The following is a 144,179-nucleotide window of genomic DNA, read 5'->3' as shown; positions in this document are numbered from 1 at the left end:
CAACAAGGCTGACATGGAAATAAATGCTCAGAGGTGAGGTAGCAAGCATGAGTTTCTGGGGGAGAAGCCTTGGGGAAGACAGACTTGTATTTTATCCTCAACTCCATCACTCATAGTCTGCGGCTTGGTTATATCACACGTGTGATTCCTCACCTGTGGTGTTCCCAATAACCCTCTCACCAGTTTGAGCAAGATAAGTTCCCCAAACAGTGCCTGCCACAGAAGGACACCTGGTGCAGGGTGTTTTCCACTTGCTGACATTTGTTTAGCACACCTGCACTAGATCTGATTAGTGCTGAGTGAGAAGGCTGCAGAGAAAACCAGGAATGAAGGACCATCTCCTGTGGCTACTTGGACACGTTATACTGGTCCCAGGCAAAAGTATATTCTTACTCTTGTTTTCTCCCTCTGTAAGCTGAAGCCTCCCTGGATTTAATTCATCTCTGTGTCTTTCTAGAAGGCAGTATTATGCCACATCCACTTCAGATCCTGAAATAAACATTGGTGAGATGACTACTCCTGGAAAGCAGAAACCACACTTAACTTTAATTTATGTTCCCTTCCTGGTGAGTACCAATTAGATTTGAACAAAGAACAGAACAAAGCCTCTCAAACAGCATCTAGTCTGCAACCTCAAGCCCACAGCTGTTGTAGAGTATTATCTTAAGGTGTGTTACTTTTGTTTATGTTGCATTTGTTTAACTCTGTGAAGCTGTGTTACTGTGCCTGTCTAAAACACCTGATAGTGTAATAGAGTGAACGGCCAGTAGCAAGGCAGGGGAAAGGATGGGTGGGGCTGGCAGGCAGAGAGAATATACAGAAGGAGAAGTCTGGGAGAAAGAAAAAAGAAGAAGTAGCCAAAGAAGGAGGAGAACATCAGGGGGCAGCCACCCATCAGCAATGGAGAAACAAAGAAAGGTATACAGGAATAGAAAAGGAAAAGCCCAGAAGCAAAAGATAGACAGGATACTTTAAAGTTAAGAATAGCTGGCTAGAAATAAGCAAGCTAAGGCCAGGCATTTATAATTAAGAATAAGCCTCCATGTGTGATTTATTTGGGTGCTGGGTGGCAGAGCCCGCCAAAAAGAAAAAAACAACAACACACAGCATCTCAGACTGTTGTCTGCCTTGCACTCCATGATTTAATTCAGTGACCCGAGGGCAGGAGTTGGTGATTTCCCCACTGTGTGGCAGGTTTCTTACATGCTAAACAATCTTCATGATAGTCTGTGGGTAACTCAGATACTGCTCTAAGTCATTGATTAATTAGAGTCAGGAGTTCTGGGATTCAGGGCCACTTTCTCCCCAGTCTACAGCACTGCCTGGCTTTAGTGTAAGGCAGAAGTGGTAATGAAGGTATTGAGAGAGACCTGTGTTCCGGGATGTCGGCCCAGGCCTACCTAGATCTGCTCCACATACACTGTTTTCTTGTGATTGCTGATGAGGGCTGTCTCCAGTCTGCCTCATTTAGCAGGTGGCAAGACGACAGAAAGAAACCAATATTTTAATAAGAGTTTAATCCAGCTGGGCACAGTGGCATATGTATATAGTCCCAGCATTTGGGAGGTGAAGGAAGATGGGTCTCAAGATTGTCTTTGACTAAATAGAAAGCCTGAATCCTGACTGGGCTATTTGAGAACCTATAAAAATGATAATTGTGGTGGTTTGAAAGAAAATGGCCCCCAAGGGGAGTGGCACTATTAGGAGGTGTGGCCTAGTTGAAGTAGGTGTGGTCTTGTTGGAGGAAGTGTGTCACTGGTGGGCTTTGAGGTCTCATATATGCTCAAGGCGCATCCAGTGTTTCAGTCCACTTCCTGTTGCCTTCTGATCAAGATGTAGCCAGCACCATGTCTGCCTACATGCTGCCATCCTCCTGCCATGATGTTAATGGACGAAACCTCTGAACTATAAGCTGCCACTTCAATTAAATGTTTTTCTTTATAAGAGTTGCTATAATCATGGTGTCTCTTCATAGCAATAGAAACCCTAAGACAATAATTATTATAATAATAACAGCTTAATTCAGCTTCATATGTTTCTATGGTAGTGTTTGTATTCAATGATTTTGAGGATACATGAAATGTTTTGTACATGACTAAGAATTAGTCTCTAAATAGTCAGTACTTTCTCATGAATAATTAAAATTTTATTGTACAAAATGTTAAAATAATTCAAGAAAAACTTTTAAGAACTATTGTTTCAATAAAATTCTTTAACTCTTTCCCAAATCCCTCTGATTCTGAGTATAAAAGTACTACAGAAGACAATTTAATGCTCCCTAGTGTTTGAATAGTATTTTCTATGTTCTTCAAATTTCTTAAATCTAACAGTTTTATTCTTAAAATAAAGGTAATCTATATGTAATGGGAAAATTGGTACACATCATTTGCCCAGTTTAAAAATGAAATTGTCTATACCAAGAAGCACAGTTTGCTTTTGATCAAAATGAAAAATAATGCTTTGAAGAGCTAGATAAATTTGATTTTCTTATGTAGTTTTGAGATTATCATCAGTTTAATTCTGTTAACTAACAAATGGCATTTTGATTCTGCAAGTCTTCCAGAAGATGATATCCAATTCTTAGCTTCCTAAATGACCTTGACTGGTATAACACTTCTCAGAAGCTTCTGGGTGTTTGCTATGATGAGTAGCTGGTTGTTTCTTATGGTTCTAAAGGGAAAATAACTTTTTTCCTTTAAAAAGTATGTTATGTAATTGCTCAAATCAAAATTAGAATATTTTAATAAAATGCTGTCACAGATGAGAATTCCCATGGGCTGTGGACCACCCTTTCTCTTTGGGCAGAAGTATATTTAGGTTTCTATTTGTTTCTTGGTGCTTTCCCCTCGAATCCCTCTCCTGCCACCAGCAGAAATTGCTGATCGTACCTCAGTGTTGCAGACACTGCTGATCCCCTTTTGTAGGCAATGAAACTAGGATTGTGGAGTTCAAGCATCCTCTCCCTACCAATGGCCACCCACACCCAGTCTTCCAGCTACGGCATGACATCATTAACATTCCCTCAACTTATTCTTTGACTTGTAAACATTGAATACAGAGGATAAAATTTGGAAATGAAATGATGAATAACATAAAAGAATAAGTGATATAGAAATGAAATATCTGCTTACTGTTTCCTTTCCTCAAATCCATCTGAAAATCACCAATGGACTCTTCATTAGTGAAGTGGGTTGCTGGTCATGAATAGCAACTCAGGTTAATGTGGCCTTCTGTGGACCTTGCCACCTTGCCCAGAGTGTTAGGGAAAAGGCGAATTTAACGACTTGGTAGCATTATGGCAGCTGGCTACAAGCTCTTCACCAGGAAAACAATTGAAGAAAGTCATGGATGTGGAATTTAATCACCACAAACTAAACTTAGAGTGAGAAAATAAGAAAAATGGCCCACAAGCCAATGATGACAAATAGTGAATGTGGTACTTAATGTAGACTACCACATGACAGAACCTAGAGTCACCCAGGAGACAAGCCTCTGGGTATGCCTGTGAAGGATTGTCCAGATTAGGTTAGTGGAGGTGGTGACATCCACCTAAATATGGGCATGACCATTCAAAGAAGCAAGGGTCTGGGCTGAGTGTAAAGGAGAAAGTGAAATGAGCCTCTCCACCTTGTGACCACAGGTACAATGTGAGCAGTCACCCCCTGTTCCTGGCACTGTGCCTTCTCCACCATGGTGCATGGGACCTTACAGTTGTGAGATACACTAAACCCTTTTTAAGTTGCTTTTGCATTGGCACTTTTACTACAGGAACAGGAAAAGGAACTAATATGGTAGTGGTGAGAAAGAAATGCCTTAACGAAGAGTATAAGACAAACCAATGGTACTGAAGGAAGGTGTTTTTGGCTACCTGATAGTGAGGGAGAGACCTGGGGTAAATCCCTTTCAGTCACTCTGTAAGGCACTTCACTTCAGCTCTTGTGAGAACCTGGCATGCTGAAAATGTGGCTATGACACAGGCAGTGGCCAGCAGGGAGATAAATGAGTCACTATCCAATGCAGACAGGCATCAGCTATGACTGTGAAGGTCAGTTGACACAGGCTCAAGTCAAGAGATCAAAAGACTTGGGAAGAAAAGAAGCCATTTCGCAATGACTGCTGAGTGCAACAGGAAATGGTGAAAACCAGCACGACCCAGAAAGAGGGAATGCAAGTGGGAGATGGGCAACATAAAGGAAAAGGTTGGGAGAGTGTGGGGAACATTCTGAAGTCTGCAAAGACCTATGCTGACAGACATGGGAGGGCCGATAGGTGAACCAGAGGTTTCAGCCACTGTGGTAAAGACTTGGGACACTCTATAAGCAAGGAGTGATCAGCGACTCAGATATGCAATGAGTTAAATGTTGGTCCCCAAAAGATGTGCCTGCATCCTTATTTCTAGAGAAGTTGATGCCACGGCACTTGTAAGTAGCATTTTTGCAGTTGTAAAGCTCTAAGCAGCAAGGATCTGAGATAGAATTGCCCAGGTGGGTACTGTTCCATCCACACATGACCTTAAAATAGAAATGCAGGGAAGGATGTAAGAGTTGAGGGGAATAAGGAAACAAAAAGGTAGAGGCCGGAGTGGTGCTGCCACAAGACAGGAACTCTGAGCTGGAAGAGGCAGGGAACTTCTTTTCTCCAGTCCTCAGTGAGGTGTGGCTCTGTCCCACACCTTGAGTTCAGCTTTGGCTTTCCAAAACTGGATGAGAAGACTTTTCCACAATTCTAAGTACCAAAACTGTGGGAGCGTGTTGCAACCCTGAGGTTACCACAACCCTCAAATTTGATAATTACAAGACTTATATGGGCACAACACCCTCCAACTTACAGAACTCCTATGGGGCATGATCTTATTCTGATGATAAAACAGTGGCATAGTTCTGCAATGTCCAGGAACCTGAGATTTAAGGAAATAAAACCACTTCTTAAGATTTTTCTTCTATCTCCTCTATTTTTTTATTCCTAACTCACAGTTTCTTACTAATGAATCTGTCTTCAAGCTCCTCCTTTTCACCATCCATCTATACTTAATAGTTTTGAATGGCATCCAAGTAGTCCTTGCAGATGGATGGGAAATACATCAGAAGGAGAAGTGGAAGGGAGGGAGAGGTACAAAGGGAAGTGCAATAGATCATAAATTAGGATGAGACTAAAGAGCCCTTTCCAAATTCTCTTGGGTTTCAGATGCTGATTTTGCAATATTGGGTTAAGAGTTTCAGAGTCCTCAAGCCCCACTTTTTCTCTTTTATGAAATAAGAGCGTTAGTTCCTACTTAGGCTGGTTTAGGAATTAAATAACTGTATAAAACAACTTTCAAGTCTGCAAGTACATTACAGAATTCTACTTAAAAGGGTAGGAGGAAGGAGACACAAGCATCCCCAGGGGAACTCTTAGAAACTGCTTGTGCCTATCCTGTACTCCAGAATTATTAGACCTCAGCATCATTATTTTTTTTATAAATCTTCTCAAATTATTCTTATGCCTATCACTGCCTTGTGGGCCAGCCTCCAGGCAGCACCCAGAGTATGCAAAAAAAAATCTATGAATTCTGTCTGAGGGATAATAAAGAAACACATGCTTTCTGGTGGTAACTTTCTCTTTTACTTCGTCTTAAAAAAATCTCTTTCTGGAAACCTCTCTGTCTCCACACAGCTACATTCCCCACAGCTACATTTTTCACACACCTCTTCTACACAGCCGTACATCTCTTCTACATAGCTCTCTCTTCTATCCACACATCCTTCCTCAACAGCTACATACCTTCTCTCCATACATCTCTCTTCTGTCAAGTCACACATCACTACTCACAGTTACATCTCTTTTCAGGTTAAGGCCACATTAACCTGAGCTACACATCTCTCTTTTATACATCTCTCTTCTACATATCTCTTCCTACACACAGCTTTGCACAGCTACTGTTCCAGCTCTCTACACAGCCCTCTCTTCTACATAGCTACTTATTTCTCTACTTAGCTCTCTCTGCGTACATCTCTTTCAGCAGCTACATCTCCTCTCCATACATCTCTTTACTGACACCTCTCTTCTACACACACATCTCTCCCCTACATACACATCTCAGATCCAGGAATGAATCCCACGAAACAACAGAAATTTCCACTCTGTAAATTGAGTGATATGAGAAAAACAACAATTACTTGTGAGTTAATCTTGTTTATCAGCTTGATAGGAATTGGGATCACTGTGTATCTCTGGATATGTCTATAAGGGTGTTTTCAGAAAGATTCAACTGAGCAGAGAAGACTCACCTATTTTATTGTTATTTTTTTGAGACTGGGTCTCACTATATGGCTTTGACTGGCTCAGAACTTGCTTTGTAGACCAAGCTAGCCTTGGACTTAAAGAGCTTTACATGGCCCTGCCTCCTGAGTACTGGAATTAAAGGCATGCACCATTATACCATGCCAGGGAAAATCTATCTTGATTGTGGGTGGCACATTCCAGGGGCTGGGGTTCAGACTGAATACAAAGGAGAAAGTGAGCTGAACACAAGCATTTATTTCTCTCTTCTTCCTGACTGTGGATGCAGTATGACCAGATACCTCACAAGCCTGACTCTAAGCCTTCCCTGGTTGATAGACTGTACCCCAAAACTGTGAGTCAAAATAAACATTCCTTCTTTAAGTTGTCACAACAATGAGAAAACTTATTAATACAAACCTCTTCAAATCTCTGTTTCAGTAACTTTGAAATGGAAACAAGACCAGCTAGCTGCCTTTTTTAATTTGATTTTTCAAGTTAGGGTTTCTCTGTATAGCTACCCTGGAACTCACTCTGTAACCAGGCTGGCCTAAAACTCAAAGATCCACCTGTCTCTGTCTTCTGAGTGCTGGGATTAAAAAGTACAGTATAGTTCAATTTTAATCCCAGCTCCACTCTTTAATTCCAGCACTTGGGAGGCAGAAGCAGGTGAATCTCTGATTTTGAGGCCAGTCTAGTCTATAGAATTAGTTCCAGGACAACCAAAGTAACATACTGAGACCCTGTGTCTTAGGGTTTCTACTGCTGTGAAGAGATGCCATAACCATGGCAACTTTAATAAAGGAAAACATTTAATTAGGTGGCTTATAGTTTTAGAGGTTTAGTCCATTATCGTCATGGTGGGTATGGTAGTTTGAATGTAATTGATCCCCATAAGCTCATAGGGAGTGGCACTGTTAGGAGTTGTGGCTTTGTTGGAGTAGGTATGGCTTTGTTAGAGGAAGTATGTCATTGTGAAGACAGGCTTTGATGTCTCATATATGCTCAAGCCATGCCCATTGTCTCAGTTCACTTTCTGTTTCCTATGGGATCAAGATATAGAACTCTCACCTCCTTCTCTAGCACCACGTCTGCCAACATGCCACCATGCCTCCCCACCATGATGATAATGAACTACATCTCTGGAACCATAAACCACCCAAATTAAATGCTTTTCTTTATCAAAGTTGTCATGGTCATGGTGTCTCTTCACAGCAATAGACACCCTAACTAAGACAGCAGTTGGTACTAGGGACTGGGGTATTGCTCTGATAGGCCTGACCATGCTCTTGTTTGAAGGAATATGGACCTTGGGACTGTGGATTAGAAAAGCAGTTGAACACTTTAAGTGCTGCATAATGGGCCATACAAGTAGGAGCATGAAAGACAGTGGTAGGAATTTGAACCATGGGTACCTGGATCAAGAGGAGAATATTAATATATGACCTAGAGATCATTCTTGTGGTGTTTTGGTGAAGAATGTGACTGTTTTTTTTTTCCTTTTTTTCTTTTGCCCTTGTCTGAAGAGTCTGCCTGTGGCTAAAGTGAAGACTTTTGGATTAATTTCATTGGCTAAAGAAATCTCAAAACAGCCTAGTGTAGACTTTGTTGTGTGGTTGTTAGTGGCAACACTAATGAAGATTTATAATGAAAAGGAGCACACTGGGAAAGGAAAAATATATAATGTACAATTTGAGGAGAAAAGGAGTACCAGGCAGTAGAATGAAGTTAAGTCATGTGTTCAAGAAGATAAATGGGTTAAGAAATGTAATAAAGGGAGTGGTGACCTCAAGGCAAGATTCCACTCAACTAAGCTTCCAACTTGTGAAAAGGAATAAAAGAAAAGCTTAAAGCTAGGTGTGGTGCTGCACACCTTTAATCCCAGTATTCTGAAGACAGAGGCTGGTGGATCTCTGAGTTTGAGGCCAGCCTGGGCTACAGATCCAGTTTCAGGACAACCAAGACTAGACAGTGAAGGAAACCATTAAAAACAGAAAGTTGGCAAAGATATACTTGAATGCGGGGGGTTATGTTCCAGCTCTAGCAAGCAGCAGAACTTGACAATTTGGGCCATATGGTTCCGGCTTTAGAGTCAAGGCTAGAAGAAAGGCATTATGGAACCTTCTTCCATGACTAAGGAAAGATACTGAGGCTATGCAAATATCAGGGGTATCCTGGAATGGAGGCCCAGAGAGGTCATTATGTGAAGCTGTGAAGTTGAAGCATGGTTTGCCTTGGAGACCCCACGATGTTGGAGATGCCAGAGCTGTGGGATACCTGTTGATGAGAGCTGCAAACAGGGAGTGAACCAGCCCAAGAGAAAGAACTATGTTGCAGTCAACAAAGCTGAAAGGAGTTGATGATTTGAAGAGCATTTTGTCATTGGACATGGAGATACAGAGTTTGGAGTTTGCCCAGCTGGTTTTTGGTCTTGCTTTGTTCTAGTATTTCCTTACTATGCTCCCTTCCCTATGTTTTGGAATGGTAATGTATATTCTGTGACATTATATATTGGAAGAATGAGATCTGTTTTTTTATTTTTTATTTTTTAAGGGATTACAGTTAAGAGATTGTATGAATCTCAGAAGAGACTTTGAACTTTGGACTTTTAAACATTATTGAGACTATGTTAGACTATGGGGACTTTTGAAGTTTGACTAAATGCATTTTGTATTATGATATTATTAGAAGATTATGGGTGCCAGGGATTGGACTGTGGTAGTTTGAATGTAATTGGCCCCCATAAGCTCATATGGTGTGGCACTATTAGGAGGTGTGGCCTTGTTGGATATGGGATAGCCTTGATGGAGGAAGAGTGTTACTGTGGAAGTGGGCTTTGAGGTCTCATATATGCTCAAGCCACACCCAGTAAAAGGTCCTGCTAACTCACCATGCAGTTCTAAGGACTGATTTAAAGGTGTGTGCATGTGGGAGGGTGAGCTCATGCTGGCATTGTTCTGTGCACATTTCTTACACCTGGCCCACCAGAAAGCTGGGAACTGGGGGCTGTGTGCTTAGCCCCTTATGCATCTGAGTATCAGCCCTGTGTCACATTTCCTCAGAGGTGAAGTCTTAGGAGGTGTGGCTCTTGTGTTGAGTGTAGACACCAATCACATATAATTGATTTCTTATAAAGTCAAATAGGTTCTCTTATAATTATTCACATTAGCTAAGAGCCTAAGTGTTTCTGCATTAATCAGTGCCCTAGGAAAATGCCAACTGTTTCCTGTGCATAGCAAACTGGATTTGATTAAAGTCACAAGATACCATTTTCATCATCAAGGACATTTATGGTCATGGAGAGCTAGATCCCTGTAAGAATCAAATCCAGTGGTGGAGAAGTTCAGGTATTGGATGTCAGCAGTTCCTGTTTTCAGATACGAAAGATTAACTTGATCTTGCAGGGCATCTCATTTTTTCATTTGTTCCCTAGTCTGCAAAGAATTAGAAAAACTGCTTATTTTTTCTAAGGAATTTCTGACCAGCTCTGGTACACACTTACCCAGCTCCAAGAAGCCTCATGTCATGTACATAATGAGCCATATTGTAACAATCTAATTTGTACTTAGAGTTAATAAGAAGGCACTCAAGTCTATGTAAATATCATACAAGAAATACTGATTTCCAGGGATTTTTTTCTATCTGACTGGTGTCAAAGGGTCACAGAAGCCAATCAAGGGGGGGGTCACTGTGGACAATAAAAGTAATATTAGATATGACCAAAGTGCAAATGGAACATCCACGTGTCCATATTTATATAAACAGATACACCAATGGGCAAAAAAGATAATCTGTTGAGCAGAACTTTAAATCCCAAGGAAGTGGGCATTACTCCCCACACTTTAACTTTACACAGTGGCTTCCTCTCAGAGTGCAGTTTGGATGGGAAGAAAGAGAAATTAATGAAGACACCTGAGTAGCTGATTCTATTCACATCTGTTGTGACAGGCCACACTGATAGCATGCCCCTCCACTGACAAGATGAAAATGGCCCTCTGCCTTTGTGATCTTCCAAAGATCCACAGCCCTAGTATAATAATGGGACAGCATGAGACAATTCAAAGAGAAGAACATTATAAAAACATACACAAATCTTCTGTAAAATTCTAGTGTTATAAAAAACAAAGGATTCAAGAAATTGTAAGGATGGTTCAACTGTATCTCTCAACCCTCACCACAAAAGCCTCTTTCTATAGTAGATTGTAGGTACAGAGACCCATGACTGGTCAAATTGCTCAGCTCTAAATGGGTCATTTATATCATCTCTCTTTCCCCAGTGGCCCAGGGATCATTACAGAAGAGGGAGCAGAAACTTTGTAAGGGCCAGTGGTAGTGTTCATCTGTAGACAGACAGTATTTCCCAGACCTGACGGTGCTGTCCTACTCATGAATATACTGCATACATAAGGTGTGCATTTGATCAAGCCAGTCAAAACCCTAGCTTGAATGGGGAGAGCCTCATGAAGTCTACCCCTAACTGAGGAACTATTGGAAAGTTATGGTTGCTACAGGGAGGAGAATAAGTTGTCTGCAAGGATGTGACCCGTGAAAGGCTACCCACATTTCAGAAGATTGTCCTGTACCCATATGCACATAGGCATCACTAAATGGATTCAATGGGTTTGAAAACACATACCACCAACAACAACAACACAAAGTTGGGAGATAAAAATGGTATGAGGGATGGGGAGAAATTGGAGAGGAAGCAATAGGGAGTAGATTTGTTCAAACACATTATATGCATGTATGAAATTATCAAACAGTTAAAAAATAAAAACTGTCACTGCCTAGAGAAAACATGATGACAGAATGTAATGCAATATTCTGGCTGGAATCGTGGAGCAAGAGAGCATAAGTCAGAAGATGTGAGGACGCCTGAATGAAGTGCAATCTCAGCTAATTATGACACATCAGTTCTGGCTTCTAACTGTAGCAACTGTACCACTCCAATGCAAGGCAGTATGATGAGAGAGCTCTGAAAATTAAAAACAGTTCTAAAATTTGTTTAAAAATAAAAGTAAGTTTATGTAATGTGTTTGTTCTCAGAGAAGGCAAGAATTGTACAAGTACCTACTGTGTACTAGGCACCTCACTGTGTGTTGAGGTTTTTATAACTGTCTTTGTGACAGGCAAGACTGGAAGGCAGATGGGAGGAAGCAAGTATCTTATTCCTGTAAATCTGTTAAAATTTAGTTTACTTATAAGAATATAGGTAAATAATGAAAATAAAATAGAGTAGTAAAGGAAACAATTATTTTTATAATGGTATTAATGGGGATATTTTAATAAACATCTTTAAAAATAGAAGTATTAAAAGAAGACTTAAGTTGAAGCTATATGAAAGAAATTGTTCAGAAAAGCAAAAAGATCCATAAACACCAAACAAGACTGTAGCTAGAGTTTTTCTGGTACTGCCTGACCCACAGTCAGGACAAATCTCTCTCACCCGCCAGTCCTCCAGTCGCTCAAACCCAACCGAGTAAACACACAGAGACTTATATTGCTTATAAACTGTATGGCCATGGCAGGCTTCTTCTTATCTAGTTCTTATATCTTAAATTAACCCATTTTTATTCATCTATAAGTTGCCACGTGGCTCGTGGCTTACCGGTATCTTAACACCTTCTCATGGCGGAGGCTGGCAGCGTCTCTCTGCCTCAGCCTTCCACTTCCCAGAATTCTCCTCTCTCCTTGTCCCACCTATAATTCCTGCCTGGCTACTGGCCAATCAGTGTTTTATTTATTAACCAATCAGAGCAACACATTTAACATACAGAACATCCCACAGCACAAGACAAAGATGGAAATGGAAAAACAACTCGTAAGTCATTAGAGTAGTTTCCTGAGTAGAGGGAAAATTTTAAAAAACATTAGAAAAATGGCCAACTAGGTAGAAAGAAGAGTCAATATTGCCAATTAACATAAACAGTGAGAAGCCTGTCAGTGGTTTTCATTCAAGTGATAATATATGCAATTCTATACAAGCAAAAGAAAAGTGAAGTGTTTCAAGCCCCTCCGAGTCCCAATGACCCAGTGTCTGGTGGTACACTGAGAAAGATGCAGGATGCAGGGTGGGGCAGCTCAGTCATGTGGCAGCAGAACCTCTCCATGCCCAGCCTGAACCCGGTGCCCTTAGGTTTCTGTGTGGCCTGGTTTCCAGATGCAGCCACCTGTTGAACTGCAGGACACTTGGCACCAACTTATACAACATGCCCAGAATATGAGCACTAAGGATGTGGTGGGAAGCATGTGGATAGTGGAGCTAACTGGTGGCTCTTAATGTCACCAATACATTGAGAAGAAAATATGGCAAGGTACCAATCAGGATGTGGTATGAGCACTCAGAATGCAGCCTGGGATGGAGTCCCAGAGGATTACGTGACCAGGTGGCCCACCACGAGCTCTTTGTTGTCAAGTCCTCCAAGCCATTAGGTTGGGCAGGCACGGCAATAACCCATTATACAGTGGATGCCAAGCTTGTGACCAGCCAGAAGTATGCCCAGGCATGCCTGGAGGGGACAACTAAATTATGTCAGCTGCCACCCAGCTCCACCCATTACCTAACTTGTTACAGCAATGTTTCTCCCTCAGGACACACCTATGACCTCACAGAGGGTTCCCATAAACATCTGTCAGGAATAAAAATCACAGGGCAGTTTCATAGATTGCCAGTTTCTGAGTTGAAAGCAGACTGCTTAAACCAAACAGTCCCTGGCACTGGTGGTCATGAAAGACAGCAGATAGGGGAAGCTGACATGTGGGAAGAGTTTTAGGAAGCCGCCCTGGCTGTGTGCAGACAGTGTGAGTTGGGTGGATTCCAATCCTGCAGATGCACCTAGTGGTCTGACTGTGTCCTCTCCCACTGGCTTCCAGCTGCTTAGTGCCTGCGTGGCTGCTACTCTGACCAATACAACCCACTGTTGCACAGGTCTGCCCCTAAGAGGAGGACTATTCTATAACAAGGTATGCAGAACGCTCCTCCCACCGTGACCACAGACATCTGAACGGCTTCTAGCTTTTTGTTTAAGTGGATCTACAGATGACCCTGTTGTTGGCAGGCCGGAGGCAGCTGGGCCTCCGCTCTGCCCTCAGTGTCCCTGCTCTTTGAGACTGCCATCAGCCAGTGAGTACACCCGAGGATAACTGGACCTGACAACGTGCCCTGCACTGACTGTGTCCCCTCCCTGCCTCAGCTGCCTTCCCATACTAGACTCCCGTTCACCACCCAAGTAACCATCTGTATTTGGACCCATGCCTCAGAGTCTGTTTCTAAATAAACATGGTAAATTACCTTAATAATTTTAATTCTATGAATTAGCTTCAGGCTATGTAGTAGTGTGCCACATTATAGTACATGGGACAGTAACAGGCTGTAGAGACAACTCTTGTTTTCTAAAAAAAAAATTATGCTGTACTTTTAATGGAGAAAGGTTGGCCAGGTATAGTGGCACACGCCTTTAATCCCAGCACTTGGGAAGCGAAAGCAGATGAATCTCTGTGAATTAGAGGTTAGCCTGGTCTACATAGTGAGTTCAGAAACAACTAGAGTGACATAGTGAGGCCCTGTCTCAAAGAAGCCAAAATGATAATGATAATAATAATAATAATTAATAATATAAAGAAAGAAAATACTGTTATAATTTCCCAATTTTAAGTCAAATTGGCCAAATTTAAGGACATCAAATTTTGATTAATACAGCAAATTGTTTTGTAAAAGGTGATGAGACACAGAATCAACTAACCTGGACTCACAGACACTGAACGGAAAACCAAGGAGCCTGCATGGGACTGACCTAGGCACTCTGCATATGTGTTACATTTGCACAGCTTAGTTCTCTTGTGGGACTCCTAACAGTGGGAACCGGGACTGTCTCTGACTCTTTTATTGGCTTTTGGGACCCTACTCCTCATACTGGGTCACCTTGCCCAGTTTTAATACATGGGGAGGTACTTAGTCTTACTGCAACTTGATATGCTGTGTTTTGTTGATATTCATGGGTGATCTGCCCCTTCCTAAACAGAAACAGAGGAGGAGTGGATTGAGGGATGGGAACTGGGAGAGGGGTAGGAGGAAGAGACTGGGAGAGAGGATGGAGGGGAAACTGTGGCTGGGATGTAATATATATATTATGTATATATATTATATATTATATATGTGATTAGAAATATACATTTCATGTTCTGGGACACAGAGGGTCTGGAAGCAGTCTCTCCGACATTTTTAACGGCCAGTCAAGACCAGCAGCAGTAAGGACTGGCACCCCTTGCTGTGTTTTTATCCCTCTTCAGTGACCCCCACTCTGAGGGGGGCTTTCCCATTTGCCTTTGAACAACAAGAACTGTGTCACTCACACCCACTTTTCTGTTGTCTGCTGTGAGAACTCAGGAAAGATGAAGGTCAAAGACATTGTGACGTTAAGTCTATTAGCTTTTCCTTCAGGTCCTGGGCTTCTCTCTGACGCCCACCTCCTCTCCCCGTACTCCTCCTCTTCACCCTCTTCCTCCTCTCCTCCTCCTCTCTTTCACTTCCTCTCTCCCTTTCATCCTTCTCTCCTTCATACTCCCCCCTGACCTCTCTCACACACTCTTATACCCATGTCTCAAAAAGAATGAGACTAGGTATAGGTTTCTGAAAAAATATCATTTGATTCTCATTCTGGCCTCTGTGGTTGACCTCATAATTTAGGTAAAACATCAAAAGTGTAGGTGGGCAGAGGAGGGAAATAAAGTAATTAAAATTAAATGATGAATAATGGAAACCTAGTGAAATATTGACCACATTATTAACTTAGTCTTGCCCACCCTGGTTAATCAAACACCCTGTGACATGTATGGTATTGAAATAGCATCTCTCATGCTCAGTCGGCTCTTTCTGTTTACAGTCCAGTGGTGAGCTGGGAAATGAGTAAGGAGATAATTCCCTCCAAGTTCCCAGAAGTCCCAAGGAAGCATTCTTATCTCAGCTGCCCTTTAAATTACTGGTAACTGAGAAATAAATTATGCTTCCCACTCCTGGAGCTTTATTTGGTCTTCAAGAACTCCAGTAGAAAGAGGAGGGAAGGTATTTGTATGAATTTCTCTACCAGGGAGCAGATGGTTGAATCACATGGATAAATGAAATGTGGACAAGAAGCAAGGATGCTGACTTCTTATGCAGGGTGGAAGACGTTTGCTCCCCTTCAGCTGCTGTCCAAGAAATATCTCTTTTCTTCCCGTATTGACCTGTTTTACATCTTCTGACTTTTGGACCCAATCACAACATTTATATCCAAAGATGAAGCCAGTTGTTCAATACAGTCAGTCATGTTGTAGCTGGGAAGACATGTCTGAGCAGGAGAGACAGAGCTGACTCCACATCTGGGTCTAGCTCACCTTGCAAGGCCCTGTCTCAGCCAGCCTCAACCACCAGAGTGCTTCCTTGGGCATTGTACCCATCCTAAGCCATGATGTGTTTGGCTTTCTCTGCTTCATGTCTAACCCATAAGCCAAGCTTTAATCCTCATTCACCCATCTCCTCCCCGCTTCCGTAATACTCATGCACTCACCAATCATATTGTATGTGTGTTTCATGTATCATGTCTTATGTTTAATGCCATCATTCCATCACATTATTATTTACTTCCATGTATTTGCATCCTGTCATTGAATCATGAACTCCTAAGAGGCAGAGATGTGTTCTTGTGCCTCTGATCCTTGCCATCTCATCTTGTGAGTTAGAGTTCAGCAAAGGCTTGATGGAGCATAGGTGGATGGATGCCTACTGTTCTATTTACTGCTTGTTGCTGCCATCAACTTTCCTATTATTTGGTTTAATTGTATCTGTCCTGTTTTGAAAAGACTCTGGCTTCTGCTGTGGGATGGTCTGTATGTCAAATGTGCTGCTGATTAGTCAATAAATAAATCACTGATTGGCCCGTGGCCAGGCAGGAAGTATAGGCGGGACAAGGAGGAAAATAGAGCTGGGAAGTGGAAGGCTGAGTCAGGGAGACACTGCCAGCCGCCATCAGGACAAGGAAGATGTAAAGTACCGGTAAGCCACAAGCCACGTGGCAAGGTATAGATTAATAGAAATGGATTAATTTAAGCTGTAAGAACAGTTAACAAGAAGCCTGCCACGGCCATACAGTTTGAAACCAATATAAGTGTCTGTGCTTACTTGATCGGGTTTGAGCGGCTTGGGACTGGCGGGTGAGAGAGATTTGTCCTGACTGTGGGCCAGGCAGGAAAACTCTAGCTACAGGCTTCCTTGTCATTGCAGTCCTGTGTTTTATAAAGGTCTCTTATGATGATATTTTATTTGTACTGAAATGTGATTTTATTTGTATGTTAATAAATAAAGTTGCCTGGGGGTCAGAGGTAATAGCAAGCCATAGCAGAAGCTGGGCGGTGGTGATGCACGCCTTTAATCCCAGCTCTTGGGAGGCAGAGCTAGGCGGATCTCTGTGTGTTCAAGAATACAGCCAGCATGGAGACACATGCCTTTAATCTCAATACCAACCATAGAAGACCTGGAGGTCTGTATAGACAGGCAGTGACGAGGAGGTCATGTGGTTGGGTTTACAACCAATGAGAAGGCAGAAGAGAAAGTCAATAAAAAAGACAAACAGACAGGAAGTAGCTTTCTTGATGAAGAGGACAACAGCAGCCGTGAAGGGTAAGGGTTTTAGCTCTTAGCTCTGACCTCTTGGGCTTTCATCTCTGCATTGGCTCTGTGTTTCTTATTTAACAAGACCGTTCATCTGCAGTCTCTTGTTGGAATAACTACACATTTGACTTTTTTCTCCCACCAGTAGACAGTCAGCAATCCAGAGGTGGCTTGAGACCCATTCATATTTGTAGAGGCAAAATAGACAAGTTTTAGGTACAGGAAGGGTGAGCAGCGGAGAGGCACAAGAGCTCAGGTGGTGCTTCTGATTTTAACAGATACTCACTCTTCATTTTCTTGCCTTCAGGGTCTTCTGGAAATAATAATTTCAGAAAGGGTGGCGGCTTTGACAGCTCTTTTGTTTTTAACTCAGTACTTAGGGATGAGTTCGTTTTGGTATTCATTGCACACAGTGCAGGATTTCATAAGATAGTTTCTCTCAGCTGTAACAACCTTTCTCATACTCTTCCGAACACCCTCGTTCCTATTCTTTCGTGTTTCCTTCTTCTCCATCACCTGCTTGCTTTCATGAACTACCATGGTTTTTATGCATCTTTATAAAAATCTGTAATCCATGAATAGTAGGAAACATTTGATGATTATGTTTCTGAGTCTGGCTTCTTTTGGTTAATGTGATGATGCATTACCCCACCCACACTCCTAAAGGGGGCAATATTTCCAGATACTGGAAACAGCTGAGGCAGCATCTTTGATAGATGATTGAACATTTAAAACAGGTTCTGAGTGTTGAAGTCAATGGCCACACGGAAGAAGAGCATTATGGCTCTAGTCACTGAGAATCAAACCTTTAAGCATCTCATCTTCCTCATAATGATAACAACTGCACTTTCTATGGAAAACTTCTATGTTCTAGACTCAGGCCACTCTCACAGAAATTCTAATTTATTTCACAACACCATGAACCAAGTATCACAGCATGCTTACTATAGGCAAGAAAAGTAAGGCACAGAAATTTTCAGTGATTTCCCAATATGGATTTGTCATCACAGCATCACAGTTGACACTATATCGGGTGTTATCACAGGCACAGTTCAGTCCTGATCGAGGCTCACAGTGGAAAAATCAGCTCCTTTCAAGGACCTGCTGTGAAGTGACCCACACTTGTCACAGTGGCTTAAAAATATGACTTTGTTCACTCTAATTCATCCAGCCAGAAAAAACATGTGCAACCAACCCTTAATTATCTAGAAAAGGGGACTTATGAGACCCCACACTGAACTAACCACAAAACAAGGTAACTAGCTAACCCCAGCCAACACTGACCAAAGCTGCAAAATTATCCCATTGAATTATCTTCCATCTTTCTTCTGCCCTCCTGCACCTCTGATTATAGTAACCACAAGGAATGAATATCAATGTCGACATGTTGCATCATAAATAAAACACACATCTTGATGTTTTGAGCTTCCCTTCAGGGCCACTGATGCCAAGGAAATTCAGTCTGGCACAGCCAGCCTTCCTTTAATCTGCCAGATCCTCCAGCTCCACTTTCTACCTCAATTCTGCATTTGGGAAACTTGGTGCTTAGTTTCCATATCAGCAAAGCACATGTTTACCCCAACGTAACTTTACAACTACAAACTACAACCATACTTGTGATCAACTGTAAGGAAACACAGGCTTCTTTCCAGGTATGTGATTGCAGGCCACATGCTCACTGATGTGAGGATAGACGCCAGTGTGATCATTACATAAGATAGTTTATCACCCAAAACCTGTAAAGTAAGCTTTGCCAAACACTGTCTGGGATGCTACTAACAAGAAAACGTCCACAGGAGAAGTTGGTAGAGTTTCTTATAAGCCAGTGGTTCTCAACCTTCCTAGTGCTGTGACCCATTAATACAGTTCCTTGTGTTGTGGTGACCCCTAGCCATAAAATTTTATTTTTGTTGTTTATTCATAACTGTAATTTTGCTACTGCAATAATCATAATGTAAATATCTGTGTTTTCTGGTGGTCTTAGGCAACACCTGTGAAAGCGTTGTTTGACCCTCAAAGGGTCTTGACTTACCGGTTGAGAACTGCTCTTAAGCTGTTATCTCAGCTGTTGAAATGAGGACTCCCTCTAGTTGGCTTCCTCAAGCCTAACAGATCTAGACTTTTTCTAGATGCATTTTGATCACTAGACCAAATAGACCTATCTTACACACAAAACATCAAAGTTAAATGTGGTTTATATTTTAGAAATAAAAGGAGAAAACTGCCTACAGTAAAGCCACCAAAATACCCCAGTCTTAAAATACAGCAGATTTGAGGCCAAGAATTTAAACAGTGATTGAGGAAAAGCACATTAAAGAAATCATTCATTGTCCAGCTGCCTAAACCTCTTCTCACTAACCTCCTTTTTCTTTGTCTTATATGTGGACTGCAGCAATGTGTCTTTGTCCTTTTTGCCTGCTCTTTCTCTTTCTGCTCAGTTCTTATAAACAGAAATAGCAATAAATATATCATCCAGCTATTTAGTGTATTTTAGCTTAAGTTGGAAATAGAACCTGGACCTGTGCCTTAGTGGGAGGATTGTCTGGATTAGTTGAATTGATTTTTAACATTGAACTCACAAGTAAGTTCTGTGCAGAGCATGTCCTTGTTGGTAATGTTTGTCCTTGATTTTATTGTCTGTTTTGTTTTCAACTTGTCATTATATTTTACAAAAAAGTGGGGAATTAGAAGACAACTTTAGTGAGGTATGATATTGGTACTCAGGATATAAGTTTCTTTCTTTGTTTGTTTTTAGATTTATTTATTTATTATGTATACAGTATTCTGCCTGCATGTGTCCCTGAAGGCCAGAAGAGGGCACCAGATCTCACTACAAGTAGTTGTGAGCCACCATGTGGTTGCTGGGAATTGAACTCAGGACCGTCTGGAAGAGCAGTCCGTGCTCTTAACCACTGAGCCATCTCTCCAGCCCCAGGATATAAGTATTATTCTATCCTGTTTCCCACCTTTGGTCATTCAGAATCTACCTGCACAGGTGTTTTCAGTGGTGTTGATGAGCATAGTGACTGAAGGGAGTGAAGCCATGGGATAAATGAATGACATCCAGGACATTTGAGGAAACCTCTACAGAAGGAAAGCACAGCTAAGGCTTCAGTTTTTATCAGGCTGAGAAGGATAGAAAGCAAGCTAGGAAGAGGAAAAACGAAGTCTCCAACGTGTGTGTCTTTCAAGAAAAGGGCAATACATGAACTGTGGTCTGGTGGCTGTGGAGCCCCCATGGGACTGGACTAGGCCCTCTGGATACGGAAGACGGTTGTTTGGCTCGAACAGTTTGGGAGGCACCCAGGCAGGAGGATCGGGATCGGTCCCTGGTCTATGGGCAGGCTTCTGGGAATCTGGTGCCTGTGGTGTGACGCCTTGCACAGCCTTGGTGCAGTGGGAAGGGGCTTGGACCTGCCTAGGCTCAGTGTGCTGGGTTCTGCTGACTCCCCATGGGAGACCTTGATTTGGGGGATGTGGGGATGTGGGGTGGCTTGGGAAAGAGGGCTGGGGGTGGGAGGAGGGAGGAGGGAGGAGGGGGCATCTGTGGATGATATGTGGAGTGAGTAAAAATTTCTTAATAGAGAAAAATATATATATATAAAGAAAAGGGCAGTAGCAGTAATGTCAGAACAAGTTGTATCTTGGATCATGTTCTCCAGTGTTCTCAAGTATTCTTAATGGGTGCTCTCTGATATTCTAGATGGGCATTCTCTGGTGTTCTGGATGGGTGTTCTCTGGTCTTCTGGATGGGTGTTCTCTGGTCTTCTGGATGGGTGTTCTTGACGGGTATTATCCGGTGTTCTGGATAATGGCAGGGAGAGCAGGGCAGTGTGGAGAACAGGTACAGTGGTGCTCCATTCCCTAATGACTCATGATTGAATTAAGCAATTTAACAGCAGACCATTAACTGTGGCTAGTAGCTCTACCCAGGGACCTTAATCCCATAGTGTAATTCCAGAATTCAAAACATTTAAACTCTGTATGCTTTTCATAGCAGAAGAAGAGAGACTGAGTAGATAAAATCCAATTGAGAAGCAGGAGGAGAAGATTTACTCCAAAGTAGCCACAAGTAGCAATGCCTTTGTAGGTTCTTTACATGGACAGTAGAGAGAAACCAATCTGTAGGATTTTAGGAAGCTAGGGTTTCAAACCACTTGACAGAAAGAACAAAGGAAGCTTAGTGTCTTCTCAGGTAGTAAGTATTGATTAAGATATCTTGAGTATTAAGCCATGCTTGTCATAGTGAGACTGTGTTATTTGAAAGGTGTCAGGGAAGACCCCACCTTCCAGAAATATATACTTTATACTTAGCTTAGTCCTCTAAATTACACCATGGCAGTGTCATGTGTGGACTTGTCTCACATGGATTACTGGGGTAACAAGTCCTCTATCAACTAAAATCTAAGAAAGTTGATAACTGACAACTAGTTGAAAGCAACATCTCCATCAGGAAAGAGAATAAATGACTAAAGCAAATGAAATAAAATACAATAAAACACCACTTTCAGAAGATCTTGTCCAAGATGTATCTTCCCATTTTACATGTTTGACTAGGGCTCCTTTGGCCCCAAACAAGTTTTAATGACATAGTTTAAAGTTAGTGATTGATATTGCCATCAGAGTAGAACTGAAATGATTGTTATTATATACACAGTAAGGTTCAGAGGAGGGAGGACTATTGAGTATAATATGGCAGCTGCAAGCTGAGGCTGGAATCGGTATACACTAAGCTGTTATGGGGTTTATTTATTATCACTAAAGACACCTTAAACTCTATTTTTAACATAGAATGCAATGTTCCTAATAAGCTGCAGAACATCACTTATTTACATGCCATTAAGAAGTAAGTATTTTAATGTCTGCAACTTAAGTTAGTATTTACAATGCCACGTGAATCACCAGGACTGAAGGAGACTCTGAGGCAGTCATCACTCATGAGCTTAGGGTAGTGTCATTCAAGCCATCATGTTTCTAAGTAAGTAACCACCAACCATGCTTCCTCTAAAACATTCCCAAACACACAGAAACTGGAAGGAGGAGGGATGGAGGAGAAGAATAGAAAGAGAAGGTGAGGAGGAGAAAGAGGAGGGGAAGAAAGGGAGGAGGAGGAAGAGGATGAGGAGGAGATTTCTCTTGCAAGAGAATTTCTTTCTGAGTGACTTTACTATTCTCAGATCTTGGTACTTAGGAGGGGATGACGGTTGTTTCCTCAGACATCAGGACAGAACAGGACTGGAGGAAGCCTTCTTGCTTTTCCCTTCCATCTCTCAAAACTTTCTAAGTCAGATTTTTCACTTGTTTTCTGTTTTGTAAAAAGGAAAAAGAACAAATTTATTGGCAGGCTTCCTAGCAGGTTCTGGTTATTGTTTGGACAATTTCTTTAAGGCACTGAGTTATTCTTGGTAACAATAAAATGGGTATTATTGGCTCAATTTTTCTTTATGGAAAAAAAGAGATTTAATAGTCACTTTCTAGTTGGTAAAAGAGAGGTCTGGGAGAAGGTGCATGGAGCAGAGACATTTCCCGTGCACTGGATCAGGGCCAGGAAACAATACTGCACAAGAATTTCAGCAGAAAACAGGCACCTTGTCTACATCCCTGCTTAGTTTTATGATCAAATGAAACACTTGAACTTGGTAGACTGTGTTTCGATTCGACACACTTTGACTTTGTTTCTGGTGGATGAGATTGGAGGTTTTTACAGACATCTTTGAGACCATGACAGTATTTATGGACTCTGTTCTTAACAAAAAGTCAATCACAAACTTGTACCTCAAACAATTTCACAGAATTCTCATCCCCTAATGTCCATGTAGAGACACACAGCAAGGGCTTTTGCCTGATGATTCAACCTTCCAGCAAGTTTTCTGTTTTCTCTTACCTTAGAGACTAGAAAGTTAATTTTATGATTTCTTTCCCACCATGTGGGGTGCTATAGTATGAATCTGAAGTGCTCCCCACAGGCCCCTCTTTTGTGGAGGGAAGCCCTTTCAAGGGTAGAGTTTAGTCCCTGACTTCAGTCCAACCATCACGTGAAAAACTGCTTCGTCCACCACACACAGCCAGCTATACCTGCACACTCCCACCCTGTGCCGCTCTGACGCAGTGAGACAAACAACCCTTTCCACCCTTAAGCTGTCCATGCCAATTATTGGTTACAGCAATGAGAAACACAAGAGTACATGGGGTAAATAAATGTTAGCTTGTATGTAGGATGTGGGCCTTTAAAGGTGAGATGAAGTGTGACAGTTTGTAGCCAAACTCCAAACCTACAACTCAAACACTACACAGGATGGATTATTTTGAAAAACTATTTATACTTTTTTTCTTTGAAGCAAAATAGAGTAGAGAAGGATTATAAAGAATATTTTAAGCTTTCTTATTTTATTTTATTTTATTTTTAAGACAGTATCATGTTGCTCAGGCTGGCCTTATTTAAAATACTTTATGGTATTAAAAATAAAAAATCAAAACTCAGAAGAGTGAAAGAGTTAATACCCAAGAATCAGTTCCCAAACATCTCAGAACTGATGTCAGGTTAGATGAGTAAGAAATACAGTGACCACAGGGGCTTTCATCACAGCGCAAATATAATTTGTAGGTGATGTTTGCTAAGTTATGATGGTTTACATAATTTACTGTAAGAATCCTCTCTAAAATAATTATTTGGGGAAATACTTGATAACAGTGCTATTTTAAAATATTTACATTTCTTTGTATTAACATCATCTAAAAAGTCAAACTTCCTCTAACATTGGGACAGTATTTAGAGATTTGATATTTTTCTTAACAGTCACTTGTAGATGAAAAGTCTTATTAAATAAGAAACACAGAGCCAAATGCAGAGTTAAAAGCCCAAGAGGTCAGAGCAGTAGCTGAGAGCTGAGACTTAAAACCACCTTCTTACCCTTCCTGCTGCTGCTGTCCTTCCCCTCCGCAAGAGACCTGCTTCCTGTGTATCTGTCTTTTTATTGACTTTCTGTTCTGCCTTCTCATTGGTTGTAAACCCTGACCTCCTCATCACTGCCTGTCTATACAGACCTTCAGGACTTCTATGGTTGGTATTGAGATTAAAGGCATGTGTCTCCATGCTGGCTGTATCCTTAAACACACAGAGATCTGCCTGTCATGTGATCAGGATTAAGGGTGTGTGCCACCACTGCCTGGCTTCTGCTATGGCTTGCTATTAGCTCTGACCCCCAGGCAACTTTATTTATTAACATACAAATAAAATCACATTTCAGTACAAATAAAACATCACCATAGTCACTCATGACCATTCTTTGGATCACTTGGCTGTCTTTATGGATACATGACTCTTTACTCTGGCAATATCTTACTCCTGCCCTCACTTGAGCAGGTTAAGGAAAGTGCACGTTTAAGTTGCTCATGGCTTCAAGAAAGAAGCTGCTGCTATCCAGGAAGCCATAGAGGGGGAAAGTGGCCTCCTCTAAGTGGGGCCAGGAAGTGGCCTCCTCTATGTAGAGGGAGGAAGTGTCCATCTCTCTGTGGAGGGAGGAAGTGTCCATCTCTATGTGGAGGGAGGAAGTGGCCATCTCTCTGTGGAGGGAGGCCATAGCCACCTTTTCTTTGTTAGTGTACTTACTGGTTTTTTTTCATTTTAGAATCCTTTTTCTGTTTCTTTTACCTTTATTTTTCATTTCTCTGTTTTCTTATTCCTTTTCAATGAGTTCTTGTAAGAGCAGGTTTACTGCTTAGACATGCACATCGTGATGACATCTGCACATGACAGTACTGAGTAGACAGTAAGAAGACTCTCTATAACGATTTATCTTATTATAGTATTTGAATCTCAGATCTTTGAAGGCATGCATTTTTTCATTTTTGACATTAAATAATTGCAAAATAGCTAAAACATTGACTTGTGATTAGGCATATGTAAACTGTCCCTGTTCACTTAAGAGCCATTCTACTTTGCCTTAGAATGGAATTTTGAGGCAGTGTTCTTCTGCTATCCCCAGAGTCTGTGGGCACCATGGAAGATGTCATACCCATATGAAATACACATCCTTTCTCACTCTTCTAGTGACTGTAAATTTTACTTTTTCTTTCCTGAAAAATCTGATTCTGTATTCACAACTCTTTGGATGGGCCATCTGGATCCCACAAGGCCTCACGCTCGCTGTGTTTTACACTGAGCCCTTCCCCAACCGTTCCTCTTCAGTAACATTGCCAAAATTGTGACACCCCAGCCAGAAACTGTGGGCTTCTAGAATCTTCCTTTTCCCACTTCCTCCTAAGACATCAGTAGTGACCCCAAGGACTCTCCTTCTGAATGCCAGTTTCTCTGCTCCATCATTCACTCCCTATCAATTAGCCTTGCTCTGGTTCAGAATTAACAAAACCATCTCTGAAGATCATGTCTCTGCTTTAAATCTTGTTCTATGAACCTTTCTTCATAGTGCTAGCAGCAATACATTTTAAGATTAAAATGGAGCCACGTGGAGTACCCTCATGCCTGTTGGCAATCCAAGTACCACTCAGAAGCTGGGGAAGAGGAAAGCCTACCTTCATAAAAGTTGCTGATAATTCAACAACTGCCTTAATTACCCTAACAGCTTCATCCCTTCACCAGTCTCTAACTCTCATGTGTCCTAAGCTCCGCCAAACCAAACCAGGCAGCATTCCGAGCCCAGCCATGCATGATCTTGTTTTTATGCCTTTGTTTTTGCTCTTCTGTCTATGGGAACACACTTTCCCTGCATGACCCTTCAAGATTACTACTCTGGAAATTTCCCTTCATCCCTCGTTTGGGCTAAATTCTATCTCCCTCCTAAAATTCATACCGTGAAAGAAAACACTGGACTGAGCTATAAAAAGGGTGGCTTGAACTAATGGAGGTGTAGTTAGATAGGCCTGAGGTCCTGAAGAACCTCACATGGAGACATGTGACAGAAGGTTCTTCAGATGTTACCTGGGTCTCTCAGGGAAGGAGAAGGCTTTGGGGATCTGTTCAGGGTGTAGCTGAGTGTAGTGTCCAGTCAGCTGTGGGGTACATGGGTGGGAAGTCAATCCCAAGTATCTCTAAGTGTGACTACATTTGGAGATAAGTCCTTCAAGGAAGTAACTGAAGTTAAATGAGGTTTCTGGAGAGTATGCGTGTCTGACTTCTGTCCTCATAAAAAGAAAATTTAGACACAGTGACACACCAAGGATGGGCAGGCACAGGGTGTGAAGAGAAGACAACCCTCCAAACCAAGGGAGATTCATAGAGGGAACTGGACATGTTGACACTGGATCTTAGACTTCAGCCTCCCCAGTGGAGTGAAGCACCTGGCCTGTGGTATTCTGTGGTGCAGCTATGCTAGCTCCCATACCTCCAGGGGGCAGGATGGATCCTTCTCTGCAGCTCAGTGTTCCAGAATTTCCCTGTGATCATTTACTGTAAGTGTTTTCCACTCACTGGTGTCCTTGTCTGACTCCCTGACTATACTGTAGCTATGGGAGAAGCTTCCTTAAGCCCTGACCAGTGAGGACATTCAGTGTTCAGGTCCCTCTCACTGTCTACCCCACCTGTAAATCTGGCCTGGGTGCCAGACAGTACAGATTTGACAATCAGTGGCTGCGTTGGAGTCTCTGGCCTGCCTCTTTAAAGCTTTTCCTCCTAAACCTCTACACACTTCCCAAGCCAAGGAGACAAAGGTCAGCTCCCTAGCAACAAGTTCTAGTCGAGGTGTTGGTTGTTGTAGTTGGTTGCTTCTTCGTGTTTTGTCCAACATTCTGTTATCTGGGAGGAAAGTCTACGGTGAGCATACCCTGAGCCAGAACTTCCACACCCAGGGATTGTTTTACCTCAAGCTCTGTGTCCCACTTGGGTGGTTTGCCTAATAAAATTCTATTCCACAAAATTTGACTTGAGAGCTAGAGAAGTTAACAGCGATCCCTCCAGGATTGTGTGGCAGTTGTGAGCATTTGAGAAGCAGTGGCACTGACTGAAGGGAGCCATACATATCCCTCTGCAGAGAAAGTGCAGAAATAACACTGATAGGTGAGGGAGAAGAAAGGGGGGGGACTCACTTTTGTTCTTAGGCATCGCACTTCCTGCTCTCAGATTCCACCAGATTCTTCGAACAAATCTTACTTTGCTTTAAGCTACTTCGATGGATTTCCATTACTGGCTTAAGTCCATTGTTTGGTATAGCTGACATCTGAGACGTTTGAACACCTGATGAATTCTCCCAGGAGATGGTCTTTTTAAGTCACTTTATTTTGGATCACAAGGTTCACCAAGACCAAAGCTGAGAAAGTGGTCACCTCACAAAGGTTTTATGGCCCATGCTGAATCAACATTTTCATCAGTAACATTTAGAGGAAGTACTGAGGAACTGTAACAAGTGGAAATCCTTCTGAAACTGCTTCAGTGGTCAGGGTGACAGCCTGGAGCAGGGACTTGATTTCCTTCATCTTTACCCAGTGTTGATACCTGTGTGTCACTCCATGTTTAATTCACATGACTCTAGCTGAAAAGGAAGGCAATCATAGCACCCTCTTACTCGGAGGGACTGATCACAGTGAAGACTGATGCCTGTTCCTAGAAATGCACACCGAGGCATTCCTTGCACACTATGTCCCCAGGCCATTGCAGCTTTGTGAAAAGCCACACGTTGTGCTGGGGTTGATATATTGTGCACCCCAATAAACTTATCTAGGGGTCAGAGAACAGAACAGTCACTATATTAAACATAGAAGTTAGGCAGTAGTAGCACACGCCTTTAATCCTAGCATTCTGGAGGCAGAGATTCATCTGGATCTCTGTGAGTTCAAGGCCACCCTGGGAACAGAGCCAAGTGTGGTGGCACATTCATTTAATCCCAGTGCTAGTTAACCATAGAGGTCTGGAGGTCTGTACAGACAGACAGGAAGTGACAGAGCTGGGCAGGAAGAGGAAGTGGTGTAGCTAGGCAGAGAGAGGAAATGACTTGGCAGAACAGAAAGGTATATAAGGCTTTTAAGCTTTTAGGCTTCTGAGCAGCAGTTCAGCTGAGATCCATTTGCATGAGGACTCAGAAGCTTTCAGTCTGAGGATTTGTGGAATCAGAATCAGATGAGGAGTTGTTGAGGTGAGCTTAGCTGTAGCTTATTCTGCTTCTCTGATCTTTCAGAATTCACCCCAATACCTGGCTCCTGGATTTTTTTAATAAAACTTTTTATGGTTCATGCTGCATTATGCTTTTTAGAAAGTGATCTTTATTACAGATTCACACATAGTAGCTTTATATGATTTGACTTGGCACACATTAAAAAAAATAACAAAACTTTGCATTCTCAAGTCCTGGTGATAGCAAGCAGGCTTTGCTATGTGTTGCTATGATGTCTGTTCCATAACAATTTGAAAAGAAAAAGTCAAAAGCAAGAAAAATTTCTAATAGAAGGACCCATCTTTATCATTTGAATTGCCATTTGTGGGAGCATTTATGGAAGAAAAGGCTTAGTACTCTATAAAAATCCCATTCCTTAGTACATGTGTAACGTGCTTCTCTTCATGCAGAAGGAATTCATGGTATAAACTATTACTATTCTTCATATTTTAACTGAAAATCTACTGTATATCTATCATTGTTGATTTCTTGGAAACTACAGAGCACTAAATCTTAACTGAGATGGAGGTGGAGGAGGCTGGGAAGATGGCTCATCTGTTAAGAGTGCTTCTTGCTTGTCCAGAACCCAAATTCAGTTGCTAGCACCTGGTGTCCCAGTACCCTGTCTGGTGGCACATCACTACCTACCACTCTAATTCCAATGAATTGGATGATTTCTGTCCTCTGAGGGGACACACACACACACACACACACACATACACACACACACACACACACACACACACATACACACACGTGCAAACAAACAAATAAATCTGGAAAGATGGGTCGGAAGTTAAAAGCAATGGCTGCTTTTCCAGTGAAGCAGTTCTGTTCCCAGCACCTACGTGGTGGCTAACAACCATCTATAACTCCAGTTCCTGGGGGTTTGACACCCTCTTCTGACAGCCATGGGCACTGCACACACATACCTGCAGGTAAAACCTTCACATACATAAAAATAAAATAAATCTTAAAAACACAAATCTTATTTTATAAGGTGGATGTGGGTTCAGTAATGCAAATTCAGAGATTTTAAGCATATGGTGAATACTGGAGTGGGTTTATAGGAGGGACATTATGAAGAGACCTTCAGTTAGCCCATATTTCTACTGAGCCAGTGGCCAAACTGAGGTAAAAGAAATGAGAAATCTTGGGATGGGCGTTGAATTGTGCTTCCCCTGGCCCCTTCCCAGGGAAGATTCCTGAGATCTCTCACTTGCAGACAGATGCCTCTACTTGACTCTTCCCCTTCAAAGCCTACACTGTACAACCTGAGCTATGAGCACGATCCCTGGTTTTGTGCTATGAGGATCTAAGTCCTCATTTCCACCACACACTACTTTTACACCAGACAGTTGCTCAAGTTTCCTTTTCTGTTTTCCAGGCATGAACCTAGGAAATTCTTGAGCCAGGCACTGTTTGAAACTTGTTTAACCTGAAAAGAAAGAAAGAAAAAAAGAAGGAAGGAAGGAAGAAAGAAAGAAAGAAGGAAAGAAGGAGCACTATGCATATCTCTTAGCTGACGAATGAGTAGATATAGAAGGAGTGGCAGGGGCAGACCAGGCAGCTCTATTCCAGAGTGTGTGCCCCTTGCCCTTACACAGCCTGCTGTGCTAAACCACGACGATAATCAGATAATTGTTCTTCCTCCTGTCTGTGGGTCACTTACTTCAGATAGTTCATGTAAAGCATCTTACATGGGAACAGGCAGAAGGGTCCATCCTGGGCCCCAAGACTGGCTATCAGGTAGGACTTAGGTGCTCATGGGTGGGCCTGTCATGCCAACATGACCTTCTAAGGCTGTTTACACACCTGGACTTCTGCTATGATTTTTCCACTTGCTGTTTTCAGTAGTATGTCCCAGACCTACCTCCAGCTCATTTGGCTGGGGTCCTGCCTGTCTTCAGTACTCAAGTGTGCATGGTCACGTGTCTTGTTTTTCCAGACTTGCTGTACTTTATTGATTTTCAGAGTGATTTTCTCTGTGTCCTTGAGGAGTCCTTCATTCACATATAGCAGACTGGCATATTATTTTCGTTGTCTGGATAGAGCTGCATGCTTGAATTAAAACATTTTCTCAGAGTAACTTCAAATGCATCTCTAGTTTGTTCATGGAACTGTTCTATATGGTTTCTTTTATGTGGAGTTAAGTGTGGAGAGAAAAGTTTTCCATGTGAGAGAGTTTTTTACACACACACACTCACACACACCCATACACACATGCATACAAACACACACATATATACACACACATGCATATACACATACACACACACATCTACAGATAGGAATACAGAAGACTGAATTCTTGCAAAATCCTGGGAACAGCCTCATTCCCCAGGGTTCAGCTGTTTTTCCTTATGAAGTATTTCATAATGTCCTGTGTATAAAGTACACTCAACACTTCCCCTCTGCTCCAAATTATTTTCTGATGTCAAGTTATATAAATATCCAACCAGCATTGAACAAGCCCCACACCTCTGTGTTTCCCAAAGGGTTAAGGGCCTCTTCTTGAAATGTTCCATAAAAACAGAATTGAAACACTGAGGAGAGAAAACTATTCCAGACAAAGCAGCAGGGGACTCCAAATTGGAGTCAGGAAATGGGGGTGGTTGAGGAGCGAGTTCAGGGGAATCATGGAGTTGGATGAATGCTAAAGGCTGGAGTGGATTTTAAGGCTGAAAAACTGCCAAGGACATTGATACCAAGACTTGCTAAGGAGTTTTTTTTTAATTAAGAATTTTTTTCATTCATTTTACATACCAATCAAAGATCCCCTGTGGTGGTATTGTGTTCCCCAAAGTATTGTGCACCTTAATAAACTTATCGGGTCAGAGACAGAACAGCCACTAGATACAAAGGCTAGAAAATGGTGGCACTCACACCTTTAATCCTAGCATTCCAGAGGTAGAGATCTACCTGGATCTCTGTGAGTTCAAGGCCACATTGGAAACAGCCAGGCATGGTGACACACACCTTTAATCCCAAGAAGTGAGCCTTTAATCCCAGGGAGTGATGGCAAAAACAGAAAGATATATAAGGTGTGGAGACCAGAAACTAGAAGCATTTGGCTGGTTAAGCTTTCAGGCTTTTGAGTAGCAGTTCAGCTGAGATTCATTCTGGATGAGGACTGAGAAGCAGTCTTAGGAAACAGGATCAGCTGAGGAACTGGTGAGGTGAGGTAGCTGTGGCTTCTTCTGCTTCTCTGATCTTCCAGCATTCACCCCAATAACTGGCCTCGGGTTTGATTTTATTAATAAGACCTTCTAAGATTCCAGCTACAATGCCCCTCTTCCCTCCTCCTGCCCCCCAGCTTCTCCCCCACCCCAACCCACCCCTCACTCCCTTCCACAAGAAGGCAAGGCCTCCCATGGGGAGGCACATCCAGTAGAGGCAAGTCCAAGCCCTTCCCCCTGCCTCAAGGCTGCACAAGGTGTCCCACCATAGGTAGTGGGCTCCAAAAAGCACCCTCATGCACCAGGGATGGATTCTGATTCTACCGCCAGGGGTCCCTCCAAGCAGATCAAGCTACACAACTGTCTCGCCATGCAGAGGGCCTAGTCCAGCCTCATGCAGGCTCCACAGACATTGATCCAACTTTCATGAGTTCCCACTAGTTTGGTTTGGTTATCTCTGTAGGTTTCCCCATCATGATCCTGATGCACTTGCTCATAGAATCCCTCTTCTCTCTCTTTGACTGGACTCCTGGAGCTCTGCCTGGTGTTTGGCTGTGGATCTCTGCATCTGCTTCCATCAGTCATTGGAGAAAAGCTCTGTGATGACAGTTAGGGTATTCACTGATCTGATCACTAGAGTAAGCCAGATCAGTTCAGGCACCCTCTCCACTATTTCCAGTAGTCCAAGCTGGGGTCATTCTTGGGGATTCCTGGCAACTTCCCTAGTACCGGGTTTCTCTCTCTCACCATTATATCTCCCTCCATCAAGATATCTCTCTCATTGCTTTCCCATTCCATCCCTGTTCCAGCTCAACAATCCCATTCCCTTATGTTATCATCCCCTATCCCCTACTCTCCATTGCCCACCCCTCACCCCCAGTTTACTCATGGAGATCTCATCTAGCTCCCCTTCCCAGGGCAATCCATGCATCCCTCTTAGGTTCTCCTTGTTAGCTAGCTTCTCTGGAGTTGTGGGGTTTTGTCTGGTTATCCTTTGCTTTACATCTAGTATCCACTTATGAGTGGGTACATACCATGTTTGTCCTTCTGAGACTGGGTTACCTCACTCAGGATGATATTTTCTAGTTCCATCCGTTTGCCAAGGAGTTTTATTGACCCTGGCACACTCTAATCTGGGACAGTCAGATTAGAGTCAGTTTGTCAATATTTTTGTTTACTATGTAGGATGGCTGGGAAATGAATATATAAACTGAAGAAACTACTGATAATCCAAAATCCAAAAATGCAATTAAAGTTCTGGCAAAAATATTAAACTTGCAATGAAGGGTTAATACGTAATCATTTTAGATACAGAAGAATCAACTGATAGGTAGTGTCTTGATTTACAAAGAGAAAAGTTGTTTGTTTTTTCTCTTTTGGGGGCCCACTACCCGGCTCCCAAATAAATCACACACAGAGGCTTATCCTTATTATAAATGCCAGCCTTAGCTTGGCTTGTTTCTTGCCTGCTTTTCTTAACTTCAAATTACCCCATCTACCTTTTGCCTCTGGGCTTTTCCTTTTCTTACTTCTATAATCTTACTTTCACTCTTTACTCTGTAGCTGGCTGTGTGGCTGACCGGCTGGCCCCTAGCATCCTCCTCTCCTTGTTCTCTTGTTCTTTCTTCTTTTCCTCCCAGATTTCTTCTTCTATTTTTTCTGTCTGCCTGCCAGCCCCATCTATCCTTTATCCTGCCTTGCTATTGGCCATTCAGCTCTTTATTAGACCACCAGCTGCTTTAGACAGGCAAAGTAACACAGATTCACAGAGTTAAACAAATATAACATAAAAGAATGCAACACATCTTTGCATCATTAAACAAATGTTCCAGAGAATAAATAAATGTAATGCATCCTAAAATAATATTCTATAACAGAGGAAAAACAAATTTAATAAATATCATAAACTGTTAGGATTTATTATCAGGTGTCATGTCCAAAAGGTGAACCACACTTATGAAATTTAAATGTTTTAGCTCTCAGTGGAACAGAGATTAGCTTGTGATCTTGTGTATTTGATGTTCTTACATGCTTTAAGTCTGATTTTAATTTTGTTGGAAAGCAATGATTGCCAATGTAGCATTTGCTTCCTCACCCCACCAGGGTGGGAAAATTTGCTTAATGAGTTTACGATGAGAAACTTGTGAATGGGAAAGGTTAGAAGTAGTCATATAGCCTTGCTAAACTTTTCATTCATTACTGCTTTATTTGGAGTCTGCCTCTTCAGGTAGAGGAACAACTGTAGGTGGATTTTTCTGTTCTGCCAGGCAGTTCCCAAATAACCATACAGAGACTTATTATTCATTATAAATGCTTGGCCAATACTTAGGCTTGTTACTAACTAGCTCTTACATTTTAAATAACTATTGTTTTACTTGTTGCCACCTGTCTCATGGCTTGTTACCTTATTTTATATACAACCTGCTTCCTTTGCATCTGGCTGTCAATTCCTCAGACTCCACTCTTCTTCTTCTTCTTCTTCTTCTTCTTCTTCTTCTTCTTCTTCTTCTTCTTCTTCTCCATATCCTCCTAGTCTGGCACTCCTACCCAGCTATAGACCAGTCAGCTCTTTATTAACCAATGAGAATAATACATATTTATAGTATACAAAGATTGTTCCACAGCATTTCCCCCTTTTTGTCTAATTAAAAGGGAAGGCTTTAACTTTAACATAGTAAAATTATAAACAACAAAAATAGTTATCAAGTAAGAATTACAGTTACAATGTCCATTCCATTTGTATTTGGCAAATTTAGAGAAAATATTTTATTATCTATCTATCTTTGTGAATCTAAAGTTTTATACCTAATTTACCTTTTATCATAATTAATGAAAACTTTAATTATTAGTCTTTAACTCCATCAAACATCCCAGAAGGGTGTAATGTTACCTAATGACAGGGATACTTGACTGCCACCTAGACAGTCTCTCAAAGTTCTGTAATGTTGGGGCATCCAACTCTGGCCTACAGGCCCAGTATATCTGACAGACATTTTTGAGAAGCAGGGAATTTTGAAGAAAAGTTTGGCAGTCACTTTCTTTTGTGTCCTGTTGGTCCAGTTTGGACAGTATACTGTCAGCAATTGAAGCAAGGGCAGTTTCTTTGCCCAAATGGCTAGCTTTTGCCATAAAGGAAGCAAACTCCATACAGAGGTTCTTCGATGCCCATCATCCTTTTTTGAAGTAGATTGGTGCTGTCATGAGTAGATGTGTCTCACTGTCATGAAAAGCCTTAGGTTATTACACACCTTAAATGCCATATTCTGTAGGTGTTTGAAGTGTTTGAAGATCATCTATCTGTCTGAATATATCTGTTTAACCTTGAAAACATACCTAATATAACTATAAGTTTGATTATTATAGATGACTACAAACCTGTATTTTTTAATTATTAATTACATTTTTAATGAATTGCATAAGCACAATACCCCAAACAAGAGTAGAAACATATAGTATAGCAAAAATAACTTTAAATTTGTATGAATAAATCAAAATCCATACCAATGTAAAATATTTTGAGATTAGTAGTTGTTTTAGATTAAAGTAGATTCAATATTCTACCCTTTCCCCCTATCATTCCTTTATCATATCCCCCTTTTTCCTTTAGAAAGCGATCTTTGAATTTAACTCTTTTGTTTAGCTTTTAACTGTTCATTTGAAAATAATCCTTTGTAGTTCTTGGTGAGTTTCAACATGGCATCACTGCTGGGGCAACAGTTTCTATGACAATATTCTCCCCATCTTTGCTAACATAGGCTTTATACAATTTTGGAAATACAACTATTTTGCAACTACAAGATTTGGAGTTAGAAAATGCTATTCATGCCCGAAAAAATTTAGAAACGTAGTTTAAAAATCCATGGCCTTGGTTTATTAGAAGAGTCAACAAGTTGCCCAAGCACTCCAGATACATTTCTTGTACACACAAAATAAATCAAAACATTCCTGAATTTCTTCCACACGGGGCTGCAGTATCACTGTGTATCTGAACACTTTCCTGCTGCCTATGCAGACATCTTGGCAACTCTGAACCCACACTGCTCCTACCCTAGGCCTGACTGGGTTGTAAGTGACCACCTTGTTTTTGCAGCTTTGCTAAAAATATGTCCAGATCTGCTGCTGTTTAAAACAGCCCTGGTTGCTGATACACTGACCTTTGCTAAGTCATTTAACCCTGAGATAAGTGGGCTTGGAGTCATTGCTACTCATCTTTATTCTGTGTTTCTGGTGAGATTAAGGTGTGGGTTCACACTGCTCAGGACATTACATTTCCTCAGCTCACGAGATTTTTGTATTTCTCATCTGACACATACTTCCTCTCAAGTTGGCAGGGTACAGTGGGTATGGTGCTGATCCACTCTGGAGTCTCCCCTTGCCATTTGAGGATGTCTGTTGGGATCTGAGGGCACCTCTTGTGTGACTTCAGCCTGTCTACATAATCCCAGCATATGCTCACATAGGACCCGAGAACTTGCATCATTTGAAAACAGAAACATCTCAGTTCTGCTGTGTGTGTTATAGCCTCTGCCACTTGTAACCTGGTCTTGTCAGCACAGGCCCCTTCACATTCGGGATAGGAAGGACACACTGATTTGTATGTGAAGGAAAGGTTACGTCAATAGAGTGACAGAAAGTGAGGATTCCGGTTAGGATTGAATGACCCTGGTTTATGTGTCCTTATGCCTCTCTTGCCCTCTGAACTGAATCTTCTCATTTGTAAAACTGTCAGGCCACTCGACTGTGCAGGCCTTCTGAGGCAGGCTTTTATAAAGATTTGAGGAGACTTGTTGCTTTTGCTACAAGTGCCATGAGATGCTGACAGGGACTTCAAGGGGCCATGAGGGGAGGGGATGCTATTGCCATGTGGCTGTGAGGCTCCTGAGAGGTAACAGATGACTTTCATAGTGATCCTCACGGCCATCTGCAGAGGCCATGCCATCTCTCTTGCAGAAAAATGGATGGCAGCTCAAAGCTTTTCAATCACCCACCTTACACAGAGTAAGTGGGGAAGTTCAGACCCAAAACTAGTACCTCTAGTGTCAACCTTATTATCCTCTCTTTACTCTTACTATTGAATTTTCTTTGTGTCTAGACAAGAAAATTCAATATTGTCTGGAAAGTATTTCACTCTCAGAGAGCAAAGACAGTTCTTGTTAGTCATGTAGTGGGAAAGTGTAATTCTGCTTTCTATATTTATCCAATGACTTTAAAAAAAACCGAATGAACAAAGGGAGAAAATAAACTATAAATACTCTCTTAAAATGATATGAAGGTGGTAGTGTCCAGCAGGGATCTATATTCTGGCCCACAATAACAAACTGCATGGAACTCTCACCTCTGCCTAAGAGAAGGGAGAGACAGAGGTGGAGAAGTCTGTTCAAATCTCACCATTTGCTTAAGAAATTATCAGTGTGTTCTTATGACTGATGCAATCCCTAATGGCTAAAACAGGAAGTAAAATAGTGTGAAAACTAATTAAAAGTTGACGAGCTTTAAATATTACAGACACCTTGAAAGTTACATTCAAAACAGGACTTGAGCTGGGGCATGGGAGTGGCACCCCTGTGATCTTAGTACCCAGGGGCTGGGGCAGAGAACCCTGAGCTCATAGGCAGTATGAGCTACACAGTGAGACTTTGCCTCAAAACAAACTGACAGACAGACAGACAGACAGACAGACAGAGTTTGTAGCCAGGCAAGTGGGCTTGAGTTTTAACTTCATCATGTAAAGCTACTGACCTTGGGAGAGTGAATGGATCAAACCCTGAGTTAGAGACAGATCCTGGAATGGAAGTTTCCAGTAACAATCTCCTAGAAAGGTGACAACTAGTGAGAGTGGCCATGAAACATCTATTCAAGGTGATTTAAAATGCTGAGTCACATGGTTTTAGAGAGTCCCTGTTCTCAGGGAATGTAGAACAGATTGGATTTCATTCATTTAATAACGGAAAGAAGGAAGGAAGGAAGGAAAGAAGAAAGAAAGGAAGAAAGAAAAAGAAAGATGGAGGGAGGGAGGAAGAAAGAAAGGAAGAAAGGGAGATGGAAAAGAAAGGGAAAAAGGAATAAAGGGAGATGGAGAAGAAAGGGAGAGGAGATGTGAGGGAAAGAGGGAGGGGGCCTTTTCCAACACCTCCTCTGGGAAGGGTATTGACTAGGTTTTTGCTGTTTTTGACATCTAAAGGAGGGATTTCCATGACACTGAGTGCGCAGCCTCCCCCACACTTTGGAGAAGGCCTTTGTGAAGAATTGATCTGCTCATCTTTTGCTTTGTAGTATGTGATGCTGGGAATTGAACCCAGGGCCTTCCATATGCTAGGCAAGTGCTCTACCACTGAGTGGCAGCTACAGCCCCAACTATTTGCTCAGCCTGGTATCAGATTATTACCGGCTGGTACTGGGCAAACACAATGGTGACTGGGAACACAGAGGACATGTAGACATAGAAAGAACTTTACAAATGTGCTTGAAGTGTCATTGTTCCCATAAACACTTGCATCCATTCTTAGAACGTAGTACATGCCTTTCCAGCCTCTATTTTTCTTTTGAAAGTGGGGAGTGGAGTCTGTAAATACTGTGCTGAAAATGGAGAACAACGGAAAGCTTTACAGCCACAAACTATGAGTCAGGTGAGATTAGCAGTGTGTGCATTAGACACTGAGAGCTGCTTTCTGTGTGGCTATTGGTGGTTCTCAGAGGCTGCCACAGCCCCATGAGGAACTGTTGTTGGAGGCCGGAGGGGCAGAGAGAGGGACTGATCAAACTCAACAAGAGACGTGGACCTGTGAATGCAGTTCAGGTGTGAAGAGGTGCAGAATTGTAAATTCTAACAAGCTAGAGAAAATTCTCTAACAGGTCTCTACAGCCTCTACACCTACACACCAGAGCCCTGTGTAAAAGGTTGATATAAACCTTTAATTGTCCTCTTTGAAGTATGTGATATCAGTTTTCCTTTCAACGTCAGCCCCTACGTGAGTATTTGGCTCTGACTTGGAACCTATCAGGCAGAAATATGACATTTCAAGTTGTGAGATCAACTTGAGTTGAAAACTTAACTCTAAGAATTTCTAGAGCATCCCATCTTCCCTGGCATGGCACACTCAGTTTAATTCTGTCATTTAAAATCTGACGCAAACAACATAAACATCTTTCTATCCCATGTTTATGAAGTGTGTATTACTTATTTTTTAAAGAGTAATAGTCCGAATATTTTGGAGTCAGATGTCTGATTACTTTTGAATTGTCTGTCTAAATTGCAACCAGGGATGATATAGATTGCTGGTTTTTATTCCACTCCTACAGTCATTATATTATGCATCCAATCTTGATGGCAAGGGCTGTGAAACACAGTTGGCCCTTCAGTGATGAGCTTCATTCTCCTTTCTTGAGTCCTGATGAAGTTGTAAGTGCATATACAAGGATGAGGAAGGGAAGGCCTTGACCCAGTCTTGCTGAGGCTATGTAACAAGGGGACCTTTGAGCAGGGACACTGTGAGATGTGATACGTAAAGGCGGAATGTGATGTACTTGTAAGCTAAGAACTTCACAGCATGTTTCCCAGGCTAGAACAGGCCACAGAACATATTCTTTCTCATGGTTCAGGGTAGGAGTCAACTATACCAGAACCTTGGTCTTGGACTTTTGGTGTTCAATACTGTGATGCTACGTTGTCTTTGTTTAAACTATTCTGCCATCCTTTGTCCCAGCAGCCACAAGAAGACTAAATATCTTTTCCTCTGAGGCTGGCAGATACTCCTGCTACATTGTGGGTCCCTTTCTATCTCTGCTGTACTCTAAACCAGAACGTTTGCTGTGAGTGGCCTCAAGAGTCATCCTGAAAAGTGAGGGCCATTTTACAAAAGGACATTGTTCCTCCTGGCCTGGACCTTCCTAAGGTGAAGGAAGGAGGACAAGATAGCAAAAGATGGAAACCCCTCAGGAGGATGTTGTCACTGTGCCATGTGTGCGATCCAACACTGAAACCCATGTGATGGAGGTGAGAGCCTGTGCCTTGAGCGACCAGAGCCAGTGGGTGCTCCAGTGGCATCACAGGATGTCAGCTGGAGAAATTTGGGTAGGAAAATAAGAAGTCTCTTTGATATGGAGGTGAGAGAGACTGTTACAGATGAATTAAAAGAGACACGCAGAAGTCAAGCCACTCTTTAGAAAACAGAAAGGCCAGAAGGCACCGTGCATACCTTGCCTTGAGGCCTTTTCTGGGGGAATCTGTAGCTACTCTTAGCTGTTGTAGAGTATTAGTTAAAGATGTGTTACATTCGTTTATGCTCTGGAACATTTGTTTAATGATGCAAAGATGTGTTGCATTCTTTTATGTTGCATTTGTTTAACTCTGTGAAGCTGTGTTATTTTGCGTGTCTAAAGCAGCTGGTGGTCTAATAAAGAGCTGAATGGCCAATAGCAAGGCAGGAGAAAGGATAGGTGGGGCTGACAGGCACAGAGAATAAATAGAAGGAGAAATCTGAGAGAAAAGGATCAAGGAACAAGGAAAGGAGGAGAGGAGGATACAAGGGGCCAGCCACACAGCAGACACAGAATAAGAAGGAAAGAAAAGATATACAGAAATAGAGGAAGGGAAAAGCCCAGAGGCAAAAGATAGATGGGATAATTTAAGAAAAACTGGCTAGAAACAAGCCAAGTTAAGGCTGGGCATTTATAAGTAATACTAAGTCTCCATGTGTATTTATTTGGGAGCTGGGTGGTGGAACCCCCCAAAAGAGCAAAGAGCTAAAGAGTGAAAAAACAACCAACAACACCTAGCTTTCTGCTCTCTGGGTCATATTTGACAATGGAGTGGATTTGAGGTTTTCATGCAAGGCTGCTGATGGCTACCCCACCACCCTGATGGTCACCCAGAGTTTCTCACACACAGGTTGCTGACGACCACTGTGAGAGGCTCTTACTCAGTAGCTCTGAAGTGGGACCTTCCTGCCAGCACTGAGGTGCTGGCTAAATGATGATGATTAAGAACCTACTGTAGGCCAGGTGGTGGTCATGCATGCCTTTAATCCCAGCATTCCGGAGGCAGAGGCTGGTGGATCTCTGTGTGTTTGAGGCCAGCCTGGTCAACAAGGCAAGTGCCAGGACAATTAGGGCTGTTACTCAGAGAAACCCTGTCTTGAAAAACAAAAACCAAAACCTTCTGTAATTATTATGTCAAACCTGCCCAGTGGGAAAAACCTCCTGGCGAGAATTCATTTGATAAAACATAAAATCTCAGATACCATACCAAACTGACTCACAACATCAAGAGAAGACAGGATACTCTTGTCTAACCAGCCCTGGGTGACTTGTGTGAGTGGTAGACGTTTGGTGGTACCACACCAGATCCCTATGAGCTCCCTCTAACATCTATCATTTTTTTTTTTTGGCTTGGTACCATTGTGGCTTGCAGTATGGTGGTGGTGTGGTCCAGAAACAGTGAGTGATCCCCTGTTGTACATAAATGGCAGAAGAATCGTTTGGCCCTCGAGACAGTTGGGATTATTATTTCATATTTTCATATTTAATTGCTGTAAAACATTCTGCTCTTTGTTTACTAGCAAGGGTTTGTGGAGTGATAGCTCTTTGTTATACACTGTGACAGACACATCTGACAGCTGGAAGAAGGTGATCTTCATTGGGAGTGTAAAAATGATGGGCAGATCAATCAACAAATCATAATACAGAGATATTTTCAAGGAAAGAAGCTGAGTTAGAGTATGCAGTGATAGAGTGCTTGCCTAATTAGCAATCAGGAGGCCCTGGGTTTGATTTCAGTCAGTAAAAAAAAAGAAAAAGGTGGACTGGAGAGACGGCTCAGCCATCTCTAGGTTAGGCTCACAACTAAAAAAGAAAACGTTTCCTTGGGGGAGTGGTTCCTTAACTAAAATGTAAGTTAGGGTTTTCTCACAGAGATGAGGAGGGAGCTCCCAGTGTGTAGGGATAGTGGGTGCAGGTTACCCTCACTAGAAAACAAGATGGAGATGGAAGACATAAGATGGTAGAAACCACCATGGACTGCATTCCTGCTTTGAATTTTATCCCGAATCTCATGGGAGAACAATGCAAACACTAAGAAAGGAAATAACAAGCAGGTTTTCAGTTTATGGACCAATGTGACTCTGGTAGCAGATACAGAAGATGATCCGAGGTTCCTAGATCAAAAGCTGGCCCTTGCAATTCAGGTGGGGAATGAACAAAGCTTAGATTGGATCCTGTGGTGAAGACAGAATTGAGACAAATGTGTGAAACAGAGTATTCGGCAAGCTTGAGAAAACACAAATGAGTTTGATCTTTTCTTCCTTTTTCTAAGGCCTTCTACTTTCCCCCCACATTTCCTTAGTATGACATTTATTTAATATTGCTTAAAAATCTGTTCCACATCCTTCACCGCCAGAGCCCCAGCACCTCCCCACCGACCTGAGATCACGCAGTGAGTTATTTATAGAGACATAGTGTCAGGCCACACTTGTAAGTCTTCCACTTTTTATCATCCTCTTGGATTTAATCTTCACTGTTTTGGGGAACCTGTGCTTGGCTTCATGCTGAGATTTCAGTGATATGGGTTTTAGGGCGCATTTCATTTCCTTTCCTCTCCCTGGGCTGCAGCAGTTCAGTGCTTGATTCTCAGCTCTTGCTTTTAATGTGTAGGTAGAATTTTATTTGTTTTCCCAAAGTATCGCATATTTCATGGGTAAATCGAAGGCACTGAAATGGATTTGGCATTTCAGCCCAAAGTTAAATCGATAAGCAGTGTAAGACCATTATTGTCAATCACCAAAGAAATAAACCGAAGTGACACTCATTGATGTGCTTATTTCTGAGAATAAACCACTACTTGTTAGCCTAAACCCTTTTCAAATGTGCATTTTCTCTCATTAGATGCAAATTATGCTCTGCTTATCCTCTACACCTTGTGTCCTCTGCCTTTTTTGGCCTGTAGGTGTGGCTAAAATTCACCCATGCCAAGGGAAGGCATAAACCTGGGTAAAATTCTCTTACATGTAGGATTACTTTATTTTACTTTCTATTAGACTAGTCACCCATTATTAAAGCATATTTATAATTGCTTTCTATGAGAAGTCTAATGATAATGTCATCAGTTTGCTCAAACCTAAATAAAGCCTGCCCAAATGGCCCAAGGTCAAAGAGGGCATATGTAATGCACACTATGTCGGTAAGTTGTCATGTACTACATATTCACTCCGAAGCAGGCTGCACAGCTGCTTCTTCTCTCCACTGCAGACCCAAGCTTTTTTATGTCAAGGGTCCTCCAACATGCCCTGTCCTGTGTCGAGCTGGTCCCTGGCTCTATGATGGGGAGAGGGTAAAACAGCCAGTGGTTTCAAGTATTAAAAACACTGCGCCCTTAAAATCTTCATTTCCAGCCAAGGTTAGTATTGCCTATCCCATGATATAAAATTGTCTACAGTGAGAATGGGAAGCTCATCCATGGAGAGAAAGCTCAATTAGAAACTCCAGCTGACTGCCTCAGTTTCCCAGTCGGTGCTTGATAACCATCCAATTTAGTCACAGTATCTTTCTGCTGTTTGCTGTTCCACTTGGAAGTCTCACCCGAGGGGACACTCCGCTCTGCCTAGAACTCACTTGGGAATTCCATCTGGCTGCCTCCACAGGGCTTCTTCAGCTCCTCCTGCTGGGTGTTTCAGCTCCTGTTCTTGCTGTCTCAACTGTGCTCCTCCAGTAATTTCTGCTGGGCGCTGTGAGCACTGCATCTGATGTTCTGCCGTCCGTCTGCTGCTTCTCTCTACATGATACTCACTATTTACTCTGTTACCTTTTCTTGCTATATGCTGAATAAGCTCATTCATTCAAAACCTTAAGCACAGGTCTTGTAGATCATTCTCTGATCTGGGAAGACAGGAAACACATAGAACTTAGTGCCAATTAAATGCCACATGGTAACAGCCTAGGCGCTTCAGCCTCACTCACATGTGCCAAGTCAGATCCAAAGACACAGATGACTATGTCTTTATTGGTCACTTCTGTGTCTTGGCCCCAGCAGTGCTGGTTCCATAGGATCACAAGTTTCTCAAAGTTCAGGTCCTGAAAACTCACAATGCAGCCAGTATTCAAAAGCAGCTATAAAGGATATTAGAATGAGTTTCACACAAATTACTTTTATATAAAAAATACTTCATATAATGAAAACCAAGCCTTAGGACATGGATGAAACAAGAACCACTTTCATTTACAGTATGTGCATAGACATTAAAAATCAACAAAATGTTTAGTAAACCCCAGATTTCTGAAACATAAGCACAAATCAAGACAAAAAGGAGATAGTTGCATCATTATAGTGAGTAAAGTATAGTGAACAGAGCCTTAAGATGCCCACACTATGACAGCTACCTTAACGTGCCTCAAATGTATTCCTAACTATTGAGGGTATGGGAAGGCTGTGTTATTTTAAATACATTTTATAGCTTTTTTGTAACTTTCATTTCATGTTTTTTTTTAATTTTAGGTTTTTCTTATAAATAATAAAATAGCAGGCCAATTAAAGTCTGAATTTTCTACATCTTATAGACTATTCTAAATAACTATAAGGCACATATCTACATGTTCCTGTACAAGGTAATGGATCTACCTTCTCTTCCCTCCTGGGGAGAGTGGAACAAACACAGTCTCCAAACACCAGCACAGCTGCTTTCTCAGGGCCTGGCTCTCACAGCAGTTTTGGTGGCCTTTCCCATCATCCTGGCCTCACATCCAAGAAGCAGCCTAGTGGACCTTTCTTCACCTGTTTTCATTCACTCCGATTTGTGCTGCTGCAAGAGGACAGCACTGGAGTGTAGCATGAATCTTAAAGTTCTTATTAATAAAATCAAACCTGAGGCAGGTATTGGGGTGAACACTGGAAGATCAGAGAGACAAAACAAGCCACAGCTAACCTCACCTGACCAACTTCTCAGCTGATCTTGTTTTCTCAGAATGGAAGCCTCTGTGTCTCTGTGTCCTCTTATCCGAATGGCTCTCAGCTGAACTATGCTGCTCAAAACCTGAATGCTTAACCAGCCAAATGCTTAACCAGCCAAATGCTTCTAGTTTCTGGTCTCCACGCCTTATATATCTTTCTGCCTTCTACCATTACTCCCTGGGATTAAAGGCTCACTTTCTGGGATTAAAGGCGTGTGTCACCATGCCTGGCTGTTTCCAATGTGGCTTTGAACTCACAGAGATCCAGAGGGATTTCTGTCTCTGGAATGCTAGGATTAAAGGTGTGAGTGCCACCATTTTCTAGCCTTTGTATTTAGTGGCTGTTTGTTCTCTGACCCCAGATAAATTTATTAGGGTGCACAATATTTTGGGGAACACATTACCACCACACTGGAGACTGGCCTTTGCAGGAGCTCATTTCCTCCAGTGCAAATGTCAGAAGCTTAAGAGGACACAGAACATACTACATGCAATATACTACACAGGACACGTTAGATGTAACATGTGATATGTCACACATAGTAGCTTATATATTTGTCATATATTATAAAGAACCACACACAATATATTTGTGTAATATCTTACATATAGCTAATATGTACTGTATTACAAAGACTCTATTGCATATATGTGAAAAAGAGCAAGAACTCATGCCGACACATCCATTTAGCACATTAATGATACACAGTTTTATGTGCTTAACCCATAAGCTTTATGGTTGGTCTTATAATTGGTTTAAAACTACTGATCAACTCCACTTATCTACATGCTCTGTGTTTGGGCAGCACCTCCATGAAACTTGTTTTATTTGGAGGATTAGCCTTTGTTTCAGCCTTATTACCTAATGACGAGAGTGTTTACTGATGATACTGATGACGGGGACCTCAAAAGTTAATTCACGTGTCAGAATCACAACACAAGTGCACCTTACAGCAGAAATTGGCATTTTGGATGAATTTGGTTGGTGTGGGACATCTTTCTGTGTGCTGTGAATATGTGTTACTCCCATTGGCTAATAAATAAAGCTGCATTGGCCTATGGCAGGACAGGATGGAGCCAGGTGGGAAAATCCAAGAGAGATAGTGAAAGGAGAAAGAAAGAGTAAGGGGAGACACCAAACCGCCATCCAAGGAGCAACATGTAATGGGATGCAGGTAAAGCCATGGAACATGTGGCGATACATAGATTAATAGTTATGGGTTGAGTTAAGTTATAAGAGCTAGGTAACAAGAAGCCTGCCATAAGTCATATAATTTCCAAATAATATTAAGCCTCTGAATGATTACTTTTTTAAGCAGCTGAGGGACCTCAGGGCCAGGCAGGACACAGGAAAACTTCCAGCTACATCTGATCTTCAGTAGATGATTTCTCTGAACTAAAAGGCAAAGCATTCTTTGAATTCCACTCAGTTTTGTTGAGAACCTAAAACTAGGCTAAAAACTAAAGCTTGTTTTTAAAAACAGCACCAGAAGCATTTTACAGAAAAACATACTTTCTCTATCAGAGTTTGGATGGATCACAAAAGGGCCAGTCTGGTGCCTGGAAATCACCTTTGTCAAGCTTCTCCAGTTGCGTTATTATTATTATTACAAAAGGAGCCTTACACTCTTGTGTTGAACTGAGTATGATTAGATTCCTTGGAGACAGACACAAAAATCAGGAAGTTAACATGAAATTTCCTCAGCTGAATGGTAATATGGGAGCATCTTCCCACTGAATTCCTTCCTATTAAAGACTGGTAGACCTCTATATAGATGTCACCCCTGCTGATAATTTACTAAATCAGTAGCAACCTTCTAGGTGTCAGACAGGACAACACAATGTTGAGATAGATAAGAAAATATAATAAAAAGGGATCTAGCCATTGTTTTTCAAGGGAAAAAAGGACACAGAGTGTAAGTGTCTAAGGAACAGTATGGTATGATACTGTGGGGTCCATCTAATGTCAGAATGAGATTACAGATGAGGACACACATAGGTATGAATTGTCTAAGGCCTGAGACAAGGAGAGAACACATGGGAAGTGGGAAGTTCTGCAATGGTAACATGGTACAGATACTAACACCTGGGTTTGAAGTGGGTTCTGCCCATGACATTCAACCCCCTGCAGTAAGGAAGTCAGTTTGTAGTTGAAACTGAGAGCTCATATCAAGTCCTTGGAAATAATTCTGAACAAAGAGTTAAACACTGTCAATGCTTACTGGTCTAGTACATTGCATACACTTCACAGAGCTCCTCACAATAACTCTACGGGAAGTACTGTTTTCATCTCATAGGTAGGTTAATTTGAGACCCAGGGGTATGTACTGAAGATTTCTCAAGGGCATAGGGCCTGTGTGTGATGTATTGAGAGTCAAATCCAACTTTGCTTCAAAACCCGTGCTTGTGCTACATCACCTGGTCCTTTAAGTGGCATGTCACTGCAGCAAATCTTAAGTGATGGTACTAATGGAGAACCCTGTACAGAGCTCTGTCTTGTGAAGATGAAGCAGTAGATGACAGCTCAATAGCCATGAAGGTGATCGACAGACATTGCTCTGATGGTGATCTTTACCCTGTGCTCAGTAATGGTCATTGAACTTAAATCTGAGAAGTGGATAGTATGAGTGATCAGCTAAGGGCTAGAGTCAAAATAAAGCAATGGGAGTTGACAGCTGATTCATGGACCACATCATTTAGTTATAGGTGGACAGAGTGACAATGGACTCCTGATATAGGCTCCCAGGGTGAAACAACAGATCCCAGATTCTCATCTCTTCTCAAGACACCCACAGAGGTGACAGTGTGATATAGTGACTGCCTAGGCAGACACTGAACATCTGCTGAACTAGGTGAACTAGGGGGTGGAGAGAGGAATCCAAAGGGCAGGCTGAAGAAGGAAAAACAGGTTGTTGGATTTACAAGTAGGAAAATGTGTACCAGATGGAAGCTATTAAAGAACTCAAATACTTTTTAAGTTCACTATATCAACACAGACAAAATCATTTTATTTCACAAAAAGTCACAGACTTGATATAGAATAATTGTCACTTATTAATTTTGCCTGTTTTTTGTGTGTGCAGCCTGAGCAAAAATTATGAGAAATCTTAAGTTGATAGTGAATCCGAAATAAGATTGAACTGTAACCATAATTAGCTGGCTGTATCTGGTTTTCCTTTTTATAGTTTTAACTGAACATTTAGTCATCTAGCCTTGGAATTGTTAGTGACACTTGTGTGGGAGCTCAAATTACTCAGGGTCAGAGAATCTGAGCTTTCTTTACCCCGCAGGGCTGTATAAGGAGATGATTTGACCACCGGCATGTTTACCAGGTGTTTGGAAGGGTCTATGCTTGGCTGTATGGTGTGCTTTGATCTAGCAAGGGGAAGCTCTTTTGCCTCTCCCCTTGGCATGTTATAAAAAGTCTTTTTCAATAAACCTTTGAGGTTGTTGCATATTGATCCAGGCCCTCCCGAAACTATCCTGTGTTTCTGTCTTTCTTCTCATCGGCTAGGTCTCTCTTTTTATCTGATATTTTCTTAACCCTCTCTCCTCTTCCTAAGAACCCTAGAAAAGGGCCGGGTGGTGGTGGCGCACGCCTTTAATCCCAGCACTTGGGAGGCAGAGGCAGGCGGATCTCTGTGAGTTCGAGGCCAGCCTGGGCTACCAAGTGAGTTCCAGGAAAGGCGCAAAGCTACACAGAGAAACCCTGTCTCGAAAAACCAAAAAAAAAAACAAAAAACCCTAGAAAAGGTGGGGAAGGTGGAGGCTGGACTCCCACAGCCTCCCACATACTTGGAAGACACCCTTAGCTGAACTGCTCCCTTTAAGAGCAGAGAAACAATAGTGTGATTCCTGAATCACTGAGGGGCCTATAACCAGAAATAAGTTAGAAACTTTATTTCCCAGCCTCGTTGAAAAGGACACAACTCTGTGGTGTCCCGTACCTGCTTGGCACAAACACCCTTTGCTCAATGCCCTCTGCCTTCCCATGCAGTTTTTTGTCTTGTTAAGCTCATACCCAACACGTTGATGTTTCACTGTTTAAAAGTTATGCTGCTTTTTCAAATCTATGTAGAAGAATCAAACTACGAAAACATGTGAAGATGTTCTGTCAAGGCTGGTGTTGGAGACGGTGCTCTACCAAGTTTGTCTGTGCTTCTCACAAGCCTTGCCTATGCAATTCTGCCCTACTTCCCAAGTGCAGAGTCCCAGTCCTTCACAGAAGTCAATGAGCATCCAGAAGTTCCGGTTATCATAAGAAAGCTTGTCTCAGTTGTCTAATGGCAAGAAAAAAATTAAAACATGGAGCCAAAAGAAGATATAATCCAAAATATTCAGTTATCTTTCTGGGGGCAGGGTGCGGGGGAGAAATTCACAGACCCAGGGAAGCAGGAACTGCAATGAAAATCCACCTCAGGGTGTTTGTCATCTGTTAAAATACAGAGAGAAAGACCTGTAAGTATAGTAGGAATAATTTTTACATGTTTGTGTATAGAATAAAAGTAACATATAAATAAGAAATACACATGCCATCTATAGCCAAAACACATGTGTGTAGAAATTAGGTGTGCTTTATAAATGAAGTCCCTTACAGGTACATCAAATACACAGATTGTCTTGCATACAATAATTCCCAATAAGTATATAATTGTGATTTTAAAATAAGGAAGAGAGCCATTGAGCACCCTGTGAAATGCAGCCTTTCTCACCTCAAACCAACTCAGTCTTCTGCCAGATTTTAAGGTAATATGCCTTGCTGGTTAGAGTGAAGCAAGTCAGTTTCTCACTGACAGAATTTCAAATCTCTAATTCGTTTAGAAAGCATTTTGACTGCACACAGTTTTCAAGAGCATTATAGACCACACATCACAAGCTCATTTAAAGTCTTCTTAAGCTAAAATAAAATACAAGTATAAGAAAAAGCAATCTTGTAGCTGGGTGTGATGACTCATGCCTGTAATTCTAGCACTCAGGAGTCTGAGAAAAGAGAATCCAGAGTTCAAAGCAATCCTTGGTTCCATATGAGTTTGAGGCTAGCCAGGACTGCAAAAAACCCTGTAAAACAAATAACAACAACAACGACAAAACCCAACTCAACTAAACAAACAGTGACACCAACAACAACAACAAATCTCTCCACATTTGGTCTTCCAATTACAGTGCCAGTACTTGCCATAGTAGTACCCAGCGTGATTGCAGATCCTGGGTTGAGGGAGCTGCAGTTTGCTCCTTCATAAACTCTTGGGTATGCAATATATTAACTCTCTAAAGTGTTTGCAAGCAGTCTAAGAAGTGCATATTCTACATTAAAGAAACAAGAACAAGATAAAAAAAAGCACATATAACAAATGCCTAAAAATTCATGCAATAAATGTATCAGACAATTTTTTTTAAAGTACAGAGAGAGACTAGAGAGATGGCTCAGCCATTAAGAGCACTTTCTGCTGTAGCAGAAGACCTGAATTCAGTTCCCAGCACTGATATTTGGTGGCTCACCACTGCCTGTCACTCCAGCTCCAGGGGATCTTACGCCCTCTACTGGCCTTTGCAGGAGTCTGCACTCACATGCGCACACACACACACACACACACACACACACACACACACACACACACACACACGGTTTGAAAAATGCTTAAAGAAGAAAAGTAGAGTGGAAAGAATGAAAAGGTATTGTAAGACAGTGATGGCTTTTTGGAGTTGAGGGAGGGACTAGATAGCAGTAAGCACCCTCTCCTGGTTTATTGGCTTATTTGTGCTGCTGGGCAGGGAACCCACCCTTGAGCATGCTAGGCCAGCACTCCACCATTGTTGCACATCCCCAGAGCTTCTCAGTTTCCCCCCACTTTTCAAAGTCTCTATGCTAAGCCTGTCTTAATTTTTTTCTATTTAATAAGGCAAAACTATAGTCAAATTTACTTTAAAAATGAAAGACAAGGGGCTGGAGAATGTATCTAGGGTTAAGATTTCTTGCTGTGCAAGCACATGACTGGAGTTTAGAACTCAGCACACACAGAACAAGCCAGGTATACTATGTACACCTGTGTCCTCACGAGGCTTTGCTGATTTCAGCCTAGCCAAGAGGACAAGACCTGTAAGTTCAGGGAGAAATCCTGCCTCAAAGGAGTAAGTGGACAGTGATAGAGAAGGACACTCAATACCCTTTTTTGGCTTCCACATGCATTTACAGACATACAGGCACACAGACAGACAAACAGACACACACACACACACACACACACACACACACACACATATTTACACACAGACCCCTGTACTTATACTCACACAGACACATGCACAGACATATAAACATGTTTATAAAAGAAATGATATTTTTTAAAAAGCCATAGGGTGAAATTAACAAAAAAAGACGTGAAAGTAAGTTACTGTCTTCCCTTCATGCTCTGTAACAAGGGAGAGCAGAGCCACAGTATGCGTAGGTATACACATTTATTCTTTTTTTGTATCAACTCATGTTTTATTAAATACCAGCGATGACATAAACTAAATTTTTCATAGACTTTCCCTAAAATGTCCTTACAATTGTGAAACCAGAACTTTCCCTTAGAGAAAAAGAAAACTGATACAATGAGTAGAAAAGCTTCTTTTCCTCTACACAAGCCTCTACCTTCTTCATGATGTCATTCATAAGGCTGTTTTCTTCTGCTTCTTCCAATTTCTGATGTTCAGGTCTAGGTGTTGGAGGAGGGCTAGGTCCTGGTGATGCTGTATTGCTATTCATTTTGTTGTATGTGTTTCTGCCTTGACGTCTGCCCATCTCCTTGTGGTTCGTTCTTGGCCTTATCCCCACACTTGGTTCAGACAGAGCTGACAGATTCAGGAAGTCTCTCTCTCTCTTGTCCAGATGGGAGCTCTCTTGTCCAAATGGGAACTCCAGGGCAGGATGGGAGCTCTTGTCCAGAAGGGAAGTCCGGGGCAGGATGGGAGCTCTTCTCTCTCTCTCTCTCTCTCTCTCTCTCTCTCTCTCTCTCTCTCTCTCTCTCTCTCTCTCTCTCTCTCTCTCCTCCAGAAGGGAAGTCCGGGGCAGGATGGGAGCTTGGGGGGGGGGGGGGGGTCACCAACTGGATCAGGCCCTCTGAATGGGTGAGACAGTTGATTGGCTTGATCTGTTTGGGAGGCATCCAGGCAGTGGGACCGGGTCCTGTGCTCATTGCATGAGTTGGCTGTTTGAAACCTGGGGCCTATGCAGGATTGTTTGGCTCGGCCTGGGAGGAGGGGACTGGACCTGCCTGGACTGAGTCTACCAGGTTGATCTCAGTCTGTGGGGAAGGCTTTGCCCTGGAGGAGATGGGAATGGGGGTGGGCTGGGAGGAAGGTGAGGGGGGCCGGAGCGGGGAGAACAAGGGAATCCGTGGCTGATATGTAGAACTGAATTGTATTGCAAAATAAAAATTAAAAAAATACAAAAAAAAAAAGCTTCTAATGCTCTAATCACCCAGTTTTCTGAGGGAAAAATAAAAGCATGGACTCTGTGTGGAACTGAATATAGAAGATATGAGCCTTAGAGAAACAGCTTTTGTAAAATTGGAAAAAAAAAGGAAACAGACTGGAATGTTTTTTCTTAGAATATTGTAATTTTGTAAGATAATATGTTAGAATAAAATATTTTGTCATTATAATAGGAAATTGTAAAGCAAAATTAAATTGTGGTAATATTCCCCCATAAAATGATACAAATGAAAAAGTTAATTCCTTTTTATAATCTTTGCACACTCTGCAACTTGAGAATAATGCACAAAAGTATGTAAGTTTAAAAGTGTAGTACATATAAAATTTTTAATACTTTCAGGTAATTTATAGGTAAATTATCAAAAATATTTTCTCATTGATTACATACTGGGAACCTCTACATATATATGTATGTGTGCACTAACAAACAGCATCTAGTATCTGATATATTCTCAACATAGGTGATAAAAGTTACAGAAAACAAAATTCTTAAGGGCGGGCAAACTGACAGTATTTTTTAATACTCACATTAAGCCAGGCACAAGTACCTCAGCCAATGCTTGTTAAACATCTCTGAGTTTTTGAGTCCAGTCTGGTCTACATGGTGAGTTCTAAGACAGCCAAGGCTACACAAAGAAATCCTGTCTTGGGGAAAACACACACACACACACACACACACACACACACACACACACACACACACACACGCCTCTTTTAAATGCTGCTTTCTAATCTTTGTGGCCTAATGTGTCTGATGTTGAAATGTGATGTGATGTTGAATGGCTACTGTGGCAAGCACAAACAACTTTTCAGAGGTTATCTTATTCACTTGAGCCCCAACTAATGTGTGAGGTCATCATTGGCATTTATAGGTGAGACATTTGAGACTGAGAGAATCTCTCTAATATAGCCACAGAGGTCTGTGGCCTCAGAGGCCAAGCTGGAATTTTCACGTAGGTGTTCACAAGCTTCTAAGTTTCCACTGTCACGTAACTCTTTCACCAAATTTGGTAGATGTACCCATTTTCTCCGTTGTAATAGAGAGAAACAGACTTTTAGGGTTGTTGGAAAAGTAAATCTGTGGGAATGCAAAGTGGTGAAATACCCATGGAGAACCCACACTTCTGCAGTTCTTCCTCTAGGAATAACACATTTAATCTTACAGATGCTAAATGAAGGACACATGTGCATAAGTGTGGTGCCCTTAGAGTCCAGAAGAGGGAGTCAGATCCCTGGAGGTGGAATTACAGGTAGTTGTGAGTCGCCTAACATTGGTGCTGAGAACTGAACCCAGGTCCACTGCCAGTGCTCTTCACCAAGCCTTCTCCCCAGCTCCAGCCTTATGATTTTTAAGCTTTTCCAGAGTCCACCGGCATATTCTTGATGGTCTAGTTTCCAACTTCATAGAAAAACATATTCACTTTCTTTGAAAGTCTGAATTGATTCTCTCTCAGTAACCACAACCAGGAGATGGTAAATGGCAAAGATATTAAGCTCTTGAACATCCACATTCATAGTAATACTGTGTACTGAGAAGAGGTACTTTTCACACCTGGAAAACCAGAGAATGAAATAAACTGAGCACACTGGCTTTCCACTTACTTGATAAGCCGAGTGTGCTGTTTTAAAAACAGAAACCCTTTTCTTCACATCCTTTCTTTTGGATATAGGTTACAGAACACAATCGTGCTGGCAGACTTCATTCAGTCCACCCAAGGCTCTGGAGTCCCTAGCAGACACATTGAAGACAGTGTTAAGAGTAAGAACTGATGTTCTAAATTTAACAGAGTTAACCTTGCATCTCACTCTTCATTGCGCTCTGTTTTCCAGAGTGTTCATTCACCGAAGGACACATTTCATACAAATTAAATCAAATCCAAAGGGGAACTGAGAGTGTGCCGGCCATGTGGCAAAGACATTGGGTTCTGGTGTCTGATTAAAACACTGACTCAGTTGTAAAACACTTATTATGCATCTTATTATAAGCACTCAGCGACATGGTTGAGGAACTGATTTGTCACCAAATCAAGCTAGAACCAGTCTCAGTGGGAGGAAATATCTGAAGGGTTTTACAAAAGAAAGCTATCCTGTCCAGTTTGGCTTTCCTGGATTAAAATGGGTGTGATGACTTACAGGTTTGTGTGTGTGTGTGTGTGTGTGTGTGTGTGTGTGTGTGTGTGTGTGTGTGTGTAGTCAGTGGACAATCTTGAGTGCTGGTCCTCAAGTGACTTTCCCCTTTTTGATTGAGACAGTATCTTTCATTCGCTAGCTGGCCAGTGAACTCCAGGGATTCCCCTGTCTCTTCCTCCCATCCCTTCATGACTGAGATTGCAGGTGTACATCACACCTGGCCTTTGGTTCTGGGTGTTGAATGAAGGTCCTCATGCTTGAGGCAAGCACTTACAGACTGAGCCATCTCCTCAGCTCTTGCATTTTGATTCTCAGAGATATTTTTGCCTTGGTATCAGCAGACAGACCTAAGCCAAGGACAAAGGCTTCTCTGTCAAGCAGGCAGCCTTTCATCTCACCTTTCCAGTTGGTCATTCCACATCAGAGCTGAGGAGCCTGGGCAGGGCAGGGAGGTGGAGCTGGAAGCATAGTTGGAGTGGTGCCTGATCTGTGAACAGACAGAGGTGTCAGAGGACAGAGCTACCGACTTTGGTTCTTTTCATCAGATGACGTTCCCTCAAACATGTTGAAAGAAAACCAATGCCCACACATTGACTCACACTGGTCATGGCAAAAGAAGATATGTGCTTTAGATTATCTTCCCAAGACCAGCACACTCCTGCCATCATGCTAAAAACTAGAGACTCACACTCTGCTTACTCCATGTCCACATTTGAAATGACTTCTGTTTCTAGAGTGGTTACCTCAGCACTTGTTAAACCCTGAATAAAAATGCAATACAATGCTCTAAGGCCTGTCTGTTCTTTGCACTCTATAATTTTCATTACTTCTCATCACGCTTAGGAAAAGGCCAGAATTCTTAACTAGACATCAAAAACCCTGTTTGGTTTGGCCTCTAGCTGGAAGACTATCCTCATTTTAAACCTCCTCCTGTTCCTGCATCCTCAGTCCCCACTGGCCATCCTTGAGTGGTACAAATGGGGTCATCCTTTCTCCTCCCTCAGCTTCCTTGCCCTAGTTGGTTCATCCACGCCCCCCCCCCCCCCCCCCCCACCGTTACCTAGCTAACTCCTGCTCATCCTACATATCTCAATTTGAAGATTTCTTCCTCGGGGCAACCTGTAGGACTTTTCCCATTATTTAATGCTTGCTGTTTGTCTCTTTAGGAATTCGTTGTTGGATACCAATGGGCTTTATGAGTATGTGTTCAGTACTGTCTAAGGGAGAAGGTTCATACAGAAGGAACCTGTCTGCTTTTATTTGCTGCTGTATCTCTGACCTGCAGGCCATGACAGATGGGTTTGTGGCTCAAATGATGCTACCGAATTGGTCACAAGTGCATTCCCTCAGTAGCAGTGCCCAAGTTCACCCTGATTCATTGGACACTGCTGAGGAACTGAAAAAAGACTCCTCACTCTGAAAACATATTTCTCCTTAATATTATTTATCAGTAATTTTCTTACAAGGAAAAGTAGAATGAAATAAAATTGCTGCAAGAAAAAAATCCATATAGAAAGGAAGTTGTTTTGCTGCCCAGAGCACTGGTTTAGTCTCAATAAAGTCAAGACCAGCTAGGGCAGCACACACTCAAAACACGTGATATCACTTAGCTTGTCAGGTGAACTCTGAGCCTTTCCACTCTGGCTATGTTAAGGACATGGATGAGTTCATCAGGAAAGTAAGTCTGAATACCAATGGCATGACATCTGTCTTACAATTCCAGAGGAAACAGAAGATTAGTGACACTTTTCATTCAAACACAACTCTGGGTCAGGGGTCAGACTAGGGAACAAGCAGCATGTTTTCCCATTTCTTCTGCAAGGTCCTCAGATCCCCCTTTTATTCTTGTAGCCAAAGAAAGCCCTTCTGGCTGGAGTAGGTTCTGGTCTTAGCTGACCTCGGTGATCCTCCTGTTGCCTGTTGGCTACCATCCTAGCAGTGGACAAAGTTTCAGAATTTGGTATCTAACAGCAGAATGGGAACACTGCTGTGTGAGGCTGTGACAGTATGTACCAGTCCTGCCCATCCATCAGGGCTCACAGCTCGTGCACCAAGCATGAACCTAACACAAGCCACAGACTTGGAACAGTGAGGTATCAGTGTGAACACATCAATAGTAACATGTGCATCTCCTTGGTTAGGACAGCAACCATGGATGCTATCATGAGTGAGGGAGGATGGTTAAAAACTTCCACTTCTTCTCAATTCTGCTATAAACTCCCACAAAAATAAGTCTGGCTTTGAAATGGTTCTATATTTGAATGATAGATGGTTTAACCTAATAAATGTTTTTTCTGGTAATGGTTTATCACCCACATTTTTCTCCTCTCAAACACACCCTCTATACCATTTCTAAGACAAATATCAGTAAGTCATAAAGATCTGTCAGTTTTTGTTGTAACCAGATAGAGCTGTGAGATACCTAAGGTGCCTCCAAGTGGCTCTGGCCATCCCTGCTCCACTCCCCAATCATTGTAAGATTTGTGTATGAGCTGAGGATGAAGGATGTATCTTGGGAGAGACCAGGAAGGGAACAGCATGACAAAGACACCAGCAGGGTTTGAAGCTCAGCTGAGTCTCCTCTCTGACCTTTAGGACAGCTCTGGACTGTGAATGATCCTCAAAGCTTGCCCCACATCGAGACAAAGGTTCTGGGCCTTTTCACTCCTACACCCGTCAGTATTTATGGTTCCCCTAGCTGTACCTGGCATTAAGCCTCTGAAAGTCACACTGTAACTTAGCATTGACACATGGGGAGGCTCTGCAGCAACAGGAAGAACTCCAGAAAGGAAGTAAGCCATCAGCCAGCACCAGATGCACCCTGCGGCAAGTTATGCTTCGCTGCCAGTGGGAAGGCTGCCTGTTTTATGGATGGACACTCTGGGAAGGGTGTCTCATGAAAAACAGCCTTCTTGGACCACTGTGATCCATTCCCCTTAGCTAAGGGTTAAGCTTTTAGATCATGTTGAGAAGCAGTATTCAAAAGTTCATTAGCCCTTGGGAGGCAGAGGCTGGAGATCAGAAGTGCATGGCCAGTCTGGGATTTACTTAGGGTAGGGGAGAATTATTGGTGGAAACATTTGCTTGAAGCGTACCCTGCCTCAGTGGTGCCAGACTCTTGCTTTTAATATGATTCCATGTTTAACTCCTCAATGCACTGCCCCCCATAGCACCTCCAAAATGGTACAGTCCACTTCTAATAGACTTCTTAGAGACCTCAGCTCTCCACCATGGAGCTCAGCCTTTGTGCTGACAGAGGACTTCTCAGAACTAAGCCCCTCACCCTAGCTTCTGGTAAGCTCATAGGATGACAAAGTGTTTCCCACACCATTAAATGTAATCTACTCATTTCTCTCTGAGTATGAGAGTACAAAGATTCAGTGAAGTGTAACTCACGAAGATATACCAAGGACATTTTTAGGAATCCAGGTGAGACCCTGAATACTATCCACCCATGTGCATTCAAGCAAGCGGCAGGGGTGGGGGGGTGGGAATGGGGGTGGGGTGGGGGTGGGTGGGCTTCCCAGTGGCAACTGTGGCAAGTGCGTCAATAAACCAGTCCCTTGCGGACCCCTTGACACAGCCAGTGGACCTGCGGGTGAATGACACTGAAAAGAGAAATTAACCATTTGATCAATTAATAATTAATAACTAAACACACATGATAGAGATGGAATTGAAAGGAAATTTCAATAGATATTTTAGGATGTTGAAATGGGAATCCAAAACCCCCATGGCCAGTGGCTTTTCATAATCCAGACAATAATATGCAGACTATACTGCCTGATTGCTGCCTTGAAGAAAGTTGGGATAACAAGAAACAGTAGAAAGGGGATCTGATTGCAGGAGAAGACAGCACAATGGAGTCTGTCGTCACTCAGTGTTGGCACTCACAGCTCATCCTGAGGGTGGGTCCGCTCTTAGGCACAGGACCGACTACTCGAAATAGGGTGGTGATCTTGTGAGTAAACAAATTTGCACGTTTTAAAGCCAGAAGGAGCTTTGGGGATCATGGGACCCAACTCATTTACACATGGGGATGTGAAGCCAAGTTGTTTTTATGGTAACAAAGCTGGATTTTGGTAAAATTTTGTCTGGAATCCAGTTTCCTCATTTTTGTCCCACACGAGGCCCAAGAATAGATTAGCAGATTTCATCTACTTATAAACAGCCCAGAGCATAAATTGTCCAGCAAAAAAGAGAAAGGAGAGAGCAGGGGAGGGGAGAGGAGGGGAGGAGAAGGAACGGGAGGGGAGGTAAGGGAGAAAGAATGTGAATTCATGACCAGAATGAAAGCTGACAGGGGACCTGGCCAGTGCTGCTTGTCATACGCCCAGATGTTCATCAGTTTTGTTTGTTGATGCCCTCTGGCACAGTACAACCTAATTACTCCAGGGTATTCGAATGAGTGGCCTTGTGTTTATACCTAGTATCTGTAAGTAGAGACTAGCTCCATCACAGACTAATGTTGATCATGATGCTTCACTGAAGTAAGTGACTTGCTCAAATCTAGATCAGAACCACAATCAGAAACCAGATCTTTGGGTCCTCATGTGCTATGTTGCTCTCCGAAGAGTTTAAGGCAATGGATTATTCCATAGTGAGAATAAGGACAGCAAGTCACCCCAGCAAAGGAACAGGCTCTTGGCAGGTTTGTTGACTCAGTCCTGGTCTTTCTGGATTGAGGTATCATTCTGGCCCACCCTTCAGTGAAGCCACTTCCAACCCCTGGAGCCTCCCTGCTCCTTCCGGTTCTTCTCAGAACCCAAGTCACCCTGAGAGGGAGGAAGAGGGCCTCCCAGGAAAGGGCCCTGGCTACTGTAAGCCTGACTCCAGACAGATCAACATTTCTCTCCATCACACAGTGTCTGAGAGGTTGTAGCCTCTTCTCACTGTCCAAAACGCTTCCCTTGTGACTCCAGTACTTCTGCTTGAATCTGGGTGTATTCAATGGTATTCTGGGCTTTTCCAAAACACTAATGTGTATTCTAAACAGAATAAATCACCACTACACTGCTCTTCTTGCATTAACATGGTTTCATGATGCCCTGAGAACTGAAGGGGACATATAAAAGTGATTTAGGAGATCTGGGGTTTCCTGGGGTACGGAAAGAAGCATTGGGAGGAGGACTGCATAAGAAGGGCTAAGTTCTTAAAGACACAGTAACAGGCCTGAGCCAACACTGCCTGCCACAGGAGGCTTTTCATAGTGTGCTAAGATGTGGATGTGATGTGGATGATGTCTGGTGAAGCACAACACCTCCCCTCTGTGTGTGCCCAAGACTTTCATGCACATTTTGAGGGTCACATGTAATAATTAGCTGTCAAAGTCTGAGAAGGAAGAAAGTCCAGGGTGAAGTCAATTCTCTTGTAGGAGGAGCCCCCTGCAAGAGGGAGGAAAGGCTGAGAAAGAGGGTCCTCACCTCTCAGCCTCTGTGACCACACCTGGACCATCTGCTTTCACAGCAGGCTCCACAGAACCTGAGTGCTGAGCATGGCCTCATTCCAGAGTGGTCTTTATTCACATTATGAGGTAAGAGACTCGGTGTTTTCCTTTCAAACCACAGCATCATCGCAGAAAGCAAAGGAAGCTGCTTGTAAGTGCCCTAAAGTCTAAGCAGCCCCGTGTGGGACTGCCCAGAGGTAGGGGGTTCTCTTTGAAGGAGTAAACAGTTCTTCCCAGAGAGCTTGATAAAAATCTTTAGACACCATACTTCCACACTGCCAGTCATTTCTGTAGAGTGATGAGTTTCATTTCCTCTTCAAGTGGTTATTTTCCAGGAGAATATGCATGCACTATTTGAACATTAAATAATTTTAAAATTCACATTCCAAAATAGTGTAAGAAAAAAGTAAGAACAATAAAAATCCATATTCCAAGTAGTTAGCCTGAAATTATATACATATAAGTGACTCTAAACAGACTGAGCAGGTTGTATTTATATATTCAGGTGTATATATTCATACACATATATATTTAATAATAAAATTAAAGAAAAAGAGGTCATGATTTAAGAGCAAGTGAGGAGGAGGAAATAGGAAGACAGAGGGAGAAAAAGAAAAATTATACTTTAATTTCAAAACCAATAACAAAATTTTAAGACAGAATCCAGAGCAAACTTGCTATAATGTAATAATCTAAATTTAACAAAAAGTGAAGAAATCAATGTTCAAACATTACCCTAATTTTTAAAATGCCAACAGGCAAAATATAAAACAGAAAAAAATAAATCCATATTACAACTGACAAGTTGAAATGATTCTTTTTTTAAGTATTTATTTGTGTGTGTGTGTGTGTGTGTGTGTGTATGAGAGAGAGAGACAGAGAGACACAGAGAGAGAGAGAGAGAGAGAGAGAGAGAGAGAGAGAGAGAGAGAGAGAGAGAGAGGAGAGAGACAGAGGGGGGGGGGTTATGTCTGTGCATCACATATGTGCCTGGTGCCCATGGAGGCCAGAGAGGGTGTCAGATCTCCTAGAACTGGAGTTACAGTTGTGAGCCTCCGTATGGGTACTGAGAACAGAACTCGGGTCCTCTGCAAGAGCAGCCAGTGCTCTTAGCTGCCGAATTCTCTCTCCAGTATCAATTCTTTAAAACAAACAAACAAACAAAAAAAGCTGCCAGGGAATCTCTTCCTCCATAAACCATGGCACTTTTTCAGTTCCTCCTTTATCATTCTTGTGCCATCATGTGGACACAGGTTCCTTTAGAAAGTGGCATTCTTGCCTCTGGTCTTTGTTATAACTGCCCACATCTGGCCGGCCCCTGTATAAAAAAGCCAGCAAGCGGTGTTTCCTCTGTGGATTCCACCTTGATTCCTCTCAGTGCTGGAGTGTGACCTGGAAGTGTGAGCCAAATAAACCTTCTCCTCCTCAAATTGCTGTTTGTCAGAGTGTTTCCTCACAATAGCAGATGAAAATCTAGACCACTCTATATGACTGTGGGTGAGATTGAAAGGGTTAGTGTGTCTGAATTGCTTGAACAAAACTGACAGTGTGGCCCAATGTAAGTGCTCAGGAGTGTTAGCAGGTCCCTTTCAGTTGTATTGGATATGGTATTTATTACCCTGTCCACAATTCTAGGATCCTGTTAGGGAATGTCCATAGCCATCACCTCAGCTGAAGGGATAACCATGGGTCTGTCTATATGTATATTTTGTATAAGGATTCTGTTCATTGCGGACTATACAGGTATGCACATCCAAGTCATAGGTTAGCCAATAACCTATGACATTGTCAATCAAGCAGCAAATTGTTGATTTGATGGTTCATAATGATTATTAACTTGAACAAAGAAATAAAACTCTGGCAGGTCTATGGGGGAGTTTCTAGATCAAGTAAATTAAGGTAGGGAGACCCATTTAGGCTGTGAGTGGTACCATCCATGGGTTAGGGTACAGGAATGAATGACAAGAAAAAAGCAAGCTGACTGTGGATGAAATGTGATCCCTGCCACTGTGACTTTTTTGCCATAGTGGATTATACCCTTGGACTGTGAGCCAAAATGAACCCTGCATTGCTAACACTGTCCATGTCAGGCACTCTGTCACAGCCAGGAGGCAAGAGACTAACACAGCTGACAAGACCAAGATTTCCTGTCTTGAAGATCTGAGCCTGGAAGGGTACTGCCATGGTTTGGATGTGAAATGTCTACCTGGGGCACAGGTGTTAGAATCTTTGGTCCCGGCATCGGTTTTGGGAGCCTGACGAACCTTTAGGAGGAAGGCATGCCTGGCACGGGCAGGGCATGGAGGTAGGTGTCAAGTCCTCTCAAACCATGAACCCAAACTACTCCTTTCCATGAGCTGCTTCTATTAGGTTTTGGTCACAAAACAAGAGAAGCAACTAATGGAGTTCCAGGATTCACAGCCTGGCTATCAGCTCTATGAGTTACTTTTCTTGGCAAACCTGGAAGTAAAGGGCTCAGGCTGGCAATGGGGACATGCCCTGTCGGCCCAACAGCCCCAATCTTCTATAACAGTGCCACAAATCAGGGACCACTTCTTCAGATACAGGAGCTGTTTGGGATACTTTCCGTTCAATAACATTCACTTAAATGGAAAAATATTTTTAAAAGGAAGTATTTTTTTTTGTAAAAGATAGCTAAAAAAGAAGTTGTACAGATTAAAAAAGTTGGAAAGGTTTTGGTGACAACACAAATACTCTCATATCTTTAAATAAATCTACAAATACATAAAATATATTAGGAAAAATTGCTTTCTGGGATTGGCAAAAATAATGTCCCCTAACACGGAATTCTATTTTTCTGCTAAAGGGACATAGGATAAGATGACTCCTAAGGACATTCTGCTATACTTATAGATCGGTGTCTTACTTAGACATCATCAGTCTCCTATAGTAGTTGGTAATTAATACAGAGACCCACAAAAGTGTGCAGAGACTTTGGAGCACCTGGCCCTAAATGGGATGTCTTCAGCAAACTTCTCCCCTTACGGATCAGGGATCCATACAGAAGAGGAGGGAGAAAAGCGGTAAGAGCCAGCGATGATGGGTGACGTCAGGGGCACAACAGGACTGACACATATGTGAACTGACAGAGAGACTGTGGCAGCACACACAGGGCCTGCACGGGTTCGAGCCAGACGGGGTGCCAGCGCTGAAGGAGGCAGTGGACGTGACCGCTCATGCTTAACCAAGAACCTATTTCTAACCGACAACTGCTTGCAAAGAAGAAAAATTAACTTTCTCCAATGGAGTCTCATGGGGTACATAAACCACACTTAAGAGTAGACCTCATGCCAGCAGTAGACGCCAACACAAAACAAACTTTTGTTGTTGTTGTTGTTGTTGTTTTTTTGTAAATTTGTCTTATGGTGCTTTGTTTGGACTTTTTTTTTTTTTTTTTTTGGTCTTACTGGTCTTCTGCTTTTATGTTTTCCAATTTTGTGTTTCTATGGGTTTTGTTTTTTGTGTGTTTTTTGTTTTTGCTTTTTAAATTCTGTTTTGTTTGTCTTCTTATTTGTTTTCTAAAGAGAGAGAGAAAGAAAAGGCATGGAGTTGGGTGGGTGGGTAGGATCTGGGATTAGCTGGGTGAGGAGAAATCATGATCAGAATATACTGTATGGAAAATTTTTTCAATAAAAAAGAAGAAAGTTACTGTTTCCTGCTCTCCCATGTGTAAACACTTCTGGATTGTAACCAGTGGGAAATGAGAAAGTGAGTGCAGTTGGTGTTGGAAGGGAGAGAGTGCAGAAGACCTGCTCAGGATTCAAGGAGGTCATGCTGAGTGAGAAGCAGGGCAATGATGTCCTCCATTCAGTACGGGTGCCTCAACATCAACTACATGAGTGTGTGGGGGAGGCAAGAACAGGGACCCCAAAGAGGAGGAAAGAAGGGTCTAAGCCATTGAGGACACACAGCAAGGTGTCTTGGTGCATGTGTGTGATGTAAAGGGGAAGCTGGTGAGGACGTTCTTATTTCTTCTGGCTTCCTTGGACTCCTTTGGGATTAAGGGAAGGGACAGAAAGCTGGTTGACAGAGAGACCAGCATAGAGATGCTGCAGTTAGGGTCAAGGACTTGTCCCAGCAGAGGCTGTAGTTACTACAGGTGAAGAACCCAAAGCAGTATCTAGATTCTAGAAGGAAATGACCATGCCTGTATTGTCTTCTATGCTAAAATAGTAGTCAGGGTTGAGTCCTCAGGACCAGGGACTCCTGATGTGTGAGGAAGTGTCCCTCAGTTTACCAGCAACTCCCTTGTTTTCACAAACAGGAATCACCTGTGGGTAGGTTGTGCCGGTCTGACTAGCTGCACCCAGTCTACATGTGGGTAGCTTTCTCTCTTATACCAGGTAGTGTAGAGTATGTAATAGCCTGCTCCTTCACACTGGTACCATCTAGTAAGGGAAGGGAAGAATGGGAGAAACAAGGAAGAGAGAGGGAGGCAGAACCTTCAACTGTAAGTCGGGGAACCCACTGTGCTGCTTTCTGCCTCCTGGGCCCTACCACGTCAGCAGAGAACAAGGATTAGTGGTGATTAGTGGTGGTGCTGTGTTCCACACAACAAACACTAAAACAGACATTTAAAAAGTCCTAAAATCACACAAATTTTGTAATTAGTGTTGTTACAGTCATAGTAAACTCTAAGCTGTGGAAGATTCATGGATCACCCTGCCTCCCTCAGTTAGCAAAAAGGAAGGAACAGATGCCATCAACTCTGAATAAATACAGCAACTGCCCTTATAAATATGTGAATATTGGCCTTTCTGCCCCAACCTAATGCACCACAAAAATGATCAGAAAGAAATCCAAAACAAAATGGAAATTTTCTGCCCTAAATGAAAAATAAAAAAAGGCCATCCTAATTCCAAATAAGCTAGGAATGTAGATATAAGACAAATTAAGTCTGACAGAAGGTATGCATTCTGCTTTTTTGAATCAATTGTCATCCAAGAATTGATTGAGGATCTCGTTGCAATTTCCTATGGCAAACAGATCACAGGAAATTCAGCTCAGATAAAAAGTAAACAACAAATAAGAGTTGAAGGCTCTTAGTTATCACCAAGTCATTAGCTGAGAGGCTCTAGGAAGATTAAAGGCTGCTGTGAATGTAGTAATGTGTGAGAGTCATCGATTTCATGATAAATCAATCCTTATCTTTAGGTCGGAGAAGGTTTGATTAATACCTAGGCACTCTGTATGCTGAAGTGTTTCCTAGTCCCTGATGTAGGCACTGCTGTCTGCAAAATATTTCCACTGAAGAAGTGACTCCTTGTGCATCACAATCACCCACAGCCATTCAACAACCAGATTAAGTTGACCCACTGGGGACAATGTGTGGATCCCAGCAGATGCTCTCTTTTATGCACAAGACAAATTACTTCAGCCTCATGATGAAGGTCAACTCAATCAGCTCTTGCTGATAATGTACTTTATGCAAAAGATGTTGTTCAGGCTGTAAAAACATCTTGACTCAATAACAAGAAAATTGCTATAAACTGTACATGATTTAAAGTGATCATTATGCAATATACATCCTATGAGTTGAATGGTTATGATGAGTCTAAACTTGGTGCACCCCCATTTCTCTAGGGTGACAGAGTCAGTCAAAGAATGGCCAATACAACATCAGCTCCAGCATGGATGTCTGGAATCTGGCCCAGAAGAGTAATTTATCAGATTTAAATACAAAACAATGCAGTAAATCATCATTGCCTGGCATATCTTAGTCTAAATGTCACAATAACTATAACCCTCAGGCAGAGTCTGAGCAGATTCCTTGACATTATATAACTCACACACAGAACAGGCATCACAAGGCCACTCCCAGTCCCAGCACAGTACGTAGGGATTGTGGCTCCTGTAACTGCCCATTACTAGCTGGACACCAGTTGACACACTGCAGTCCCAGATCTCTCTGTGTTAGGTGTGGCCATGTGAGGAAATTCTGGCCAATTATATGTAAGCAGAAGTGGTGAGACTTCTGCAAAATCCTAAAGAGAAGAGGCATGCTTTTCTCTACTTCCTCCTCCCCACAGGAAAGTAGACTGATGGCTGGCACTCAAGCAGTTGTATTGGACCATGAGGCAGTGAATGAGAACCGCGCTAGAAATAGCTTTCATTTTTGATGATGAGGGGATGGCCAGATCAGTCCTGGGCTATGTACAACCAGAATTTATTTGTGCATCAGGGAAACACATTTCAGTCGTTTTTTTCTTTCCTCTCTCACTTTTATAAATTTGTAGAGAAGTTTTGTTTGTAGGATGTGTTTTTAAGAGTAGTGTGTGTGGAACTATCTAAACTGAGATATTATGGTTGGCAACGAATAGTTGTCTCACACAATCATTTATTTAGACAAATGAAAAATTACTTAATTGAAATATGTGACTTAGTGGTTGAAATCTAAATGCCAGACATAAAAAATTCCTTTCAACTCAGAATCAAACATCCAGGCATTTCAGAGAACAGAATTCATTTTGTAGCATTGAATAATTATCAACTGTTATTAAAAAGATCTAGACCTACGAAATATTGACCGACCTTCTGTTGCCAGTGGATGGATCTGAATTACTGTAACCATTGATAGGTACCACTCACAGTCAGTCAATAGGGAGCTGATGAGGACACACAGTCCTTTGTCCCTGAAGAGTTTGCCTCTAGCAGAACAAGTCATGATGCAATTCCCCTCCACAGACAGTGAAGGTAAGAAGAAAATCTGACTCAATGGGAAGCAGAATATTGAAGTCTATGATGCAGACCTCTGGTTGATTTCAGGGGCTTCCTTCCAACAGGCACCTAGGTGGCCCAACTGCCTTGGAATTAACCTTAATTATGAAAGTCACCTAACTTAAACTCTACTTAACCCCCTCTATCTACTCACTCATACACACACACAGACACACAAACACAGGCACACACACAGATACACACATGCACATACATAGACACACACACATATACACACACAAAGATATACAGATATGTACACAAACACACACAGAGGCACACACACATAGATACACACAGACAAGTGCACACACAGGGACACATAGAAACACATACATAAATACACAGACACACACAAAGGCACAGACACACACACACACACACACACACACACACACACACACACACACACACACACGCCCCTCTCCAATATGACTTAGGAAAACTCAGCTCTAAAGAACACAAGCTTGCCGCAATCCTATAGATGGCTTGAGCACAGCATCCTTCACCTGGGAATTTCTAGTGCCCCATCCAGCTGCAGAAGTCTGTGTTTAACCCTGTGGACACACCCCACAGCAAGATCCCAAGGTCTGCCCTCCTCTCCACATTACACTGAAGTGAAAAAGATCTAGAGTCCTCAGAAAAGAGACAACTTTCAGTGAGTAAGGAAACTTGCTTCCTTTTTTTCACCAGTTTCCCACCAGGGCTCAGATAAAGGATAAAGTCCACCCTGCAGAGTGGATCAGCCTTGTCTGTCCTTGCTTAAGTAAGGTACACCAGAGGCCCCCAAATTGAATACTTTCCTCTTCTAACATTGAATGTGGATCTTAGCTCTGGATATACTTTTTCTTCCCCAAACCACATGTTCTTTAAGACCCCCACCCTTCCCTTCTCCACAGTGGCACACACCTTGAATTTACTTGGCTTCTGATATCATTACTGTATTTTCACCTTGCTTGTGTCAAGCTCACCTGTGTGTTGCTCACAGTCCTTCTTAAAGGGGAAACTCCAAGGGGCACAAGAGAAGTCTGTTGTATAAAGTGATGCATGGGCAGGAGACCCCTATGCTACACCTGTTCTTTGAGGAATCTACTATGTGCTGAAGAGTGAACTGGTAACATTTTGTGCAGCTAGGCTATGGCATCAGCCATGTCTGACTCTTCGTGGCTACAGCCCCTGTATAAGGTCAAGGCTGAGGAGTACAGGAAAGCCTGTGGCTGAGGACTAGGTGTGTGTGTGGGGGGGGCCTGTTCAGGTGGCTTCCAGGCTTTGCAATCTGGTGCATGTTACCTGTATGCTTTGTAGAGCAGTAAGTGGTGGGCAGTATGATGCCCAGTGTGAACTGGATCTGTGAATGAAGGACTAAGATCCAGGAACTGATGGGAGCCATTATCAACAGAATCAGGAAACTCCTCAGTGTCTGCCTGGCACAGCCTCACCACATGGGTATTTTCATAAAGGGCTCCTGGTTCCTGGAAGGGAAATGATTTCTCAACCCTTATCAGACACGTCTTCACACCTGGGCCACTGTGTGGGTGAGAAGCAAGGATACTGAGTTCAGAGCTCAGTGGGCAGAGACAGTGTAGCCAAGGTTCTGGCTCACCACCAGCACCCTTCGCTTCCTGCCTGGGCACTCTCCTGTTAGCTATCTACTTCCCAACTGAGGCTCTTTTATGGGCACTGAGTCAGTCCTGACAGCGTCCTCCCCTAACCCTACCTCAGAAATGTGATTTGAGGGTTTGAGCATAGCTGTGCTCATTCAATTTAAACTTCTGTCAATGGCAGTGCTATGAGCAGGACTGGAAGATGTCCTGGGGGACAGCCATACCACTGGGGGTCTGTTGTTACGACTCATAGCTGTTCCACTGAGCAGTTAATTGTCGAATAGGCTAGGATTCTTCCCAGCACGAGTAACAGCTGTGAACTCTAATTTTTTCTGCTAAGCATCTCAAATATTCTTGTACTTATTGATGGGTAACACTATTGTGATCCTTCGATTCAGTGAAATTTTCTATATCTGCTAAGGATTTCTACTTCAAAGTCATCACTGACATAGAGGCTGGGGGTGTGGGGAGGAGAGGAAGGAGGACAGGCCTGAACAGCAAACTTAAAGATGTGGTTTGTCATTCGAGAGGCTAGAGAGAGGTGGGTGAGAGGCAGGTACAACTGTGGTATGCATCTGAGTGTAGTAAGAAACCATCACAGACACAAATAAGGGACTGAGCACAGAGGGGAGAGCTATTGACTCTGAATCAGTCAGAAGGAAGAGAACTCTTAGCCTAAGCATTGATGACCTGCGTCTTCATGAAAAAGGAAAAAGTCTCCAGTGGAGGGGAACGTGTAAACAAAGGAACATTGAGTTTGCCAAGATTATCTAGAGAGGTTGGGACCCCTACTTCTGGACACCCCAGGAATGGGAGGTTGAGCCCAAGTCCTGATAGCTTTGGATAAAATACAATGTTCCAGTTTGGAGCATAGTGGAAACAACAAAGGCTTTTGAGGGAACTGCTATCTCTTCTCTCCAGATGAGAAAATGAGGCTTAGAGGGGAGAGACACCCGATCCAGTAAATGGGGAGAGGGATTTGAGGAGAGTCTGACTCAAACACTTCACCCTCTGTTGGTGGGATTTTCCTTTATAACTGATTTATTTTAATGGGCAAGTAATAATGTTACATATGTATGGTATATTCAGTGGATTGATATATTAGTCTTCCTCTTAATTTATTTATCTCTAAAATTCAGAATAATTTTTTATATTTACCTAAAACATCTGATAAAATGAAATTATAGATGTTTAAATGTCTTAAAACTATGAGTTCTATGACCATAAATGATTAGTACCTTGTTATTTCACTATTATCATAATTCATAATTCACTAACATTACTCCTGAAATTGCCATGAGGGCATTTCAGCAAAGGTATTGGTGTTATTTAGTGTGAACACTGGTCATAAGGAATTGGGGTCCTTTCATGCTTCCCACATGTATTAGCTCATTCCTTTGACAACCTTGGGAAATAGATTATTATCTCTAACATATAGACACAAGCGGAGGCTGACACTTGCCCAATCACTCTCTCTCTCTCTCTCTCTCTATATATATATATATATATATATACATATATATATATGTGTATATATATATATACACATATATATATATCTTTCATAACCAATGGTACTATGAAGACTGCTGAGGGGAAAGTCATCAGCAGTCTTACCTGGATGTAGACCCTGTAGCTAAAACAATCACTGGTGTGGCAAGATGTGCCCGTAGACACACAAATATCTTGGGAGTAAACAAATACATCCTGATTGGATTTGAGGTCCTCTCTGTGGGTACCACAAATCTGGTCAAGAACCCATGGCTCAGGGGCTCACAGGCTCCAGGGTTGAATCTACTGTGATTATTCTGGTAAACAGGCGTAACATCAAACTGTCCTCTAAATTCTCACCTCTCTGCCCACAGATTAGTGCAGCCCACAGACATCATCAGTGACATCTCTGTGCAGTAGATGGTGGTTTATGGAGGTCCATAAAGGTTTCCTAGTGAGATCTGAGCTTGCTTCATCCAGCAGGACTGCATTAGAGGATTGCTTGACCACATGTGTGGTTACCAGGTGATTGGAAAGGGTCTGGACTTGGCTGTACTAGGGGGAGGAGGTCTTTTGCTCCACCCCTTGGCATTGCTATAAATAGCCCTTTAGAAGAAACAGGAGGGGCTGGTAGATAAGGATCCAGGCCCTCTTGATGCTATCCTGTGTTTCTGTTTCTCTCCCCTCTATCCTCCTATTTAAATCTCTTATCCTTCTCTCCTCAAGAGTACCCTGGGGTAAAATGTGGAAGCCAGTCTCTCAGCTGGCCTCCCACAGTGGTTAACACAGAAACTCACAAATCAAAGTACAGAGAATCAGTGTCTATTGGATGCTTAGCCACAAATGGAACATCTATACACATACTCCTCTCAGGCTCGGGGGATCATCTGGGAAAAGAGGGCAGAAAGATTGAATCAGAACCATTGTTCTCATGAACTCCCAGCAGCTGTGGTTGCCTGAACAAGATCCAAACAAGATCTACCCAGCTAATATTATAGCATGGACTGAGAAGTGGTTCATGAGTCTACACCCCTATTGGATAGTGTGTGTGTGTGTGTGTGTGTGTGTGTGTGTGTGTGTGTGTGTGTGTGTGTGTTATGAAGTTTGGAAGGAATGAGAGTGTGAGTGCTTGATCTTGGAGGAGTTAGAGGGAATAGTGTGATTATAATGAAAATATATTGTGTACATGAATGAAATCCTGAAAGAATTAATAACAAATAGTACATTTATTTTAAAAAATCCTTCATATGCATATGCCAATACATCAGCCTTTCTACAGGTGACCCTTTGCTTTCTTTGCTGATGTTAGGACCTCACAGAGTGCATGGCATCTGTGGAGATGCTGTCTTCAGGGAATGCTTAGTGACACCACAGACATCAACACTTAAGGCAGCCATCAGCGCCAGATTTTGTGGTGTAATGAGGTGTTGAATAGTTAAGTAGAATCACTTCTGAGGCTTGACTAATCTGAAAATAAGGGCTTATTTCACCTCTCTAAGTATGAGGGTCTCAGTTCAATCTCAGGGCTCACATGAAAGAGCTGATGGCATGCACCTTTAATCCCAGCACTTGGGGAGGTAGAGATAGGCAGATCCTAGCCAAGTCAGCAAGATCCATGCCAAGTGAAAGACCTTCTACCAAAACCAAAGTGGACAGCTTCTGAAGACAACAGCTGAGGCTGCATGTGCAGATGTATGCGAATGCATGCCCCACACAGATGCAACAGGATATGCACAGAGAGAGAACAATCCTATTGCTGATTTGAAAAACAAAGACAAAAACCCACTCTGATTATGTAAAGGTATCAGTTCCTTATATTATTTCAAACTTCCAGTGCTTCCCCAAAGATCTAAATCTAATGATTCATATCTTTCTATATTTAAAACCTATTTCTCTTTTTTCTTATTTTTCAAACTTAAAAACACTTCACAGACTTGGTAATACTGTATAAAAATTTGGTGAGAAATGTTCCCAATGGGTTTATTCTATTAACTATATGAATAACATGTATAATAAAAATGATCAGAATAGATTATTAACTTGGTAGGACCAAGTCCATATTGTTATGGGCATTTTGTAGGGAAGAGAATGTATTTCTGAAATTGATGATCACTAGATGTTCTCATTAACTGCTGGAAAATAATCATTGTGGCTCTTTCAAATTTTTTCTCTCCTGTTTGTATGAATAAAGTTTTCAAACAAAACTACAAACTGGAGAAACAAACATAGGCACCTGGCTAGACTAGCTTTGAGATTTGACCCCAATGCAATGAGTTTAGCATTACACAGAGCAGAAGTTGTGCCTTGGGTGAAGAGGTTTGGTGAAAAGCACTGCTAAGTTCAACAGTTAAACTCTGATAAATCTTTTTCATTCATACCAATTCAGATCTGGCAGCCACTCTATAACTGGTTTGTTTCATAGGATCCCAGAGTTCTGAGTTGGAAGAAACCTTAAAGAAGTGCTTACATCCCATCCTAGATCCCCTCTATTTGCCCAGTGTTTGCAGGACACAGATAGGGTCAGTGGCTCACTATGTCTTCAGGTGTGCATTAGAGGATTGCTTGACCACATGTGTGATTACCAGGTGAGGTTGCACGTGCACACCCACATATGCACAGAAAGAGAACAATCCTATTGCTTCATTAGTATGGCTTTTTCCTTTTCTTTTCTTTTAGCATCAAGTCATATTAGTATGGCTTTTTTCTCTCTTTTCTTTTAGCATCAAGTCAAACTCTCTCTGTAGCTTCTTTCTACCTTGGTGTTGAAATACACCTGATTCAATGTGACACTCCTCAAATACACAGAGGCTCCATCCTGGCTCTTGGATACAGCCAGGCTTGAGGAGAGACTTTCAAAGACCGGCATTTCAAAGGGATGATGATTATGGCTTGCTGTGAATGGTATCATATAATTTTCCTCTGCTCTGTGCTTTTCTCCAGTGTTGGAATTTCACACATGAATATATATTGTAAATGTAATAAAAAGTATATATAAAACTATTTATATGTTAGGAAAATGTTTAAGCTCTAAGTATAATGAATACAAACTGAAACTGTTCTTGAAGAATCAGCCAATCTTAAATCTGGAATGTGTGATGGCAAAGTTTGGTTCCCGGGGATGTAGTCCCACATTAACAATGTTCATTAAAGATATATGGAGACTAAAGAAACCAAACAATCATTTATTAAATTGGTAATCCAAATATACACAAACCAGATATCCCCATATATATCCCTTCCTTGTACAGAATCAAAACCAGGGCAGAAATGGGGTCTTCAGGACCAAAGGACTGGTTAAAATCCAAATACTAAGAGCAATGTGATTGTTTCTGTCCTAATCAAACCCATTTAATAACCCCTTACATTTTTTCAAATGCAATATGGTCCAAAATTCTTTGATAGATCTATTTGCTAATTACTCCATACCTAGACACACACACACACACACACACACACAAATAATGATCTTATGTGCATATAAATATTACCTTGCCTTCATCTTGATAGGTCTGTTGGTGATTTTATACATGAAATAATGGTGACAATTAGAATGGATAAATACTTTATGAAGAAGCCAACATGTGTGCCAACAGATTTGCCTCTCAAAAATACTCACAGTCCTATAAACTAGAATTCATGAACCTAGTGGCCCTTGGCAGGAGAGGAAGTTGAGGTGTGTGTAGGGGGTGTCATGCCAGTCTACCCAGCTATTATTGAGAAAAGGTGAACCAACCTGACAGGAGAGACCAGTGTGTCTCAGATGGGAAGGGCCAACCTGAGTTCTGCAAAGGGAAGCTGATCTAGGGACTTCTCAAACGACCATTTTTGAATTGCTACATTGTTTTTTTTTAATCTCACAAAGACATATTGAAACTAATTATTGACCAAGCATGGTGGTTCATGTTCAGCACTTAGGAGGCTGAGGTGGGAGGGTCACCAGTACCAGTCAGTCTAGTCTAGATAGCAATGGACTGTCAAATAAAATAAAATAAAGATATCAGATATGCATGTTTTACTGTGTCCTATAATTTCTCCTACTTCCTATAGAGCTGGTCTATATCCTTCCTCTCCTCTCTTATCCTGAGGTGGGCTGTTAGGATGGATTTTATATAGTGGTGAACACACTTAGCTTCATTTGAAGACTGGACCACTTGTCTTCTAAGCTTTGCTTCAATATCAATAATTTACAAAAATGAAACAACTCTACTATGCACTTATGTTGTCATTATTTCATGAAATTCTTACAATAAATGTGTTCTTATATAAAATTGTTACATCCACTTATAGCTAAATTCAAGATTAGAAAAGATGATGTTTGATTAAGATCACTCAATGAGTAAACTAACAGAGCTAATTTTATGCTCCAGGCTCTCAAATACATTACATGTTTAGGTGTCTGAAAACAATAGCAAGACATGAGCCCTGGAGTTAGGACATCGTTCTCCAACAACTGTGTGGTGTGAAGGATTTCTCACGTTCTACTACCACAGCTGTCTCTCTCCCACTGCTGCTAATGGAGCAGCACTCCCTCCAAACTGGAGCCCCCTCGCTCTTTTGAAAGATTTATAATGCTTTCTTTAACCATCATGGCTGCTCTATAAGGTAAACATAAGTATTTCACTTTTTCATACAAAAATCTTATGATCATTTAAACTTTCTTTCAAATCCCACTGTTACCAACTCAAAGTTGGATCCTAGGTTACTCCTAAACACATGTTCTCATAGCCATGAAGGTTCTCTGATCAAGACACTTCCCTTCCAAACGCAGTCCCTAGCAATCAAGTTGGTATCCTGCTTGCCTCTTGTCCCTAGGATATTCTCCTCTTTCCAATGGTTGTGATGGGAAAATGTGAACAATGTCAACTCTGAGTGGGCCTTTCTTTAGTCAGAGAGATGGAAGACTGTACTTTCTACAATGAAACCATGAGATTCAGTCTTTCCTTGCCTCTTCAATTTTTTAACCATTGTCTTATTAAACCCTGCTCCCATAAGATGAGGTCCATCAATTATTATATAATTTTAAAATTATATAATTACTGATAACTATTATGAAGACTTCTAGACGCCATATCCAATACAAACTGCATAGAAGCTGGCCAGCAGAGGGAAATCATCACTCATTTCCCCCTAAGCAATTCATTTAATTTGGTTTAATTAACTCTAGGTTAGTAAAAACAAACTTTTAAATAAAAATAAGAAATGTGTTCAAGCCATTCTGAATAAACTTCACTGGATTTCCAAGATGTCTGAGAACTACATTTATGTTGAAATAGCCAAAAGATATCACAAAAATGAGATCAAATATAGATTCCAATATGTACCAGTTTTCAACTCCCTAGCACTCTGGGTGGGTTGCCTTCAGAATTCACTTAGCAATAACAGCAGAATTTAAGTTTGGAGATGTTAAAATTTTATTCCCTTGAGAAGAAAAAATGTTTTCCACTGGTCTAGTCAGTCTGACCAGGGGACCAGAGAGCAGTGCTGGAGAATAAAAAGCTAAATGTACCAAGTTAATTTCCCCTGTTAAGCAACAGGAGAAGAAAACCCCAAAAGGAGAGTCAGGGGTTACTTTTCTTTCTCAAAGACAAAGTACAGTCTGCATCCAAAAGTGCATCTTGCAGGAAGAAGCTAGAGCAATTTTCAAAATTAGGCAGAAGGGACAATTTTACTGCTTACAGAGACCTGCTCACCCATCTTCAGTCCTGAATGCTACAAGTTTTTCCCAGAGTCACCCTGTAAATGGGAGGCAAAGCCCTTTGCTTTTCAGTTTCTCAGCAAGCCTGCTCCCATGCTAAAAACTGGAGAAGCAAAGAACAAAGGGGTTGGGAGATGTGATCTTGAATAAACCAATTGTGACAAACTTTTGCTTCCGCAAAACCCACAGGCCTAGGCAGGAAATGCCTGCCACTTCTGCCAACCACCCGCCACCTCCGAGCAGGGCTCCCTTCCACTGCTCACTCATCTAGCAAGAAAGAGTCTGGCAGTTTGCAGCGCTATGCACAAGAACAGATTAGACATATTGGCATACCAATTTTTTATGAGAATCTTATTTGTTGGTCTAATCAATCCTATTGGAAGAGCTGGCTCCTTGTGGCTGCAGAAGATGGATCTGACTTTTCAAAATGTCTCAGCCTCAAAAGAGCCAAAGCCTTCCTTCAGCAGAGCTTCTGAGGTGAATTCAGAGCTTCAGAAAATGCCTACACCTGCAATGTTTTGGTGAGGGATTATGTGATATTTAAGCTGAGAATAGATGTGGACCCCAGCATTGCTTACATTCCATCTATGGACATGGTTGGAGATTTACCTCTAGTGACCCTCAGACTCCCCTTCAGCAAATCCTGATAATAGACTTACCTTGTAGTATAGGCACAGGGTATGTAGGCCCATGAATAACAGGATCATGAAATGAAGTCTACACTACCATTATCACTGATGTTGGATTTGCTTGCTTTCATTTAAAAATTCCCAGGAATCCTAAATTTTGCTCACCCATGTTTAGTTTTGTGTCAGAATCTCACAGTCCAGGCTGACTTTAACTTCAAATCCACCTACCTTGGCCTCCCAAAGGCTGGGATGACACTCATATGCCACAACACCCAGCTGAGAGTTTGGCTCTTGACACATTTTTCTAATGAGAAGCCCATTTTGAAAGCAAATGTGATTAAAATAGTGAATAATTAAAAAATTAAGACATGTGGTCTAGAAACAGGGAATTCAATAAAGGGAGATGAAAGGATGGATTAAAATTGTATTCTTAAAAAGAGAGATAAAAGGAGAGAGAATGGATTCAGAGAGAGCCTAGGTCAGCATGTGGCACTTGATAATGTCAGAACAAGGCAAGCAACATACACATCAGTTAGAAATATGCCAGCACAGAGTTCAAAAAGGAAGCTGAGGGCAGCAGCCCCCAAGCGGTGTAGAGGTACATGGTTAGAGTGAGGACCTCGGGTCTTGTGGTGAGCCTTTGGCATTATTTGACTTTTGGAAACAATATTTTATTGGCACATTTGCTGCACACAGTGAAGAGCTTTAGAAATATAATTTCAGGTACATCATGTATTTTGATCATATTTATCTCACAACATCCTCCCTTTTCTCTTTGTTTTTTTTAAGAATTTATACATTTACTAAAAATTTGTTTAAGAAAAACTTACCTAGAAAAGGTACACAATTGAGTTATGATTGACAGATCACAGAGAGAGAGACAAACCCAGACAAATGTGGTGCATGAAAATCTCCATGACCTAGTCTTTGAGACAGCATTTCTTCAGGCATAAACACACACACACACACACACACACACACACACACACACACACACACACACACACACACACACAAGAGATTCCTAAATTTTTGGTGTGAATATGGTTCACACATGTATCAAGCCCCGATTTTACAGATAAATCCAAAAGAAATGAAGCATCTTTCCTAAACCGTGTGATTCATCTGGGTCAGGGCCAGCCTCCAAAGAGCACTTGTTCTGATGACAGTGTGAGTACCTAACACTGACAGGAGAAGCTGTCTGGCTAGCTTGAGACAGGAACAGCTGCAGTCAGTTCTCTGATGGTGCTCTGTACTGAGATGAGGATGACACAGTAACAGCAGAGTACCACTCTCACTACTATCTGAGACTTTAGCATTTCACTTACCCTAATAATCCTGGGTTGGCTGGAAAATTCAGGTTCAGAAAGATTTGTTGAGTTATCAATAAAGAATAAGTAAATAACGAGTCCAGTGGTTAGACTTGACTCTAACTCCTGCCCAGTGTGGAAGTCTTCCTCTTTTACTACTGCTCACAAAAACTTAGAAAGCATTTTTTGTGAAATGGCTTTATTTGAAGAATAATTTAGAATACTTTAAATTATTAATCTTCTGAACAGATTGTATCAGGAATACCAAAATGGCCATGGCACAGGGAAACCTGCTGATGAACAAGCCCTAATTAAGGACGTATAGCACTTAAGTTAGTAATCACTCTTGGCCACATATTAACATTTCCACAATGATTTTCAGTAAGAATTACTTTTGTTACCATGTCACTATAATTTGGAAAATTATCATGTTAGGGAATATTTTTAAATGGCCATGAAATGGCAAAAATGGGTCACAACAGGCAATCATTTTTCTCCAAAAATTATCTTTGGCGAATCTTTTGGAAACCACTGACCCTTGAGAATCCCCATGTGATGACGTACACATACTTCTACAGCTGTGCGAGTCTGCACACACGTCCTGAACACAGCCCACTTCCATATTAGAGAGCAATTTCTAATTGATGGATTTTTTAAAGTTCTAAAATTTCATTTCCATCTTCATTTATGAAACAAGAGCAGTGTAGAGACAAATTTCACAAAGCACTCCATACTTTTCCCGAGAGAAACTCAGACCATAAACTATGGTGCAACACACTACTGAAGGAAACAGCTCAGTGTGAAAAGTCAGCTCAGAGCATGATCCATTTTACATTTGCAAGGAAATCTGTGGGTATGTGCCTATGCAAAGATTCAAGCAGCTAGGTCATCCCTGCTGCCTGCATGTTAAACAGCAATGTACAGCCGGGGTTCACACAGAGCTATAAATAGCTTTGTGTCTACTTATACATCTTAGTAACGTGAAGTTGCATTCTAATCATTAGCTTGTTGGTGTGTAGACTGTACTCAGGATTAGAACTGGGCTTCTTGTTGAATTCTGAATATTGTTTTAAGCCATTCTTGCTGGATCAACACAAGGTGAAGCAAAATAATGATCTTTGTGTTAAGGCAAATGAGTCACTGGATAATTTTTATTTAAAAAAATTGTTTCAAGGAATTACCATTTTAGTGTAATGTTTGACAGGCAAGCCCAGGGCCCTGTGTTTGGTTCCCAGCACCAGAAACAAGAAAGAGAGAGGATACTTGGTCCTGTTCATAGGGAGCAATGCACGTTACCACTCCCTTGGTTGAGTCACATTCTGTCTTGTCCTCACACAGGGGCAGTTTTTAAAGTGACAGTAGTGTGGTGAAGTCACTTTATCCCGTGTGCTCCTATCTGCTCCCATGGGTACGGATGGAGATGTCAGGGTGTCTGTGTTAACCGGGAAGTAAACATGTTAGCTTGATTACAGCTTTAGCTTTCAGCTTCTTTATGAATCAGGAAAACTCACTCAGCCCCTGACTCATGAAGAAACTCAGTGATATTCCTGAAGCTGTGCCCACCAACTCCCAAAGAAGTCCATAAGCAGACTTGGTTGTGGTGGTAGGGTGAGGGCTGCACTTTATATGACACATCTCAGAAATCCTCTTACTGTGCACAAGGAGGGCATCAAACTTGCAATCAAAGCATTTGGTAATAATTCTGTGTCTGAGGGACCCAAACTGGTTAACTCACTTACAGACATGCCTGTGATGAAATCATCTTCTGAGGAAATGCATGTTCTGTAGTTCTGTCATGTGCACCAGCAGATGACAGACCCCTTAAAGAATGGTTCTACAACGACCCGTCAGGAAATGTGTCCTTAATTACAGAGACTCACATTAGCAATCCCTTGAAAGATGTCAGAATAGATGTTCGGGAGTCAACAGAAAGACAATACTCCTGAGAATGAGCATCTCTTCTTCTGTGAGCAGGCTTGTGAGCTTACGAAAGCCGGTCAGACCACTATGACCCAGGCATTGTTGACATGGTGGTGCTGCATTTTTGTGCAGTCACATGCACATATTCCAGTGCTGCCTGGCGTCAGAAAACACCACCACCAGGGACACAGACCCACCTGCATCCACGGCCCCTTCCTCAAAGCACAGGTTTCTACTGGGGACCAACCTGTCCTCACGGTCTCACTGGCATAGGCTGAGAATAATTTTTCTTGTCTCACTGGCATAGTCTGAGAATAATTTTTCTTGTCTTGTTAGGGACATATTGCTGACATGGAGTGAGTAAAGGCAAGGGATGCTGTGTAATAAGCCTACTTTAAAAATCTGCCCCAGGGTCTGCGGTGCCCAGGCTGGGCGGCCTGGTCACTTCTGTGTGAAAGTTAGAGAGAAGTGGGCGGGACTAGTTAAAAGCTGTAAGGTTCTGGGAAAAGTGAGGTGAGAAGTTCTCTAAATCTTTTCTCCAGGTTAGCAGTCTCCTACAAACACAATGAAACATTGCCCACTGGCTCACAGTGCTCACCTGTCACTGACTTTGCCGCTCTGGTCAAATTCGCTCCCTTCCTCCCACCAGATTGTAAGTGCAAAGTCTGAACTACATATTATTTGTTTTGTGTGTGTGTGTGTGTGTGTGTGTGTGTGTGTGTGTGTGTGTGTGTGTCTGTCGTCTCTCTGTGTGTATGTGTATGTGCGTCTCTGTGTGTGAGTCTCTGTGTGTGTCTATGCATGAGTGTCTGTGTGTGAGTCTCTGTGTGTGTGTCTGTGTGTGAGTCTCTGTGTGTCTGTCTGTGTGTGTGTGTGTGTGTATGTGCGTCTCTGTGTGTGAGTCTGTGTGTGTGTGTCTGTCTGTCTGTCTGTCTCTGTGTATGTATAAACATGTCTCTGTGTCTATGCATGAGTGTCTGTGTGTGGATGTCTGTGTAGGTGTCTCTGTGTGTTTCTATGTGTATGTGTCTGTGAGTCTATGTGTGTGTATCTGTGTATGTTCTCTGTGTCTGCCTGTGTGTGTGTGTGTGTGTGTGTGTGTGTGTGTGTGTGTGTGTGTGTGTACATATGTGCCAGGGCTGCATGTGGAGATCTGAGGACAACCTCCTGGAGTTGGTTCCTCCATCTATCATGTGGATCTCCAGGACCCAACTCAGGTTATTAAGCTTAGCAGCAGGTGCCTCCACCTGCTCAGCCATCCCACTGCCCACCCCCCAACTTGTGTTTTTAAAAAATTAATCCTGGTGTTTTATTACCAACAGGCTTAATGTGAGACAAGTACACAAAGTTACAGAGAGAAGAACGAACCTGAGGAACTGGCTCAGATCCTTTACACCCTGTGCCAGCCACATTCACAAAAAGCATGAAAAGGCTGACAGTTATTAACGAGCACCAGGGGACTAAGAACACGTGGTCCCTGCCTGCCCAGGACACAAATGCAGGGGCATCACATCCCATGGCCAGCATGTGCTCCATTACTGTGCCAGGGATTTCTAGCCAATCATACCCACTGTGGCCATAAAGACGTTCCCTGAGGTTGTGCATAGTGAAGAGTAAGGGTCCTGGCCCTACAACCTATGTGTGGGAGGAACAGGGGACAGAACATCTTGGAAGCCTTTTCTTAGGAGGAAGGCAGAGAGTTCAGGACACTAGTTGTAATATGTCTGAATTTCCAGAGCAGGGGAGAGGTGGGGCCTGGTCACGGTCCCCTTGAGGAATCCAGTTCTCACCAACACTGGGTACTGTTGGTAAAAAGGCTCTGATATGCACAAGGACCATTCTCATGTCGGGCGCCAGTGTTTACACTGCAATCCACAAGATCAAGGAAGGACTTTAGTTTATGAATGAGGTTTTGTGTTAAAAACAGCGATCTGGGGATTGTAACAGGGAGAAGCAGCAGGTTGAAAATGCAGACAGAGCACCTCTCCAACACGGAAAGAACTGGTGGCGTTCTGCACAGGGTTATGGAATCAGAACCCAAACAGTCCCGTTGTTCCAACAGGACACGGCTGTTTCAGGACATTGGGCTTTTATTTGATCAAGCAGAGCAAGTAGGAAATCAGCAAGATGCTATAGTCAAGAAGATATCCCCGACAAGAAAACATTGCTGAGATCGGGAAATAAAGACAGGGACATTTCAGATTATTTGCTTTATTTTCCATTGACAGACTACATAAATAACAGACATTTATTAAATACACAGACAAGCTGTCCTTGAATGCAGTCAGAATTCTGATGTACATCTCATACATTCGTTCTCTATCTACACAGTCTCAAGTATCAGCTATAAAACACATGGTATGTATATTTAAATACACTGCAGAGAAATACCCAAAAAGCTTTACATAAGGTGTTAAGACACATTTTCTTGCATTACCAAGCATGTGGGGAGGAGGCAGTGAGGAGAGGTGGGAAACCCCCTGTCTGAGCTCTTCAGTGGGGCTTAAAGTGCAGATGTAGCCAGTACCCCATGCCAGATAGCGGGGACTGTGTCTGCTGGCTGTGAGCAGACCACAGTAATTATGTGGCAATAGGTTAAGTTCCCCCTCCTCTTGTTTACTGATTATCTGCGTGAATGAGTTCATCATTTTCTTTTAAAAAAGCAAGCCCAGGCCACACCTCTCTGTCTTCAGAATGAGCAATGTGTAAAGTTAAATGAAGTCCCTCTCTGTCTCTGCTTCTGAATTCTGCCTTAAAAGACCAAGGATTTCAATGGGTTGCAGTGGACAAGTCTCCCTGCTGTTCCCATGTTCTCCAGGCCCCTCCCACTGACTATTCTTTCTAAAGCACCAAGCATCTTGAAGAGTATGTAAACTGCATACATCTCCCCTCGATTCTCAATAAATCTTGATTTTTTTTTCCAGAATCTGAAAACTAAACAAGGAAACTATTTTTAAATGATTGCTCAATTTTCATGACTGGCTACATACTGTCCCAAGACCTGATTACTTTAAAAGAGCAATATACTTTAAATCTAAAGTATTTTATACCAGAATCTAAAGCTTCACATTTAAAAAGGACATGAGATGTGGAATTATCTCCAAGATACTAAAAAAAACATGAAAAGGCTAATTTTGTTCTGGGAGAGTTCTTTCTTTCCTCACTCTCTTTACTTCCATAATAAAATTGATCCGTTGAAACTACTAGAAACAACCAAAGCCTCACTGACAGCAAATGTTTCTGTTCCCTGCTCTCTCTGAGAGGACAGACAAGCAGGATAAGGCAGGTAGGCGGTACTGGCAAATTAGTTCCAAAGATAGAGGGGAAGCCAGTGCACCCGCTGTTTAATGTTTAGAACACACAGCTGGCCAGTGAGAAACTCCTGAAAATAATAGTCTTTGACTCAGTGGGACTCAGACATGTAGGTGATTATGATGTATGTGGTGGAGTTGTCTTTGCAGAGAATGTTCTCTGCTTATGGTGTCACAGTGTAATGGTGGGAGCTAAATATTCATGGTTAGTCACATGATCTTTACCTTAGGGACCAAAAACATGATACATAAAGTAAAAAGTTTCCTTAATTCCTGGTTCATGCTTCTTTTGCCATTGCCAACTGTTTCCTCATGTTGACTTTTAAATTTTGAAATACTTCCATACACAATACTGTGAAAATGTCAGCTGAAGCTTAACTCTTTATTGCAACACAAAAAACACATCTCTGAGCTTAACCAGAGATGCACAATTTTTTTACATTTATTTAGATTTCAATTTTGACATATTAGAACCAAAAAAAAATAAAAATCAGAAAGCAAATATTAAATAAGGACCTGTGAAAATCTGTCACAGTCTGTGACTGGGTAGATAAAACACTGACATTTTAATTACTCTAGTTAAGCTTTTTTTCTGTATTTACACAACAAAAACGTGTCAAGCCGTTTCCCTACACTGTGTGCAGCTTGAGGTACTTTCGGAGTAACTGGCAACATACGTACCAACAAATGCAGAAGAGCAAAGATTTTCTATTTTCAGCTTTGAGCTGATCTCAACTCCAAAGAACTACTGAATAATTGAATAATTTTTATGATGGGAAACCTGAAAGCCAGTCACTAATTTGGGGCCCCAACCAATAACACTGTGAAAACCATTGATAAAATAAGGGATCAAATCCATCTAAAGTTCAAGCATCAGGATATAGCCAAGGTGCCACCACTTTGGGTCCTGCCTGTGAGATTCTAGTCTGGTGATGGAGAAATGTCTTTCTGTATGCTGCAAATATGTGTTGTTCTGATTGGTTGATAAAGCCGTTTGGCCTATGCCAAGGCAGCTTAGAGGCAGGAGGCAAATTCAAAGAGAGAGACAGGAAGAAGGCAGGGAGAGACGCCAGTGAGCTGCCCAAGGAGCAACATGTAATGGGAGGCAGGTAAAGCCACGGAACATGTGGTGATACATAGATTTATAGTTATGGGCTAATTTAAGATATAAGAGCTAGCTAACAGAAAGTCTGCCATGGCTATAGTTTAAAAATAATATAGGCCTCTGTGTATTTACTTGGGAGATTTGTCCTGACTGTGGGCCAGGCAGGATACAGGAAAACTTCAGCTATAGTCTGGCCCTTCACATATGGGACATTTTATAATATTTTTCTGTAACTCTGTCAAGAGATCCTTTATGAGATAAAGAAGAATTAAGCAGAAATATATGTATATCTTTCATTTCAGAATAGTTTAAACCTATTGTAATTAATCATATTTATTTAAAATATCTTGGTATACAACATTAGGCAAATTTGATAAAGCTTACTGTTTTGCTGTTGTTATTATTCTGTGTTACCTGGCTGTCAGAAAAACACTCTGTGAGCCAGAGTGGCCTCTCCTTGCTCATCTGGGAACCACCATGCCTGACTCTGATGTAAAAGTAACACATTTTGTTTCTCCAAATGAAAAGTATTTTTAAGATATTCACTAAGTCTAATTTATTTGAAACATTAACTCTTTGTATTTGACAACTTATTATCTTTTCCATCTATGACATAACATGAAGCCTAAATTCATTTGAAAACCATCGACACTAATTTTACATGCATTTCTACATCTTTTTTACTTGTTTTTTTCCATGTTATTTTCTGAGACTCTAATTAATACTTTCAAGTTCAGGAAAGGGCTATAATCTATGCATGCATTCTGCTTCCTGTGCATGTGTATGCATGGATAAATCAGCTGCCTTGGAGTGAAATTCAAGGCCAGTGAATCAAACTCAGGAATGGAGATGCCCCCTTCTGTCTGTAGTAGCCCACTTTGTCCACAGCACACAACTGAACTCCCACCATTCCCAAGCTGAGACTGTGGGGAACTTTTACTTCCTACCATGTTTTGCCAGACTAACCAATGGCTTCTGAGGTAACAAACTCACAGTTTCTTCCCTTTCTGCCTCCTTTTCAAGCTTGTTCAAAAACAGTCATTCATTCACTCCTACTATGGAACCCCTGGGCAGGAACTGGTTTTGTAGTCAAGGATAAGTTTTAGCATGTTCTGTTTTTGCATCTTGGTGAAAAATGATACCTTTTTGATAGTAACCTCTCTTACCAGCTGAAGATACATCCTCTAGACTATTCTAGAGGATATTACACCATACTGTACAACAACATGGCAAACTTCTCTAAAGGCAGAACTCTGTTTAATCGACTAAGTAAGAAGTCATTTGCTTTAATGGGCTGAACGAACTGTAACAGATTTGTCAACTGCCCCAGGAGAGAACAGAAGTTTTAGCTGAATTTCATTTACTTGTCCAGGGTACAATGTTTATTGGAAACTCCTATATTCCAGATGCTACAGTAAGTGTGGGAAGAAGTAACAAAATTACACTTCACCACTCAAATCCAGCAGTGTGTGTCTACCTGATCACAGAAGTGCTCAGGGAGCACCCCAAAAGCAAAGCCTCTCTTCAATAACTTGTTTAAGTTTGGGGGAGAAAAATGTTGTCTTATACTCTATGAAACATATCAGTAGGAGATTTTTGTAACAGGACTAGTCTAATATAGCCCTATATTATTGTCGTTATTTTAACATCTGGATTATGAAGCCATCCTGGATGGTGTCAGCACCTGCACTAGACTTTATATTCTGACTCACTTTTTGATGTGATCATTTAAACTGATTATCCTAACTCACCTAGGCCAGTGAGCATAATTAACCTAACAGATACAGTGTAACAGTTACAATCAACTCTCACCCAAACTGATACTAAATCACAAAGAAAATGTCATTATGTAAAAAGCAGAAAGAAATCTCAAGCTTTGAAGGAACTAGGGAGCAATAAAGTACAAATCAAAATCTTCACATTAAATATTAATGAACTGGCAAAATGAGGTGCCAAAGAATAAGGGCATTATTTAGGATGGTCCTGAAGGAGCACAATTTTTGTGGGGTAACTTTTAACCCCTCAAATTCCAAAGCTTCCAGATGTAATTTATCTGTGCCACATTAAACCAAAGCCTCAAGCCTTGTGCCCTTATAGGCTGTGGAAAGCCAAACAAGCAGCAGAGCTGTGTAAAAGCGCTCACCCAAGGGCAGGGCAAAGGCTGAAGAGAAGTCATCATTACTATTCCTATCTTATAAGAAAGCCAAGCATAGAAAAATCTTTATTCAATTTCTAAACTTCTGTTTCTTTTAGAATCAGAATTGGTATTTAAAGACCAGAGAACACTGGTGGGAATAGGACTAACCCGCAGTTCTCAATCCAGTCTTTAGGTAGCATTCTGAAACACTGCTTCATGACTCCCCATAGCTCAGTTATGCTTCTCCCCAAGGCTTCTAAGAAGGCAAATGTATTCTAAAGAAAGAACATTTAGCAGCAGTGGGTAGACATAAACTGTCGTATTTGAAAAAAGTGGAATTGGATCTTATTTAGTTAAGGAGTAAACTTCCTTACCAACCCAACCAAAAGTTAAGTTTGTGAGGTTATGAGTTAACAATCTATTGAGCAATATTTAATATTCAAATAGCATCAAGACAACAAATATGTGGATAGCTTATACATTTTTAAAAACTCAAGTAGATTCTTTAAATTTTGAGTGGAAAAAAAGGAGGAAGCAAAAGTAACAGAAACGGTGAAAGAGAACACAACCAATGTCCTTGGACAAAACAAATCTCTATGACCTGGTCCCCTGCCCAAGGGTTTAAACTCCAAACTCCCCACACAGTATGCTGGGACAGCAACCATCCATACTCCAAGTAGCTCAAAGTCATTTATCATTAAGTGTTTCATCACATAAATAACTCCATATACAGCTACAAATGGCAGAGACTCAAACTGCTAGACTGCTAGTAACAGATTTTCCTCTGTTTGTATTTCAGGATTTTGGCACAGAAGGGATTATCTATGCTTCTCAGACCCTCTAGCTTTATATCAAAAAATTCCATTCCAATGCATAAACAGCAGCATACCAGAGATGCCTCAGTCCGTAAGGGCTAGGGACATTGGCTGCAAAAGCTTGAGTGTGCACATGGGTTATGTTCACTTTCACGGCCCTGGCTGTACTATTTCGTTAGATAATGAGATGGGCTGCCCTTTCTGTCCATCACTAGAGCAGCTGGAGACAGCGTTTGCTACCTGACAGAACTTCCGAAGAAGGATCTTTCTTAGCAGCAGATAAACCCAGGGGTCCAGGATCTGGTTCAGCGAAGCCAGGCGAACTGCAATCAGGAACGAGTTGCACTCCTTCTCCTTTCCCGTCTGTGTTTTGCATTGCTCAACGGATGTCTGGTTGAAGATCATTTTCAACATCATTATCTAAGAAAGAAGGACAAACAGTTGTTGCAAAGCTTGACAAAGTCACAGGCATCTTTGCAGAGGACCAGGCACAGACTGTCTTCATAACCACACTGCTAAACTGAGTGTCAGTCCAGACACAGTAACATAACACCACCACTCTGAGTTCAGACTGTTCTGTAGATTTTCCTATATTTTGGGCAATTTAACACAATGTAGTTTTGTAAAACATGTAGGTTCTTGGGCTCTTGGCTTTTGAAATTTAAAAAATCTGGATATAACACATCTCAAAATCAGCCAAATTCACAGTAGGTTGCCAGCCAAATGAGACCTAATACTTCAGCAATAATGAAGACACATTAAGTATAAATTCCAGTAATTCTAACTAAAAACTATCATTGAAGAAAAAGTAGAAAGAGAAAAAATGCAACCACATTATTTTGATTTCCATCATTGTTTTTGTTTCTCTAATATAGATACTGTGTGAAGTTATTCATATGCACTTCGTAAACTTATAAAGCTGTGATTATTACCACTTCCCTTTTACAATTACAAAAAACATGATTTAATGATGTGAAGTGGCTGAGCCAAACTCAAATTTAAGTTCCAGAAAATTACTCGCTATGGGGTTGGAGAGATGGCTCAGAGGCTAAGAATGCTGGCTGCTCTTCCAGAAGACTTGGGTTTGATTCCCAGCACCCACAAAGCAGCTCACAACCATCTGTAACTCCAGTTCTAGAGGATTCAATGTCCTTTTTCTGGTCTCTGCAGGCACTACACGCATGTGGTTTACATACATATATGCAGACAAAAGACTCGTCCACATAAAGTAGATATAAAAAAACTTCATGATACATGGTATTTTATTTTTATCTGTTTTTTTTTTTGCGGTGGGGGGGTGGTGGTATGTGGTCCGTCTACATGTTAAAACAAACTCCAGGATAGTGGGCATTTGGAGCTATTTCTTGACTAGTATAGTCCCAGTGACTAGAGTCTAGACAAATATTTAGCAGATAGCAGACAGACATCTAGCAAATGTTTATATTTGAAGGGCTATATTATATGATACATACATGAATACAACACTATGTGGCATATGAAAATATATTTATATTTGAATTATGTATATATGGGTGAGTATCCATTATTTTCATATGAAGAAAAATGTAAGAGTTCTTAGACATATGAAAAGAGGTTCAAAATCATTTATCATCAGAAAAACACAAACAGAGGAGGAAAAAACATTTCATATCCACAAGATATAAATGAGGAACTGTGGCCACCAGAAGTGTTACTGAGAGGTGGGGCAAAGGGGACCCCCACACAGGGGTATCGGGAATAAACCTTGGAGCAAGCACAGAGAATGCAATTTGCTTCATTTCTTCATCCCAGCAATGCTAACCACACCATTGGGTCTTTCTGAGCAGAAGTGGTGTGTGTCACCATCCCTGACAGTGCTGTTTACATTCAAATGATGAGAGGCAGGAATGACCCAGACTCCAGTTTATTAACATAGGCAAAGACAAGGGCTGACTTCACCTACCTAGGCCTATATAACTACTGATCATGTCCTCACAAGGTGTCTTAGTTAGGGTTTCTATTGCTTTGATAAAACACCATGACCAAAACTGGAGAGGAAAGGGTTAATTTGGCCTACACTTCCACCTCATAGTACATCATTGAAGGAAGTCAGGACAGGAACTCAAACAGGGCAAGAACCTGGAGGCTGGAGCTGATACAGAGGCCTCTGACCTCCACATTTGAGTGGTACCACACAGAAGCCAACATTCATTTATTTACAACAGAGAGAGAGAGAGAGAGAGAGAGAGAGAGAGAGAGAGAGAGAGAGAGAGAGAGAGAGAGAGAGCGCGAGCGAGCCATGCTGCTTATTGGCTTTTCCCCCTAGGGCTTGCTCAGCCTACTTTCTTATAGAACTCAGAACTACCAGCCCAGGGATGACCCCACTAACAATGGTCTGGGCTCTCCCACATCAATCACTAATGAAGAAAATGCTTTACAGGCTTGCTTGAGTACAGCTGAATCTTATGGAGGCATTTTCTCAATTGGGGTTCCCTCCTCCCAGATGACTCTAGTCTGTGTCAAGTTGACATAATATTAGCCAGCACACAAAGCATGCACATGGAGAGGTTAGACTGAGCTATACTGACTCTTTGATAGAGGATAGAACCATGGATAAACTGTGTTACATAAAACATTATTAAAACTGTCATTGTTCCCCATACTGGGTTGCCTTGCCCAGCCTTAATTCAAAGGGAGGAGCATAGTCCTACCTCAACTTGATATGCCATGCTTTGTTGACACCCATGGGAGGCCTGCCCCTTTCTGGACAGAAACAGAGGAGGAGTGGATGGGGGGCAGACGGGAGGTGGGGGAAGGAGGGGAAACTATGGTGAGGATGTAAAATAAATGAAAAATTTTTATTAATAAAATAAAGAAAAAATTGTCACTTTTTTCTTATATTCTTTTAAGGGATTTTTATTAATTTTGTGGGTGAGGGATATGCTGCAGCATATGTGCAGTGGTCAGAGGACCACACGGGTCCCAGGAATCAAACTCAGGTCATCAGGTTTCGTGGCAAGCATCATAAAATGTGACTGTGGACATATGGCAGCATGGGCGGGGGACCAACACCTAAGGCAGGTTGGAGAGCTGGCCCTGCCCCTCATCAGCTGCAGTACCCATGCCTGTACAACACAGTAGAGCTGACCATGAAGGTGTAGGTGTGGGGGATCTGACCCTAAGGACATGAAAGAAGAAAAACTGGACCTGCCCCTTGCTCATTGCTGCAAAAGGTGAACTAGCCAGGACAATGAGGGAGAGCCCACCCTGGTAGTGAGGACAAGGGAGAGCTGGCATGCTGACCAACCCTGCAATTACACAGGCCCAGAACCAGGCTGTGTGTTGGCCCACCCCAACATCCACACCATCTGTGATCTGCTGGAACATGTGAAGGGCCAGTCCTGTAGACCCAAAACCACAGGATTTCTATAACACAGGGTAACATGAGGATATCCAAGAGGAGTTCCAGTGAGGGACCAGCATCAACAGTGTAGCAGAAACTAGAGACCTCGAACTAGACCAATGACTCTGCAATGAACACTTGCAAGTAAAGACGTATGGACAAAACGGTTTACTGCATGACTCACTGTGTCACACTACAGCTTCCATGATGAGATTGATTTTTTTCCTTCTCTTTTTTTCTTTTTTCTCTTAAATTTCATTTTATTTGGCGGTGGGGGGAGAGGTTACAAGGAGAGAGGGTGTATACAAAGGGATGAGGAAATGAATGGGATAGAAATGCATGATGTGGAAGACACAAAGAATAAAAAAATTAAATGTGGCTGTGGAAATCATAAACATGTGGCTTGTGTTTTCTGCTAACAGGGCAAGTCTGCAGAAACGAACTCTCTTGAGGTTCATCTTCCTGTGGGTGTTCTGCTGAAATGTCCCAGATTTAATTCAACATTCCTTAAAAATCAAAAGACTCCTAACCATACATTCTCTTTCACAACACTTCAGAGTCACCACTAAACTGTTGCCTCACCCTGTGCCATGCCTTTCACTCTGGCCGCAGTCTCACCCTAGTCTAGACCCTCCCACACACTTTTGAGTCAGAGCAGTTGCAGTCACCAAGGCTGGCCCGCCATACAGTGAATGTTTATGTTTTCTAGAGCTCATGTCTGAAGCCCTAACACCTGCTGTTACGGTGCTGGACCTGAGAGATAACTCAGTTCTTAGATGAGATCAAGAGGGTGGAGCCCCTGGGATGGGATTAGGGTCTTTATAAGAAGAGTGAGAGGTACCAGGTCCTGTCCTAGCTGTGAGGATGCAGCCTGAAGACAGCCATCTGTAAGATGGAAAACTGGCTTTCATGAGGAACTAAGCCAGGCAGCCCCTGGACCTTGAGTCCCCATTCTTCAGAACTGTGGAAATACACGCCTGACATTTAAGGGGCAGCATCTTAAACTGTGGGGTTGTGACACCATATGAGGTCATGTCACTGAATGTGGAAATTGTAAAAAAGTATTAAAATAAAAATACGGCAATAGTAAAAGGCTGTTGCATGTGCAATGACCAAAAATGAGTGAGTCCCAGGTATTTCCAGATGTGCTGGCCCGGGCTGTCTCTATCACTGCGCTGCAGCCTTGGTTTGGAACATGTAACACATGTGCTCTAGACTATGTACACTGTCACACCACGTGAGGCCCTCAGCTCAGACTTGGGACTACTGTGTTAGGAACTACAGGGTTTTTCCTGCACATACAGTTTTCTTTCAGAAATAGACTTTTACTGTTTTCTGACTGTCTCCCCTGGCAGGGAGCGAATCAGTATATCTTTGGTTCTAAACTGTGTTATAATGTTTGGGATTAAAAATAAATCTCTGATTGAACCTAAAAGTATCCATATTGTGGAAGAAAGAGTCAAAGGAATGAGAGGAGATCTTTGGCAGCTATAGATCCATGGCAGATCCCATGGCAGATCCACGGCAGATCCACGGCAGATCCCATGGCAGATCCCATGGTAGATCCCATGGCAGATTAATATCTAGAAAACACAGAGAACTCAAAAACCAAAGCATCAAGAAAACAAACAACTCAACAAAAATGTGGGCTTGAGAGTTAAACGGAGTTTACAAATAAGCCAAGAAAATGTTTTTTAAAGTGTACTACATCCTATTAACCAGGGAAATGCAAATCAAAACTTTGAGATTTCATCTTAATGTAGTCAGCGTCGGTAAGAGTAAGAAAACAAATGGTAACAAATGCTAGTTCGGATACCAGAAAAGGGGACCCTCATTCTCACTGTTGGTGGGAATGAAAACTGGTGCAGACATTAGAAATTGTTGTGGGAATTCAATCCTGTGGATTTCTTGAATTAGGAAATAAGTGTGGAGATTCTTCAATAAGCCATTAATACATTTGCCTTATGGCCCAGCTATAACAAGCCTAGGTATACACCCAAAGGACTCAGTATCCTGCTATATAGACACCGGCAGACACCTACTTATCTGTGTTCATTACTGTTCTACTCACAATAGTAAGAGAATAGAAACAGCCTATGTGTCCATCAACTGATGAACATACAGTGAAAATGTGTTAAATACACATGATGGAATTTTATTTAGTTATAACGAGTAATTAAGTTATTAAATTTGCAGGTAAATGGATTGAAATGGAAAACATACCAAGTGAGGTCACCCAGGCCCAGAAAGGCAAATGATGCATCTTCTATCTTACATGAGGGTCCCAGGTTCGAATCTTTATGTTTATGTGTTTAACATGGAGTATCAGTAAGTACCAGTAACTGGAAAGGGGCCATGGAGAGAGCAGGGACTAAAACACAAGTGATATGAACAGGGAAAGGGAATAATGTGGAGGGAAGGCTTGAGGAGGAGGATAGGAAGGCAGGGCACAGGAAGTGGGGGGGGATACACAAACTAAGGATGTTTGGAAAAAACTGTAAGTTTTGTTGTTATTCTATTTCTGCTCTTTTGGAGGACTCACCACCCAGCTCCCAAATAAATCACACACGGAGGCTTATTTCTAATTATGAATGACCGGCCTTAGTTTGGTTTAGATTCTTGCCAGCTTTCCTTAACTTAAATTACCCCATCTACCTTTTGCCTCTGGGCTTTTCCCATTCTTTTACTTCTGTACATCTTACTCTAACTCCATGGCTTGCTGCGTGGCTGGCTGGCCCCTGATTCCTCCTCCTTCTCTCGCTCCTAGATCTCCTTTTTCCTTCTCCCAGATTTCTTCTTCTATTATATTTCTATGCCTGACAGCCCTGTCTATCCTTTCTCCTGCCTTGCTATTGGCTGTTCAGTTCTTTATTAGACGATCAGGTGTTTTAAACAAGCACAGTAACACAGCTTCATGGAGTTTAACAAATGCAACATAAACAAAAGCAACACACCTTAAAATAATATTCTACAACAAAGTTTCCTAAAATGTGTATGTATATAGGAAAGGGTGTAATTGGAGCTACCTACACGAGGGGCCAGGGTACAATACTGGTCCCAGAAGCCACAGTTACCAAACAAAGAGCCCAGCACCAAGTGCAGGATACTTCCCTTTGAGTTGCTGCTTGGGAGGAGGTGTCCCAGAAACCCCCCAAACAATCGCTATCCCTGGTTATCCAGAAAACTTGAGGGTAAGAGCTTATTGATGAGGATACCACTTGCTTTGGTCACTGCACATGGGAAAATCAGGCAACAATGTGGCCTCCCAGACACACTGGCTGAAGTCCTGGGATGCCCATGTCAGATTAACCTGCAGAGCTCTGAGACAAAGTTCTGTGGCTTTTGAGCTACCGAGTGTCTAATAATTTGTTTTAGTCACAGTAGAAAATTAATACCTCCACCAGACTGAGCTCCAATAACAGATAAGGAAACTAGGGAGTGAAAATGCTCTTCTCACTCAGGGATAAAGCTTGTTTACAGTCTTCACTTTCTTGGGACCATTTTTAAGAACTACAAAGGTAAAACATCACCAGCAACAACTGCCTGAGTGACCTCGGTTTCTGTGTTGACAACAGACATAGATGAATGTGTGCTATTCAATGGTGTGTGGGTACTCACAGTGTTTGATTAAGAGCTTTAAACCTGCTCTTTTAAGCTCAGGGTTTTTTGTGACAAACATGCTAATCAATCCTCTTTCCCCTTATTTTAAGCAATTGCAAAACTTTTACCTACTTCTTAAAGAATCTTCTAAAGTATAATCATCTAAAATCCAAATGTATTTGGCCACTATCTGTCTTTCAGGAATTGTTCTGGCCATGTTACTTAAAATTGCTTGCAGTTATATTTTCATTTTCTTTTATAAAATGAATATTGCATTTCTTTAACTCTTCATAGTCATGAATATTCACAAGATGACTTATTAAAATGAGATTTTAGTCATTTTGCAAAGTCCTTGATTATTTTTAAATTAATTTTATGAGACCGATAATTTTAAATTATTTTCATAAAGCTAACATAGGTTCCATGTGCCTTAAACTGGTTAGCGGTTGGTAATTTCCCACTGGCGGTGCAGTGATTATAAAATTATGAATAAGCTCTGTAAGTAATAGCTGGCACCCAGGCAGCCACACCAGCTCTTCCCAGAAATAATGAGCTGGAACACACACAGATAATTGGAGTTGGAGGCAGCACCCATAATGCTCCATTTCCACTGACTGCAGACAAGGAAGCAGGGCCTCAGCCTGCCATCTCATCTTGAGTAAGAATGCAAGTTGGCATCTGCCTGTGGATGTCAGATTGCCATCTTGTCCTGAGTAAGAATGCAAGTTGGCATCTGCCTGTGGATTTCCTTATACTCAAGAAGGTAATCTGTGATGGTGATTTTTGTGTGAGTCTGCAAATATTTTTATCAAGCTGTTCAGACTTTGAGAGAAAACTTTGAGCATGAATCTACAACTTCTGGTAGAATTAATTGATGCAGTTCTGTTCTTTGTACAGGGGAGAAGGAACACAGAAAGCATATCCAGCTTGTACAGAAGGGATTTTCTTTTTGTTTTTAACCAAATGTATATATATACACCTTGATTATTGTTCCTTCTGAGCAGCTACATAGAACACGGGATCTAGTCAAGAGACTAATGAGATAGCATCCTGAATGTTTTGCCTCTCCCAAGTGTCCGTCAGGAGGAGAAATCACTACACTACAGGTAAGCAGGAACAGAATGGAATGAACCAGTGGCTTTTATGTTCTCCCTGGCCACAGCCAGGTGAGAGCCTTACAGCATTCTCAAGGGAAAGCAAACCCTCTCTTACCCGATGGCCCTGCTCTTATGTATGTGAACATAAGCCAGCAAGAGCAGTTTTCATATTCTGCACTTGGATTTTCCTCTGTGGCAGCAAACTTGGACTTCACACACTTAGAAAATTTCAGAACTAACCTTTGTGGTTCAATAGTGCCTTGCCTTGAGTTGTTGGCCGATTGTACCACTGAAGATGACAGATGAGTACAGCCAGACAAACTAATTTGTGTAGCAGAGATTAAAACTGACAAGCTGCTCTTAGGCGCCATGATGAGACATTTACACATCCTTACTTCATTCCTAATGTAATTCTTTAAGAGAAATTTCTTCATAAGCCAATTTTTATCTATGATGTTTTGCTCTAGATTCCGTTGGGCTGCAGCAGAGCAACCTGCTCCACTGGAAGTCCCCGTCCTTTGATGAACACATTGCACTATAATACACTGAAACCAGTTTGGGCCCTTTCAAGCACATAATTGCATGATGTGAGGAATTGCTAGAGGATTAGGGAAGGATGGCTGCCTCTCCAAACTGCTGCTCTGTTCTGTAGTTAGTTATCAAGTCACTGCTGGGTCCCACTCTGCTGTTTCTGAGGCTCCCCTTGCTTATCTGATATAAACACAAGGTGACACACAGCTGACAAACACTGAAAACAAGGCTGGCAATGGCCCTCTCCTCCTGCCAGCTTTGGCATCACTCATGGCTTCAGGGGCATCCTCTGTTCTCTGGGTTTTGCCAACCACCAGCTGGACTAGAGGCCCTGTGTACAGCCATATGGTTGAACTTTCTCCAGTTAGTTGTGGAATAAAGTTGCAAGACAAAGGAGGAAAAATAAAATAAGGACAAAGGAAGAAGCTATGAAGTGAAAGCCAATTCCTCACGAGGGAACTTCACATCTTTGGTGTAAATAAAGGAAAAATACGAAGTTCAGAGATCCATGCAAGAGGATTCATGAAGCTCGGGAAAGGAGGTCTCATGAGCAAAAATGTAGGCTGTAGGCTGCCCAAGAGTTAAAGTCCTTTTATAAGTTGGACTCAGTTCTGATAGCAGTTCAAGACAGGCAATTAATTTGAATCTCACAATTCCCTTCTCTGAAGCAGGGCTGACATCGTCTCCTGGTAGTAAACCTGCAAAGGTGACAGCAGGGAAGTGTACTGACATTTAGTCTGCACAGGGCACCTGCGTCCAGCCCTGGATCTGTCCCTCAACAGCACAGGCTTCCACAGCAGAATCCTTGACATTCACAGACAGGACAGTGCAGGAATGTGGAGGCCAACAAAGGTTTCCTAGTAGATCTGAGCTTGCTTTACCCAGCAGAGCTGTATTAGAGGATTGCTTGACCATGTACATGGTTACTAGGTGATTGGAAGGGTCTACACCTGGCTGAGCTAGGGGCAAGTCTTTGCTCCACCCCTTGGCATTCCCATAACTAGCCCTTTAGAGGAGACAGGAGGGGCCAGTGGATAAGGATCCAGGCCCTCCTGAGCTATCCTGTGTTTTTATCAGTCTTTCTCCCCTCTATATTTCTATCTAAATGTTTCTCACTCCTCCTTCCTCAAGAGTACCCTGGGGTAAAAGTGGGAGTGTGTCTTCCACACAGGAGCAAACATGTCCTCATGTCCTACTTCCTTTTTTATTGCTTTGACAAAACACTGACCAAAACTGGCTTGGGGAAGGAAAGGGTTTATCTGGCTTACAGGTCCCAGCCCATCATCAAGGGAAACCAGAAGAGGAGCTCAAGGCAGAAATCCATGCAATGCTCTTCTGTGGCCACTTAATGTCCTGCCTCCAGGTTCTTGCTTTTTTATTTCTTTAAATATAATTTAAATACAACCAAAAAATGTTCAACTCTACCACTGCTCACCTGAAGAACCTTAAGTTGAGCTTAAAGGAAAGAATTGAAATAGGAGTTAATTTAATATTTGAAGTGTTAGTATCAACATAAAAATACATAGTTTAAAAAGTCTTACTTAATAAAAATGGACGTGTGTGTGTGTGTGTGTGTGTGTGTGTGTGTGTGTGTGTGTGTGTAGGTTCAGATGTGTCACGGTGTGCATGTGGAGGTCAGAGGACAACTCTGGGCATTGGTCCTTTCCTCCTATCTTGTTTCAGACAGGGCTCTTTGTTGATAAACATTATGTATCCCAGGCCAGCTTCTTGTGAGCTTCCAGAAATTCTCCATTCTTGGCCTCCCATCTCACCGTGGGAGTGCTGGGGTTGAGCACACAGGCTACGGTGCTTGCCTTTGCATGGATTCTGGGAATTTGAACTCAAGTCCTCATGCTTACAAGACCCATGAGCCATCTCTCCAGTCCTAAAAATGGCTTTCATTGACTACATAATGTATATATATTCCAATACTGTCATTTAAAATCATGCTTTTGAAGAACAAATAACATGAAGAAATATCCAGGGTATGGAAACAGAAGAAATACTGCAACTATAATTAATTAAAAATAAATTTCTATGTATATATGCAGAATATTAGAAGCAGTTACCAGTGAGCAAGAATAAAGGCAATTTCTATTATCTTTTCTGTATTTCCCTTTGTTTCCCAAATTCTCCACCACAAACATATTAGTTTTATATTTAGAATAGAAGCATTCAATTTAGAATATTGTTGGATTACTTAGCTCTTCAAAACAATCTAGTAACCTGGTGAAATATTAATGCTTGATCCAGTCTAAAATCATCATGTGATCATTTGGGTTTGAATTCTATTCAGCCAATGTCTGTATAATTTAACAATTAACAGGAAAACAGTTTTTAGTTTGTCAAAAAATTGGCTTAACCAGCATATTCATTAGGGTTCACTAAAGGCAAAGGACTTTTGTGGTAAAGCTTCTGTTACTGTCACAGCATGCTAATACATCTTTTCCTGCGCTGTAGTCAGCACACGGTATAGATTAATGATCAGATTTCTTTTACTTTATAAGTTGTTTAGGCTAGGCTGGCTGGCCAGCAAGTTCCAGAGATCTTCCTGTCTCTCCCTCCCCAGCATTGGAGCTACATACAGGCCCACGCTGCTGTGCCCAGCTTTCATGTAAGTGTTGGAGATCTGAACTCAGGTTCTCCTGCTGGAACAGCAAGCATTTTACCAACTTGAGCTGTCTTCTCAGCCCTTGGTACTGCTTTTAAATTGACTTTTTAAATTAGCATATAAAACAATAAGTTTCCTTATGGCATTTCCCAAAACTGTTTTTTCTAACCTGATTGGACAATATCATTATTTAACCTTGCAGTGTGTCAAAAAGACAGCTCTGGGTCTGCACTGTGGAATACCTTCATGGCTTTTTTTTTATAATTTAATTTAATTTTACATATCAGCCATGGATTCCCCTGTCCTCCCTCCTCGCCCCCCCCTGCCCTTCCCCCAGTCTACCCCCCATTCCCATCTCCTCCAGGGCAAGGACTCCCCTGGGGATTCAGCTCAGCCTGGTAGATTCAATCGAGACAGGTCCAGTCCCCTCCTCCCTTCACCCAGGCTGAGCAAAGTGTCCCAGCATAGGCCCCAGGTTCCAAACAGCCAGCTCATGCACTAAGGACAGGTCCCGGTCCCACTGCCTGGATGCCTACCAAACAGTTCAAGTTAATCAACTGTCTCACTTATCCAGAGGGCCTGATCCATTTGGGGGTTCCTCAGCTATTGGTTCATAGTTCATGTGTTTCCATTCGTTTGGCTATTTGCCCCTGTGCTTTTTCTAATCATGGTCTCAACAATTCTTGCTCCTACAATCCCTCCTCTTTCTCGCCAATTGGATTCCTGGAGCTCCACCTGGGGCCTGGCTGTGGATCTCTGCATCTGCTTCCCTCAGTCATTGGATGGAATTTCTAGCATGACAGTTAGGGTGTTTGGCCATCCTATCACCAGAGTAGGTCAGTTCGGGCTTTCTCTCGACCATTGCCAGTAGTCTGTTGTGGAGGTATCTTTGTGGATTTCTGGGGACCTCTCTAGCACTTTGCTTCTTCCTATTCCCATGGGGTCTTCATTTATCATGGTCTCTTTTTCCTTGTTCTCTCTCTCTGTTCTTGATCCAGCTGGGATCTCCCACTCCCCTAAGCTCTCTTTCCCTCGACCCTTGCCCTTCATTACCTGCCCCACCACACGTCCAGTTTGCTCATGTAGATCTCATCCATTTCTCTGTCATTGGGTGATCCCTGTGTCTTTCTTAGGGTCTTCTTTTCTAGGTAGCCTCCCTGGAGCTATGAGTCGCAGTCTAGTCATCCTTTGTTTTACATCTAGTGTCCACCTATGAGTGAGTACATACCATGTTTGTCTTTCTGAGTCTGGGTTACTTCACTCAGGATGATTTTTTTCTAGATCCATCCATTTGCCTGCAAACCTCATGATGTCATTATTTTTCTCTACTGAGTAGTACTTCATTGCACACTGAAGACAGCTTATGCTGGAGAGGATGTGGAGCAAGGGGAACTCTCCTCCACTGTTGGTGGGAATGCAAGCTTGTACAGCCACTTTGGAAATCAATATGGCACTTTCTTAGAAAATTGTGAATCAATCTCCCCCAAGACCCAGCTATAGCACTCTTGGGCATATTCCCAAGGAATGCTCAATCATACCACAAGGGCACATGCTCAGTTATGTTCATAGCAGCATTATTTGTAATAGAAACAACCTAGATGCCCTTCAACTGAAGAATGGATAAATAAAATGTGGTACATGAACACCTTCATCTTATAGGACGATGTAGACAGACACGGAGTCACCTCTAGGTTCACAGTCCCACCTGCATCCCACAACCCCTTCAACTTCTCCATGCCCATTCTCCACAGGCATTTCATGTGCTGTTCACAGCTTTAAATCCCCTCTCAGAAGACACAGCATCTGTGACCCTGTTTCCCCTGCAGGGCCAGTTTCCTGTCTTTGCCTCTGGAACAACTCCATCTGGAATTTCAGAACATTTCATTCAACTTTCTAAGTCTCTCAGTTACAAATAATTTCACTCTATTTTGGGTTTTTAGCTACCATTTCAACATGTCTAAATTTCTGCTGGCTTTTCCTTGCCTTTGGACTTTACAAGCATGGGTCCCTAATTCTGGGAAGTCCATCCTCCTGATTTGCTTGAATAATTTTGCCTCATTTTTGTAAGGATGTGAAACACCAGTTTATCTGGTAGGTCAGAAGCCAGCCTTGCTATAACCCAAGCATAGTCTGATATGAAGCCCTTTAACTTATTTCCCTTTCCACTTTGAATATTTTCTGATGTTGCTTGCTTTTTTTTTAAACTTGTCTATTTTAATTTTAAAAACATTTGTTCATCAACAATGTTTACAGATTCCTGGCATGTGAGTCTTTGAGATTCAGGAACAATGATTCAGTATTTTCAAGAGTTCTCAGAGTTTTCAAAACTATGGCACTTTACATATTCTCCTGACAGTCTTCACTCTCTATGATTTGAATAGCTAAATTCCTGCTTAAGGAATGAAATACACTATTTAGAAGCCTTAGCCAAGTGGTAGTGGTTCATGATGTTAATCCCAGGGAGGCAGAAGCAGTTGGATTTCTGTGAGTTCGAGGCCAACCTGGTCTACAAAGCAAGTTCCAGGACAGCCAGGGCTACACATAAAAACCCTGTCTTGAAAAACAAACAAAAATCGAAGAAGGACGAGGAGGGGGGAGGAGGAGGAAAAAGGGGGAAGGAGGAGGGGGAGAGGAGGAGGAGGGGAGAGGAGGAGGGGGAGGGGGGGGAGGAGGAGGGGGGAAGAGGGAGGAGGGGGGAGGGGGAGAGGAGGAGGAGGAAGAGGAGGAGAAGAAGAAGGAGAAGAAGCTGCCGCCACCTTGTACATGTATCATGGCAAGGAACCACACAACAGCATATTTTGTAAACAATAAATACCTTTAAATTTACAAATGAGTGATAACCAAGGGCACAGCGTGTGTTCTCCATTTTGTGGTAAAGAGCCTGGAGTCTTTAGTCTAAGAACCAATCTCACATTTAGTTTCCTAACTTCCTCCTTCCCTCTCTCTTTTTCCCTTCCTCCTTCCTTTCTGAGTGGCATTTAATCAAGATTCAGATGGACTATAAGCACCTCTTCCTATCACTCATAATTTTAAATAAAATTTTCTGAAATTCAAATCACAACAACCGTAGTGATTTGAACCTGATAGGTTCAGCTTGAAGAATAAGAAAAAAAGTATATGCTTAAAATAAAATATCTTGAGTCATTAGAAAAATTTCTATATTTTGCTTATTTACTAGCATTTTCTCCAAAAACACACCCCAAGGAAAAAGCAGAAGACAGTGTGTATAATACTGTCCTTGCTATGGATACTTGCTGTCAAATCTTAGTACTCCATGTCAGCATCCTTCTACTGCCATGAGAGTAACATGCATGAGTCCAACACTCCCCACTTACAAACAAGACCAGTATTACAACAAATACTGATGTGCCCACAGAATCTGAGAAGTGCCACATTGCCTCTGTTTTCTGTTATTAAACAGAATTTCACAGCTTAGGTCATTGGGGTGGTTTGAATGTCAATGAACCCCATAGGCTCATCTGTTTGAATGTTCGGTTCTCAGTTGGTAGAACTGTTTAAGCAAGACTAGGAACTATGGCCTTGGAGGAGGTGTTTCACTGGGGATAAGTCTTAAGGTTTAAAATCCCACATCAAGAGTCCCAGTCTCTCTCTCTCTCAATCTCCCCCGCCCCCTGCTTGTGGAGCAGATGTGAGCTCTCAGCTGCTGCTCCAGCATCATGCCTGCTTGTATGCTGCTATGCTCCCCACCATGATGACCATGGACTAGAACACTGAAACTGTAAGCAAGTCCCCAATTAAATTCTTCCTTTTATAACTTGCCTTGGTCATGGTGTTTCATCACAGCAAAAGAAAAGTAACCAAGACGGCCACTCATAAGCACTAGCCTGCTGGCCTGTGGTTTGGGGCTAGGAAGTTCAAGAGCACTGGGCTAAAATCTAGGGAAGATGGCAGAAAGGCAAATAAAGTCATTCCAGTCAGAGAGGAAACCAGCTGCCCTGTTCCTTTTCATCAGGAACCTGCTAATGACATGATACAGTTTTAATCCATAGGAGGGTGGTCCCCTCAGACCTCATCCCCTATAATCCCACCTGAATGCTGTTACAATGGCATCACAGATTTTGGGGGGCATTCATACCACAATATCCACCCTCACAATTCAACAGGCTTGCAAATCATCCTGCCAGAGTTAGGCTTATAGTCATCAAAGGTATCAGAACTTCTAGATTCCATGTTAATTCATTTTCTTTTTCCCAACACCAAACACCCTTGTGGAGTTCACCACTTTGCTCATATTAACTTCAGTCCTGTTGACTGTAAGCAGGGGCTGAGTTATCCTTCAAGGTCAAATCCACAGTTTAAGGGGCTGAAAGTGTCTCTGTGGCCTTCTGACATGAGGGGACACTCACTTTCTAGTGCTTTCCTCACACTGTTAATTGAGTGGAGCTCTCACCCACACCATAGCTGCTAACAAATGTTTCTAGTGCCCTGTCTCCTTTTGGGGACATTAGAAATGAACACAGTCCTTTGGGGATACAAGCCTCAAAGAGGCCAATTCTTCAACCTGCTTTACTCACAGGTTGGAAGTATTTGGTAAATTGAGTCTCAGTCATAGACTTTGGGTAAGACCCACGTGCTGGTTGCTGTTTCAATGTGCTTGTATATTATGAGAAATGCATAAACATCTCTTCATTGTCATCATTTAGGTGTACAAACCCAAGTGAGGAGGAACAGGGCCATGACGCACAATGGTTGAACATAGCTTGCTGTGTTCCTCATGGGTGCCCGTGCTTTTCCAGTCATCCTCCTCTAAGCTGTCATGGCCTTACCATCACTCTTTCCTTCTGTTCACTACACGGGTGGCAGGTGGAAGCCAAGTGTCATTTGGCACTTAAATTGTGGTCAGCACTTAGTGATTTTATACCAGTCTTGAGAAACTCAAGAAAGATTAAAACACTGTATTTCATAGAAGATGGACATTTTCAATGATTCTTCATCTAAGTTTGCTGTCTTGGTGAGTCTCTCTCTGGTCCATTGGTTTACAGGAAATAATATAATTTGTTCAGCAGTAACATAGCCACAGAAGGAGGCACAAGAGGGAGAAACTTACTCTCCCAAACTCTGACTCCCTAAGGACCTCAGGCTCCCGTGAAAGCAAAGATTCACAACTCGGGTGCATTATCTGTCTCTCCTTAAAGGTGAACTGTGCAACCCATTCTCACCACAGCACTTAGCCTCCCAGAATCGAGCTTAAGTATGCAATTACAAAATTATTCTCATTATTATCTCAAGGAAAATGCTTTTGGTGAATTTGTTTTAAGTTGTAATGTCAGTATTTTCAGGAATTTGCAGGACTAGAAGATAGAAGACTCGGACATATCTGAGCCTATTCAAACAGAATTTTGTTTCTCTAAAGAGACTTATTAAAGAAGTTTTCTCTGTTAAAGTAAGTACAAAACCATCAGCCTAATGCAGTACTGTGGGAATAGGAATAGAATTCAAGCAACAAATGTGAACCATATTATGCATTTCAGCCTTCTAGTAGACTCATTTTCAAATGATAAAAAGAAACTCATAGATTTGATCTTGAAAAATACGTAATTTTATTCAATGTACCTAAATGTTAATTTCAGCATGTATTGATTTTAAAATGTACTGAGATGTTTTACATTCTGCTTTTTTGTATCCTGGTCATGGGAATGTATTTAGGTCAGGAATGAACATTAACAACAAAATCCTCCTAAGTGGCTCATGCCTTGAATTCCAACACTTGGCAGGCAGAGGCAGGAAGACTCCTATGGGTTAGAGGCCACTCTGATCTAATATGTAGCAAGTTCTAGGAAAGTCAGGGCTACAGAATAGACCCTGTCTAAAAAGGGAGTGGAAAATGAAAGAAAGAATCCCTCACCTTTCAAAATTTTAAAAAAATAGTTTAATTCATTCTTTGACAATTCATATACGTACATAATGCATTTTTATTGTATTCACCCCATTGTCCTCTCTCACCTACAAACTCATTCCGAGCCTTCATCCCAACAAGTCTCTGTCCTGATTTCATGTCTTGTTATTTTATTTTGGTTTTTGATTTTTTGAGACATAGTTTCTCTGTAGCCCTGGCTGCCCCAGAACTTGCTCTGTAGACCAGGCTGGCCTTGAACTCACAGAAATCTGCCTGCCTCTGCCTCCCAAGTGCTGAGATTAACAGTGTGTGCCACCACCACCTGGCTTCATGTCATTTTTTTAAATGGCCCTCCGAGTTTTATTAGGGCTGCTTGCATGATCATGGGTATGTCTCCATTTTATCCATGGAGAAAAAATTCTTCACCAAACCTGAAGTTTGCTAATTTCTGCTGGGCTGGTGTCCAGAGAGCCTCAGCCATCCTCCTGTCTCCCAACCCCACCCCTAGCCCTGGGGTCACAGATACAGTCACATTGGGCCTTTTACAGAGTTCTGAGGAGCTGACCGCAGCTCCCCAAGCTTGCACAGCAATGTTCTTGTGCCGTGAACCATCTTTCCAGCACAGATTATCCAGTTGGGGAGGTTAACGGAGAAGCCTATGCTAGCAACCTTCTGCCCACAGAAGGCCGTGGATGAAGCCGATAGTGAAGGGAGCAGCACACAGTGAACCTCTGCAGGGCCCTCCCAGCACTGCTCTCCGTTGGCTGCTTTCATTGTTTCTCTGTTTCTGAGTCTCCCATTATTTGGTTATCCCCAGAGCACCTTCCCAGACCTCCTCTTCATTTCTCACTCTGTGGATTCCAGGCATTGGAACAGCTGTTTTCTATTGTTCTCGCTGCTGCTTCTAATTAAGTCCTCTCTATTACAAAAGCAACGTTGTTTCTACCCTTCCTATCTACCCGAAAGGTATTTCTGTCTTTCTAAGAGTTTTATTACATGTAACAAATTGGAAACACTATTAACCACTACAAAAAAGATATAATATTGTTAAAGAGCTCATGAGCCTTGCTATGGCAATTGGACAGTCATTCATTAGTACAAGTCCAATTATTGCTTTGGAATAAAAATTTTGGTTTGGTTCACTAAATACCATTTATTGGGTGTAGGCCTTAAGGCATGTTGTTTAGTCAGAAAATTAAAAAAAAATCAAAGTATTGCTACCAACCATGTTTCAGGATTAATACCAATATTAAAAACCACCTAGTACATGTAAAACTTTGAATGGGGATTTGTGGATAATCTCTGATTCTAAACCTTGCCTCCTTTCAATATGTTACAACCCCCTTCTTCATTTATTCCACAGTTGTTTATGGAGTGGCTGCTATGGCCACACAGATACATTATCAATTATGCATGATCTCCACTCTTAAGCAATTTATACTTTATAATGAGCCAGATAAACACAAGAATATTGACAAGAGGGAGACTATGTAGGTTGCTTGTTAATTGCACAGGCAATAAAGCCAGACAGATTTGGTATAGAAGCTGGATTTGCATTTTTTTTTAGCTTTGTAACGTGGAAAAGTGACTTAGTATCAAAAAGCTGTATCTTCATCTGTATACATGGTGTGGTTGGCAAGACAAGTGAAACTGTGCCCAACATGCATAGTTCTGGCCCTCTAAAGTGAGTGCTTTAGAGTCAGTGCAAGGCATTCTCCATATTGTCAAAGTAAATAAACCTGCATCCAAGGAGTAGAGGGGGAGGGCACGCCAATCATTCCCCAGGTTTAGGGAAGTGCCCTGCTTACCGAAGGGGGGAGAAACAGCTGATGGTTTGGAAAATTTTGGAAGAGGAAGAGTCCATATGTCTGTGTGTGAAGATGTGTGAGTTATTCTTGGAACTCCAAGTCTTATGAATGTAGTGAGTGTGCAAGAGAAGCAGGGGACATGGTGCTAGGCTATGAGTGTGGCCAAGGCTCTGGGGTTAAAGAATCCAAAAGCTTCTTACTGTGGCTAAGAGGGTGCTAAAAACAACATGCCCAGATCCCCAGCTGCAGTCACTGGGATCACCCTGGGGTTCTCCGACAGTTTCTCTTCTCCACAACAAAAGAAAACAATGAAATGCCAGCTGTGCTGCATCATGCTGGAAGATCATACATATCAAAAAGCCATCCTAATTCTGACTATAGTCAAATACCTTCCCACTAACCAAAGGTCCCCCCAGTAACCAGCTTTATACATATTTTAGTGAGAAGAATACTGGAGACTCCACCAGCTGAAAAGTACTGGCCTAGCAAGACTTTGTCATTCTGTGACTGTCCCAAGCACACAGAGACTGGATGAGGCACATGCCACGCCCATATGGAGAAGTCTCTCTACATTGTGAGGTATCATGGGGAAATGGAACCTTTTAACAGACTACTGGTAGATAGATAAAACTTCTATCACCCTCTACAGGGATTTTCAAAATATGTTCCCAAGAAACCTGTGTTGTAAGAATACCAGTTGATTAATAAATTGCTGCATATCCCATGAGGTCTTTAATCACGGTGGTTTGCTGGGCTGCACAGGATTTGTGATTTTATTTCACTTTATTCTTCTTGATGAAGTGATTTATCAAAAATGGACTGATGAGACAGAGTGTGTAGAAGGGTCTGGTCTACTAACTACTAGAAGTTTGATCCAGAAAGGTCTGTAATCTGAAACTTCATGAAGTCAGCTGAAAACCATGGGAATGGAAACTCTGAACCTGTCTTTGTGAAGGTTAAATCAGATACCATGAAGGGAAACTCTCTTAAGACTGACAGGGTCACTCAGCACACAGGAGCCCGTTTTTCCTGGCTGTGTGTCTTCACTGTCCTCTGCTACTTAATGTCCCCAGCAACACACAGCTCAAAGAGCCATACTACATGCTAACACTTCTGATCATGAATTCGATGGTAGAAATGAACTCTTTCATTTTAATAAACGACCTCTAGGAGATTTCCTTTTTCTCCATTCCAAAAACAGAGGCAGGGTGCCTGGTGCTTCTCCTGACCCCTTGACACAGGCATGTCTACCCCAAATCTTCAGGAACACTTGTTCATCAGCAGTGTGCAGAAAACCTTTTCTGCCAAGGGAGCCTACATGGCCGACAGCAGTCAAGCCTCCAGCTTCTCACTGACCCCCGAGTTCCACATTGTCCCAAGATTCTGCTGTTTGGTAGCTAAAGCCAAATCTAGGGAGGAGACTAGAGCCCTGAAGTCAGAAGATTCTTCTGTTTCCTGACATTAATCAATAGCATAATTTAATTAGAAGTGGATGCCAGAGGAAAGGGATTCAGAATTTCCCTCATGTCTTTTGTAAAACAAAAGCTAATGTTAAGAAATTCATTTTCAGATCCGGGTTAATCTTAGAGGAGGCCACTATTCTTAAATAATTTTAAATTATTGAATGTAGATCTCAGCACAACCGCTAACTTAATAAGAGAATACAGACTACAGGTTTCCTTTTGTGGAAAAATCAAGAACTTCTTTTAATGACCTCCTCCCTATGGCAGTCAAGGATCAGTTTCAAGCATTTAGAGTCTCGCTGCAGACCTCTCGATATACTCTCCACTCACTTCTGGAAGATTCTCAAGCTGAACTCCTTCATCATAGCTTTGCAAAACTCACATAAGTCTTTGAAGATGATGCAGGGTAGTGAGACTTTTTGTCATCTCCAGCTGTTCCTTGTAAAAGAGCAAAACAGGAGAGAGAGATCTATGGTGTTTAAATGGTGCCTAAAGATGACATCGTTACTGAAATATTGTATTGCTGTGAAAAAAAATAAAGCCCCACTTGCAGACTGTAAATATAAACCTATCGACTTGAAGCTGTAAGCAAAGCCGAGGTTGGCTCTTGAGAAGCAGGGCCTGAACTGGGGATTTGGACACTTGGCAAGACACCAAAGTCAGAGATACAAGAGGAAGGCTGTCTCCAGCCACTTCAGCAACTGACAACCCTTGCTATTACTGGAGCCAAGCATGTGCCCTGGCCCCTAAGTTTGACATTTTTGCCTAAAGTGGCTTTAAATAAGCTTCTGTTGTGTGACAATCCTGATTTGAAATGTATGGAATATGAACTTGTGAATTGCTTCCCATTTGAACAAAAGTGGATGATCCTGAGAGCTAGTTTAATCACAAACGCAATGAGCAGCTTCCACTGAGGTCTGGCTTGCAGATGAGATCAGTCTGGACCTTATGTGGAGAAACAAGTGTCATAGGACAGGGTATGTTTTATAAGTAAACTTTGCTAGCCTGTGTGTCTCTGTGGGACTGTTCTGAGTCAGGTCTCAGAAGAGGAACATCATCCCCCACCAAATACCCAAAGACTTTGCACCCATGAGCTAGAACTGAGAGCAGCCACTTCCCTTTCAGGGAGTGGGGAAAGCCATTTGTGGATAGCTTACCCAGGAAGCAATGGGAATTCTTATTCCTAACTCTACAGCCACCTGCCGAGGCACCTGCCCCTTTAGTCCAACTTGACCACATTTCATAACTTGGTTTCCCCACTGCCACCCTCCCTGTCATCAATACTGTGCTAACTGACTTGCCTCTCATCTTTTACCAAAACTCTTAAGGGGAAAGGGATTCCTCTAATTGGTGTGTCTACATCTCTCTATCATCAGACTCAAGGGCTCTGATGTCAGCATCTAATCTACCAGGGTCTTCTCAGTCCTCAGATCACATCACTGCCTACAAGGCTGGGTATGCAAGGTATGGGAATAAGTATACTGTCTACCAAAAGCTTCATGGAGGAAGATGATGTGCCTACTTAGCTTTACTATCATGGCTATGAAGAAGCTGGGCAGGATGCACTTAAACACCATAGTGTCTTCGTGTGGAATACAACATAATAATGCCCCCTAGAGCTGTGTGGCTGTGTATCACCAGAACCATCAGTGTGGGGGGATGGTGGTAAGTATTCATAAATACTTACAGAGAGACTAGATAAAAGAATGCGCAATCTTGTCCATTACATGTAGGCTTCAGTGCTTCTCCCTCAGAAATTTGCCAGATGCCTTCTCCTTGCGCCCAACACTGTGTCCAAAGCAGGGACACATTTGTCTGTTTAGTGCCACAGGAAGTCAGAACTGAAAAGAAGGTAGAATGGGCAGCGATTTTGTCTTACTGAGGGGAAGAGGGAAAAGCAGCAAGATAAAGTGACTTCCGACACATGACAAAGGAATTGGAAGAGTGGCCCTGCATTGTACACTGGCCTGGGGAGCTGCAGGGGAGATGAGAACTCTGTGATCTGCCAGATCACAACAAGAGCTACCAGGGAATTCCATACACCAAGATAGTCATTATTTTGATAATTCCCATCAAGGCATCTTGCCTTTCAAATCTCTCATTCTCAACTTGAACAATGTGCCTCCCCCCCTCAACAAAAAATACCTTTCTATTTATTTCTTATTTATTTATTTTGAGAGTTTTCTTGTCTTTGTTTTTTTCTCCTTAGCTCAGGCTGGTTTGGAACTCACAGTACCATTCTTGCCTTCACCTCCCAAGTGTTTGGATCTCAAGCGTGAGCCAAGATATCTGCTTCAAGTTTTGATGCCTCACGCCAGTAACAGCAATATATCCTTAACTGTGAAATTTACTTAGTGTTCAGGAAGACACATAAAACATGACAATCAATGAAATCTGCTTTTAAACAGCATTACAAAATAACAGAGGGTGTATTTTTAAAACTATATTTGTTTTTTTTCCATTAATAATTATTGAACACAATGGGCTTCCAACTCAAACATAACCTGTGTTTTATGACATGGCTTTTGCCTAAATTAATAACCACCTTTCTTTTTTTCTTGCAGAATTAGGTGGTGAACGGTCAAGTTTCCCTTTCTGTGTCTGCTTCTGTCTTTCATTCTTAGTCCTTCAGTTAATGGCCATGAAGTCTGCATTGCTGAAGCAATGTGTGAACTTTGAGTAAGTGCAGGGACCCATCCCTAAGAATCTCTCCTCCAGGCCGTCATCCAGGGACTATCTGGGCACACCACAGAACATGCTCTCTCCACTCTGCAAATAATACCCTATGCTGCAAGTGCCTAGTCAGCACAAGAAACTAAAACTTGAGCTCCCCAATCTTGGTTAGATTTAAGGCTCACGCAAGCTCAGTTCTGGGTTTGCGTCAGTGGTGGTGGCTCAGTGTGGCCCTGCTGTCTGTGACTACCTGCAGAGACAACTCTACAGGATCCACCTTGTGAAGTCTGCAGAAGAACCTGGCCTAGACAACAACTGCAAAAAGTGAAGTCGGCTCTCTGTGTAAAGAATCCCGGACTAGAAAAGAGCCCTACAAGGTGTGGGAGCAGAGGACACGGAAGCTCACCTCCAACCCAGAGAGGGACTGCTGAAGCTGGGGCGGGGGGGGGGGGGGGGGGGGGGGGGGGGGGCGGGGGGGCCGGGGGGGGCGGGGGGGGCGGGGGCTGCAGATGATGAGTCCTCCTGCTGTCACAGGCGCTGGGCAGGCTCCAGAGCACAAGGCTGTGGCTACCCCTGTCCCACAAGAGAGGGAAGTGGAATCTAGCAAGCTTTAAAGAAAGGCAGCCCCTGACAGCTGTCCAGGAATAAGAGAATGAAAATGGCTAGCAGCCCTGGATGTGGTGAGAGGAAAGGGATGATGAATTATAAATGCAACGTGTGTACACATAATGTGGTGCTTTTCTTACTTTTGTCTCTTTTTGGAAATGGTAGGTTTTTCATCATGTTTTCTGTTTTGTTTTGATCTATAAAACATGCCTTCCATCTTTCCAGTTTTGTAATGATGATGATGATGTCCTAGAAGGCAGAAGATTAAAGTGAATACTGTCATTCACAAGGCATCGTGGTGATATTCCTTTATGGAGGAAAGCCACCAGCTTGCCAAGCTCAGAAGTAAAGCATCAAGCACTGTATGCCTGTTACTTTCACATGCACCTGCCTAGCTTTTCATTACAATCCTGTGAAATGGGCTGGCATTTTTTTTAATCACTGTTTCATGGTAAAAAAGAAAATAGTCTCACAGGTAGGTGTCAATCACTTGCCTGAAGGGGGCAGAGGATGGAGCATGAAACCAAGGTAAGGGAGAACTCTTTGACAGCGGCCTCTCACTGGCTGGCTTAGCAGCCCAAGAGGGGCTGTGGAGCTGAGGGGTGAGTGACAAGTGGAAGAACAGAGAGGACAGGGTTCTGTGTGAAGACAAGAGCAGGTCTGGGTAACAGTAAGTTCTCAAGCTGTCCCACTACCCCAGGTTCTCCTCACTGAAGAAGCCCCGCATGCTGTCCATCTGCCACATCTTGAAAGAATGAATGACTGTGTTTATCTGCATTATTGTGGTACACTTAGGCAGAGAACTCAGGAAAACCACTTCCCATCTTTATCTATGAAGTTGTCATCTCTGGGGAAAAGTGAGAGTTTAAGAGTTGTGGCTGGTGGGAGGTAAGTCTAATCTGTCCTCTTACCTCCATGATGAGGGAGGAGGAAGCTTCCTACACACTGCAGCTATGGTCCTCAGGGCCAAGATGGAGACACAGTAGAACCCTGCATGGTTATAAGACACTGTACCTGCTGAGAGTCTGGGTGGCTTCCTACTGCCCTGGAGGACAGTGCAAGGGCCGAGAAGGGAAGCTCTGCCCTAGATGATTCTACAACACCCTGCAGTACTGAAGGTTTGTGGTGCATGTTCCCAAGTATTAGTCCTGTGTGGCTGACTTGCGCTGCTTTTCAGTGAGAAAGGCTGGTGGCTCACAGTTCTGCTATTCTGTAGACCAGCTGACTCCCCTCAAATGCTCAAGAAGTGCTGAATTATTTGCATTCTCACAAACCCCAAATTTAAATGTCTACATCTTTTAGTTATGATTTATCTCATTAATCTTTAGGTTATATTGGCTTTCAGCTGCATCAGTCAGCAACTCCACTCCCACCTACGTACTCAGCCTCATCAGTACACAGTATGGACCAAACTGTCCCTTGTCCAAATTGCAGGCTTGGATGCACTGAACAGTGATTTCAGGTGATATCCAGTGATACTGTCCCAGTAGAAGGACCACCTCTGTGCACTGCGGATCAGAAGGCACAAGGCTGCCCATGCTGTGATTAAGGCTAGAATTCCCAGCCTTCAGGCAAAGTAAGCAGCAAGCAAACCACAACCAAAACTGAAAGTAAAGTCAGACGTGGGTGTCCTGGGTCACAACTCCGGTTCTAATTCCACGGAAGATCGAGATTGAATTTTGGTGTTGTAGGTGCTGGTGACAGTCTTAGAGGACTCAGTTAAATGAGAGGCTGCTCATAAAGTGCAGCAACAACAGGATTCCACCCAGATAGCAGACTCTTCCTTCCTATTCGATAACCAGCCTTCCCTAACAACAAACTGACCTCAAAATAAAGTAGCAGCCAGTCTCACCATTTCCCAGCCCGCATACACCAGAGTCCTCCTAATGATTGTTTTCTCAGTCTCCATACAGAGGGTTCTGCTGCCTGCCACCCAAAGAGGAGTCTTCATTCTGCCATTTGGGGACAAATTAGTAAGTTTGGCTCTATGGAGATTTCACATGCATCTCTGTGATTCACTGTGCACACTGTCCTCACTGGCTATGCTTCTGGACACACTAAAGTCAGTCACGAGGTTAAGCCATGCCATGGGACCTCTTTCAGGAGGGAATTCCTCTGAGAGTCAAAGGCATGAATTCCAGCCTATCTTGCATTGTGGGTTTTTTTTTTTAATTGTTTCTCACATAAGTGTGGAAGTTCTATTGCTCTGAAAAAAAAAAGCTTCTTATGTGTATGGGTGTTCTGTCGGCAAACACACACACACACACACACACACACACACACACACACACACACACACACACACACGCGCGCCTGTGTAGCATGTGCATGCCTGGTGTCCATGGATATCAGAAGAAGGGAGTGTTGGATCCCCTGGAACTTGAGTCACAGACAGTTGAGCTGTCATGTGGGCACTAGGAACTAAACCCAGGTCCTCTGCAGGAGAGGCTAGTGCTCTTAACTGCTGAACCATCTCCCCAGTCCCTCTTTGACTCGTTTTGTATAAGTCTATTTAGAGTTGAAATTATAGTGCATGGCTCTCAGTTCTACCAGCAGTGCTCAGAATAAGAAAGAGGATGGAGGGGAAGGGAGGACCAATATATTATATTGAAGTAAACTCTAAAATGTAATGAATTCTGAATACTCTTGCTTCATAAGACAAGTTATAGCCAAATCTTCCCAAGGTGCATATCTGAATTTTAATTTCTCCTTGAGCACCATCCAAACATGGCAGGAGCTACAGTTAGAGATAATTAGGGGTTGGGCAAAATACTTTTACATGCTTTAGAATCACATTGCCCCCTAAAATAACCTACCAAGTCTATCTATCTCATGTGTCTTATTAAAGCCAATGCCACTTAAAATATATCTCCACTGAAGTATCCCTATGAGGATGTGTGAACACGGAGCAGGGATGTGGCTCTCTCAAGAATGAGGACAAATGCTTTCAGGCTGTTGTGTCTAGTCCCAAGGCTGAGGATGAGCAGCGGCTTGCCCATCAGACCTCACCCTTCATACTATCCATAGCTTCAGATTTATTGTTCTTTAGTGACTGCAGTATCAGTCACATCTCTTTGGGGGTACCAGGCTGCACAAATACAAAGTGTCTTCCTGGCCTTGTCTGAACAGCATCCTAAGGGTTCCTGTGTCTAGGAATCTGATGATTATGTCAAATCACTGGACTATTTGGTGGGCCTGGAGAGATTTTTAAAACAATCATAATAAGTCAGTAGGTTGCCGAGTCAACTGGCTGATGTCAATGAAATGGCAATTTGATATCTAATAGCACAGACTAAACACAGACCAGTTACCCAGCAGGCCACTTCTTACTGATCTCATCATCTTGACAGCTTCACATCTTGTAATCTGCAAAGCTTCTAGGAGAGAGAAGCTCTGTAACACCCTCCCCCCCAGTACATGTGTGATGGTAAGGGACAGAATTTATTCTATGGGGAGAAACAGGGTATTCATTCTTCTTTTTTACAGATGTTGGTTCTACTACGTTTTGTAACAGTAATAATTATAAGAGAAACTTTGAAACAAGATAAATTTACAGCCAAGCAGAATATGAGTAACTCAGTCAGTATCCTATGCCCAACTTCTCCAAAGACAGTAGGAAATCCCCACTGTACTCGTTGTTAGAAAATATGCAGACAATTTCTCATGTTGACATTTACAGGTGAAAACATAGTTCATGGGGTTCTTGTAACCTTCTAACCTGACAAAAAAAATTCTGTTTGCACCATAGCTCTTTCTGACAATGTGCTGATATGTATTTTGATGCTACAGAAATGCTAAAGATTGATGCTAAAGAAATTGAAACCATTTTTTTTTTTTTGGTTTTTCGAGACAGGGTTTCTCTGGGTAGCTTTGCGCCTTTCCTGGAACTCACTTGGTAGCCCAGGCTGGCCTCGAACTCACAGAGATCCGCCTGGCTCTGCCTCCCGAGTGCTGGGATTAAAGGCGTGCGCCACCACCGCCCGGCTCTGAAACCATTTTTTAATGGGCCTATTCTGGGGCTGGGAAGATGATTCTGTGGGTAAAGTACTTGTCACAGTATGGGGACCAGAGTTTGGATCACCAGCATCCAGACAATGTGTTGGGCAGGTGTAGTGGCCATGGTAACCCAAGCGCATGGGAAGCAGAGAAGGGGATCCCTGGAGCCAGCCAGCAAGCTTGCTTAACTAATGGAATAAGAGAGCTCTGAGTTCCAGTAGGAGACCTTGCCTCATACATAAGGTGAAACAAGACCAAAGAAGACATCAGTCTCTAGTCTCCACATGCAAAGGCACCCAACAGAGCATGTGCACACCACCACATGTGTGCTCTCACTCACATACACATGAATACATAGCACACATACACATGCAGAAATAAACAAAAGCACCTATTTTGAAACTGAATTTCTCCTCTGGTACGATCTCATGTTGAATTTACTTTGATCGTGTTGAGAAATGAACTTATAAAGTGTTAGTTAAATGCAACAAATTAGGATCATCCAATGGTCAGTCATCCCATTCTTGTGTTTTAAGGGCATCTCTCTATGCTCTGGACCATAGGGCAGCGAGATTCCTGATTCCTGACCATTGTGATAGGTTGGGAAACTGTTTGCCTTTAAAGCCATGCTAGTTCAGTGAAGTGTTTATTCTGGGAGCTTCATTTCCCTCTTCTTGGCCACCTACACCTCATTCCTTAACCAAGGCAGTAAATGTCTAAACTTGGTGCTGGTTCTGGTAAACATGGTGATGACATCAGCCTGTGTTCCGGCTCCTAGAGAACACTGACCACTCCGTCACTTGTGGCCAGTTAGGTCCCAACAGCACTGTCTTGTCCGCACAGCCCCAGGACAGTCACCATGGGGTTCTCAAAGGCTTGCTTTGTCATGATCACGGATGAGGAGAGGGTGGAGGAAAAGAAGAACCACACAACTGTTTCAAGGGAGAGCTAACCTCAGGTCACACAGCAATATGATGTTCCTGACTTCACTGAACTGTACATTTGAAATGGTTGACATGCTAAATTTTGTTAAAAGCTGTGCGTTTGTGTGTATAATGGGCGGCAACTGCCCACACCGTGGGGCTGCTGCTCTGAACATCTATTAAGCCGAGCTGCCTGCATTCTAAGTAAGCATCCATTCCTTGCAAATTAGCAAACCGCATGTAACCACAGAAGTTTCTAGCTACAAGTGCCACAGAAGAAAACCTCAAAAACACCATGTGAGAGTGGGGGATAGGGATCATGCGGAAGCTCTGCTTCCTCTGGGTAGTTCTTTGATGGATGGTGTGGGGAGCCAGGGACTGGGGCAGCCTTACCTCTTGTCTCCGGAATCTCATGGACTTGCCCTTATGGAGGGCAACAAGACCCCTGTGATCGCTCGCCAAAGGATGGTGCTGTTACTGTGGAGGGTGTCGCTGGCCTGAGACTTCTACAACAGTGTACACATTATCTACTAGCTTTCCAGGGGCTGAGGCAACTGAGCCTTCCTGCTCTTCCCTCAGACAGTAGCTAGCTGAGAACCTTTAGGTCTGAGCAGGGCAACAAGGTGTCAAGGTTAGCTGCGGAGTGAAGGGGCGGCGGGGTGGCTGAAGCTTTAAGAGCTGGGATCTGTCAGGCTCTTGGGTACCGAACTTTGGCAGTAGAAAATCAAGTGCGGGATTAGAACTAAAGCACGGGTCATCTGGCTAGAGTTGTCATCACATCTCGGTTCCTAACGCAGGGGGCAAACGTCAGTCTGCACTGGTTCTGAGCTGCCCCTGCCGACCTCTGCCCCCAGGCTGTCCACACTTTCACCTGCACCTGGCAGGCCCTGGCGGGCTGGTACTTGCAAGATCCACAAGATCCACTGAGAAGCTCAGCTGGAGGCTGCAACCCGAAGTTGCGGGAGCAGTGGCCTGGCGAGCACTCTGGGTGCCAGACACTTCCAGAAAGTTTCCATTTATCGCTCGCTACAAACGCCCCACCCTCACAATTACTTACCAGTAGCGGAGACCAGCAGACAGACAGCACACACATGATCCCCATGAGTTGGATGGCCGTCTCGGTGGTGATCCGACCCCACTGGGCGCTAGACTGAGAGGCAGCGGCCTTGGCCCGGCAGCGGGACACTAGGGCTTTGATGGTAGCCAAGTTGCAGGCAAAGGTGACCACCAGAGCCAGCAGCCCCAGGCAGGCGAAGGCGGAGGCAAAGGCCACGCTGCCCGGCTCCCGCGCAGGGTCGGTCTCGTTGCCCGCGGGCCCGGTGCTGATGAAGCACCACGTGCCGGGCCACTGCACGCTGTAGCGGCCCACCCCCAGCACTGGTAGCAGTGCGAAGGCAAGCACTGCCAGCCACACGCCTAGCAGCACAGCGCGCGTGGCGCGAGTCTTCATGTGGCTAGCGTACCAGTGAGGCGCGCGAATGGCCAGCGCGCGCTCCACGGCCATGGCACTGGCCACCAGGAGCGAGGACAGCCCGAACACCGTCATGGCCAGTCCGAAGAAGGTGCATAATCGCCCCGATGGGTCGAGCTGCTCCCAGCGCCGCTGCGACAGGTACACGAGGATGACTACCGGGCTGGTCAAGAGCTGCCCCACCAAGTCAGTAAGGGCCAGCCAGCCAATGCACAGCAAGAAAGACTTCTTGCGCTTGCTCTCACGGCGCCGGTAGCTGCGCGATACAAGCAGCATGGCCAGCGCGTTGCCCACGAAACCGGTAACCATCATGGTGATGGGGAAGGCCACGGACACTGAGCCGCAGTCCTCCGCTGCGCTCGACAGGTTGCTGCGCGCTTCAGCGGAGCGCCCCGGAGCCCACATGCCGGCCAGAGTGGCAGTGCCGCGGAAAGGCGCGCGGGGCGGAGGCCTTCCGACTCAGTTGTTGGGCAGCTTCGTGCACGGAAGGACGGCGCGGTCCTGGGCTCTGCTCTCCATCGCCCGCCGCCGCCGCCGCCGCCCGCGCCAGGCTGCGGGGTCCCGGCAGGCGCCGCCCGACGCCGCGCGAGGCTCCACCCGCGGCTGGGAGCCGGAGGGGCGGTGCTGCGCGTGGGCAGCCTGGGGGCGGGGTCGGCCGGGATCACCTGGCGCAGCGACCCCTGGGCCCGCACTCACTAGCTCGGGGCACTTCCCGCGTCGGACTCTGTACAAAGTGCTGGACGGATTCTATGTGACAACTAGGAAAAGTAAAGGCGAAATTGGACATATTATTATCTGTGTGAATCACAATGCTGATTTCTGATTATGTTTGGCTGTCATGGAATTTTTTGTATTTGTTTTATTTAGGAAAAAGATATAATGCTTACAAGAGACCCACAGCTGGGAAAGAATAAGGATGAGCTTGTGTTTTAAATCTCCTTCAAATTACTGCCTTTGAACTAATTCCAAATTCATATTGGGAAAGTGTATTTCTAGGATAATGTCAGTTTAAAAGTTTAACAACAGTTGACATTCATTCTTGGATGTAAAAGCAAGCAAGCACATGGATGAGAGTACATACTAAATTCACATTTTAGCAATGAGAGAAATCCTAGTATAAAAATTTTAAGAGCATTTCAGAATTCATTCATCAAAGAAAATAATGTCACCCTATAGTTGTATCAAAATTTTCTATTTATGGATAATTGATATAATTATAAATTAAATTCTATGATTAATTTATAATATTTATTATATATTAATAATATTTATATCAACATCTCCTTCTCTATACCCCACCCCACTGTGTGTGCGTGTGTGTGTGTGTGTGTGTGTGTGTGTGTGTGTGTGTGTGTGTGTTTGCATGGAGGTCAGACTTCAGCGTCAGGTGTCTTCCACTGACTCTCTGCTTGGTGAGTCTCCTCCCACACCCCAGCAGGGGATTGTAGCACAACAGCTAGGCTTTTACTCAGATGTTGGGAATCCCAACTCAGGTCTTCATTCATTGAGCCACTTTCCCAGGCCCTAAAGCTCACAATGAGAATATGTGTTGGCAACGGTGATTAGTCTCTTCCTCACCTTAACTGAGTTTCAGTAACCCTTTCCTTGTTACAGCATTTTTCCATCCCTAGTTATCTACTTTTTAGCTGTTCACCTTGCAAATAAGAAACTTTGAGGCTTGAATGGTTGGTTTCCTGTTGGCAGTTTTTGCTAGCTCCAAGAGTTGGTCTGAAACAATACTCCCCTCTAGTGACTAAAAGGCTAACATGCACTATCCTGTATTAAAGAGAATTTCTCTTTTAAAAAGTTTAACCTTGTATGGGTATGTGTGTGAATGTGTTCATGTGTGTGTGGATGCCCATGATTGTGGAGGCTTAGGAACAATCTGGGGTACCATCTCTAGGAATGCTGTTCACTTCCTTTGAAACTGGGTCTCTCATTGTCTGGAGCTCACCAATTGGGCTAGAATGACTAGTCAGTGAGCCTCATCCCCCAATGCTGGGATTATAAACCCACACCACTAGACAGAGCATTTCCACATGGGCTTTGGGGATTGAGTTCAACCCTGTACTTGAAAGAAAACCATCCCCCTTTCCTCATTAAAGACAGTTTCCCAATGGTCACTCTCTGCTTTGCTTAGGGAATCTGATTTCTTTCTTAGAAATATAGTCATTAGTAACAATAATCATTGCCCCCAACTTGAGTTCACAACTTGCATCTCTGATTAGCCAATAAACCAGTAGAAACTGAAATTAAAGGGCCATGTCAAGTTTCAAAAAATTTAAAGCTTATATTCACCTATCATATTTTCTGCTCTAAAATATTTTAATATACAACTAATTTATCTCACTTGTAACTTGGTTTTCAATTCACCACATTTCTTTCTTGTTGTGGGATGTTCTGTATGTCAAATATGTTACTCTGATTGGTTAGTAAATAAAACACTGATTGGCCAGTAGCCAGGCAGGAAGGATAGGTGGGACAAGCAGAGAAGAGAATTCTGGGAAGAGGAAGGCTGAGTCAGAGAGACACTGCCAGCCGCCACCAGGACAAGCAGCATGTGAAAATGCCGGTAAGCCACGAGCCATGTGACAAGGTATAGATTTATAGAAATGGATTAGTTTAAGATATAAGAACAGTTAGCAAAAAGCCTGCCACGGCCATACAGTTTATAAACAATATAAATCTCTGTGTTTACTTGGTTGGGTCTGAGCGGCTGTGGGACTGGCGGGTGAGAGAGATTTGTCCTGACTGTGGGCCAGGCAGGAAAACTCTAGCTACACTTTCTTTTTTTCTTTTTTTGGTTTTTTGAGACAGGGTTTCTCTGTGTAGCTTTGGAGCCTGTCCTGGAACTCACTCTGTAGCCCAGGCTAGCCTTGAACTCACAGAGATCCGCCTGCCTCTGCCTCCCGAGTGCTGGGATTAAAGGCTGTGTCACCACAGCCTGGCTCAGTTCACCATATTTCAATATTTAGCTAATGTATATGAATTTATTTCACTGTGTTGAACTTCCATAAGGACTCTAGCCTCAAAACTAGACCCATTGTTGCCTTGTGAAGAACCTGCAATTAGTTGTGAAGTGTATTTTTCATTCTTCACTCATTTGCTAAGCACTCACTGGGTACCTTGTCTGTCAGACACTGTCTTAGCCTTAGAGATACCAATTAACACATTGAAGTCTCTACAGTTATCGAATTTAATATTAAACCCTTGATTTTCAAAAGCCCCACAGAGGGAAGGATACAGATCCCAGAGACTTTGTCTTTGTAGAATGATTTGCTTTGGAGGTGGCATCCTATAACTTAGTGAAAATTATACAACACTGTAGTGACTCTGGATTCAGCTTCTCCCCCTGTGGACACTTGACTGTTCCACTGGACAGTTCCTGTCCCAAGGGTCACACCTGTTGCTATTTCTTTCCCTCTCTCAGGCCTGCTTTTATGGCTGTGTTCACTGTAGATGGACTTCCTCTGTGCTTCTGTAATTTGCTGGTCAGTGATGGGGATCACACTCTCTGGTTCTGATTCTAAGGGTACTTCTTTCAAGCTCCTGCTGTGTCCTGAATTGCCCATGGTGGGTAGGCACTCCTTTAGAAGCATCCATGCTCTAGACATATTCAACAATTTAACCATTTTGGAACTAACTTCTGTCTGCTCAGTACTTGTGTTTCTTCTTCACGGGGTCTCTGCTCCTTGGGCAAAGTTCAGCTGTGAAACGTGGATCAGGGTTGGTTCTTTTGCACCTCTACTGTGGGCCTAGTTGTGAGAATCTCTTGTTAAACCTGTGGCTTTCCACGCTTAACTTCGATCACTGGCACTTTTCACCTGTAACTCTGTGCCTTCCTCATCCCTGCTTTCTAGTGTTTTCCTGAAGGTTGAGTAGTAGCCTCATTCCAATAACAGCTCTCAGTTCCAGGTTTCCCTTTTTTCTATTAAAATTAACCCCTTTGGTATCTTCATGCTTTTTAATGTTTTCTACTGAGATTAATACTTTAACAAAATTTAAATGTCTTTGGTATTTAAAGACTAACATTTATTGGCATCTACGAGGTAGTGTGATATCGGCATACAGAGACATTGCTGTTTTTAAAGTGTCCTTTCCAAAATTCAAGCATCAAAACTTCTTGTGATGGTTTTAGAAGTAGAGCTTGTATGTATATCCTTCAGCTTCTTCTATTCTATCACAGGTACATGGAAGAAACTAAGATAAATACAAAAGCCAATGAAAGAGAATGTTCTAGAATTATACATATGAAGTAGATATGTATGAACTATTTATTACATATACACACACCACGGTATATATTTGCAAAATCAATTGTTTTTGTCACAGATGTTAAAAAGAAGAGTCTCCAACAAATGCTGTTATGAAGCTGATTATGGTGCTACACAATTGTAATCTCAGCACTTGTGAGGCTGAGGTAGGAAAATTTCCTTGAGTTTGAGGACCCTTGTGAAGGCCACATGACAGATCATGTCTGAAATAACAACAAACCTCTGAATCAAAACAGGTTATCTATCTGTATGGAAATAAAAAATAAACATGACCCTCACCACACATAGAATGAATAAAGATTTAAATGTATGTTTGAACTATAAATCTAGACTAAAATAGAATATTCTTCTCTGACACTACTAGGAATATCACTGCAGCATATTTTGTTTAGTAACATGATCACCCCTTTTGGCCAACACGCATGGAAATCTTTCATCCTTCTTGAATGCTAGTAATCTAACCAATTATTTCTGAATGTTTGGATTGTTTGGTAGTTTATCTTTACTGCCAATTGGCTGTATTTAGTTGTCTAGACACACCTTTGGGTGTGTCTGTAGGATGTTTCCAGAGAATTAACTAGGGAAGAAACACAGACTCTGAGTGTGGGCAGCTCCACCTACTGGGCTGAGGACCCTGACAGAAAAGGGAAAGGAGGGGGCCAGGAGATCACCAACATAGTCTGTTTCCTGACTGTGGATCCAATGTGACCAGCTGCCTTGCACATCAGCCAGGTTGACTGCATTGCACAATGGGCTGTTTCCTCACCCCACCCCAAACTGTAAAACAAAGTAAACACTTGAGTTGCTTTTGTCAAGTAATTTGTTATAGCAATGAAAAGTAACTGATACAGAAAATTGGTACTGAGAAGTGGGGACATTAACGTGACTATCTACGGGCCCAAAGGTGTTGTGTGCTGGGGTGGCAGAACTGGAGGGTGGGTCTGCCCAATCCGTTTGGAGGCCAGATAAGACAAATCCCTCAGATTCTAGATGCTAAGATTTGGTGTTTGCCCTGCTGGGTTTTGGTCCCACTTTTGCCCAGTTTTCCCATGATATGTCCCATTCCTCCCCTTTAGAATGTGAATGTTTATTCTGTGCTGGATATTGGAAATATTACACCTACATTTTTATTTTTTTAGGGTATGGTGATTTGAATAGGAATGGCCCCAATAGACTTATGTTTGAATGTTTGGCCCAGAGGAAGTAGTCCTGTTAGGAGATGTGACCTTGTTGGAGGAAGTGTGTCACTGTGGGGCCAAGCTTTGAGGTCCCAGATGCTCAAGTTAGGCCTAGTGTCACTTTCACCTCTGCTGCCTGTGGATCAAGATGTAAAATTCTCAGTTCCTTCTCCAGAACCATGTCTGCCTGCATGTTGCCATGATGATAATGGACTAGACCTCTGAAACTGTAGACAAGCCCCAATTAAATGTTTTCCTTTATAAGAATTGTAGACAAATTTCTAAATGGTCTTATTAAATAAAAAAATGGAGTCAGATATAGGGATGAAAACCTGAGAGATCAGGGAAATAGGGAAAGCCACAGCTAACCTCACCTCTCCAACTCCACAGCTTCCAAAAGCAATCTACTTCCTGTCTACCCATGCCTATATGCCTTGCTGTTCTGCCATCTGATTTGCTCTCTCTGTCCAGCTACATCACTTCCTCTTGCTGCCCTGCTCTGTCACTTCCTGTCTGTCTGTACAGACCTCCAGACCTCCATGGTTAACTAGTGTTGGAATATAAGGTGTGTCCACCACACCTGGCTCTTTTCCCAGTGTGGCCTTGAACTCACAGAGATCCAGAAAGATCCCTGACTGCCAAGTGATAGGATTAAAGGTGTATGCTAGCATTGCTTGACTTCTATATAGTGGGTGGCTTTTTTCTCTGATCTCCAGGCAAGTTTTATTGGGAGACACAGTATATTGGGGGACACAATACATCACCACAAAGAGTTGCTGTAGTCATGGTGTCTCTTCACAGCAACAGAAACTCTAAGACATAGCTGCTCACAGTCAAGACATTGTATTGAATCTCAGAGTAGACAGACAGAACATTGGAACAACCCAACAACTGTTGAGACTGGGGACTTTTGAAAACTAAATGCACTTTACATTATGAGATGAACATGAAGAGACAGGGGGTGTGTGGAATGTTTTATGTATTTGGATGTCAAGATGACAAGGGGTGGACTTGTTATGGTTAATCTTGTCAACTTGACTTCATGTAGAATCACCCAGGAAAAGTATCTCTGGGTATGTCTATGGGGGTGCTTCCAGATAAGTATGGGCAAAGAAACCCCATGTTGAGTGTTGGAAGTATTGTTTCATGGGCCAAGGGTCTGGAGTAAGAGAAAAGAAAGCCAGCTGAGCATCAGCATTCATCTCTCTGGCTGCAAAGTGACCAGATACCTCAAGCTCCTGTTGCCTTAACTTCCATGATACTATATTCCCTCAAACTGTCAGCCAAAACAAACCCTTCCTTACTTAAGTTGCTTTTGTTAATTATTTTGTGACAGCAATGAGAAAAACAATAAAGGTTATTTCTGCATTTTGCTAAGAGAAACAATGTTTCAGCAATACACACTGGTGTATTTGTGGGATTCTCTCATGTGATCAACTTCCACTAATGAGTAGGTTGCTCTGGGCTGATGTCTCCCAGATTAGTCTTTACAGCATCTGCTTTGCCTTTAACACTGACAGTGCTCAAATAGACCTTCAAGATTCTTTTGCAGTCCTGTGTTTGAGATGTCCCTGTCTCAGTTAATGTTAATAACCATATATCCAGTGGTCATTCTTTACCCTTCCATCATCCAGTAATATTAATTCTAAGTTCAAAACAGATCTCATACACATTCACTTGTCTCAATCTCTTTAGCCACCACCCTGGTTTAAATAATTTCATAATCTCTTATTGTTTTAAAAATTGTCTTGATTTTATAAAACCATTTAAACAAATTAAGCGAACCTAAATGGAATTTAAATTTTTCAACCTGTATTTCACTTCCAAATTAACATGAAGAGATTGGGTCATTTCCTTTTCATTATGAAGATATTTCTCCTTTAAATATTTATGCTTCTGCTTTTCTAGTGTTGAAAACACTAAGTGTAATCTGTGAAATATACTTTATGGTGACTTTGAGCTAAAAGAGGTTTTCCTCTGTTCCCTAAGGAATACCTCATGGTACTGTCACTGTCCCTATCTGTAGAAACTCTGCAATAGGGAAAAGTCTGCTTCTCATTGGGGATTCCTATGTAAGGTGGTGCCTGAATTCCTATATGAAACTTACTTTTAATTTTTTCCCCAATATTCACATCTTAATCCCCAAGTATTATGGATGAACTTGGGGCCTCAAATCTTGAACATCAGGCAAGTGATCTGTTACTGAGCTATCTGTATCCCTAAGCTCTCCAGGCAGGCTTTGAATTTCCAAGTGTCTTGCCTTAGTATCCTGTAGTGGTATTTGCTCCACCTATGACCTTAGGCTATATGACCCAAAGGAGGCTGTGCTTCCTGCTGTTGCATGTGACCTCTTATAAGGAGTTGGAGAAGGGTCACATGACCCTTCTTCCTGCTCTGGCCTTTGAGGTGGATTCACTCTCAGTCAGATCAGAGGTCTGTTGTCTACTCTGTTCTGTAATTGTGAGTGTATTTTTTCAATCTATATCTTAATGAATTCTGTTACCCATTTAATAGATTCACATGGATTGATCAGAATAAGTAGCGCCCACATGACAAAAAGGCCCCACACTCTGTAGCTCCTGCCCGCAGCCTCTGCACCAGTGGCAACAGGTTGGCTCAGAGGCTTGTGTGCTTGCTGCCGATCAGCCTTGCTAGCACCCCCAAGCCACTCAGTCCCAACCACATGGATCTGAGCCCCATATACCCACTACTTTCATGACCAAACCCTAACACACGCAGGTGGCTGCTGGTGAGTTTATCCATGCTGCAGAGCCCAGGCAGCCCAAATCCCCCAGGAAGGGCCTGAACCTTGCACAGGTGACCAGCTGCATACAGCAGCCCAGTGGGGAGCCAGTAGACCAGGCAGCTCATGCAGCACATGAGTTGATCACTCTCTGGCCGTGTGAATCATAAGGCAGCACTAGGTGCCTTTAGTTCCATGCTATTAGCAACAGGATCGGGTCACAGTTTTCCACCTGTTTAGAGATCACCAGCATACTGTTCCTTTACCTTTAAAATTGTTCAGTAGCCATTCTACAAAAGTGGAAGCTGTGGTCAGAACTCTGATGAAAATACAGCTTAGAGATCCAGGGGCCAAAGCACTCGTTTTCTCAACGTGGCAAGATGTATTAGATATTATTTCAAAAGCTCTCACCGACAACAACATGGAATTTACACAAATCAGTCGCATTAAGACATTCCAGGAGAATCTTTCAGCTTTTAAACATGATCCTCAAGTCAATATTTTGCTGCTGCCCCTGCACACGGGCTCTAATGGACTAACTATCATCGAAGCCACTCACGTCCTCTTGGTGGAGCCTATACTGAACCCTGCCCATGAGCTTCAGGCCATTGGGAGGGTGCACCGGATCGGACAGACAAAACCTACTATTGTACATAGATTCTTAATTAAAGCAACAATAGAAGAGCGAATGCAGGCAATGCTGAAAACTGCTGAGAGGAGTCATACAAGCTCACCCGGGAAGCACTCTGAAGCCTCTGTGTTGACTGTGGCTGACCTAGCAGACCTGTTTACCAAAGAAACTGAGGAGCTTGAATGAAGTGTTGTGAAATCATCCCACAGACTTTAATATAGGACTTAACTTTCAAAGTTGTAAAGAAAAAAGCTGTTAATTAAAAACAAAAGATCAGTAAAAAAAAAAAAAAAAAAAAAAAAAAAAAAAAAAATTGTTCAGTGTAACAGCTGCCAGTTCCAGGACAGACACCCTGGGATGCCGTGCTATGCCTGTGAGAGTGCACCTGCCCACCCACCTGACCACCAGCTTCCACCACTCTAGTTGAGTTCGGCACCATGCCCTCACCCACCATCACCAACCATATAGCACCAACCAGACAGGCAGCTTCTGCCAGGTGCATGCCTGAGCACTTCCAGCTCGTTGCTTTATTGCCTCATTGTTGTATACAATCTGTTGTGGTCCCAGCAACCCTACCTAGTGCCTGGGTAAGTGTTTAATTCATAGGAACCATTCAGGGACCTCAGTCAGCTTGCACCAGACCTGCTTTAGGGCTACACCAGTGACACCTACTGGCTAACAGCACTACTACACCCCCCAAAAAACATCACAAGAACTGAAACACAAGCAAGCAAGAATTTCATTCCAGGTAAGAGTACTTGATAATTTTACACCTTAACATTGATTAATAAATAAACAAATTAATAAAATTTTCTTTATACATTTTGAATATTTCACAAAACATGGTGGAAAATATTACTTAACCTGGATTTAAAAACTTTTTTGCTTTTACAGGACATATATGACCTTCCTGGGATGTATATATACACCATTTTGGCATTTGCCATAATAATTCACATAGATTGAAAAATTAGTTTGATAGTAATAAGAAAGATGAGTCATTATTGGGACTGATACAGGCTTTACAAGGTAGCAATGAAAACTTACATAAAAAGATTCTTTCTCTAGAATCTGCTAACCAGGATTTATAAGGTAGGAATAAAGACTTATGTAACAAGCTCCTTAGTTTGGAATCTGCTAACTTACTACAAGAACTTCAGTTCATTAATAATAAATGTACAAACAGATTTGATTTTATTGATAATAAATATGAATACTTAATGAATAGAACAATAGCTCTCCAGGGTGAAGTTGTCGCTACTCAGACACTTTATAAAGAAGAAAGATTATCAATAACTGAAAAAAAGGTCTATGGAATCATGTGTTTCATAAGAACATAAAAGGTTGCATGATTCCATGAAATCTCTGGAATCTCTTACAACAAGTTCTGCAAGCCCTAGAAAAAACTCTCAGTAAAGATGACAAGGGACTTAATAGGCAGAAGGGAAAGGCTATACAAGTCATAACATCTCCAGATGGCTCTCATACAATGGCTTATCCTGTCATCATCTCTGAGAGGCCAGCAGATGATAAGCATCCTGAGCCCTATGTAGAATATATGTTGCAAATCATTCCTATGAGAGATTTAAAAAAATAAGGTAGCCGGCGGTGGTGGCGCACGCCTTTAATCCCAGCACTCGGGAGGCAGAGCCAGGCGGATCTCTGTGAGTTCGAGGCCAGCCTGGGCTACCAAGTGAGTTCCAGGAAAGGCGCAAAGCTACACAGAGAAACCCTGTCTCGAAAAACCAAAAAAAAAAAAAAAATAAGGAAGGGGTGGTAATCTATGGTATACACTCAACATATGTAAAACAGATATTAAATACGTGGTCTACTACAAATAGAATCACACCAGATCATTGAAATCAGTTAATCTCAGCTGTTCTAGAATATAGCCAGCAGTTACAATGGAAAAGCTGGTTGAGAGAGGAAGTAAGGATCCTAGAACAACAGGGTAAGACCAGAGGTTTTGAGATCTCCCAAGATCACATTCTTGGTGAGGGATATTTTGCTGATAGAAATAAACAAGCCATTTATGATATACATACAGTATCCCTATGCCATATAGCAGCTCTAAATGCTTGGGAAAAAATTCCAGAACCAGAAAAACCAACTGAGTTATACACAAAGAAATTCCAAGGACCATAAGAACCTTTTACTGATATTTTTTTTACAAAGGCTGACCACAGCTACAAAAAAAGCTGTGTCAGATAACGAATAAGTCAAGTATTAACTGAGTCCTTGGCATTTAACAATGCTAATACAGAATGCAAAAGAATACTTATGCATTAAAGGTCAGATCAACTCCTTTGGAAGAATGAATTCAGTATACTAATGGTGTTGAGTCTCTTAACTATAGTAATGAGGCTTGCATAGGAGAGACAATTTTCAGAGGTGGAAGAAGGCCTCAGGGTAGCAAATGTTTTAACTGTGGTACACCAAACCATATAAGTAGAAACTGTACATGGGGGTGCTCCTAGAAGCAATATTCATTCTAGAAATAATCCAAACAGGAGACCCCAACCTTCTGGATTATGTAGAAGATTTGACTGAGGCAGACATTGGACCAATGAATGCAGATCAACAATAGATATATGAGGCAACCCTTTACCAATGGGAAACACCTTACGGGGCCTCTTGTAGGCCCCCAAACCAAACACGGTACAAACATTTCCAGCCACTATGGAGGAAATTCCTCTCCAGGACAATTAGATAGCCCAGTGACTAATGTAAGCAATGATAACTGCACTGGATGATAGAACAGCCCTGATAGATGAATCAAAAGTTTCAAAGACACTATAAAACAAATATTTTTGCAGACTTCCATAAATGAACAAAGATCAAAGCTCAGACTTCAAATTAATGGCATTGTTCTAGAGGGCCTGGTAGACACAGGTGTGGATGTGACTATAATTACACTAAAATCATGGCATTCAAATTGGCGTCTTCAAGAGGTAGATGTTCAATTTCTAGGGATTGGAACCCTATCTCAGGTAAAACAGAGTTTGAAATGGATTGAATGCATAGGGCCAGAAGGACAGAGAGGAAGGCTGACGCCACAAGTGGCAAATATAGCAATGAATCTTTGGGGCCAAGATCTGTTACAGCAGTGGAATGCCCAGATTAAAATTCCCAAAATCTCAGAAAGAGAATGCAGACCAATGCATGTTTCTAGGAATAATATAACATGCTATAAAAAAAACAGCCCCCAACCATTCAGGCTGTACATGAACAAAGCACAACTGCTGTTGAACTCTCAGAAGTACCAACAGCCTCACCTTTAAAATGGCTAACTGATAACCCTGTCTGGGTTGGACAATGGCCTTTGACAACAGGAAAGCTACAAGCTTTAGAACAGCTGGTTCAAGAGTAGTTAAATGCTCAACACATTGAAGAATAATCTATCAGCCCTTGGAATTCTCCGGTATTTGTTATTTTAAAAAGTCCAGTAATTAGAGAATGCTGACAGATCTGAGAGCTATTAATAAAGTAATTTGACCTATGGGCTCCCTACAGAATGGGATGCCCTTGTCCTCTCTGCTACCCAAAGAATGGCCTATAATAGTTATTGACTTAAAAAGATTGTTTTGTTACCATACCTTTACAAGAAAAGGATAGAGAAAAATTTGCATTCATAGTACCTACTTATATCAATTCCCAGCCCGTCAAGAGATATCAATGGAACGTCCTCCCACAGGGGATGTTAAACAGCTCTACCCTGTGCCAATATTTTGTGCAAAAACCATTTGAGATAATTTGTGTGAAATTTCTATAATCCATAACTTATCATTATGTGGATGATATCTTATTAGCTGATCCACAGTTAGGTACTTTAGAAAGCATCTTTGAAGAAGTTAAAAAAAAAGTTTTGCCTCACTGGGGGCTACAAATTGCTCCTGAAAAAATACAAAAAGGAGATTCTATTAATTACTTAGGATATAAATAGAGCTACATAAAATTAGACTCCAAAAGGTACAACTCAGGAGAGATCAATTGCAGACTCTTAATGATTTTCAGAAATTGTTAGGAACCATTTCCAACTTACAGAGTATCATTGGAGCCGGGCGGTGGTGGCGCACGCCTTTAATCCCAGCACTCGGGAGGCAGAGCCAGGCGGATCTCTGTGAGTTCGAGGCCAGCCTGGTCTCCAAAGCGAGTTCCAGGAAAGGTGCAAAGCTACACAGAGAAACCCTGTCTCGAAAAACAAAAACAAAAACAAAAACAGAGTATCATTGGAATACCTAAAGATGGACTAAAAATAATGGCTAATACCCTAAAAGGGAACAAGGACTTAAATAATCCAAGAGAATTATCAGCCAAAGCTGAGAAGGAATTGGTTGTAGTAGAAAAGACAATACAAGAAGCACACATGGATCATGTGGATCCAGAACTTAACTGCATTCTGGTCATACTCACCTCCAGACACTTCCCCATAGGGATTGTGATGCAGAGGGAAGATATTATATTGGAATGGATATTTCTACCATGTAAACCAAGTAAGAAGTTAAAGACTTCTGTAGAAAAGATCTCTGATTTGATTCAAAAAGGAAAATTAAGACTTCACCAGCTGACAGGAATGGACCCAGTAGAAATTGCAGTACCTTTAACTAATGAGGAAATTTCGACACTATGGAAAGATAATGAATACTGGCAGAGAGCCTGCAATGACTTTTTGGGAGAGATTAACAACCATTATCCCAAAAGCAAGAGAATAGCATTCTTAAAGAGGAGTGAATGAGTCCTTCTTCACATTGTATGACAAAAGTCAATTTCTGGAGTTCCCACATTCTATACTGATGCAAATAAATCAGGGAAAGCAGGATACATCAGGGGACTTAAGTCAAGTGGTTCAAAGTCCATACAACTCTTCACAAAAAGCAGAACTGTATGCCATTCTTATGGTACTGATGGACTTCACAGAACCCCTCAATATAGTCACTGACTCTCGATATGCAGAGAGTTGTTTTACATATTGAAACTGCTGAATTAATTCCTGATAATACAGAATTAATTTCATTGTTTATACAATTACAAGAAATCATCAGAAATAGGGAACATCCTATATATTTAACACACATTAGATCTCATATGAGTCTGCCAGGACCTCTAGCAAAAGGTAATGATGAGATTGATCAGTTACTAATAGGAAACATGCTACAAGCCTCAGAATTTCATAAGAAACACCATGTAAATAGCAGGGTTTTGAAGAAGGATTTCTCCATCACTTGGCAACAAGCCAAGTAAATTGTAAGAAAATGTCCTACTTGTTCCTTCTAAAACCAAACTCCATTACCCACAGGAAGCAATCCAAAAGGTATACAAAGAAATGAAATTTGGCAGATGGATGTATTTCATTTCACATAATTTGAGAGATTAAAGTATGTACACCATACCATTAACACCTATTCAGGATTTCAGTGGGCAATTCCTATGAGATCTGAAAAGGCTGATTCTGTGGTAACACATATTAGAAGTTATGACCATCATGGGAATACCTGTACAAATTAAGACTGACAATGCCCCAGCATATGTCTCAAATAAAATGAGACATTTTTTTGCTTATTACAATATAAATCATGTTACAGGTATACTACACAATCCCACAGGCTGAGCAGTCATAGAAAGATCCAATTGAACTTTAAAGGATATGCTAAATAAACAGCAACAGGTAGCAATGACTCCTAGAAATAGATTGCATAATGCTTTATTAATCTTGAAATTTCTCAATGCTGATTAGAAAAGAACAACAGCTGTGGAGAGACACTGGAAAACAGAAAAAACTTCTGAGCTAAACCAAGTGGTTTATTTTAAAGATGTGTTGACCTCAGAATGGAAACCAGGATACGTCCTATATTGGGGAATGTAGCATGAATCTTAAAAGTTCTTATTAATAAAAACAAACCTGAGGCCAATTATTGGGGTGAATGCTGGAAGATCAGAGAAGCAGAACAAGCCACAGCTACCTCACCTCAAAAATTCCTCAGCTGATCCTGTTTCCTCAGACAAAAAGCTTCTGAGTCCTCATCCAGAATGAATTTCAGCTGAATGGTGCTGTTCAAAGCCTAAAAGCTTAACCATCCAAATGCTTCTAGTTTCTGGTCCTCACGCCTTATATACCTATCTGCTTTCTACCATCACTCCCTGGAATTAAAGGATTGCTTTCTGGGATTAAAGGCGTGACTCACCATGCTTGGCTATATCCTTGAACACATGCATTTCTGCCTCTGGAATACTAGGCGTGTGCTACCACTGCCTATCCTCTATGTTTAATATTGTGGCTGTTCTGTCTCTGACCCCAGATAAGTTTATTAGCATGCACAATATTTTGGGGAACACAATACCACCACAGAGGAAGGGGTTTTGTTTTTGTTTCTGCAGGAGAAGAAAAGCTATGGATACCAATAAAATGAATAAAAATTCTATTCGAACAGGAGAAACCCCTTGATGAAGAGAAAAGCTCATCCACTGATGTAACATCTCTACAAGTTGTAGGAAATATTTAACAAGCAAGGGTTGGGGCAGGGTTCTGTTTTTTGTCTTTTCAGGATAATAGGAATACTCATCTTCAAGAAATCATAAGGCCTTGGACTGTAGATGTAACCAACCATCTTATTAAATAAGAAACACAAAACCAATGCAAAGAAGAAAGCCAGGAGATCAGAGTTAAGAGCCTTACCCATCTGTTGCAGCTAGCCTCTTCAGCCAAGAGACCTCTCCGAAAGAGAGCTACTTCCTGTGTGTTTGTCTTTATATAGTCTTTCTGTTCTGCCTTCTCATTGGTTGTAAACCCAAACACATGGCTGCCTCATCACTGCCTGTCTGTAGAGACTTCCAGGTCTTCTATGGTTGGTATTGAGATTAAAGGCATGTGTCTCCAATGCTGGCTGTATCCCTGAACACACAGAGATCTACCTAGCTCTGTCTACCAAGTGCTGGGATTAAAGGTGTGTGCCACCACTGCCATGCTCTTGCTATGGCTCTAATAGCTCTGACCCCCAGGCAACTTTATTTATTAACATACAATTAAAATCACATTTCAGTACAAATAAAATACCACCATATTGGACACCCAGAAGTCTACAGCAGAAGAGAAGAACTTATTGGTACCAATATACTCTTCAGGGTAATATCTCACTGCCTAACATCAATATCCATTTAACTCTAGAATAGTTGTGGTCCCAATTCAATTATAAATCAAGCTGGCTTTGGAGTTGGAATTTAGCTCCCTCCTTCTCTAAACCCAAGCATATTGCTAAAAGAAAAAGTTAAGAGATTCTGTCTCATATCAGAAGTGCTGCCTGGTGTGGTACAGAAGAAAACCAATAAAAAGGGACCATTGTCATCAAGATTCTATTTCTTTCCATGCTTGTCTTTGCTTTCAGAGGATCCTTTCTCTTTCCAGAATAAATGCAAACTTTCCATTTTGATATTAAAAATGTTTGAGTTTCCACAATAAAAAAATAAGTCTTTCCAACAGCAATCTCTGAAGTCTCCAAAAGGAAGATGGGACCCTACAACAATGACTCTACTTAGTCTAGGAAGATGCCATGGTACCTAAGAACATTACTCAATGATCATCTTTGGACTGAACACTCTTCTGGACAGTTCTAAGATGAGATGGTTCATTATACTCCACTTCTAGCTAGCATTTCAGACAATCCTATCCATTTCTGAGACTTGCTGCAGACTCTATGGCTAGCTCTATTGAGACCTAACAATCTAAGCTTTCTTATAAGACTCCACAGAGATACTGTTGTCCCCTAAACAGCAGGACGTAATTATAAGAAAACAACACCCCTTCCCCAAATGTTTCATTTTTCTCAGGGTTATGGATGGATGGTTGTAGGGTTGGAGGTAGAACAGTAAAATTTGAACTCAGTATTCTTTTTTAGAAAAGAAAAAGAGGAATGGATAGGTATAGGATATTAAGGTAGATTATTGTATTTACTAGTAAACTAATTCAGTAAAATATCAGCCTTAGATAATTTGCACTGATATGGATTCTTGTATATTGATACAAATGTAAACTATTCTTATATTCCTATTTAAGATTTGTATATTCAAATACAAAACTACATTTGTTATATTGTACACATATTTCTACTCCTGTTTGAAATATTTTGTATATTGATACAAATGTAATATTATATTTGTCATACTGTATGTATGTTCTACCTCTGTTTAGGATATTTTGCATATTGATACATATTTAGGATTATTGTCATATTGCATATTGCACTATACATGCCTACCTCTGTTTAAGCTATTTTGTATATTGTCACAATTTTGAGGCCACTGTCCTTATACAGTACATCTGCTTACAAACTGTTTATCTTGTTATTGTGAAGCCTTAGTCCTTAAGTTATTTTAGTACTTACTGAGCTATAGTCACTCATGCTTGTCATTTCTATAGTTATGTTAGGTTGTCTAGATTTACAGAAACATGTTAGATGGATAGGTAATCTTCAAATACTTCATAGACCTAGAGAACATGGCATTTAAATGTTTTGATAACTTAGAATTCTGTTGACTTGTGACACGATTGCTCCTGACAGCACCAATCTTATCCTGAGAGAATGTTGGGCTTCTGAGACATTTCTGTTTGGAAGTTTGTCTTCTTCTTGGCACAAAATGGCCTGCTGGGCAAAGAACTGCCCTTGCCTCAACTGCTGATAGTATGAATACTGTCCCTTCTGAATGAACAGGACACAAGGAAAAGTGACTACTTAACTCTGCCAAGACGGGGCTAGATAGTCTTTCAAAATACCTGCTTCTGAAAATGATCTGTCAGATACTCTAGGCCTGTAGCCAATTTGAATGCACCAACGATGCTGAGAAATTTTTGGTGACTGTCCAGGCTGCCAGCTGTCTCTGTCTACTCTTGCAAGACTCCCAAAAGTTGCTTGTGTCCTTCTCCTGTTTATTGGGTACTATTATATTTCCTCTCAGGTTTTTTATGGGATTGAAGACTAACAGTTATAGTTACAATCTTCTTGTATCTTAGCTAGAACATATTAAGTATTAGATTCAGGTTCTTTAGGATAGGACACCTTTTGGGATGATCTCTGTAATGTGCCATTTACCTATGCTCCAGATTTCTCTGGATTTTAGTATGTGTCTTTTGTTTGATGTTATTCTTGGTTGTAGTTCCATTTTGTTTATATTATTACCCTTTGTTTTTCCTGAACAATACTTGATAAGCATTCTTATTGTATATAGTTTGCATTAAGATTAGAACCTTCTGGGATGGAGAGATGGCTCAGCAGTTAAGAGCACTGGCTGCTCTTCCAGGAAACCGGGTTCAATTCCCAGCACCCACATGGCAGCTCACAATGTCTGTAACTCCAGTTCCAGAGGACCTGACACCTTCATGCAGATGATACACCCAGGCAGAACACCAATGCACATAAAATAAATAAAGGTTTATAATCCCAGGCATCAGATTTGGGGAGAAAAAAAAGATTCGAACGTTCTAAGTTAGGCAAAATGGGGAAATGTAGTAGTATTTCCTCCACCCATGATCTTGGGCTATGCGGCCCAAAGGAGGTGGTGCTTCTTGCCCTTGCACATGACCTCCTATAAGGATTGGAGAAGGATCACATGCCCCTTCTCCCTGCTCCTGCCTGCGAGGTGGATTCACTCCCAGTCAGATCAGAGGACAACTTCTGCTGTCTATTCTGTTCTGTAATCGTGAGTGTATTTCCTCAATTTATATCTCAATAAATTCTGTTACCCATTTAATAGACTCACATGGATTGATCGTAATAGTATCCCACATGGCTATAACTAAGGATTGGGACACCAGGCCCAGCTCAAAATTGAAATAAAAATTTTTATTTCTTAGCAAATGGTAGTGATATATTATTTCATTCTAATAGGCACAACTAGCACCATTACTAGTAAAACACAATTCTCTACACTGAAATCCACAAAATACATATTTCACTGTCAAAGCTTGGTTGCAAGTAAATACTCTTCAATTAGAGCAGTGGCACATCTTGGCAGAGACACATCTTTACAGTGTACAAAAATATCCCACAACAGTAGATTTCCCTATGACCTGGCTATTCTGTTCTGCATGCAATGGCTAATTGGGCTGTCAGGTGAATATATTATGCACTTCATGAGATGAGAAAAAGCATATTCTTGAGGCAATTTTTCTTAAAACCTATAATCCTAGTCTAATCAGAGAAGGGAAATGACAAACCCAGACCAGACTGAAGATTATTTTACAGATACCTGACAAGTATTCTACAGGATTAAGGTCCTGAAAAACAAGAAACTGTCTCAAACCAGAAGAGAACAAAATATTTAGTATGGTATTCTTGGTTCAGTCCTAGAATAGAAAATGGACATAAATTAGTGAAACTCAAATAAAACCTGAAGTTTAATAATACTGGTTTCTTAGACATTACATATGTACTTATAAATATAAAATAACTGTATGAGGTCATAGGGAAATCTACTGTTGTGGGATATTTTTGTACACTGTAAAGATGTGTCTCTGCCAAGGTGCCTTCTGATTGGTTTAATCAAGAGCTGGATGACTGATAGCTAGGCAGGAGAGAATAGGCAGGACTTCTGGGGAGAGAGTAGAACTCTGGGAAGAAGAGTGGTGGGAGACACCAGTGAGACATTTAGGAAGTCAGACATACAGAATGGAGAGGTAAAAAGCCACGTGGCAGAATTTAGATGAATAGAAACAGGATAATTTAAGTTATAAGAGCTAGTTAGGAACAAGCCTAAGTTGAAGGCTGAATTTTGACAATTAATAATATGTCTCTGTCATTATTTAGGGGCTGGCACCCAAGAAAGTTTGAAAAAAAAATGACCTACAATTGGTGCCCAACGCACAGCATGTAAATCCACATAGGGCCTGAGAAAGCTGCAAAAAGTTCTGAACAATGGAGCTGGACACCGTTTCCCAGTAACCATAGTCCCTCATGCAGTCGCACTGCTTGAGTCATAGAGAGGCACAGCACGGCATTTTAAGAGGCCCTGCTATTCAGCTGAGCATTTGGGCAGTCAGCTTGCTACTTGCTACTTGGAACTAGGTAGCACATGCTCAGTAAATTCCCGGAGCTGGGACAGTTTGGCATGGCTGGGATGGTTAGGTCAAGTGGAGCAGAGCCAGCCACCAGCACCACATGCTAAGTGGAGTCACAAAGTGGGTGGTCTGGGTGTTTAAGATTTGTCTCCCATGGTCAGAGAATGCTGTAGGTGTAAGGCAGCAGGAGTGCAAAAATTCAGGTCCAGAACAAAAAAAAAACCTCTGAACAGGTACAATATGTTTAAAAATGTGCTTAGGTAGTGAAGAAAATGGCTATAGACAGTCATAGAAAAATAGTTTGAAAATAATAAAGTCTTTAAAGAGAGTAAAGTAATATAAAAAGAATAAGCTATGTAAGGATGGGAAATACACAAAGCTGGATTCTGTATGGTGTTTTGTTGACTTTGAATTTTTTTTTTTTTGGTTTTTTCGAGACAGGGTTTCTCTGTGTAGCTTTGCACCTTTCCTGGAACTCGCTTTGGAGACCAGGCTGGCCTCGAACTCACAGAGATCCGCCTGGCTCTGCCTCCCGAGTGCTGGGATTAAAGGCGTGTGCCACCACCGCCCGGCTGACTTTGAATTTTTAAAATGCTAAGAAACAAAAAATAGCAGCTGCTGAGAGATACTGGAGTATGGGAAAAACTACTGAATTAAACCAGCCTATGTATTTTAAGGATAACTTAACTTTAGAATGGAAGTCAGAAAATATGTTGCATTACGTTTTTGTTTCTACAGGAAACAAAAGCTATAGATTCCTTCAAAATTAATAGAGATCAGATTTGACTGGGGGAGACCTCATGAAAGTCTTGGTTACAGACATGAAGAAGCCAAGAAAAACAAGACAAGTGACATATAAGTTGATCCCTCAACATGGGAATAGCTTACAGACTGGATGAGACATGATAAATCTTGTTGACTACAAAGTCCTCATGACTTATTATTATATGCCATCCTTTCGTATGGCATGGGTGGAGATCTACATTAGTTTGGTTATGCAGTCCAACTAGACTTATAAAGTTGCCTTTTATCTGCTCAAACATAGAGCAGAGAATCATCTTCAGCTGATTTGTGCACACTACAATTCCATACTTGTGTAAATACAGATATGTATGTTACTTTTAAAAGTTTGTTTTCATAAAAAAAAAAGAACCAGACAGCAATGAAGACAAGTAGCCCAGGTGATCCAGCCTCTCAGAATGTCTTTGTTGCAGTTTCCTCAAAAACCTGCATCCAGAACAACTTCAAAGCTGCTAGCTGATATGGTTCAGCCTCAGAGACTACTCCAGCCAGGACATCAGGTAAGCTCTACAGTTTCTCATTACATAGGCTGGACAACAAATGATACAGCTAGCTCTCTCAGGATTTGACCATTATCTCAATTTTCTCAGGATCCTCTAAAGATGCCATCACCCTCAGACAGAAATAATTTTAAGAACACAATGCCCACACTCCCAAGAAGTGGGATGAGTGGTTTTTGGTTATTCAATAGGTTATAGATGTTTATTATCGTTTAGGGAGTTGATTGCAAATTGTTCCTGGCCTTGGCAAGGGAGGAGACTAAACAAGGGAGGCTGAATTCAAGGATCTCTTTCTGAAAAGGGGGATATAGGAATGATAGGATAAAGGGTAGATTATTGAATGTATTTGTAAACTAAAAGGCAACTATTAATCTCAAATATTTTACATTGGTATGGATTTTTGTATATTGATACAAATTTAAAGTTACTTTTGTATTAAAATACTGTATATATGCTTCTACTCTTAAGGTATTGTACACATGCAGCTCATTAAAAAATGTAATGTATAATTAAGAAATGCAGGTTAGTAGTTAGCCATCTGTAACAATCAAACTTGTAGTCAGATTTGTTTTCATGGTTAAACAGATGTTTTAGATAGATATGTGGTCTTCATATACTTTAGGGATCTGCAGAATATGGCATTTAAGATATTTTAATGACAAGGCTTTTCATGACAGTAAGACATGTCTGCTCCTGACAGTGCCAATTTACTTCAAAATAGGATGGTGGGCATTGAAGAACCTCTATATGGAGTTTGCTTGCATTGCGGCAGTTAGCCACAGGGCAAGAAACTATCCTTTCCGCAATTGCTAACAGTAGGCTGTCCAAACTTGACAAGCAGGACACAAAAGAGGTAATTGCCAAACTTTGCCAAGAAATAGTTCTTCAAAACGCCTGCTTCACAGAAAAGTCTGGCAGATATTCTAGGCGTGTAGGCCAGAGTTGGATGCCCCAATGTTGCAGAGGAAACTTTGGTGATTGTCCAGTCAGTCAGATATCTGTTATTTCTATAGTTTGACAGTTGTTTGCTCTGCACTTCCTGTTTACTCAGGTAATATATCCGTAAGTCTCTAATGGGGTTGAAGACTAGTTATAGTTTTTTAGTTTTCTTTGTTACCAAATTCAGAAAATACCAAATTCAAACTCACAAAAGAGATGTAAAATATATAAAGTTGAGAAACTTAAAGGCTTACGTTGCGTAAGAAAATGTTTTAATGTTCAAAAAGTTATTTTTTAGGATAGTAATACAAGTTATGATAAAAAGTGGTTTAGGTATAAAACTTTGGACTCATCAAGATAGAACAGATAATTTCTTCCAATTTGCCAAATACAAATGGACTAAACATTATAAATGTAACTTTTTCCTGGTAATTGTTCTTATTGTATACAGTTTTACTGTGTTAAGAGTTAAAAGCCTTCCTTTTTGTTTAGACAAAAAGAGGGAAATATTTTGGGATAATCTTTTTGTATAGTGTAAATATGTGTCTCTGACTAAGGTGCATTCTGATTGGTTTATTAAAGAGCTGAATGGACAATAGCTAGGCAGAATAGGAGGGATTTCCAGGGAAAGAACTCTGGGAAGAGAGGTGGGAGATGCCATTGAGACACTGAGGAAGTCAGATGTACAAAATGGAGAGGCAAAAAGCCATATGGCAGAATTTAATTTAATAGAAACAGGATAATTTAAGTCCTAACAGCTAGTTAGGAACAATCTTAAGCTAAAAGCCAAGTTTTAATAATTAATAATGTCTCCGTGTCATTATTTGGGAGCTGACAGTCCCAGAAATTCTGACAAAAAAGACCTGCTACAGTCTATTGTCTTTACCACCTTTGTGTTGTATGCATTTGGAGTCTTTCTCACTATCATATATTCAGTTCCAATGTTCCTATTTTTAAGATGGGTACTAACATTCAATACACAAGTCCAGAAATGGTAATTATATATAGCTGTTATTTTCACACAAGCATGCACAATTGTCAATGATCTAGATTTGAAACATACAGTTCTGATAAACAAGGTTTGAACTTGATCACTAATCATTGCCTTGAATCGGAGTAATCATTGATTTCTGTTGGAGTGCTACAATGTTCTTGAATTTCATGTACATTGATTCTTTCAATATGTATGATCTGGACACCGTCTGCTATGTATGTTGTCAACTCTACAGAATCTAGAAACACTTGGGTGAAGGGTCCTTCTGGACATGTCTGTTGGGGATTAACCTGATTACATTAACTGATGGGGGAAAAACTCGTCCTAATTATGGGTCAGTTTTCTGAGCCAGGAATTCTTGACTTTGAGAAAGGGAACTAAGTAGCAGCACGCCCTGTAGCTTTCTGCCGATCCTCAGTGCTACCAGCTGCTTGAGACACTGTTGTGCTGTGGGATGGTCTGTATGTCAAATGTGTTGCTCTGATTGGTCAATAAATAATGATTGGCCAGTGGCCAGGCAGGAAGTATAGGCGGGACAAGGAGGAGAACAAAGCTGGGAAGTGGAAGGCTGAGTCAGAGAGACACTGCCAGCTGCCACAATGAGAAACAGCATGTGAAGATGCCGGAAAGCCACGAGCCACGTGACAAGGTATAGATTTATAGAAATGGATTAATTTAAGCTGTAAGAACAGTTAGCAAGAAGCCTGCCACGGCCATACAGTTTGTAACCAATATAAGTCTCTGTGTTTACTTGGTCGGGTCTGAGTGGCTGTGGGACTGGCAGGTGAGAGAGATTTGTCCTGTGGGCCAGGCAGGAAAACTCTAGCTACACTGTTGCCTTGACTGGCTGGATATAGATATTCATGAGCCAAATTAACCAATCCTTTAAAGCTATTGTGAGGGTATTTTATCACAAAGAGAAAAAGAAAGTCTATATTCCTAAATATGTGCTCAAAATAGTGTATACATCTTTTAGCAGTGTTCTTTAGTAACTTATGCCAGATCAGTTAGTGGTAGTTTTTAAGTAAGTCTTCTGTTATTTTGTACTTAATCACATCAATTATAAGACATCTGTATTTACTTCACCTTTGCAGCTAGTTTTTGCTTTATATTCTGAAGACAAATAGGTGCACTAATGAAATGCCCTTTAATCCATTGATCTTCATCATTATTCATAGCTTTCAAATACACTTCAGAAGCTAACTCATTTTTTCCTTCAGATTTTTTCTCTTCCCTCTTACTTGAAACTGTTTCAATTCAGTTTAAGCAGAGGCACACTGCTGTGGGATGTTCTGTATGGCAAATGTGTTGCTAATTAGTCAATAAATAAAACACTGATTGGCCATTGGCTAGGCAGGAAGTGTAGGCGGGACAAGAATAAAGCTGGGAAGTGGAAGGCTGAGTCAGAGAGACACTGCCAGCCGCCACAATGACAAACAGCATGTGAAGATGCCGGTAAGCCATGAGCCATGTGGCAAGGTATAGATTAATGGAAATGGATTAATTTAAGCTGTAAGAACACTTAGCAAGAAGCCTGCCACGGCCATACAGTTTGTAACCAATATAAGTCTCTGTGTTTACTTGGTCAGGTCTGAGTGGCTGTGGGACTGGCAGGTGAGAGAGATTTATCCTGACTGTGGGCCAGGCAGGAAAACTCCAGCTACAGCACACCTTTTCACTAATTGGGGTGTTTGAATCATCACTAACCATACTGTTTGGCTTTACTTGGAATACTCTCTGTTGTGCTTCTTTTCAGAGTATGCAGGATTACCTTTCTCTTCCACAGGCTCATTACCTTTTGGTTCCATTTAAAGGCCACTTTGGGGCTCAGTGTGTAAATTAGCTTACCTTCAAGATGAGGCAGATCACTGCACCCATACAGCCATCTTTCACGAGGACATGTCAGCTTCTCCCTTCCTCAATGGCATGTTACTTGAATACTTACTAGCACACACAAGACCCTCCACCTATTATGCTTGCTAAACATTAATTCATACAGATGTCCTATGCCATTAAAACTCAATGACAAAAGGGTGCTTCAGTCTTTGGTCAGAGACCTAGTAGTGAATTCTTTTAGCTCTTTAATAGTAGGTTAGTACCACATCTGTACTTCTGTATTTTATGTTACACACTTGGCTTGCCTTGCATCCGTGAAGTCAGCTGTTATCCTCTGTACTGTCCTTCATAAAGGCCATATTTCTCTATTGCTGGCTTTAAGCAGTTTAATTATGAATGGCTTCACTGCACTTTATTCTTCCAGCAACAGAAACATCTGAAGACTGCTCTGGTACCTGCGTGTACATTAGTGGCATTGGGCGTTATCTATTACCATTTGCCTAGGAGCTCGGGAGCACTTACTCCAGTTACCTTTCGTTCTGTTAAACTGACATATAGCAATTACTGCAAGCAGCAGGATCCAAACTCCTGACACTACACTTAACAAGGCTTCTTTGTAGCTGTCTCCTCACTACCTCTACTACTATAGGTCCCACTGGCACCACTCAATAGTTCTTCCATCTACTTTCCTTTCCATTGGAAAAGGGAGGCTGATCAGTGGACACATAAGCCAATCTGAAAGAATTCTCAACGATCAAATAAAAAAACCATCTAGGCAGCAAAATAAGTGACAAGTGTAGGCATGTGATATGAACAAATGGAAAGACAAGTCTTTCTTAGGAAGATTCCACATTCTGGAATACTACTTTCAAAAAGAGGTAGATTTTGCATTTCTCATTCCTTTCCTGGTGAAGAACCCTTAACATTACTTAAGAAGAATGTTAAGGGAAAGGATCAAAATGCCCTAACTAAATGCTGAGGTTAACATCTCCAGGGAATGTAAGCTTCATAGATCAGAAGGGAGTTCCTCCCCTGTGGTGTTCTTTCAAACCTACAGCCATAGTCAACAGAGAGAAATAAAAGTATAACCTAGTAGGGTAGGAAACAGCTGTATGTGGTGGTTTGAATGAAAATGGCCCCCATAGACTTACAGGGAGTGGCATTATTGGAGGAATTATGTCACAGGGAGTGGGCTTTGAGGTTTCAGATGCTCAAGCCAGGTTCAGTGTCTCTTCCCGCTGTCTGAAGATCCAGATGTAGAATTCTTGGTTTCTTCTCCAGCACCATATCTGCCTGTGCACTGCCATGCTTCCCACCATGATGACAATGGCTTAAACCTCTGAACCATAAGCTAGCCCCAATTAAATGTTTTCCTTTATAAGAGTTGCCATGGTCATGTTTCTTCTAAGCCACAGAAACCCTAAGACAGTATGACCTGGGCTGAATCCTTCAAGACTGTCATCAAAGACAAAAAATGAATGACAAACTATCAGACTAGAGGAGATTAAGAAAGTAGTATACTTAGTGTATATAGACTGGATTCAGGAACAAATGAAAAAAATTGAGAAAGATCAAATAAAACCTGGAATAAAACTCAGCTGCAGCAGTGCATACCAAAAACCTTAGCACTTGTGAAGCTGAGACAGGAGCATCATGAAGCCTGTCTGATCACATTGCAGTTATCTTCAAATACAAAGCCAGAATTTCATGGTAGCCAGGGATGTTCTGGCTAGTTTTTGTCAACTTGATATAATGTGGTATCATCTGGTAAGAGATAGTCTCAACTGAAGAACTGCCCAGATCTGTATTGCCTATGGTCATGTCTATGAGAAACTATTTTAATTGATGTGAAGTGTCCCAGACCACTGGGGATGGCAGTATCTCTAAGAAGGTAGGCCTGGACTGCTGTGGATATCGCTCTGTATAAATAAAATGCTAATTGGTCAGTAGCCAGGCAGGAAGTATAGGCAGAACAAGGAGAGAGGAGAATTCTGTGAAGTGGGAGGCTGAGGCAGGGAGACATTGCCAGCCGCCACCATGACAAGCAACATGTAAAGCACCAGTAAGCCACGAGCCACTTGGCAACCTACAGGTTAATGGAAATGGGTTAATTTAAGATGTAAGAGCTAGTCAATAGTTAGCCTGAGCTAATGGCCAAGCAATTTTAATTAATATGAGCTTCTGAGTGATTATTTTATAAGAGGGCTGCGGAACTGTGGGGGGCCAAGCAGGACTAGAGAAAACTCCAGCTACACTGGACTGTATAAGAAAGTTAGCTGAACACAGGGCTAGTGAGCAAAGATGGCTAGCAAGCAGTATCCTTCATGACTCCTGCTATATTTCCTTGGCTGTAAGTTCCTTGGTCAGAGGTAATGGTGCACAGACTAGCAAGCAGTCCTGCCTTCAGGTTCCTGCCCTCCCTAAGTTGCTTTTGTACAGAATGCTTTATCACAGCAACAGAGATCAAACTAGAATGGGGAGTCATTTTTCTTCAGCAAGCTAGCCATTGGGAGGTTGGCCCATGCTCATGCAGGCAGCACTGACTGGACTATGGGCTATTTAAAGAGAGGGTATGAAGGTGGGAGGGGCTCCTGTTAGCAGGATCGAAAGCAACTTGTGGGTGGATGTGATCAAAGTCCTTGCAAATATGTATGAAAACTGAATAAAAAAATAAAAAACAAAACAAAAAGCAAACAAAAGATATATATCAGCCCTGATTTTTTAGTTCTAACAAACACATGATCCACAATATTAATAAATATTGGAAATGGGGAGGCAGTTTATGTACAATCTTTGCAACTTTTCTATAAACTCAGTTATCCCCAAAGTGTCCACTCACTTACAGCTTGTCACCAAGTTACTATCCTAAAAATGTCCGAACAACTGGTTTACCAACTGTAGATGTTAATTTGGTATTTAATAAGACATAATACTGAAATCTGGCATTAGACTCGGCTCTTCTGGTTCTGACAAGCAAGATTTTAATTGCATTGTGCTTTAATCTTCCATGACTGTTTAGTCTGGCTGATGAGATGGTTCAACACGTAAAAGTGCTGGCCACTCAACAATGTAAAATTGATGACCTAGAACAAAAATGAAGGTGGAGAGAACAGACTCCACAAAGTTGATCTCTGACTTCCACTTCTACTCCACTGTGGCAAGTATACCCCACCTCCTAACATCATACACACTAATAACAGAAACAACAAAAAGTGTTTTCTATTTTCCAAAAATAATACAACTTCCAGGTCAAGAAAATCATGATGGCACTCTTATTTTAAAACATTTAAAACC

The 144,179-nt window shown here is 42.0% G+C and overlaps 1 protein-coding gene across 1 annotated transcript; it reads right to left on the bottom strand.

Annotated features, from left to right (window-relative positions):
• Positions 1 to 43,148: 43,148 nt before the first annotated feature.
• On the bottom strand, positions 43,149 to 116,519 carry Ptger3 (prostaglandin E receptor 3). The gene is made up of 4 exons (XM_052731160.1): positions 115,532 to 116,519; positions 86,168 to 86,347; positions 54,125 to 54,213; positions 43,149 to 48,552 (listed from the first exon to the last, which is right to left on the bottom strand). Exons 1-4 carry the CDS (start codon positions 116,348 to 116,350, stop codon positions 48,549 to 48,551), a joined length of 1,092 nt encoding a protein of 363 aa, XP_052587120.1. The 5' UTR covers positions 116,351 to 116,519; the 3' UTR covers positions 43,149 to 48,548.
• Positions 116,520 to 144,179: the final 27,660 nt, after the last annotated feature.

This window comes from Peromyscus californicus, unplaced genomic scaffold, assembly GCF_007827085.1.
Source record: "Peromyscus californicus insignis strain IS unplaced genomic scaffold, ASM782708v3 Scaffold_9__1_contigs__length_137607984, whole genome shotgun sequence".
In the NCBI taxonomy this organism is placed as follows: Eukaryota; Metazoa; Chordata; class Mammalia; order Rodentia; family Cricetidae; genus Peromyscus; species Peromyscus californicus.
The sequence above is the reverse complement of the archived record's forward strand: the minus strand, read 5'-3'. Positions and strand labels throughout refer to the sequence as shown.

Excerpts from the sequence above, each read along its gene's own strand:
- Ptger3 (XM_052731160.1), bottom strand. The coding sequence starts at position 116,350 with ATGTGGGCTCCGGGGCGCTCCGCTGAAGCGCGCAGCAACCTGTCGAGC. Across the intron at positions 86,348-115,531 it reads TCTGCTGGTCTCCGCTACTG|ATAATGATGTTGAAAATGAT; the intron begins GTAAGTAATTGT and ends CTTCTTTCTTAG. Across the intron at positions 54,214-86,167 it reads TTCTTCGGAAGTTCTGTCAG|ATCAGGCACCACTCCAACTA; the intron begins GTAGCAAACGCT and ends GTCTGTTCACAG.